Source organism: Heloderma suspectum, chromosome 2, assembly GCF_057233095.1.
Source record: "Heloderma suspectum isolate Gila_16-S chromosome 2, 16-S_ref, whole genome shotgun sequence".
Classification (NCBI taxonomy): Eukaryota; Metazoa; Chordata; class Lepidosauria; order Squamata; family Helodermatidae; genus Heloderma; species Heloderma suspectum.
In genome coordinates, this window is record NC_139459.1 from 15367795 (window position 1) to 15511973 (window position 144179).

General features: G+C 44.0%; 1 protein-coding gene across 4 annotated transcripts; it reads right to left on the minus strand.

The window, feature by feature from the left end:
* Window positions 1-52841: 52841 nt before the first annotated feature.
* On the minus strand, window positions 52842-118763 carry SMAD2 (SMAD family member 2). Of its 4 annotated transcripts, none has more exons than XM_084832881.1 (11): window positions 118672-118763; window positions 102248-102532; window positions 74054-74143; window positions 72839-73032; window positions 71292-71426; window positions 66442-66516; window positions 63828-63881; window positions 61510-61722; window positions 61052-61189; window positions 59114-59258; window positions 52842-56147 (listed from the first exon to the last, which is right to left on the minus strand). In XM_084832881.1, exons 2-11 carry the CDS (start codon window positions 102481-102483, stop codon window positions 56024-56026), a joined length of 1404 nt encoding a protein of 467 aa, XP_084689007.1. In that variant the 5' UTR covers window positions 102484-102532; window positions 118672-118763; the 3' UTR covers window positions 52842-56023. The 4 variants fall into 4 exon arrangements, with proteins under 4 accessions (XP_084689007.1, XP_084689006.1, XP_084689008.1 ...); XM_084832880.1 differs by having other exon boundaries at window positions 118664-118752; XM_084832882.1 differs by lacking the exon at window positions 118672-118763 and adding an exon at window positions 117914-118002 and having other exon boundaries at window positions 52843-56147.
* Between the last annotated feature and the right edge of the window lie 25416 nt (window positions 118764-144179).

Genomic DNA, 144179 nt, shown 5'->3' on the forward strand with positions numbered 1-144179 from the left:
ACTGGCCAAAGGGGAAGGACGTGGAAGCAGAGGCTCACAACGAAAAACGGAGAAAGAGGGTATAATATTGTTGCACGGAAAACAGTCAGAAGAAGACGCTCCAGCTCTCTCTTTTTTTTAAGACCAAGGTCCAATATATGCTCTGCATGCAACTCCGACAGGTGCCACCTTTCGTTTTCTTGCCTCCTCCTCCCAAATTTCAGGGTTTGGGCCTTGGGTCATCAGGCAATTCTAGCCACCTGCAAAACTGAGGACAGCTTTCAGCTAGTCCTGCAGGGTCGGGCTGAGTTTATATCTGGGGGGCAGGCCCTGGCAACAGCCTCAAGCCTTCCACCCATTTAGGGGAGGCCATGTGTCTTGCTTTAGAGAGGACGGTCCTCTGTTTGAAGGGCTGTTGTAGGACAGTCCCCTATTAGAAGGCATCCTCTATTTCAGCCTTCCCCAAGCTGGTGCTGGAGATGTGTTGGGAAGAGCATGTGTTCCCATGCTGGCTGGGAATGATGGGAGTAGCAGTCCAACACATCTGGAGGGCACCAGGTTGGGGAAGGCTGTTCCATTTGAAGGACCATCTGGTCCCACTCTGATTTAATAATAATAATAATAACCCTAAGAAAGGAGAGCAGCGGGGGTGGGCTTGAAGTTGCCCATCAACCATGAGCACCTGGACATAGGGACATCTGTCCAAATCCAGCCCCTTTGGGGCTCGATGGATCCCCGCTGCCTATACAGCTCGGCTTGCATTCATGAGCCAAGCTGCGGGCTTTTCCCGAAATCTGGGAATTATTTTCGGGGGGGTCCCTTTAATAGACATTTCCGTAAATTGCAAGCACAAAATGCACACTTTCTGCAAACTGCGACTGTAATTTGCTTAATTTGCGCAAATTGTGGTCATAATTTGTGCAACTTAAGCAGATTATGGCTGTGATTTGCACAAATTATGCAGCTTGCACCCGCAATTTGCACAGAGGTCTATTTAAGACAAAAAAGGAAAATTCACAAGCTCACCCAACTCGATGCTGATCAAGTTGGCCCAGCTCACAGGGAAGCGAGCTGGAGTCTGGGGGGCTGAGCTGATGAACGCTTGGCGAACTTCACCCCCCAGATGGATTCCTCCAACATCCCTGCCTGGACAGCAGTAAACTGAGCAGCGGGCACACAGGTCACCTGGTCGCAGTATTTCCACACTATGGTGAGATGTGTTGCATTTCTATTTTAATTCTAGTTCTTCCTAAGCCTGTGTCTATACCCTTTTTTTAAAAGCATATGCAAATTTTGTGCAAATTTGCCTTCTTCTTTGGGGGCAGTGTGTAAGTGGCCACCCCACCCTCTTGGGTGTAAGGTGAATCTCTTAAAGGGGCCGTGCTCTGGACCCTAGCCTCGCACTCCTCTCCTCGGGTGTTCAGCCATCTCTTGGCAGGCCTGTTGGTGTCTCCAGTAAGGGAGAATAGGTGTGAACAGGCCTTGCTTGGGCAATCCCTGATGCTTCTTCTGCCCACAGCCTTAAGAACATACAGAAGAGCCCTGCTGGATCAGACCAAGGGTCAATCTAGTCCAGCATTCTCTTCACACAGTGGCCAACCAGCTGTCGACCAGGAACCCACAAAAGCACCCTCCCGCCCATGTTCCCCAGCAACTGGTGTACATCGGCTCACTGCCTCTGGTACTGGAGGTAGCACATAGCCATCAGGACTAGTTGCCATGGATAGCCTTCTCCTCCAGAAATTCGTTTAACCCCCTTTCAAAGCATCCAAATGGGTGGCCTTCACTACATCCTGTGGTAGCAAATTCCATAGTTTAACTATGTGCTGTGTGAAGGAGTCCTTCCTTTTTTTGGTCCTGAATCTCCCACCAATTGAGCCATATAGCTCAATTCTGCTGGTGGAGCTGCGGGAAAGGATCACCTTTTATCAAAGCTGTAAGCAATTGTGAATACTTGTTCGTGATGGCTTGGTGTATGAGAGAGGCGCCTTCTGCCATCCGAGGCCTCCATTCAGGGCTATCTTCCCAGCTTACACCTTAGTCTCGCACGTTTTATTATGACCTGGATGATTTTGCTTTCCACTGCCTGTACAGGGAAAATGGATGCTTCTTTCACCACTGGTGAATAGGAGAGGGCCATGAAGCTTTTCAGCCATTGCAATGGGTTTCCACAGTCCATTCTTCAGTATTTAACAAATGCATTTTCTCCTACCTTTCATTTCATTTTTAAACTCAAGTTTCTGATCCCACTGTGGTGATCACTCCAGTGTTATCCACCTAGTATTCTGAATTATAAGCAGCCCTGATATCCACCGGTTTGTCTCCCCTGACTCTGCTTCACAAGAGGAAAATGATGCATAAATAATAAATGTTTAATTGCACTTTATGTTTATGTAATGTGCAACCTATAGATGCCCTACTTATCATGCCCATAGATGCACAATCTATAAATCGGGATGCAGAACCCCTGGGTCATGGGCCTGATCCGGCCCATTGGGTTCCCCAATCTGGCCCATAGAACCTCCTGGGGTTCCTTTAGGGGGCAGTGCTTGGCCTCCATGCCCTGCCCTTAGGAGGAACACCGCCCCCCCAAGGAATTCCTGCTGTTATCTCCAGTCTGAGATTGGAAATAACAGCAGGGATTTCCCTGCGGGCTGCTGCCTCTGCCCCACTGAATGCCATGCCAAATGGCGTCATCGGGGGGGGGGGTGTCAGTCTGCCATACTAACATTCTGCACCCCTCCTACAGATTCATCTGGACTGAAGCTAGCACATTTCCCACCCTAGTTTATATTTTTACTTTGGTGAAGCTGTATGTTGTCAACCGGGACCCACAGTTCTGGATGGAATGCAGGAGGGCTGAGTCCATCGCTGTCAAGGGTTCCTTGGAGGCCTCTCTCAGTCTAATCCAGTAGCCAAGTCCAGACACAGACAAAGGGATTCTTTTCAAAGCTTTATTCCTCTTTTATAACTTAATAACTCTACCGTTAGCAACTAGATATGAGCAGCAGAATACCTATGCCCTAAGTTGGAACAGTTGGTCCCCGTTTGAAAGGGAATTACTGGCAGACCCCTGAACTTAAGGACTAGGGAGAGTCCCTCCCCTTTTCCCTTGGATCCTCTGGGTGCAGCCATTGTTTGCACGCCAACTGGGCACTACGCCTCCTTTCTGCGCCCTCCATTTGGCGCCTCTCTCTGCGTCGGCGTCACACGTCCATCGAGTCTGCTTCCCACGATCTGTCACTCCCGGGACTGCTATCTAAGCTAGGAATGCTGGTGGGAGGAATCTCCATCAGCTGTTGGCCCTGGGAAAAAGGAGCACGCTCCTCTCCCAGGAGCAACTGCTGTTCCTCAGAATCAGAACTACTCTGGGATTCTATGGGCTCAGTGTCCACCCTGACAATCGCCCTCTGCTTGTGGGCTTCCCGGAAGCAACTGGGTAGTCACTACTAGGTGCAGGAGGCCAGACTAGATGGACTTTTGGTCTGATCCAGTAGGGCTCATCTTGTGTTTTATGGAGAGCTCAGCAGTTGCCCCTTTCATCCAACCTTTGGCATGCCTGTGCGTGTGTGTAAAATGGGAATATATGGAATTCTGGCACAGCTCTAATTCCATTGACTCTATTTCACCAGGTCTATCATCATCATCAAAAATATTTATATACCACCCTTTATTATCAAATCACAAGGTGGTGTAGAAAATGTGTTGAAACACCAGTTCAAATAAAATACAAGCATAAAAACAACAAAGAAAATCTACCAAGGTAGATTTTAAAATCAGCAAATGCTTGGGTCTACAGAGCAGATTTCAGTAGTCGCCTAAACGTAATGAAGGATGGCACCTGAAGCACTGCAGGGGGAAGAGAATTCCAAAAGGAAGGTGCCACAACTGAAAAGGCCCTCACCCTGGTTGCCATCAAATGTACTTGTGCAGGTGACTAGACCAGGAGGACCTGATCTGTAGATCTCAGTGAACAGGCAGGAAGATATGGGAGAAGGTGCTTTAGGTCTAACTGTCATCCTGTCATGTGAATCCATGGTCTGGGTAGGTTACAAAAAGTTTCTGAGGCCCTAACTAGATGTTTTGCAAAATGCATGGCTGCTGCTGGAAACAGCAGCCACCTATTTAGCTCTCCTCTTTCCTTCTGTAACTTTGAGTGGAATGCACCTGTTTGTTTCCAGACATCACCAGATTCTGCACTTTCTCCCACCTCCATTTCATGTCATCGACTCTCCATCACCTGGCAGGGATTAGGGAAAGGTGGAATTGCTGTGATGTCAGGGCAGGGGGTCTACTAGACACTATAGAGAAAAGAGGGGAGCTAGACACATAGCTGTCATTTTCAGCAGCTGCTGCGTGTTTAGCATGACATCTAGATGAATGTTTGGTCTGATCTAGAAAGGCTCTTTTCATGACACTGTTCCAGAATTCAATTCCTTCAATGGTTAAAAAAAAACGCATGCGCGCACACACACTTTCACACACACACATCAGCCTATTTATCCTGCCAGTTTTGAGCCACTAAAAACAGTTAATCTCAGTTTTCTTTCCCCTACATTCTCACATCCCGCTCCTCCTCCGCCAACCAACCTCCTACTTTAGCAGCTCGTGACTCTCCTTCCTTCACAGAAGAAGTCCTTCACTGTCTCTCCCCGCCACCACCACCACGCTCTGTCACCCAGTCCATCCCTGTCATTTAAGAATGTTTTACCCTACAGAATTAGGTCACAGAAATGGAGAAGGCCAAAGGTTGCATTGATTTAATAATTCGCAATTATGGTTGCTGCAGTATTAATTGCATGTTTCCATAGCACACATACCCCCAAGAGGTGAACTCTGAGTGGTGGATAGAGACCGCTAAAAACCTAATGCTAAAATTCATAAGAATGTGGAGGCAGAACAACATCTCTATAACAGATCTATGTGTACACATGCCAAAGAAGCAGCAGTATGTCACACAATACCCCATTTATTAGGATCAGGTGGCAGTCATACAATAGCGAACTGGCAAAGGGCAGAGAAGCGGTTAACATGTTGGACTTTGGGTAGAGAGACCTGAGATTGTAAGAAAAGGGAAAGAGAGGGACGCAACATGTCCCCAAACAGCATAAGACCACCAGCTCAAAATTTTCAAAGCATTTCTTTTCCCAGCAACAGGGAGAAACAATTTATCTCAAAGTCAACAAACGAGTTCTAGCACTTTTTGTCTCCATCAGGAGCAGGCCTTTTGCAAAGCTGATGGGGTCTTAATTGCCCATTCAAAACCAAGCCACCCCCACCCCCAAATACTTTGCATTACAGCAGTACAACGTACAACAGCAGGACAAGGTATTGTTGCTGGGAAAAACCATTTTCCTCAGCTACTGTGAGGATTGCAGCTAAGTTCAGAGGGAACAGGGAAGTCTGGGTGGGCGGCAGATGACATCATTGACCGTCCTGAGCTAAAAGTCCCAGAGCTTCAACCCTGTGAGCCCTGCTTCCACTATACCACTGCTCTCTTCACACCAAACGTTGTAGGCCAGCGCTTTACCTTACCTCCCAATATAGCAGGGCTGGCCCAAGATCTGTTGCTGCCTGAGGCAGAACAAGATGGAGCCTGCTTCCATTCCACACAGCCTGGCTGGGTGTTTGGTTTCTTACTTTGTTGCTTTCTCGCCAGTTGCTAACAAGAGACAAGGACAATGCCGCTTTTTATTGCGCTCTCATAAGTTAATCTTAGGACAGCCTTCCCCAACCTGGCGCCCTCCTGATGGCCTGGACTACAGCTCCCAGCATTCCCAGACAACATGCTGGGAGTTGAAGTCCAACCCATCAGGAGGGCACTGAATTGAGGAAGACTGCCTCAGGATAGTAGTTTTGTGCTGGGCTTCACCCCCCAGACTTGCCAAAAACTGTTGGACATTGACCCCGACTGCACATAGACCCCCAACCCACTTTGGCCTCCAGATCCAGTCCCCACTGAGAATGTTTGGTCTCAAGACATGGCAATCCCCCTCCCACCCCTGCTCTAACACACATTGCTGAAGACACTGTGAACAGTACTCCATCTTAATTTCCTCTGCAATTGGGCCTCTTGTGATTTAGTGTGGCTATGTGTCCTCTTTTGCAAAGGATTGTCCCATATTTGGGAGGCGTCATCCATTTGGAAAATGTCCTCCATTTGAAGGGCTGTGCTGTCCAATTCTGGTTTAAAGATAAAGATCCATCAGAATGGTTGCCCATCACCAGTTAGCACCTGGACAGGCACACCTGTGGTCACCTGGGCAGTTTTCTACACCCTGGCTAGATGTCCTGTATTTCTATTTCTATTATAATTATTATTTCTAAATTTACATCTATGCATATAAATTAACATATGCCAATGTTATGCAAATAGGGGTCCTTTTGTCCTATTTTCTGGTGATTCACAAAACCAGCAAGGTCTGGATTTGTCAGGATTCTCCTATTCTCACCTCTGAGCGCAGTTCATCTCATTCCTGTGCATGAATTGATTCTTTTTGAATGGAAAAAGTGCACATTTCAGGGCACATTATTAAAATGTGCACCCAAAATGTACACTCTCCCCTGACACATAGACTAAAGTATGAAAGTCTGCATTTTTAAAAAAATGTGCACTTTAAAAAGTTTTGGTCACTTTTCGAACCTGACCACAAGTTCAGGAACTTGTAAGCTTTCCCAGAAAATTCCTGTTCATATTCGTCTTTGGGGTTGCAAATGGGGCAAAAAAAAAACCCAACCCCAAACAAAATTCTCATACATTCCTATTCACAATTGGCCAGCCCCATCTTGCAGACTTTTGAATCAGGATATGTTTGTAAACACACCGTAACATTTTCCTTTAAAAGAAAAAAGGCTAAATACGATTAATAGGATGTTTAGTCTCAGAATGGATGTGGTTGTGGAACAACTGCTACCCAAACCAATTCAGTAACATTGAATATTATATCTCTGGATGGGTGATTATGGGGGAGTGGGGTGCAAGAGAAGCCCCTACACTTGTGTGTCACTAACAATTCTTTCTAAAGGCACTCCAAAAATCACCCAAGAAAGCAAAATAGGGATAATAATCTATCAGGGACAGGTACCAGACAATAAGGGAGGCCACCCGTAAATCTGGCATTGTCCCTAGATGCTCAGATGGCTAGGAGCACCTTTGACCAGCTTCTGCTGGTTTACTAAGTGCAACCCAACCTGGAGAAGACAGACCTGGCCTCAGTTCCCTCTGCACTTGTTCCATCCAGACTGGACTGTTTCAATACTCTCTACATAGGGCTCCCTTTGAAAACAGTTCCAAAGCTGCAATTGGTGCAAACTGTGCAGATCAGAATGCTGTTGAGTGTAAGGCATTCAGAATACATCAAAGTAATTACATTGGTAACCAGTTTAGTTCTAGGTTCAATATAAGTTAAATCTAGGTTTTAAAGGCCAACATGTCCGGTGGTCAATGATGCACCTAGGGCTGGACTGTGGAGGCAAGATCAAGGGCCCCACGGCCCTGGAGGCCCCCAAATGACCACAAAGAGAGCAGCAGGTGATGAGGGCATCACAGCAGCAGACACAAACTCCATCTTGTAATCATGACAGTGCCATGATTTAAATGAGTTTAGAATGCAAAACTGCACATATTCAAGAGTTGTTGTTTTTTAAATCTGGATTGGCAAACAGCTATGTTGCTGTTCTAACATATTGGGAATGTAAAAGTAGTTTTAAAACATGGCATGGTAGTTGGTGAGGGGGAAGAGAAACATTGTGTGCTTCACAACTGAAGTAACACACATGGCCATTTAAAGCCCCTCCTCCAAAAGACCAGTAAGTCCAGAATCTAAAATTACCTAGTTCAGCACCTGGGACTTTCACCCAAATGAGACTGCCTGAGCCTTGGTCAACATGGACAGCTCCACTGTGAGATATTCGATTGGCAGGTACCAAGCACAGTGCCTTCCCAGTAGTAGCACCATAGCTGTGGAATTCCCTGTCTGGAACGGGGGAGATCCAACACATTTCCTCTCTTCCTGTTTTTTGACAGATATTGAAAACCTTGTAATGACAGAAAAACTTTTATCATTATGACCCTGCTGTTTTTATAGACTATCCATTTTTACTGTATTTTTAGCATTATTTGTTATGTTTTCACAGTGTTCTCCTCTATTTGTTGAAAGCTGCATTGAGAACAGTCATTAAAAGTGGAATATAAATAGCAAAAATAAATAGATAGGGACAATTGGAAGGTACGAAGGAGATAGCGGGAACACAGAAAGGGAAAAGGAACTTTCATTGCTGCAAATTACCCTGGGAGCTCCCAGGGAACCTTTCATTAGTCAAAATCTCCAATAGCATTGATTGGTCTACATCTTATCAATTATTCAACTGCATTGCTCCTTCATTCTCTTGGATGTTTCTTTTTAATAATCAGGAGCGGACAAGGATTTTCTCAATCCGGCTGGCCTCCCATCATCCATAGACAGGCATTTTTGGGTGCCGAGATGCTTGAGGGCCAAGTAGAGTTGTCAGAGGAATCCACAGTGGAATCAAATCAGTTCAGATTTCTATTAATCCGATCCATGCATTCCACAGCACACTGGCTTTTCCCAAGTCGTACAGATAATGTGGGCTTGCGGGTTGGTTTTTTACTTTCCAGAATGTTATGCAAATTTAATAACAGAAAAATACATAAATTAAGAAAATGTTGGCTGAAACTGCACATTTCCCCCATAGACTAAAGCTTGAAAATGTGCATTTGGGGGAAATTTGTGCATTTTTGCAAGGGCAAATTTGCATAAATGTGAAGTTGCACAAATTTGGGAAATACATAAATTAAGAAAACACTGGTTAGAAGTGCACATTTCCCCCATAGACTAAAACATAAAAATGTGCATTTTTGCAAGGGCAAATTTGCACAAATGTGAAGTTGCACAAATTTGAGAAACAGGAAAAAATCCAGTTCACCAATGAGCAGACAACAGAACGAAAGGCACCTGACAATCTGTGAAACACAGATGGAACCAGTTTTGCAAAACCCATTCATCCCTATGGCCAAGGAAGGCCTTGACATTGTTCTCTGCCACTCCCTTTCCTGTGAGTACACTCATGGGGGTGACGAACTCCCAGGGTCCCCGCTAGTGTCAGGAATCTTTGGTGTGCTCTCCAGATGGAGATTTCATAAACACATGAAATGGAGAGGTACAGACTGGAAGTCGCAGCCTCAGCGCTAGTAACCCCTTTCTTACACACACCAGAATGAAGCAGTATAATGCTGAGTTGGTCAAATGGACCAGGACACTCCAGGTTAAGTTATGGAGGCCACTTACAAATCACCAAAAAAAAGAGGAAATGCAACACCAAAAGAGAGGACACAAATTTGCATAAAATGTGCATATGAAATTGATTTGACTAGATGCAAATTTAGATATAATTATTATAAGTTAAATAGAAATACTGTACATCTCACAATACTGTGGGAGACTGTGACCAATTGGCCTGTGTGCCTACCCGTTCAGTCTGCTGTTCAGGTTGCCCAACTGATGATAAGCAACAGTTCTTTGTACTTAAACTGGATTGGACAGGAAAGCCCCTCAAATAGAGGACCCCTTTAAGTAGAAGAGAAATGGCTAAGCTTCAATAGCAGCCCCCCTTCTTCCTTGGGTGGATGTGGTTTCCTCCATGATCCAGTTACAACTGGTTAGTCTATGTTAGTCTGCTGCATAGCAAGTTTAGCATCTGTTGTCCCAGAATATAAAAGACACCCAAAGGTACCCTGACACTCACTTCTTCTTGGCCATAGGGGAGGTGTGAGAACTCCCCACCCAACCCACAGCACTAATCTGATGAAATTGCACACACGTGGCCACCCTAGAGTATGCTCCAACCAGCACATTTGTCAGAGAGGTGCAGATCTGGTTCATTTTGTATAAGGATTTGCAAAGGTTGAATCCCTGAAGCATCCCTTCAGAAGACCCACAGCCTCAATCTTAGATGCTTTGAGTTTGGCTGCAGAGTATGTGCAGAAGTAAGGAAAAGCCCTTTGTATGTTACTCCAGGGGATTTTCTTCTCCCACATGTCTAAGGGCAAGACCCAACAAAAACCTGGAACCCAAGCTCTGCATTCACCCCTGAGTTCTTTCTATTTCTGTGTAATGAAGCTACAAGCCAGCCAGGAAACTAGTCTTGCAAAGATCTGGCAAGTATCCAGCAACCTGGGACAGCACCTGCCAAGACCCCTGATCTGATTTCCACAAGAAAAAGTGATGAAACGTAATGCCCACTAGAAAATGTTTTCTGTTGCAGTTACCTGGCTCTTTGTTGGCATGGTGGGAGATTGCTGACAGCCGATAGAGTGGGGCAGGATACAGAAGAGGTGGAGGGAATACAGCTATCGAGATGTGAGATCATGCCCCATTGTAATTAGTCCATGCCTGCAGCTCTTATAGGAGGGCCCAGGGGTCTCCGCCGGTTAACCTGGCACCATCTCAACCCTGATAATTGCTTTCCACCTCTGTCAGTCTCCAGTGCCATTCCAAGGGGGATGAGACCTTCCTTATGTGTTCCAAGTTGATCTGCTGTTGTCACTTCGCACGGAGGAAGGAAACAAAAACAATGGTTTTGTGCGTGCCTTAAGCAGGCACAGAAAAAAACAACTTGGGCCTTCCAGCAGAAGGTGTTACTTTTTCCACATTTGCTGTGGGAGGTGGGGGGAGAGAATTTGCGCAGAGAACATTCTATCTCCAAATCCAAACTTTTGTTAGTTTTGAAGTTCAATTACAACTTAGGGTCTAATGGAGTTTCAGATGTTAAGAGTAGGGATGTACAATACTGGGAATTCCATTCTATTTAAGCCCAGTGAGATCCCACAGTGTTTCCATTCCAGTAAGCGGTGGTGGACTGTAGTGGATTTTCTTTCCTGATTGTGGAAATATTTTGCACATTTTTTCAGGTTCCGGAATTTGCACAAATTGTAATTTGTGGGAAATGTAATTTGCGCAATTGTTTTAATGTGAAGGTCTTGACATCTGTGCAAATGGTGTTGCAATTTTTTTTTAAGTATTTTGGCAATCTTGCACAAGTGTGCACAATTGCAAGTCCGCCTGTCCTCTATGTAGCCCCACAGAGTTTTATTCCCCTCTTTTCAATATCTTTGTCAGTTTCATCCTCTCCACTCATTACTTCATTTAACGCAACAGAGCCATATTCCAAACTTATCAAAGAACTTGTCCATTTCATCTCTACTTCAGCAGGGGGGGGGGAGAAATTGACCAGTTCTTCAAGAGGAATTTGGCTCTGCTGGGCTAAACAAAGCTGTGGAGAGGATGAAACTGACAAGTATATTGACAAGACAGGAACATGCCTCTGCAGGGCTACATAGTGGACAGGTGGCCTTGCAATTGCGTGCGCTTGCACAAGATCCCTGATATTAAACAAAAAATACACCACCATTTGTGCAAATTTCAAGAAATCCCCCCCGAAAAAAATGTGCAAATTGCCACCATTAAAAAACAAATGGAATCTTCATATTGGTACAACTTGCTACAGATTCACTCAATGCCAGCGGGGGGAAATGGAACAAAATCCGCAGGACTGAACCAGAAAATTCCATTGAGTTTTCACCCCACCCCCAAAAGAGTTCTCATGCATCCCTAGTTAAGAGTGGGTCTCAGCATGTTGGTGGGACTGAGAGGGGTGAATTCACCAATTCACACACAGACACCAGTTTGATCAACAGTGGCTGTTCCTGCCTGACAAGTCAGCATTGCTTGATGCGGCGGCCATCATTCGATTATTGTGTATATTTGTGAACTGACCCTTATGCTGGTTGCCTGTCGATGTCAATGAGGACAATGCAGGTTAAACATGCATTATGGTGCAGACAAGGCAGGTGGGTTACAGATTCATGAGACGGAAAGCAATGCCAATTACTACAGACATGCCCTCGGCCGCTTGCTAACATGCTGCACGCTTGGTGAATTTACACGGAGAAAATTGGCCGTCAGTTGACTCTGCACCGGGCTGCTTTTATATCCGTAAGCAGGAAGACACTTCAAATCGGCAGAAAAATTGAAACACACACACATGCACGCACGCCTGCAAGAGACAGACGATAAACCAGAAAATTCATTTCTCCCACCACCTTCCGCTATTTAAACTCTTAGGAGCATGGCTTTGGCCACCGTGTGTGTACACACACATTAGTGGGTGTCTTTCTTATCTGACTTATCCCTGAGAATTTCTTTTAAAGCTCGGATTTGTAAGCCCATAAATATGAAGTAAGTCAGTGGATTTTATGTCTAGCACAGTGCTTTGCAAAGGTGTTATTCTACAAGCTGTAGCACAGGTGAGAAAAATATACCAGAGAAGATATTAACATCTGAAAATTAAGTGCGACTAAAAAGAAGGCGGAGAGACAAACATAACCTTAAAAACAGGGGGCAGCAAATACAGCCAATATAGGAAATGTGTAAACCATCCCTGCGCCTATTTCCCAATTTACATCGTGTGTGTGTGTGTGTGTGTGTGTGTGTGTGACTGTGTGTGTGTATCAGTTTCCCCAGCCTAATGATGACCTCCAGATTTGGTAGACTGCAACTTCCATCATCCTCAGCAAGAATGGCAATTGGCCAGCTTGGGAATGGAAGTGGGGGTAGATGTAAAGCAGCACAGCAGCAAAGCAGCAAAGCAACAAGGAGGCTTTGGATCCACTACGGATGTAGTAGGTCTTAAGTTAAAATATATAAGGAAGATAGACTAACAATAGAGAAATTTTGAAATATATTTAGTGCTAAACATTTTTTGTTGTTCAGTCGTGTCCGACTCTTCGTGACCCCATGGACCATAGCACACCAGGCCTTCCTGTCCTCCGCTCTCTCCCAGAGTGTGCTCAAGTTCATATTCATTGCATCAGTGATGCTATCTGGCCATCTCATCCTCTGCCGCCCCCTTCTCCTTTTGCCTTCAGTCTTTCCCAGCAACAGGGTCTTTTCCAGGGAGTTTTCTCTTCACATTAGGTGGCCAAAATATTTGAGCTTCAGCTTCAGTATCTGTCTTTCCAATGAGCACTCAGGGTTGATTTCCTTTAGGATGGACTGATTTGACCTCCTTGCAGTCCAGGGCACTCGTAAGAGTCTTCTCCAGCACCACAGTTCGAAAGCATCGATTCTTCGGCACTCAGCCTTCCTTATAGTCCAGCTCTCACAGCCATACGTTGCTACTGGGAAAACCATAGCTTTAATTATACGGACCTTTGTCGGCAAGGTGATGTCTCTGCTTCTTACTACGCTGTCTAGGTTTGCCATCACTTTCCTCCCAAGGAGCAAGCATCTTTTAATTTCATGGCTACAGTCACTGTCTGCGGTGATCTTGGAGCCCAAGAAAATAAAATCTGTCACTGCTTCCATTTCTTCCCCTTCCATATGCCAGGAAGTGATGGGGCCAGATGCCATGATCTTAGTTTTTTTAATGTTGAGTTTCAAACCAGCTTTTGCACTCTCCTCTTTCACCCTCAACAAGAGGCTCTTGAGATCCTCTTCGCTTTCTGCCATTAGGGTGGTATCATCTGCATATCTGAGGTTGTTGATAATTCTCCAGGCAATCTTAAAACATTTTAGCTTCCACCTTTATCACTACTGATGAAGGCAGAAGCTGAAATGTTTAATACTACATACAGTACAGTGCAAAAGTCTTAGGCCACCACCAGCTTTGTTGTTTTAGCAAAGTTTTAATGACCATCCATGATTTTTTTTTTTTTGGTCTCTGTATTAAGATACAAACAGAAAATACAGGAAATATGTACAGACAAAAGTCAGTATTTAGTGTGACCTCCCTTGGCTCTAAGCACATCTTGAACTCTTTTGGGGAGACTGTCCTGAAGTTTTCTGAAGTAATCTTCTGGTGTATTATACCAGGCTTCTTTCAGCACTTCCCAGAGTTCTTCTTTAGATGTAGGTTGTCTTTTATTTATTTCTCTGTCCAGGTGATCCCATACTTCCTCTATAATATTCAGGTCTGGACTCTGTGGAGGCCAGTCCATGACTGTCAGTGTTTTATCAGCTGTTTTCCTTGCTAAATATGATTTCACTGCATTAGCAGTGTCCTTGGGATTGTTATCATGCTGAAAAATGAAACCATTCCCAATCAGGCGCTTTCCAGAAGGAATGGCATGATGAATTAAAACCTGTCTGCACTTTTCAGCATTCATGATCCCATCAATACAGACAAGATCGCCAACACCACTGGCAGAAATGCAGCCCCAAACCAGGACAGACCCTCCACCATGTTTCACTGAAGGCTGCAAGCACTCATTCGTCTATCTCTCTCCAACTCTTCTTCTCATATATTGTCGAAGATTGGACCCAAAAATTTCAAACTTGGATTCATCACTCCATATTACTCTTTTCCACTGATCCTCATTCCAGTCTTTGTGAGCTTTAGCATATCTTAGCCTTTTCACCCTGTTCCCTTTCCACAAAAGTGGTTTCTTGGCTGCTACCCTTCCATGAAGACCATTCCTGGCCAGGCGCCTGCTGTTACTCTAGTGTAAGGGGAGGTCACACTAAATACTTGCCACTTTAGCCTATGGAAGCTGTTTTTTCTGATTTTTTTTTTCTATTGTTGAATACTGCATACAAATTTCCTGTATTTTCTGGTTGTATTCTAATGAATAGACAGAGAAATAATTATATATGGTCATTATACCATTGCTAAAACAACAAATCTAATGGTGGCCTAAGGCTTTTGCACAGTACTGTATATTTTGAAATTACTGTTACTAGTCTATCTTTCACACACACACACACACACACACATATTCTTTCTGAGTGCATGTGTATAAATATTGATATCGATATCGATATAGATATAGATATATACACATGCATCCCACAGATGGAAAGCTGAAATTTGGTATATACATAGTCCATAATTACTAAAAAAAATTGTCACTTGATCCTTAGGACATGTACAAAACATAGCTATCTGAAGTGTTATATTAAATGTTTGTTGATAATATTTATACACAATATTTGTACACAACAAAATCAAACTCAGGCAAAAATAAAATTAATAGGTTTTACTCCCCTCTGACCCCAGGGGGTAAGAATCCCACAACTTAGGGGCCACCACTGGAAGGCCCCTGCTCCTCATTGACACCAATCTAAACTCCCTAATTAACAGAACATAGAGTAGGGACTGATTAACAAATCTGAAAAATAGGAATAATTGTTAAGTCTGCCTTGTAACAGTGGTCAGCAGTCCAGCAGAGACCCATCCAAGCCATACATACCATGAGATGGAGGAGTACAAGAGTTCCCTCATCACATACACTGACAATCCTTGGAGCTGGGGAAGAAGGACCTCCACACTAGCAGCCAAGAACAGATCAGGGAGGTGGGTGAATGCTCTCCAACACTAAACCCCATACATTTTGTTTCTGTTGCAGTATGCCAAAAGGACAGCCACAAAATCATAGAATCATAGAATAGTAGGGCTGGAAGGGGCCTATAAGACCATCGAGTCCAACCCCCTGAATGCCTCCAGTGTGGGAGAGCCCACTACCTCCCTAGGTCATGGGTTCCATTGTTGTATTGCTCTGACAGTCAGGATGTTTTTCCTGATGTTCAGCCAGATTCCAGTTTCCTGTAACTTGAGCCCATTATTCTGTGTCCTGCACTCTGGGATGATCGAGAAGAAATCCTGTCCTTCCTCTCTGGGAAAACCTTTCAAGTACTTGAAGAGCACTATCATGTCTTCTCTTCTCAAGGCTAAACATTCCCAGTTCTTTTAGTCTCTCCTTGTGGGGCTTTGTTATACCTCTATTGTATTTCCCTTTTTTCCCCCACACCTGTCCACTACTATCATAGAATCATAGAAGACAAGCCCATAGCAGCTGCAGTTTTTAATCTGCTGGGCTTGGACCCCACAGTGGCAAACAAGTGCCCATCACGTGAGTGCCAACCATGTTCTTGAACTCAGCATGGATTACGTTTTTGGTTCAGGTCATGCATTCACATAGCCTGATCAGTCTGTGCTAGTGTGTAGGACCAGCATCAAGGGTAAGCATGGTGGGGCCCTCATTGAGGGCCCACACCCCACTGACCTCTAGACTTACTCCTCCTCTTCACCTTTGCAACCTGCGTGTTCACCTGCCTGTCACTTTGGCCCAGGCAACGGTGATGGTGAGGAGTTGGAGCAATAGATGCCACTCCCTACTTGCTCATTTGCTGTCTGTCTGTCAAGCAAGCAATGAAGAGGAAGAGGAGGAGAAGCAATAGCATCTGATGACAATGACAGTGAGAAGGTGGACTCATTGAAGGAGGGGCTCCATTGCGGGTGCCTTGTCCCAGGGCCCTCAAAAACCTCAAGCCAGTACTGCTAGCATGGTTAAAAAGCCAGCCCAGGCTGAGCAAAAACCCACAGCTGCCACATCATCCCTTGGTCAGCCCCTTACAGGGCTAGTACATGGGCATTTGCCCTGATGGATACACATGATATGTACACATTCAGAGATTCTTCTGAATGGATTGTATATTAACTTTCTTGTAGACATTCCCATGAGCTTAAACTACCTTTGGGAGTAAATATAAATCCATAGGTGCCCTGATCCAACAGTTGTCCTACATACATGGTGGGGACTTTAATGTCCAGAACTAAGAGGGAAGTTTCTCTATAGGAATGGACACACTAGTGCAATTTTTTCAGTCTTTGAAGTGGGTGCAGGAATTAGTTTCCAGATTCATGTATTTAAACCAAAAAAATATAGTGATGTTGCCATTCCTACATTACAAGCAAAAAACATACTTTGGACAAAAATGCAAGTTACGGATTGATCCCTGATAACATTTCATATGCAATTAAATGACAAAAAAAATGTGCTTCATTTTCCAAAATACAAACAAGATACAGTATGAGCATGCACAAGTATATGCAGTTCCAGAGCTGTTCTAATTTGCACCTGGATTTAAATACCCTGATGAAATACAACGGCAACTCTCTACTGCACTTACGTCTGATAGCAGCAACATAGATGTCAGCTTTTCCTATAAAACGATGGAGCCTTTCGCCCCAAGAGAGGGATAAGAACTGATCCATTGACTATGAATTTCATTTATCTCAACACCTTTCACTAGTTAAACAGTTAGGAAGACGGCTTTGCCCAGTATGTGTGTATACACATATTAGTGTGTGTATTTTCCATCCCCCTTATCCCCAAGAATTTATTTTGACGGCAGCTTCTGGAAATTCATAAGTATGATGTGATTCTCTGGATTTTATGTTCTGATCAATGTTTGGCAATGAAGTTATTTCACAAGCCCAGATACCAAGGGTTAGGAAGGTGAAAGAATATAAAACAACTTTCAGTAAAATGAATAAAAACTCATTAGAACCAGCCAATCATAGGATAATGTCCAATGTTAACCCTGCTTAGAGGAGACCCATTGAAATGAATAGGACTTACATTAGTCATGACTAAAGTAAGTCCTATTCATTTCAATAGGTCTACTCTAAGTAGGGCTAACCTTGGACACTAGCCATATTATGATTGGCCCTTACTTTGGCCAAAAAGAGGCACCAGAGAGGCACAACCAGCATGATACAGCGCTGTCTGTGCTAACCTATAAACTGGAAGGGGTGGAAGGCCATTTGAAGTTGAAAAAACCAGGAGACAACCTTGTAATGATACAAAGAGAATTGTATATTTTTTTATTATTACGCCTAATGCATCTCGAGTATGATAGCTCTTCGTCAGAGGCAATAGTCACTTCTTATCTCCTAAATTAGTTTCTTTGTCTTTTGGGAGAGCACTTCTCTCCCACAATAGATTTTTTAAACTCCTCATGCAGAAGACAAGAAGTGTCGACTGTTTTTCTCTCATAAGGAGTTGTTATACTCAAAACACATTAGGCATAATAATAAAAAGAATGGAATACATTTGTCAATTACAGTTTTCTTCAAAATCTTTTTGGGTTGGCCTCCTTGGAGCCTTGTTTTGTTTTGTTTGTTATGGGTGTCTCCCAACTTTATTTTTCTGCATTAAAAGTACAGCGGGAATTGGTAGAAAAGGGCTGCTGAACGGCTTCCCCTATTGGCACTTTCATGCCCCAAACTGCTTCTCTCCATCTGCTTTTCTCCCAGTGATAAGGCGGCCAGTTCTGAATCACCAAAAACGAGGAAATGCATCAGCAAAAAAGAGGACAAAATATGGCAGTGATTTCCAAAACATTTGCATATGCTGATTATATATATATATATATATATATATATATGCAAATTCAGAAGTAATCATAATTTAAGTAGAAATACAGTCCATCTCACCATGGTGCAGAAGACTGTCACCAGCTGACCTGTGTATGTGCCTGTTCAGCTTTCTGTCAAGGTGCTATTGATGGGTAACAGTTCTGATGGTTCTTTACCTTTCAACTGGAATTGATCAGGACAGCCCTTCAAATAGGGGATGCATTCAAATAGAGGACTGTCCTCTGTAAAAGAAGACACCCGGACACCCCCAACCCCAGAACATCCACAGCTAAGTGCCTGATAACAAGCACTTTTAGCAAACTCAGCTTCAATTGCTTAGCTATTGTTGCATCAATCAATTGAGCTACAGGTTAAATTCAACTACAGTTTATTTTTATAACCAAAAACAATGCACAATAACTTTTGCAACACTCGATAAGTCATTTTTGGCCCAGGCCAAATCTCCTCCTCTGACTTCCTGCTTCCTGTACTGTCAGACTACATCTCCCAGCATGCAGTGCTTCGACTCTGTGGTTTGCAGGCATTACTGTATTTACCTAAGCATACAACAGAGTTCTATAGAGCATGCTACATATTTAAATCAGACTACATATTTAAATCAGGCCTTCAGCATGTCAGGGAACTGTGGTCCAAGCAGGTGCTGTATTCACATTTGAATGAATGAATGAATGAATGAATGAATATTAAAAGGGCACTGTTTAAATGTGAGGCCAGGAATATGGAAAGCTGCATGGATAAGTAATTTTAGCCTGCCTCACATCACATTTAAAATGGGGTGGGGGGAGTAATACCAAAGGAGGTAGACTGTACCACATCAAAGCACAGGGAGGGGTGTGTATGTATATGGCCCATGGCCCATATATACCTGCACTCTTGAGTTGGAACAATCCAGAATTCTACACACTCTGTCTACCGCCTGGTTACAGAGTAAATCATAGACGCAATGCCACTTCTCTTAATCAAAACCTCATCCGTGTATGTATGTGTGTGTGTGACCAAGCAACATCCTAGTCCTCATGCATATACTTAGGTTTATTTACAGTACGGGAAATGATTTTAGCCTACTGAATTGTTAGGGCCCAATGAAGCCCAGGTATCTTCATGTTTAAGTTTCATGGCCAGGTGTGGGAACAATCTCCACCTTGGTTCTTCTTGGAGAACTGCTGCCAGTCCGAGTAGACAATACTACTGAGACAGAATCTGACACAGAATAAAGGCAGCTGCTTATAGAAGACTGGTTATTCTCTCTCTCTCTCTCTCTCTCTCTCTAACACACACACACAGCATGTTCAAACACAAATTGAAGGGGGGGGGGTCAACAGACTGTATATTTCTATTTATTTATTTGATTCTGACCATAAAAATCCTGTGTATCGTTATCTAAATATTGTTCTCATAAGCGGGTGCATGGATTCTCCCATGTATTCTAAAATACTCTTCTTTGTTAATGGCGTACAAAACTGTCACATTTATGAAGTCAGCCATGAGGAATAGAAGCCTGTGGTTAAAAAAAACACTGAAAGCTCAGAAGATCCACATGATTCAAAACATTTCCCCCCATGATACATGCATACATACATACACACACAGATATCACACACACACACACTCACAAACATGGCTGAAGGAGGACCAAATCCCTACATACCCTTAGTATTAAGGTCACAAAAGGTACATTTGTTTCATCAACATTTGATGCTACGCATAACAATAGTAAACTAATATCTAATTGGGGGTTTTATCTGACAGCAGATAATCAAGACAAACCCACATATATGTACGTATTTAAAAATCCTTCTAACGGTTGGTAAAAACCAGCCGCGAAGCAGTTAAGCTATTGGCAACAAGCGGTTCCTAATAAACACTCAGCTAATTCTGTAGGAAAAGCACTAATTAGAAAAGCAATAATAATCGGTGTAATTGCTCTAAATTACCCTCCAAACAGAGAAGTGTGTTTGGGTACTAAAACGCAGCTGCTCCTGTAACGCATTCGCTTCTAGCCAAAGCCAACTTCTCTTTTCACGACTGCCCTCTAGAGCCGTAGAGGGGGAAAATACGTGGGAGCTGTTACATTTCGAACAAAACATTCCTGTCCAACGGCACCCTGTAGGGGTCTTAAGCAGTTGCGTTTACCTTAAGTCTGGGGGGGAGGACAGGCCGCATTTAAAAAAATAGCGTTTAAAGAGGCACGAAGTTGCAAGCCATACCAAACATAAATTGAAAGTATCACAATTTAATGCTGAAAAAAGCAGCATTTGAATTATCATCACCATTTTCCCCTTCACAAGATGGGATATCCTGCCGGAGAATGGGTAAGTTTGCAAGATGTCTTTGGCGAGATTCATTGCTCGTTCCAGGTTGCTCGTCCTTGGAAAAGTGACAACCAGTTAGGGTTTCTCCCATCCTCTCCAAGAGAGCTTTTAATAATTGACTTTATTCATATTACATTTGTGACTGCAAGTGTGTTTCAAGTTAATTGGTTCAAAATAACATTGTAGGATTGTAAGAAGGCCGCTATACATATGCAAGAGAAAAGCAGAGAGTGGCCAACCTCCAACAATACTGATGGTGAAGACTAAAAGAAAGCTTAATTAAAGGTTATCCTCTGATGGCCATTCACACATTTAGGGAGCAATCCTATGGCCGCTAGTCAGCAACTAGACCGCCATAGGTTTGGTCAATTTCCGGGAACTGACCTTGGAGCCCACACTCCTAGCTCAGTTCCCAGAGAACCTCCTCCGTGCCCCCTCCCCTGCCACCTCATAGGCAGTGCAGATCGTCCCCGGGCTCTGGGCTCATAAGAGCGGTGTGGAGTGGGATAAAAGGGGGCATTCCCGGAGGCAGGGCAGGGAGTGCAGAAGTACAGGTATGACACTTCCTATGCGTCATCCAGCCTCCCCACCCTGCGCTCTGATGTCCTGCAGCTAGACAGCCTAAATTGGCCATCTGGCCGCAAGTGCATGGCGACTGGAGCGCAGAGGGGAGGATCCCTCTGTGCTCCTCCCACCATGCATTGGATAGGCGGTCACCTCCGAGTTCGGAGGCAGCCACCTATCCGCATAGGATTGTGCCCTAAACCATGGTTTAGCACTACATGCATAAGGAGAAATGAGCTGCAATGAGTCTTGTGTTTGCGCTCTCCCTCCTCCCCTCTCCTGGTGTGGCTGAGATGAGGACTTTGGAAGCTGTTGCTTTTAGTTAACCATGGCTTGTTGTATCACCTGGACTGACAAAGTGTCGTTAACATTAACTACGGTTAATTTCAAACAAGTCAACTTCAAACCACATTTTCTGAAGCTGGCTTGTTGAAACTAACTAGCGATGTGCGAATTCACCCCCGTCCAGGTTCTCCAGACACCCACCCAGCCCCTGCCCCCACTCACTGGTCCCTAGACCACGCTCAGCAAGCAGTCTGCACTCACCCCAGCAGCCTCATCGAGCTCCACAGCCACCATTTAAAAAAAAAAAAATTAAATGGCGATTGCAAAAACGTACATGTTTTTGTATCCATGAAAATGCACATTTTTGTAAATGCACATATTCTCATGTGCAATACGTGCATTTTTGTGAAGGGACACATTAGTGCGTGTGCGAAAATGTGCATTTTGGGGGAAATGCACATTTTCGCACATACGCAAAAATGTGTATTTCCAAAGATGTGCAGCTTCGCATACATGAATATGCCCATTCGCAAAGATGCGCATTTTCATGTGTGCACAAATATGTGCATTTTTGTGATCGCCATTTTATTTCTCAAATAATGGCAACCACGAAGCTCAACAAGGCTGCCAGGGTGAGTGCAGGCCATTCGCCGAGCAGGGGCAGGGGCTTGGCAAGCGGGGCTCAGGGGTGCGGGCAAGAGTGGGTCCGCTGGATTTCCAGACTGAATCGGGCGCTGCACCATCCCTAAAACTAACCATTGTTAATGTTAACAAAGATCCAGGTTCATACAACATAGGAAGCCATGATTAATTAGAAGCAGAAGCAAAACCTTCTGAATGGCTCCACTTGGCTGCAGGGAGGAAAGGGGGGAGTGCGTGATTCCAAGGCTCGTCATTACTTGTTTTCATCACACAAAACCAACCTTCTCCAGCCTGGTGTTTTCCAGATATTTTGAATTTCAACTTCCAACAACCCCAGCCAGCATGGCTAATGGTCAGGAATACTTGGATCTACAGCCCAAAACATCTGGAGAGAGCCAGGTTGGGGAAGGCTGCACTAAACCAGAGTTTCACTGCCTGGACACCCAAACGCAGACAGTCTTTATCTCTGGTTTATTTTATCTGGAATAATGCTATTCCATAGTCCTGGCCTCACATCTCCTCAATTGATATAAACCTCCCCAAGTGCAGCTTCAGAGACCCTGCCCTTGGGGTCTCTAACATGGGGCCTGTGCTTCTTCTCTTGCTAGCTGCCAAGCTCACTGCCTCCTGATTCTTATTTTATTTCTTCTTAACAAGAATAAAGAAAATAAGAGACTGGCTTGCTGCTAGGGATGTGTGCATAAGCAAAACTCAAACTTGCCAAAGTTCTCCAAATTCCATCTCAAAGCTCATTCCGACTCAAGTCTGTATCAGACTGCAAGCCTTGTCTTTTGTCCTTTTCACATGAGAATCCATTTTCATGCGTATTTTTCCAAATGTACAAATCAATTGTGCACATCTTTGAAATGCATGCATCGTTCTCCCATTGATTAAAGTATATTTCTGTGCATTTTTCAAATGTACACATGCTGTTGAAGGCATTTTGGGGCGTCCGCAAATCACATTGCAAGCCGGAAATGTACAGAGTTCAACCGCATATTGCATCTAGCGATTGTGTAAAGTCCACTCCGTCTGTGTTTCATGGATTGTCAGAAGCCTTTTGTTCTGTCATCCGCCTAGCAACATGGGGGGGGGGGGGCTTAGTTTCTGAATTAGTCAAATTTGCACCTGCAAAAATGCACAAATTTCCCCAAAATGCACAATTTCCCCCCAAATTTTCACACTTTAGCCAATGGAGGAAATATGCATTTTTGGCCAGGTTATTTTTTTTTTTTCATACTTTTCTATAATGAAATTTGCACAGAATTTGGGAAAGCTAAAAAAAATGGTCTGCAAGTCCACAGAATCAACCCAACAGAGGAAAAGCTCATCCATAGGTCAGATTCACAAAAATCTAAACTCATTGGGTTCCATTGTGGATTTCTCTGACATCCCCAATTGCATCTGAGTCTGTGTTCAATCCAGAAGGTGCAAACTGGGTAAATCCTGATCAAAAATGAAATGAAATGAATTTCTCGTACATCTCTACTTGCTGCAAAGTGCTGCCTTCCAGTGCCATCTTTATTTGGGTTCAAAAGCACAGTTTGATGTTCCTGGGCAAGTGGCTTTTATTTCAGTCACATCACTTTGGCTTCTGAGAAATGACTAGCCATGCCCACTATGGGAGCCATTTTATGAATGGGCAAGGCACCCCTGTGGCATCCATTTTGTGAGAGTGCCCACAGCTCTCAAAATTCCAGATGTGCCCACTGACCCAAAAACGTTGGAGACCACTGCTCCATTCCATCTTTCCCACCTTTAGAACAACAGTAGGTGGGCACCAGGGACAGGCCTTATTTGTTGTGGTGCCAAGGCGATTGAATGCCCTCTCACAGAGGATCTACCTGGCTCCCTTTGCGCTCTACTTCTGGAGGACTGGAAATGTATTTGTCCTGCACAGGTTTTTCAACCAGACAACATATTCTTAAAATGGCTGGTTTTGAAGTGAAGACTGCTACTTCACTTTCCATGTCTGTTGTGATTCTACGGATGTCTTCAGTTTGGTTTCATATTGTATAGTTGTTCATTTGTTTTAGTGTTTCAATGGCCTGTAATTTGCTATTTGTTTGTTAGCCACTTTGAAATAGAAAAATGAGATAGAAGTATCAGAGAGAGAGAGAGAGAGAGAGAAAGCGCCAGCTCAAAGTTTTTGAGGACCCTTGGGCAAGATACCTCCATGGGCCCCCTCCCTCAGTGACTCAGCCTTTTCACCTCCTTTCTCCTCCTCCTCTTTCTCACCATTGCCACCATTGCCTTGCTTGACAGGCAGGGAGCCAGGGAGCAAGCAGGCAGGGGCATCTCCTGCTCCACCTTCTCACCACCACCACTGCCTGGGCCAGGTCAAGAGGCGGGTGAACAGGCAGGCTGCAATGGTGGGGAGGGGGAGCAACACCAAGGTGCTTTCATCAGTGGGTCTCTGCTGGGGCTGGGGCCTTGGTAGATGCCCAGCCATGCCTACCCTCAATGCCATCCCTGGATGGATACCTAAAACGTGGAAATATTTTGAGAGCAGATAAAATAATCCAGAGATAAAGACAGATCACACGAGAGTCCATCTGAGAGCTTGGTCCACATGGGAGGAGCCATAGCTCGGTGACAGAGGACATACTTAGCATGCAGTAGGTCTCACTTTTAGTTTGTGGTATCTCCAGCTTGAAAATGGATCGCAGACAAGACAATCCTCTCGCCAAGACCCTGGAGAGCTTCTGCCAGTCCAAGGAGACAATACTGGGCTTGACGGAGTAATGATCTGGCAGGTTCATACGTTAACAGGCTCAGGTTTTCTGTACTCTGAAGAGCTGTCTCTAATCATTCTCCTCTATTGGTGTTCCAATGGGAGCTCCATTCACCCCATAGACATTCCTTTCTGTCTAACCAACATGTCGGTCAAGATTCCCTTCTCCTTATGTAATTATAAGTCTCTGCTGCTTCTGTCTATGCAGCAGTGTTATTTATCTTGGCTTAACGACCCATTAAACACATACTGTACTTCGTGAAGAGTCAAGATGGCTTGTGAACAAATACAGCACCACTACTGTAGAGCAAAGAGAAACCCAAGAGGAAAACAAGCACCACCGGTCCTTGCAATTCACCACTGAATTGCTAGGATCACCAGTTGCAGGGGGTCTCAAACCCAGTGGTGCAGCTTGGGGCCAAGGTCTGGGAGTTCAAATGACCACCCAGAGAGTGGCAGGTGAAACAGGCAGCAGAAGCAAACTCCACTTTATTCCCGTACTCATGGAGGTGCTATGATTTATGTGAGCTTAAAATGCAAAACTGTGCACGCTCAGAGGTTCGCTTTGTTTTTTAATCAGGGTTGGCAAACAGCGCTGTTGGTCTAACATATCAGAAATGTTAGTGGTAAAGCGTGGGTGGCGGTTGTGGGGGGAGGAATGTTAGCTCCAAAGAACTGATCTGAAGGCTTTCCCCTGGATCATCACCTCTCCCTTGGAAACCACAGGTCTCTTGGCTTCGGGCATAGCTCAGTAGCACATATTTTGTACACAGAGGATCCCAGGTTCAAATTCCAGGATCTCCCATTAAAAGCAGCTTTAGCAACCCTCTGGTTTTGCTTCGCTCCTGCCTTTATGTGATCAGATGCTGCACTCCCCTGATCTGATCTAAACTTCCTCTTCCTGCCAGCAGACAGACTTGGTTTGTGCAATGAGCTCCTTCCTGTGTGCAGGATCAGCCCAAAACATTTCCTGCCTGAGGCAAAGGACCAAATGGCACCAGTGGAGGCTGGTAGCTCCGATGTCATTGGGGTGGTGAATCTGTTCTGGGTTTCTGTCAGAAGCACCTTGGATAGCTCCTTTAGAGTTCTGACTGAAACCTAGAGCTGATTCACTGCCCCACTGACACTGGAGCCACCAGCCTCCACTGGATGGTGCTCCTCTCCCCATTTCATGTGCAGAAGCTGACTGGACTTGCAGCTGAAACTTACTTCAACCCTAGTAATGGGGCAGGACACGGGATAATGCAGGACACGGAATAATGGGCTCCAGTGACAGGAAGCCAGATTCCGGCTGAACATCAGGAATAATTTCCTGACTGTCAGACCAATACGACAGTGGAACCAAATCCCTGGGGAGGTGGTGTGCTCTCCCACACTGGAGGCCTTCAAGATGAGCCTGGACAGCCATCTGTCGGGGATGCTCTGACCTGGATTCCTGCACTGAGCAGGGGGCTGGACTCGATGGCCTTGTAGGCCCCTTCCAACCCCACTATTCTATTCTATGATTCCTCCACTGCACAAGAGGGCAGCAGGCTCACTTTGGGGGCTCAGGGGAGGTTGTGTGGCACACACAGCTCTGTCTTCCATCAGAGGGGAATGGCAGGTGGTGCCGTCACCCTTCACAGCCTCCATGATCCTCCAGCTGACACAGCCGCCTCACTCTGCCTAACGGTAGGGCTGACACTGCCTGTGTAGTAGGGATGTCAGAGAATTCCGCGACGGATCTCGGTGAGGCCAAAGGCCAGTGCATTCAGCCCCCCCGAAAACCATCGCGGAACGAACCCCCCACCCCCCAACCCAAGAAAGGCGCGCGGGATGAAGTGCCTGCCGCCCCCACCCCACGAAGGGCACGCGTAACGGAGCACTTACCTGCTCCCGTCCGCTCTGCTGTGCGAATGGCGGCCGTCCTGCGGCTGCCATTCATGTCCTCCTCTTCAGCCGTGATAGGCTACGTAAATACGTAGCCTATCACGGCTAATGCAGGGATGCCATTTGCGTCCCTGCAGGCCGTGATAGGCTACGTAAGTATTTACATAGCCTATCATGGCTGGGGGGGGGGGAAACCCAGCGTACGCAAATGGTGGCTGCTACCGCCATTTGCGTATGCTGAGGGTTTTTCCCCCTGCAGTGATAGGTTATGTAAATTTTTACGTAGCCTATCACGGAGAAAGAAAGGGACGCACATGACGGCAGCTACGACAGCTGCCATATGCATCCTTGCAGGGCTGCCCAGCGGCCAGATTCTGGGGGGAGGCACGGAGCGCCTCCCCCCCAGCGGAACCTGGCGGAGCCAGGTAAGCGGGGTTTCGTACACCCCTACTGTGTAGAGCTCAAATGCTGTGGAGTGAGTTTACTTCAGCCAGAGCAAAAGTTAAGCTGGGATCAGGCACCAGAAAGACCAACACTGGGTGCATTTTCTGGTGCCCGGGGGTGTCTTTCTAAAATGTTCTTAGGATGCACACATAAGTACTAGAGTGCTTTAGGACCCTCTCTGATCTCTAGAACAGGGTTTGGGAATGTGTAGCATTCCAGGTGTTATTGGACTGCAATTCTCATCAGCCCTAGCCCACATAGCCAGTGGTGAGGGATGTTGGGAGTTGTATTCGCACAAGATCTTAAAGGTCACGCAATCCAAGATCTTAAAGGTCACGCAATTTGATCCAGGATCAAACTGCGCATTAATTTAAAGATGAAGCTAACAGATACAATTTTTTGTTTTACTCAAAGGTAAGCATAGGGAACCCCATCCAGATCAGGACCCTACTGTGGGGGCAAGCTAAGGGAGCTTTAAGCCTTTGCCTCCTGCTGCAGTCCAAATCGAGATTGGGCTCCACAACTGCTACTTAGATTGCTCAAAAGTGCTTAATTAATTTGCACAGTTCACATTCTGGCAAAGTAAAATACAGGAGCAGGGGAGCTGATCCAGACTGGAACCACAGCAGGGGCAGATTAAAGCACCCTATCTCGCATGTTAAGATCCTGATTTGTATTTGGTCCCCTGGACTTACTTTTGAGTAAAAAAAGAAAAAGAAAAACAGACACAGCTGCTATGTCTTCAAAGAAATGTGTAGTTTGACTCACATTTCTGAGTTGGGAAGGGTGTGAGCACACAACTGTGTATGCACATCTCAACTTTACCATGTATACGTATAAATGCACAGACATGCTCACGAAGTACCAACACACTGCTTTCTTTCCTTCGATACCACTCACCATAAAAGCCTGTCTAGATACTAAATGTTGCTGAATAAATGTGTTTGAGTTGCAGCTATACTACAAATACAACCAGAGCCATTATGAGATTAAGCATTCAGAAGCTGGTTGGTTGGTTTAAGACAACATCTTGGGACAATTTACTAATGCACCATCCTTCCAGAAGCCAAGTCAAGCTGTCACAGGGCAAATTAATACCATGCGCAGCCAGCCTAGCAAACCCTTCCTAAGTGCGTAAGGGGAGAGATCAAACAGTGATCCTTGGAATGACAGAACGTATCCCAGTTTTCAACTATGAAACACTGGAGGATAAGGCTGAAATGTTAAATATACTTAGTAGGGAGTAAGGACTGTTGAACACAGTAGGACTTACTTCTGAATTAACATCCATCAAATTGCACTACATGGGTATGAAAAAGACTTCTTTCCAGGGCAAGGAGAGTTGTTCGTTTGATTGAAATTTGTTTTGTCTCAATTTTTATGATCCTCACCAAGAAGTCAACACATCAACAGAGTTATTCCCTTTTCTCTCATTCACCGCTGACAATAAAGAGGAAAATTTGAGAGGCTGGGTGATGTAAGCCGCTGTCACCCTATTGAGACGGCAGCTCCCAAGAACCCAACCGATACTTTTTTCTGTTCTCCACAATTAGTCCTTATAGATGCATATTAAATGCCTGCTGTTTCTTTTATGTCTTTCCTCTCCCTCTCTGAATCCCCTTCCACCCGCCCTTTTCCTTTTCTAAGAGCCTCTTGTGTCTTGAGATCTCTCTTATTGTGCTTGGTCTGGCAGAGTGGAAAATTTAATTTGAAACTAATTAGCTTTGAAGTTGGTGAACATTCTCAAGTTACGGGGCTTCACCTTTCCCAAAGGGGGAGATGGATGCACCTCACCTGTAGCCAACGTTTGACAATGCCGGAATCATGCGGGAGAAGACAAAGGATCTGGGATGAGCCATTGTCTTGGCTGAAAGGTCGAGGGTAGTTTATGACAAAGCTCTAATTAATACTTTATTACCCGTAAATGACCAGAGGGCCTCTTTTGTCGGCATTTAGTATTATTAGCTAAAGGTTTGGTTTGCATGCAAAAGATCCTTATCGTCGCGAGCAGCTTGTTCCCTTTTCTTCGGCATTCAAACAACATAGCCTACGAGGTCCTTACTTTTGAACTTCTCTGAACATGGGTTCTATTTGTGTCAACAACAGTTCAGCTGAAACCTAATCAGCACCGCACCATTCAATGGTGCCTCGGGTCATGGAAAGGTTACTCCTGGATGGAAGTGGCGTTCAGATCTGGCTCTGCCGTTTGGCCATAGCACCGACACAAGGGGGATAATTGTCCCCTCACACTGGTGTAAGGACCCTTCCCTCTGACCCAAAGTGCTTCAGAAACCAAGGGCCAATGCATGGGATTATGGGATTATGTCTGGGGTCTCCAACATTGTGCCCAGGGGAAGCAATGTGCCTGTGGATCTGTCTCTTGGTGCCCACCAGGCTCCTGGCCTCTCCAGATTGTTATGTTATTTCTTACATTATTATGTTATTCCTTATGTTATTTCTGATTTTTATGTTATTTCTTGGCCCGCTTGCACTGGCTGCCTATATGCTTCCGAGCTCAATTCAAAGTGCTGGTTTTAACCTATTGCGGTTTATCCCTACACGGCTTGGGACCACAATACCTGATGGCACACCTCTCCCAAAATGAACCTACCCATACACTACGCTCAGCATCTGAGGTCCTCCTCCGAGTGCCTCCTCCAAAGGAAGCTCGGAAGGCAGCAACAAGGGAGAGGGCCTTCTCAGTGGTAGCCCCCCATCTGTGAAACAAGCTCCCTGATGAGGTCTACCTGGCGAGAACATAATTATCTTTTTGGTGCCAGGTTAGGACCTATCTAAGGTTAAGAAAGCTAAATTCTACCACTTCAGGGTAGAATGGTGCAATCCTATGCATTATATTGCACCCTATAATCCTATAGGGTGCAATCCTATACATGTTTAGACAGAAAAAAGTCCTACAATTCCCAGCATGCCCCAGCCAGGCTGGCAGGGGCATGCTGGGAATTGTAGGACTTTTTTCTGTCTAAAAGTGCATAGGATTGCACCCTTAATAGAATTTATTCCCATTAAGCCTGGTCACAGTCTTCCACACTGTGGTGAGATGTTCTGTTTTTCTATTTATTTAATTATAATTATTATTTCACTTGAAAGGAAAAGGTGAACATTTTCAAATTAGTTTACTCCACACATTTCAGTTACATCTCTCTTTTGAACTCCCAGTTTGATGCCTTGACTAGACCAAATGACATGTGTCCTGCAATGGTGAAACCTTTACTGCGGAATGACACTTCTACAGAGGACAGTCTTGCATTTGAAAGGCTGCCAAAACACTCCCCTCTATTTTGAAGGCGGCCTCTGTTTGAAGGGCCATCCAGGCCAAGTCAGTTTAAAGACAAAGATCCATGAGACGGAAGGACTGGGCCTTGAAGTTGCCCATCAGCAGGACCTGGACTGGAGACTGAACAAGGCACACAGGTCACCTGGGCATAGTCTTCCACATTTTGGTGAGATGTACCGTATTTCTATTCGAATTATAACTATTTCTAAATTTGCATCTATACTTATAAATTAGCATATGTGAATTTTGTGCAAATCACTGCCCTCTTTTTTGGTAATTCACAAGTGGCCACCCGAGTTTTACCTGCAACTAGGGATGCTGGAGAAATCCGCTGCGGACCTAATGAGGCGGGATTCCCAAGAATCTGACCTGCAGAGAGGGATGGACAGGTGCCCCCCCCCCGTCTGGGTTCTCCGGATGCCTGCCCAGCCCCTGCCACTGCTCACAGTCCCCAGAACCCGTGCTTGATCTCCCAACCACTTGCCAAGTTGCTCGCACTCACCCAGGACCCGTCCTCAAGCACTGCGATCGCCATTTTGCGGGGGGAAAGGCAATTGGGGATATGCGCACTTCTAGTTGTACACAAAATGGCTCCATGAATTGCCCATATATGCAAGAGTGCAGGCGTAAATGGCCCATAAGCAAATTATGTATTAAAATGTGCAAATTATGGATGTAATTTTCCCATGATAGGGAAAGGGCAGCTGCCATTAGCATATCTTGCCATGCTTAAAACCGGAAAGATGCCCAGCGAAATCTGGTGGATGCACCAGGGCTCCGTGGAAATCCAGTAAGTTCCAAATGGGCCAGATTTCCCCGCAGCAGACCTCCCCCCGGACCAGACATCGGCGGGGTCTCTCATTCCTACCTACAACTCCATCTTTTCTAAAATTGTCACTGCAGTGAATTAATTTCCATTGTGTTTTATTGTTTTTCAAAACTGTTGTAAGCAAATACAAAAATGTTGTAAGCAAAAGTGTTGTAAGTGAAGGGTGGGTTATAAAAATATTTCTAATGAACAATTTGTTTAATATACTTGTAAGTCACCCAGAGAACAGAGAATAGAGAGAGTCTCAAAAAGTAAAAATAAAATAAAAAGGCTATCTATTCCCGCATCATTTTGAGCCCCTCCAGTCTCACCTTACGTTCCTTCAGAATACCTCCTTATTTAAGTTCCCTGCTCCTCCGCCTTTTCACACAAGCCTCATTTTGCACCTGTGCTCTCTGAAGTTTCATCTTTCTCAGCCCGCTGCTTGTGCTGCACTCTTCTTGCGGCTTCCTTGCCTCAGGGATCTGTGTGCCTCAGCATCCTTGACTTCTGCCCAATCTTTGGCTAGTCCAAATGACTTTTTTTAAAAAAAATTGTATTAAAAGTTCTAATTAAAAAATAAAATCTACTACACGTTCAAAACAATTAGATTGTTTTTGTGAGGTTGGCAGGTATGTGTTTGTGCATGTGTGTGTTTACAGAGCTTAAATAAATGAGTTACAGCAGTAGAAGAATGTGATTAATAAAAGGCTTCCCAGTTTGATGCTGTAATAATAATAATAATAATATAATTTCATCCTTCCTGCAAGGGCATACATTCCCAGAGAGCCAGTGTGCAGTGGTGCAGTGGCTAGAGTGCTGGACTGGGAGCCAGGAGATCCGGGTTCTAGTCCCCACTCAGCCATGGAAGCTCACTGGGTGACTTTGGGCCAGTCACAGACTCTCAGCCCAACCTACCTCACAGGGTTGTTGTTGTGAGGATAAAATGGAGGATAACGTAAGCCGCCTTGGGTTCCTTGCAAGAGGAAAAAAGGTGGGATATAAATGCAATAAATAAATAAATAATACATCCCCCACCCTGTTTTATACTCACAACAAGCCTGTGGGGTAGGGTTAGAATGGCCATGTGACTGATCCCATGTCAGCCAGCAAGCTTCATGGCTGAGCAGGGATTCGAATGCAGGTCTCTCAAGTCTAAGTCCAACACTCTAATCAAGCATTCCCCGTCCTTCCCACCCCAAACTGACAACCATCCCTTCCCTCACAGAAACTGTAGTTCAGACACTCAGATAGCTGAAAAGCTGGAATGCTGACCAACCACATGAGGAGTGAGAGGCTTCACCACCCCAAGCACAATACAAGAGGCTACTGAAATGTCAACCTGTTTGTCTTCCTGTGTTTCATGCCACTTGCAGAGGTGGAAGGAAGGGCAGTAATGATCTGAAATATCTTCACTGTAACACTGAAGAGAGGGATGGAAGTCGCAGATTTGATCGTCCCTTTCCTTGTCTGAAGTGCCCTTTTTTTTAAAAAAAAAAAGTGCCCTTTTTAAAAAAGACATGTGCATTTCAATCTGTGTTCGAGCTGGTGCTACGAACAGCTGCTGTTTTTAGCTTGCTGAATTCGGGGTGCGATTTTAAAAAATTGTTTTCTGGCAGCCTTCCCCAGTCTGGCAGCACCCTCCAGAAACATTTGACTTCAACTCCTATAATCCCCAGCCAGCATGTTGAACATGTAGGCCAACACTTCTGGAGGGAGCAGGTTGGGAAAGACTGCTTTATGGATTTCATTTTCTTTTGTAAGCTTTCCTTGGGGTAACTTTGCCCTGAAAGGCAGTATACAGGCACTGTAAATAGATAAATATAAATTCTCTGTCTCTTCCCACCCCCATCTTTTGGCGCTATTAATTTCATTTATTACATTTCTATACTGCCCAATAGCCAAAGCTCTCTGGGCGGTTTACAAAGATTAAAACCTTAAAAATACCTTATAAAAACAATTTAGATACAAACATATAAGCAGACAGAACACACAGGACACACATACATCTAAAACAATTTTAAACAATCAACAGTAAGACAAATCTAGGACCTGATTAAAACCTCACCATATGCTGCCAAACACCTGCGAGAAGAGGGAGGTCTTAACCTGGCACCGAAAAGATAACAATGTTGGCTCCAGGCAAGACTTGTCAGGAGATCATTCCATAATTTGTGGGGGGGGCACCACCGAGAAGGTGACACCCAGAGGAGAGCCTTAGGTGATGTCCTCTATCTAGAGCACCAACATTCCAAGGGCATTTGGATGCTATTATCACTTCTCTTTCTTCCCCACCACACCGCAATCATACTGATGTTTGGGGGGGGGGGGTTTAAAAAGTAGTTGTATGCTCCACATCAAGAACTACTTTCATTTGTACTGCTAGCTGCAAGGGTGGGAGTAGTGAAGCTATGGAAGAAGGCAAAACTTCCCACTAACTCCCAGTAATCTTCAAGAATCTGGGTTGTTCTTAAGAACATAAGAGCCCTGCTGGATCAGACCAAGGGTCCATCTAGTCCAGCATTCTGTTCACACAGGGGCCAACCAGCTGTCGACCAGGAAGCCACAAGCAGAACATGAGTGCAACAGCGCCCTTCCCCCCAACCCCCCATGTTCATAGAATCATAGAACAGTAGGGTTGGAAGGGGCCTATAAGACCATCGAGTCCAACCCCCTGCTCAATGCAGGAATCCATGTCAGAGCATCCCTGTGTACAGTTCTTGTCACTGTGCTTCATAAAGGATACTGCATAGCTGGAAAAGGTGCAGAAAAGGGCAAGCTATATGAAGGGGCTGGAGCAACTCCCCTATGAGTAAAGGTTACAACGTCTAGGACATTTTAGCTTAGGAAAATGGTGAGTACGGGAGATACAAGACAGGTGTACAAAATTATGCATGGTGTGGAGAAAGTGGGTAGTGCCAGAGGCCAGTGGGATCAACAACAAGGCTGAATTCTGGGAGACTCAGGACAGACAAAACAAAATACTTGTTCACAGACCACATGTTCCCCACAACTGGTGTACACAGGCTCACTGCCTCCGGTACTGGAGGTAGCACATAGCCATCAGGACTAGTAGCCACTGATAGCCTTCTCCTCCAGGAATGTATCTAACCCCCTTTTAAAGCCATCCAAAGTGGCGGCCGTCACTACATCCTGTGGCAGCGAATTCCATAGTTTGACCATGCGCTGTGTGAAGAAGCCCTTCCTTTCATCTGTTCTGAATCTCCCACCTCTACTATGTCTCCCCTTACCCTCCTTTTTTCCAAGCTAAACAATCCCATCTGTTGTGACCTTCCTTCATAGGGAGGATGCTCCAGCCCCTTGATCACTTTAGTTTAGTTTTTAAAAAATTAAATTCCAATAAAATATCTATCACAACCTAGGATCTGTGTTGTTTTTGTCCTGGGGGGTGTAGGTATGTGTGTGTGGGAGAATAAACTATCAGACCAGGTTAACCCAGAACAAAGCTAGTCTAGCATATTTCTCCACTGACTTCCTCTACAATTTCAGGACCAGGATGTCTCCCTGCAGCCTGAATGTAAATATAGATTTGTATATACATACTAGCAAGTAATAATCTTGAAACAGATTCTTGCTTTTTTATTTTTCTCACCAGCTTCTGTATCTATGAGTGTATGACCCCCCTGTAATAATGTGATTTGTAATATAATGATATGGGATCAATAGCGTTACAGGGATTTGTATGCAGCTATTAAGTTCCTCTTATAAAAGACTTGCTTTATTTTATTTTTCTCTTCCACTTCCTTGTTTATATTTATTGATTGATTTGTAAGAAATATTGCAAATTATAAAAGATTAGGTCTGACTGTCTCATCCTGGGAAAGCTTGTACTGAAAATGCAGAGCAGGAGACAGGGGCATTTTTGAGAATGTAGCGCCACCCAGGGTTAGCGCTTAGGATATCACCACACCTTTGGGGGGAACCTCCATCTAAGATCATACGCCTAAGAAATTGCAATACGGATGAGACAAAACACCTCTGAAAACTCATATACCATACAGGAAAATCCATCAGAGAGCCAAGATTGACTGTAGCTCCCTGTCAAGTGGACACTGTGTAGCAAATCTAGATTTCACATAATGTGTGAAAAAGCCATTTAAAAGGACCATGGAAAGGGCAGGGGGAGAACTATTCTCTCTAAGGATATTTTAGGGTGCAATCCTATGCATGTTAAGACAGGAAAAAAGTCCTACAACTCCCAGCATTCCCCAGCCAGCATTGCTGGCTGGGGAATGCTGGGAGTTGTAGGACTTTTTTCCATCTAAATATGCCTAGGATTGCACCCTTAATGACTGACAGCACCTTAACACCAGCCAGCCAGCATCCACTCTACTTATATTCCTGACTGCACTACTTAAATCAGCACAAACCCATTTTCTAAGGCTGTGTAGAGTTTTTATTTTTTTTAAGAACTCAAGCAGGCATCCCCAACTTGCCGCCCTCCACAGATGATGGACTGAACTCCCATAATTCCAAGCCAGCATGGCCTGTGTGCTACCTGGGAATGATGGGAGCTGTAGTCCAAGACTTCTGGGGGGGCAGGTTGGGGAAGGGTAAACTCAAGCATCATAGCCCTTAGCACTTCCATTGCTCACCAGCTGATCCTGCACCCACAGTATGTCGATTGATCAGTCAACATAGGAGTATGGATAGCATCACTCTGTGCCCTTGGTGAAGGATAAGACCTACAGCCCTTGGGGGAAGGAGAGAGTAAGAAGCAACCGTGGTGCAGCTAGGTAAGTTTAGACCTGGAGATTAACAGTCTTGGAGGGTGAGGATTTAGACAGCCATGCATATTACTCCTGTTGTGATGCACATAACAGACATTCTCTCCCCACCACTACTGCTATTCCATGCTTTAAAACTGCTGCATCCCTTATATGTTAGAACAAGAAGAAAACTCTTTGCCTGAATGCAAAACCATTCTGAAACATGTGCAGCTTTGCATTTTAAACTCTCTTAAATCATAACACCATCACGGCTACAGGAATAAAATGGAATTTGGATCTCTTGCCCTGATTATTATTATTATTATTATTATTATTATTTCTATACCGTTACATATCCAAAGCTCTCTGGGTGGTTAACAGGGATTAAAAACCATCAAAAATACATTAAACCATTTACATAAAAACCTATTAACAGACAGCACACACAGAGACAACAAATACCTAAAAACAATTGATGCCCTCGTCACCTGCCATTCTCTGGGTGGACATTTAGGCCCACCCTTGGCTGCAGGGCCCCAAAATCCAGCCCTCACTGCATCACTGAGAAGGAAACACACACACACACATGCACACACAGTGTGGACCATTCAGTTGGCAGCAGATGGGGCCATTAGTTGGGATGAACAGGGATGGGAACAGTCATGACAACCATGACCAACACTGTACATCTATATGTATAGATGCAAATGTAGAAATGATTGTAATTTAAATAGAAGTACAGTACATCTCCCCTTCATGGATCACTGCCTTGTTGTGGCGAAGGGGTTTGTGTAACTCAGTGAAGTCATAAGCTATGCCGTGCAGGGCCACCCAAGATGGACAGGTCATGGCGGAGAGTTCTGACAAAATGTGGTCCACTGGAGAAGGAAATGGCAACCCACTCCAGTATTCTTGCCAAGAAAACCCCATGGAATGTATCACAAGGCTAAAAGATATGACACCGGAAGATGAGCCCCTCAGGTCCGAAGGTGTCCAGTATACTACTGGGGAAGAGCAGAGGGAATTTCCAAGTAGTGCCAGAAAGAGTGAAGCAGCTGGGCCAAAGCTGAAAGGACACTCAGCTGTAGATGTGTCTGGTGGTGAAAAGAAAATCCGATGCTGTAAAGAACAATATTGTTTAGGAACCTGGAATGTAAGATCAATGAATCAAGGTAAGCTGGAGGTGGTCAAACAGGAGATGGCAAGATTGAACATCGACATCTTGGGAATCAGCGAACTAAAATGGACAAGCATGGGCGAGTTGAATTCAGGTGACCATCATATCTACTACTGTAGGCAAGAATCCCTTAGAAGAAATGGAGTAGCACTCATAGTTAATAAAAGGGTGGGAAAAGCAGTACTGGGGTACAATCTTAAAAATGATAGAATGATCTCAGTATGAATCCAAGGCAAACCATTCAACATCACAGTAATTCAAGTCTATGCCCCAACCACTGATGCCGAAGAAGCTGAGGTTGATCGGTTCTATGAAGACCTACAACACCTTCTAGAACTAACACCAAAAAAAGATGTCCTCTTCATCATAGGGGATTGGAAGGCTAAAGTAGGAAGTCAAGAAATCACCAGGATAACAGGCAAGCATGGCCTTGGTGTACAAAATGAAGCAGGACAAAGGCTAATAGAGTTTTGCCAAGAGAACACGCTGATCATAGCAAACTCTCTTTTCCAACAGCACAAGAGGCAACTCTACACAGGGACATCACCAGATGGTCAATATCGAAATCAGATTGATTATGTCCTTTGCAGCCAAAGATGGAGAAGCTCTATACAGTCAGGAAAAACAAGACCTGGAGCTGACTGTGGCTCAGACCATGAGCTTCTTGTTGCAAAATTTCGGCTTAAATTGAAGAACGTAGGGAAAACCACTAAACCATTCAGGTATGACCTAAATCATATCCCTTATGAATATACAGTGGAGGTGAGGAATAGATTTCAGGGATTAGACCTGATAGACAGAGTGCCTGAGGAACTATGGACGGAGGTCCGTAACATTGTTCAGGAGGCAGCAACTCAATCCATCCCAAAGAAAAAGAAATGCAAGAAAGCAAAGTGGCTGTCTGATAAGACTTTACAAGTAGCTGAGGAAAGAAGGGAAGCGAAAAGCAAGGGAGAAAGGGAAAGATGCACCCAACTGAATGCAGAGTTCCAGAGAATAGCAAGGAGAGACAAGAAGGCCTTCTTAAATGAACAACGCAAAGAAATCGAGGAAAACAATAGAATGGGAAAGACTAGAGATCTCTTCAAGAAAATCGGAGATATCAAGGGAACGTTTTGTGCAAAGATGGGCATGATAAAGGACAAAGGAGGCAGGGACCTAACAGAAGCAGATGAGATTAAGAAAAGGTGGAAAGAATACACTGAAGAACTATACAGGAAAGATCTTAATGTCCCTGATAGCCATGATAGTGTGGTCACTGAACTTGAGCCGGACATCCTAGAGACTGAAGTCAACTGGGCCTTAGGAAGCATTACTAACAACAAAGCTAGCAGAGATGACAGTATTCCAGCTGAGCTATTTAAAATCCTAAAAGATGATGCTGTTAAAGTGCTGCACTCAATATGCCAACACATTTGGAACACTCAACAGTGGCCACAAGACTGGAAAAGGTCAGTTTACATTCCAATTCCAAAGAAGGACAATGCCAAAGAGTGTTCAAACTACCGCACAATTGCGCTCATTTCACATGCCAGCAAGGTGATGCTCAAAATCCTACAAGCTAGACTTCAGCAGTATGTGAACCGAGAACTACCGGAAGTACAAGCTGGGTTTTGAAGAGGCAGAGGAACTAGAGATCAAATCGCCAACATTCGCTGGATCATGGAGAAAGCAAGAGAATTCCAGAAGAACATCTATTTCTGCTTCATTGACTACGCTAAAGCCTTTGATTGTGTGGATCACAACAAACTGTGGCAAATTCTTAAAGAGATGGGAGTACCAGACCACCTTACCTGTCTCCTAAGAAAACTGTATGAGGGTCAAGAAGCAACAGTAAGAACCAGACATGGAACAACTGATTGGTTCAAAATTGGGAAAGGAGTACAACAAGGCTGTATATTGTCGCCCTGCTTATTTAACTTATATGCAGAGTATATCATGAGAAATGCCGGGTTGGATGAATCAAAGGTTGGAATTAAGATTGCTGGGAGAATTATCAACAACCTCAGATACGCAGACGATACCACCCTAATGGCAGAAAGCGAAGAGGATCTAAAGAGCCTCTTGCTGAGGGTGAAAGAGGAGAGTGCAAAAGCTGGTTTGAAACTCAACATTAAAAAAACTAAGGTCATGGCATCTGGCCCCATCACTTCCTGGCATATAGAAGGGGAAGAAATGGAAGCAGTGACAGATTTTATTTTCTTGGGCTCCAAGATCACCACAGACGGTGACTGTAGCCATGAAATTAAAAGACGCTTGCTCCTTGGGAGGAAAGCTATGGCAAACCTAGACAGCATAGTAAGAAGCAGAGACATCACCTTGCTGACAAAGATTTGTATAATCAAAGCTATGGTTTTCCCAGTAGCAATGTATGGCTGTGAGAGCTGGACTATAAGGAAGGCTGAGTGCTGAAGAATTGATGCTTTCGAACTGTGGTACTGGAGAAGACTCTTACGTGTCCCCTGGACTGCAAGGAGGTCAAATCAGTCAGTCCTAAAGGAAATCAACCCTGAGTGCTCATTGGAAGGACAGATACTGAAGCTGAAGCTCAAATATTTTGGCCACCTAATGCGAAGAGAAAACTCTCTGGAAAAGACCCTGCTGCTGGGAAAGACTGAAGGCAAAAGGAGAAGGGGACGGCAGAGGATGAGATGGCTAGATAGCATCACTGATGCAATGAATATGAACTTGAGCACCCTCCGGGAGAGAGCAGAGGACAGGAAGGCCTGGTGTGCTATGGTCCATGGGGTCATGAAGAGTCGGACACGACTGAACGACTGAACAACAACAACAGTACATTTCACCTGTGTGCCTACCTGTTCAGTTATGTCCAGGTGCTACTTGTCAACAGGCAAGAGTTCTTTAGCGTTAAACCATAATTGGACAGGACAGCCCTTCAAACAGAGGACTCTCCTCTGTAAAACAGGACACAGGGGTCCTTGTAGGGGGCAGGCATTCCATTTAACCAGCAGCTTCCAATTCCTGCATCTTACATGCTATGTTTTTCCCTGCAATGGAGGCGCAAGTTAACATGAAGGCTTGCCATTGCAGCAGCAGCAGCATTATTAAAAAACAAGCTAATCACCTTTCAGGCAAAGCCAAAAAGGAGTTCGCATGGTATATAGTCTGCAGCCAAAACGTTTGTGCAGCTTCCTATTAGTTGATTTCTTATTCTCTGCTACCATCATGTGGCCATTTCATGGCAGGCAGCTACAAGCTGCTAAAGTACTGCAAAAGTACCCTCTATACCGGACACAGCCACGTTGATCCAGCTTGCTTATTTATTTATTTTATTTACAATATTTATATACCGCTCCTCATCAGAAGATTTTGGAGCGGTGAACAACATAAGAATAAAACAATGGTTAAAAGAGTTTTAAAAGTTAAAACATTTTTTAAAAAGACACATCCCAACGAAGTGGAATTCAACAACCCATGGCTGGTCATGCAAGGAAGAACTCCTGAAAGAACAATGTCTTCAGGAGGCGCTGGAAAGAACACAATGTTGGCGTCTGCCTGACCTCTAAAGGCAGGGAATTCCATAGGAAGGGGGCCACCACACTGAAGGCTCTTCTCCTGGTGGACTCCAACCAGGCCATAGGTCCATGTGGAACCACCAGGAACATGCCCTCTGATGACCTCAGTGACCGGGCAGGTTGGTAGGGAAGGAGGCACTCTCTCAGGTATCCTGGTCCCAAGTTGTTTAGGGCTTTGTACACTAGTACTAATACCTTAAACCTGGCCCAGTAGTGAATAGGCAGCCAGTGCAGTTCCCTCAGCAAAGGAGTTGCTGGAAAGGGGCAGCTCCCGACAACAGCCGAGCTGCTGCATTCTGCACTAGCTCCAGCTTCCGGACCAGCCTTAAGGGCAGCCCCACATACAGCGCATTGCAATAATCCAGTCTTGAGGTTACTAATGCCTGCACCACCATGGTCAAGCTATCCAGCTGGCACATCACGACAGCAAACTGTGGGTTAATTAACCCACAATTTACTGTGCTGTGCACTGCACACAAGCCACTTCCACTTTGCATAAACAACTTCCACTTTGCATAAAAAAATTGTTATTATGTCCAAACCTGGCCACTGGGTTCTTTATGGGTTAAACAACCCAGAGTTAACCTAGCAACTAATCATAGATTGCCTGATTTGGGAGGTCATGCTAACAATCTACAGAGGAGGGCATTTGTAGGTTGTTTATCCAAACTGGAAGGGACATGCATGCTGTGTGTGTCCTGGCAAATCGTGAGTTAATTAACTCACAATTTGCCACTGTGACATGCCAGCTGGCTCAGACAGAAACACACACACACGCCATAATTTGTAAGGCAAATGGCAGGTTTTGTCCCCACTGCGAAAATGATTTGCCCTGACCCGGCAAAAGGGACCCCTGTATACTGAAAAAGTTTCCCACAAGTTTGATCTTCCAGGTTAAAATAGGAAAACGAACTAGAATAGGGGTGGAGATCAGGTAGCCTTTCAGATGTTGGTGGACCTGAACTCCCAGCAGCCCTAACCAGCATAGCCAGTGGTGAGGGATGATGGGAACTGCAGTCCAAAATTGGGAGAGCCATATGTTCCCCACCCCTGAATTACAGGAAGCCCCAACCCCAGGCACCTAGGTGACAATATAAAAATTGGACAGAATTCGGTTTTCAGTTCAGTAGCCCCAAAGGAAAAAGGAATCCCAGAGGAATCCCAGAGGAAAAAACAGTGCTGTTGGCCAATTTGAACTTCATTTGGCTTCATTTCAGGAGCTATTCCTTTGATATGGTCAATTCCTCCCTTGCAATGAAGGGCCCAGATATTTTTGTGCATAGGTTTCTCTTAACGGCACTGCACCATGGGTTCAATAGTCTTCAGAATACCTAAACAGTACATTGGTCTCATAGGTGTCTTTCCTTCACAAAAGACACAAAACTTTATTATGAAACATATTAGATTTTTTTAAAAACCTAGTTGGTTCAGGTCCAATGCCTGCACTTCTCACGAGAATGACTGTGTGGCAGAGAAAGCTTATAACCCACCCCCTGCCCCCCCAAAACACAAAGAACTGAACTATTGTGAGGAATAGGAATCCAAGTCAAAGCATCCCTGAGAGGTGGTTGTCCAGTCTCATCTCGAATGCCTCCAGTGTGGGGGAGCCCACCACCTCCCTGGGTCATTGGTTCCATTGTTGTATTGCTCTGACAGTCAGGAAGTTTTCCCTGATGTTTAGCCGGAATCCAGCTTCCTGTAACTTAGGCCCATTGTTCCATGTCCTGCACTCTGGGATGATCGAGAAGAGATCCTGGCCTTCCTGTCTGTGGCAACCTTTCAAGTACTTGAAGAGCGCTACCCTATCTCCCCTCAGTCTTCTCTTCTCAAGGCTAAACATGCCCAGTTCTTTCAGTCTCTCCTCACAGGGCTTTGTTTCCAGTCCCCTGATCATCTTCGTTGCCCTCCTCTGAACCCTCTCCAGTTTGTCTGTAATGCATCCTTCTTAAAGTGCGGTGCCCAGAACTGGACACAGTACTCCAGATGAGGCCTAAGCAGTGCTGAGTAGAGGGGAACTAGATACATTGTTATTTCTCAGTGCAAGCAGGTTTCTCAGAAACAAAGAGATTTCTATACTGCCATCCAAATTCATGGTTTACGAATTTGATGTGACTGAGCTCCGCAACCTAAGAGCAGCAGCACCTCTCAGCTTTTCATTCATGCCCTTTTCAGAAAAATATCAGATTTAAACCAGTTGTGTACTAATACAGGGTGATCATTTTCGGATATGAAGGCATGCAATGCTGCACATGCGTGCCCTTATATCTGAAAACAATCACTACATGTTAGTCCACCAATGGTGCAGTGCAAATGTGGCGCCTTTTTCGGAAGGAGTGCGCAATTATTCTGGGAAATATTTTATTACTTTGGCAGCGAATGTTTCCCAAGTTCCCCCAAACTTAGAGCAGAGGTGCAAAAGTGCAGCCCGCCAAGGCATTTCTGGCAGTCTGTGATCCCACCCACCCCACAGCTGCCCCCATGGTGGCACTTCCTATGCCTTACCTCCCACCAGAAATTGGGAAAAAGCAGCGACTGCATCAGGGACAGTGGAGTGTGGAGGAGAATGCAGTGAATGGCGGCAGTCAGGGCCAGCCCTACAATTACACAGGATGAGGCAGGCACATCAGCCAGCGCGGAATGGGAAAAGCAGCAAATTGTGCCGCTCTCCCCACCCAAAGGGCCCGCCACTCCCTTCCTGCACCGTGCCACTTCTGTCACTTGCCTGCCTCCCTGTTCGCTGGCTGGCCTCTTAGGCCTTTTTCCCTAGCCATGGTGGGAGGGCTCCTCGGAAAGTCGGCCAAGATATTGCAAGAGGCCTTGGCTGCTCCTGCGGCTGGAACGTCTCACGCTATTTTGGCCGACTCTCCCAGGCCCCCTTGTGGCTGGGGAAGGGAGGGAGTCACTGCTGCTGCCTCACGCGACTCCTGCTCGCCTCCACGTTCGCCAGCTAGCCTATTGGCCGGCCGCTTCTATCTTCCCCAGCTGCTGGGTCCTCCTGTCAGAGTCGGACGAAATATCACGAGAGGTCCTGGCCGCTCCTCGCTCAAGATGGCAGGAGGCCTGGGGCTGGGCCTGCCGCAGTAAATATCACGAGAGGTCCTGGCCGCTCCTCGCTCAAGAAGGCAGAAGGCAAGTACTACTCTCCCATGCAAGTATTAACCAGGCCTGACCTTGCTTAGCTTCCGAGGTCAGACGGGATCAGGCGCGTTCAGGGCAGTATGGCCATAGTATCCTCTTATTTGAAGAGCTTCCCAGTCCAAATCCGGGTTAAAGGTAAAGAACCCTTTAAAAAGGAGAGCAGGAGGGGCCTTGAAGTTGCCCATCTACCTGGACAGCAGACTGAGCAGGCCGACAGCTCACCTGGTCACAGTCTTCCCCATTAGGGTGAGATCTTTTGTATTTCTATTTAAATTATAGTAATTAGTTCTACCTTTGCATCTATACATACACATTAGAACATGTAAATGTAATGCAGATCTGTGCCTTATTTTGGGGTGATGCATTAAGTGGCCACCCTAACTCAGAGTAAGCTCAGCACAAGAAAAGAGAGAGGTCTCTGCCACAAGGATTATCAAAATTATATAAATTTTGGCAGTGGCCGAGACAAAGAAAAGGGAGTGGAGCAGCCAGGACTGGAGACTGTGAAGCCCTTTGCAAATGCAAAGGCTATCAGAGAGGAGAATATCCTTAAATAGACAGAATTTCAGTCTACTGACAAAGAATGGAGAACAAGGTTAAAAAAGCAATAATTCTGCCTCTTTACTGCCTTCAGAGTTCTCCTCTATCTTGGTGTTCTTGATAAACAAATTCATAACAGGATTTTTACTGCACTGTTGCCTGGGGCGCTTGATTAGCACTTTGTTCAACATGTCCTCTCAGTCAAATCACAGCACCAACAATATCCTATCATTCCATCTCCTTTGCATTTGCTATGATGTAATTGCGCTAATTATCCGCACTGCTTCGGTATTTTCACTTCCCCACCCTTCTCCAAGTGGCTTATGATCAAACCTGTCTTTCTAAAATTTACTTCCAAGGCTGCCTTATTTTTTTTTTTTTAATGCTCCGTCATATGTGTATTTGCACTTAGAGCAATGGTTTCGCGTCAAGGCCATCAAAAGCCTAGACATAACTTTGTCCCTGCTGACAAAGATATTTTTAAAATCGCTTCCCCGAGATGCTTTCTGAGCCATGTTTGATGTCCTCTGCTATCTCAAGTTTTTTCTCCAACAATGATGTTTGTTCATTACAAGCCTTATCACACCCCTGTGTAGTAAACCTCCAAACCGTTCTTGGGAATGTTTTTCTTTTCCCACAGAGTGGAAGGCATAACTAAATAGAAGCTTCAGAAAGTGGAACTCCAGCAGTTGAGACAAGCATTTCCTCATTCATAACCTCACACCTGGCTGCGTGAGGGCATATTGCTCAACCACGCTTAGCACGAACCATGGTTTTCTGCCTTAACCTTGGTTAAGATCCTAAAAATGCAGTGAAAGGGATGGTTTTAGCCCAGCCCCTGGTGGGCGTGCATAAGGAGAAACCAGCGTGACCTGCTTGTCTTGCTGCAGAGTGGTTAAGGCTGCACAGTGCCACAGGCTAAGGGCCAAGCCAGCGCCTCAGAGACGGACTGCAACTCAGTTGCAAAGCACTTGCGTTGCAGAGTTGGTCCCAGGTTTAATTCCCAGCAACTCTAGGTTAAACGACACCGACTGAACAACATCCTCTGCCTTATCCGAGAGCAGCAGACTAGCTATGGGGAGCTGCGTGGTGCACACAGCTCTGTGCTCCCAACACCCTGCCACCGTTCACTCACCACCTTGCCTGCTGCCTCTGCAAACCAGTGCTGCAGTGGCATTGTCTCTGATGCGTTGCAAGAAGAGGACTAGGCGAGGCAGGCAGTCAAGCCAGCATCACCCCTGCCAGTACTGGCAAGGAATGATTGGGAGGGGGGAGCAGCTGTTGCCACCTCACTTTGCCTAATGGCAGTGCCAGCCCGTCATTGACGCTGAACTATTGCTCGAGAACTCAGTAGTGATTCATGGAAAGGATACTTCCAGCAGTGGTTTTCTGCTTTGAAAAAGCGGTGGGTGCATCATTCGTGTGCAGATCCGAGCGACATCATCTGACATATAGCTTACCTCTCAAAGGACTGCAAACCATGTGGTTTGATTAAAAGAGGAATTCCCGCCTTCCAGAATGAGCTGCGGCTCTTATGAATATCTCCTTTCATAATTGCAACATGCACCTTTCATGCAATATGGATTTCATTTGCTTGCTTCCCTCTCATTTTAAAGGTCAGTAATACACTTGCGTTTTTAAAAATAAATCCCAGTTCTAGGTTTCCGTGACCAGGGGCTACAGCCCTTTTTATTTTCTGCAATCCAATTTAAAAATGGCATGGGAAAGGGATTCCAAATGCACCATAAACTAGCAGTTCATAGTCAAAAGAGGGTCCTTTGATGTATGGAAGCCTTCTGTTCAGTCCAGAAATCATGGTGGCCTCCAGTAAAGTTTCTAAAAAAGCACCTTAAAAATACAAGTGCAAGTAATTTCCTGTTCAACTTCCTTTTGCATTCAGTGGAACTGTTGTTTTTGCAAACGGCAGAAATAGAGATTCTGGTTTTGATCACCCGAAGACTGCTTGTGTGCTTCAAGCTCCTTCTACTTAACTTTTAGGAACATTTAATCTTCCCCACATCTCTTTGGCAAATACTGCTGAGTGGAACACAGAAGTTACATAGTGTTTCAGCTTTTAGGACAGGAGGAAATGGTGTTGCAGTGTATCTCCAGTCATGTGTGTGTGCCTTACCTGAGCCTGTGGCTGAAAAACTAAATGTTAGCATCAAAGACAAACGACCTTGCTCTAGCTTGGATCTTACTTTATGTGCAAAATTTTTGTAGTTTAGGGTGCAATCCTATGCATTCCCGGAGAAAGCTGGGAGTTGTGGGACATTTTTCTGTCTAAACATGCATAGGATTGCACCCTTCGTTCCTGAATGTTTAAGACATGCATTTAAGTGTTTGATTCTACCTACGAGGTGGTCTGGGGGGGTCAATTCAAGCAACCTCACCTCTGGCCTGCAACATTAACGGTGGACTGCATTGAAAAGTTGCTGTACGCTACTCTCTCTCTCTCTCTCTGCACAGCCCTCCCACCTGCAATAGGGGTATAAATAGTGGACTGCACTGCAGGGTTGCTGTATGCTACTCTCAGCTCAACCTGCAATGCAGGCGAGAAAAGCAATGGACAACGAAGCAGAATTGTTGTAAGTTATCCACCCAGTTTCAGCTCAAATTGTAATACCTCTGAACAACACTGCAAGGTTGTTGTAAACCATTCAGAACCTGACCTGCTGTACTCAGGTTAGGATCACTGTAGGCTAAACAAGCCACGATATTCATAATCACCCGCCCAGCCACAGCTTGTCATGTCATCTGAACCTAGTCAGCATGGCTTGTTTGACAGGGGGAACAATGCTCAAATAACCCATGGCCTATATACCGTCGTTTGTTTAACCTACAATGACCGTGTGACCCGCTCCTTTGTGAACTACACTGCAGGGCTGTCATAAGTCATTATCTTACACTGTTAGGAGATTTACAGGAACAGTCCCTTCCAACCTCCTCTCTGGGGACAATTGCTTTAGAATTTGCATTATCAGGGTTTTTAAAAATGTTTCACATTTAAGTAAAAACTGAATGAAAGCAGGAACTTTCCTTTTCGCTACTTGTGTGTGGAGTGTGTACGAGTGTGTGTGTGCGCGCGCGTGTGTGTGCGCGTGCTTGGGGCGGGGGCAAGGTGGAGACACACTTGTTCCCAGTCCCTGCTACCTTACATTCTTTACTTTCTCCATTGATGGTTATGGGCAGCTCTTGCTTCCATCCCTGGGAAGAGATGGAAAATATCTTCTCCATGTGAAGCACAAAGTGACCTATCCAGAATCAAGAGTTAGATGGTTGTTTCTGCCCTTGATATCTCTCTCTCTGGCTGGAACAGGAGGACAGAGACACATTCTGTTCTATTCCCCCCTCCCACACAGTTTGTCAGTTCCCCCACTCTCGTCAGCCAATATTCCATGCCATCAAGTTATTATGGGGCTGTTTTGATGTGTGCACGCACATGTTTGCCCCTTAGTGTTTCTTTTCCTAAATATATTTTGCATCTCTGCAAACCTTGCGGTTACACCAAGTCTGCCAATAGCTCTCTCATGTGCAGATGGTGCTGTTTTGGCTCCAGATCCATGAGCATGGGAAGACTCAAAGTGGTATTAGGATGTATGATTCCTGAACTGTGTGCCAGGCTGTAATGGCATGACACATTACATTAATTATTTTAAGGTTCCCATACAAAGGAAGCTGCCTTAGACCAGATCATGCTGTTTGTCCATCCAGCCCAGAATTATCTAGCATGACTAACAGAAGCTCTCTGGGATCTCAGTGTGTGTGTGAGAGACTGAGATCTTTTTTCCCCATTGCCCGCTTCCTAATCCATTTAACTGGATATGCTGAGGACTGAACCTGGGAACTTCGGAGCGCAAAGAAGGACAAACAGTCACATCCCCTGTACATCCAGCCTCTGCAGGCTGCCCTGCTTTTCCCTCTACTCTTTCCATTTGCACCTCCAACCATTCTATAGTGTATCTGCCATAGCTGTGGCTCAGTGGTAGAGCACCTGCTTTGCACACAGAAGGTCACAGGTTCAATCCCCGTCATCTCCAGGTAGGGTTAGGAAAGAATCCTGCCTGAAACCCTGTAGAGCCATAGCTGCCAGTCAGTGTCAACAGTACTAGCGTAGATGGACCAGCCGTCTGACTCCGTCTAAGGCATCTTCCAATGCTCCTATCAGCTGACTCTGTCTACCTTCCTATGTTCCTGTCATGTGGTTTGTCCATTCAATCATTCCCAAGTCAAAGATGCAGCAAAATCACAGAAGAGACCAGCGACTCACACAGGAACATGTGGGCTCATTCTCACAATCACTAATACGGAGCCCATGCAACTCCACTCTCAACAGGCCTGCCAGGATCTTTTTCACTCAGACATGCACGCTAAACTTTCTACAGTTAAGAAGGCAAATTGTGGTTACTCACTTACTAGGGAAAGACGTTAGGCACATATGACGATGAATTCACTACCACCACCACGTTGGCCCATTTGAAGGCTGAGCCCTAACAAAGTAACTCCAGCCTGCCTCAAAGGAAGCCCTGGCTGTTTCCACCTTCTGTCCTTAAGATTAGTTAGCCCTTGACCTACTAAAGCCAGCTTTTCACAAGTTCAGAGGGGCTGCTAGATCCACCTTTCAAAATAAGCTGCGCACAACAGGGCTGTGCTCTTACCATAAAGGAGAACAGCCAGCAGGATTGGTGTGGGCAAATTTGCATATATATTATTTTGAGTGTAATTGGCATCGGGTAAGCCGATTTTAAAATAAAACTGATGGAAAGCCAACATACGAAACAATGAAAACAGCCTGGAGCTCATTACAAACGCAGAATACTCTTGAGTCGAACGGAAGAGTCTCATTTTCCAACATCTCTACCCAGCCATCTTGGAAATAGATATATTGAAGGGCGGGAAATAGATATATTGAAGGGCGGGAATTAAATAGATTAATTGAATAACTAAATGCTAATCTAAGCTAAATAAATGAACCCCTTTGTTTTTCTCCCAGCCCCCAATGAATTCAAGTTCCAGCTATTATAATAATTTCAGGTCTTGAAACTCTACAAGCAGAGGTGTGGAACCTCTTTCAGCCAGAGGGCCACATTTCGTTTTGGAGAAGCTCTCAGGAATTGCATTCCAGTGGTAGGCAGTGCAAAAGGCAACTGGGGCAAGACCAAAATAGCAGCATAGTTTAGTTTCAAGTTCTTACTGCCAGTAACGTAACCCTTAAGAGAGGCATTTCAACCTTTTAGGTTGGGAAGAAAACTGCACAAAAGCCAGCAAACCAACAAATAATCAGTGTTTGAGGGAAAGTGAGTGGGACCTCCTGGGGAACCGGAGGGCTGGACTGGGACCCCCAGAGGGACAGATTTGGCTCCCAGGTCTGAGGTTCTGCACCCCTGCTCTACAGCATGTGTGGGGCACCCCTGCCCCTAGGACAGATTATGCCCACAAGGCCTCCCTACCCAAACCATGGAAGCCTGTCCCTACAAAGGCTCTGTATGCCCCTCACTGTAGGAGCTGCTGCTTCAAAGTGTCTAGCAAATCTGAAACAGGAAAAATCAGGGGAAAGAAGCCACCCAGGCTTTCTAAGAAGCAGGTTTGTGCTGCACCAGTCCCAGGAAGCCTACCTTTAGGCCCTTTATAAGGAGCATCGCCTTGCTGTTAGCACAGAAATGTGCATATAATAATCAAAATAACCACCTGTCAGATTTCTGCAGTGGGTCTCCCAACATTTTTCTTGTATACACTACAGGTGTCTGCTACCTTGCAATTTTTAACTTTCTTGGAGGGGGTGGCGGCGTATGACTAGCAAAGTTCTTTTAACCAGCACAAAGCTGCCAGACACCCCATAAGCTCTGAGAGGTATCAGAGGAGAGTGCCCAGTTCTTTTAACTGTATTTATGAAACACTTGAATTAGACGGTATTTCTATGCGATGTATAAACGCAAGTCTTCACATGGGGGACAAGATTACCTCCCTGCTGATGCCTGTTGGAAAAGGGATGTTTTCAGTAGGCATCAAAAAGACAGAAGGGTTGGCGCCTATCTAGTTTGCAGTGGTAGGGAGCCCCATAGAGTGGGTGCTACAGCATTACAGGCCCTATTCTGAGCCATGATGTACTAAACCTCCGAAATCTTGGCCACTACCAGGTTATCTACAGATGAGCTCAGCAACCCAGCAGTCTGGTAGGTGATCAGGTGATCTGATAAGCGTTGATTATTTAGAATATTTCTGGATCGCTCCCTCCACTCAATGAGTGCTTGAGACAATGTACAATAATATGTATATAAAAACGGGGGCAGGGGAGGAGAAAGAGGTCAGTAGCAGCTGGTATGGCTTCAATGGTACCAGTCTGGAACTTGGTTAAATAAAGAGGGGCAAAGGGCATTGAGACAGAAGCAAGTGGAGAAGGCAGCCAAGAACTGAGAGATAAGTGAAGCATTTCCTAGGCTCTTTGCATGCCAGGGGGACAACGGCAGAGTTCACATATACTTCTTGAGATTTCTACCCCAGACTGTGGTGGAACCACACATTTTCAAGCAAACTTTCAGCAGCTCAGGGCCAAAAGCAAAAGTTTTTGCACCAGGGACAGCCATGTTCCTTTGGCCATATGCAACACATGGGCTGGTTGAGGCTGCAGAACAGAGGGAGAGAAGCAGGGCTATTCCATGGGTTCTACCAAGACCAGCTGGCTTTCATCCTCCCCTCAACTGTGATGTAACGATAGCTATTCCATCAGGCTACCTGAGATGTTTTGGTTCCAGCTGGTTGTTATAAGAACTAGTGTCTGAACATGCTTTTTTCCCCTCCTCCTTCCTCCTCTCTTTTTCCTTGTGTGTTGTGTCTTTTAGATTGCAAGCCTGAAGGCAAGAACTGTGTTACTGCTGATTTTTGTAAACCAGCTTGGGATCCTTTTTGCCTAGAGAGAACACATTAGTAAATAAACTAAACACTTATTTTAATCAAAAGGAGTCAACAGGCAAGGGGAGTTGAACTCCTACCATGCCTAAACCCCTATTCCTCTTTTAGTATTTGAGCTGAAGCAAAAAACCATGGGAAGATAGGGCTTGGAATTTCTGCTCTGAGCAGCAGCCATTTTGAGAAATAAAAATGTGTGAAGGCAATTACCCATTAGGCAAACCTGTTTCCAGGAAAGTGTTTGAGTGTTTCAGCATCCCATGAGCATGTAGACACACACGCAGAGTGAGTGTTGCATCGTTTTCCGCTAAGCCTGGGGCAAAGGCAAGGAACTTTACAGCCCTGCCCTTTGACTACTGGAAATCCCATTTAGAAACTCCTCTTGCTTTTGAAATCAGATTTTTAAATGGTTTAACAATGGTTTTAAATATATCTCCATCAACTGTGACTTTAGCCATCACAATTGATGGCGGCCCACCACCCAAGAAAACAAGAGATGAGAGCAAAGGAGGACTTTTTTCACATCTTCCACATCTTTAGGCATCTTCCTTCGGACAGTTTTGTCCTGCTTGTGCAAATTCTGCATTAAAAACTGTATTTATCGACAGTTCAATGAACTGGAGCAGTTTATAGCAGCACAACAGCACCGGGATGTAAATGGAAAAGATGAATAGGGTGTTTCAGAACACATTTCGGTATGTTTTCTTTCAGTATATCATAAACTGTCTTTGACAAATGCATAATTATAGATATTGACCACAGCTCAGTAGGATTACAAAATTCCCCTTAACATGATTGGAAATAAGTCACCTCTAAACACACCCCAATTCCCATCCTGCAGATTTCATGAGAACAGCTACTAGCAAAGAACTTATCCATATGTTGGTTTCTCTACAAACAAACAAACAAAAAGATCATAAAAGGACATGGATGAGCTCATTTACCAACTTTAGTAGGTGATTGTCACTCAACACATGCGTAAAGCCCTCTAGTCTGGTCAAATGTCACTAACTTAAATTTTTGTAGGATATGTCATTTTTGCCAAGAAGCTGTGTGATGGAAGGAGGAAGCAAGAAGTAGAACGGTAAGAGAGTACCTGCCTCCAAAACTGACTGATAAGTTTGGCTAGCTTGCTTTCAAGCTAACATGCTTTCAAACTAAAGTGAGGGCTAGAGATCCAATCTTCCCTTTTGTATATAAAAGGAACTGTTTTACGATAGACACTGCACAGAAATGTGTGTGATTACAGACTGCCAATAGCCATGGTTACAGCAGCACATCAAGTTTTTCTACTTGGTTAGTGTATGCATCTTGTCCTAGTGAAGACAGAAGATGATCAACAGAACAAATTTCCAATGCCAGGTCCAAAGTGTAGACATACCTAGTATTATTGGGTTGTGTTTTTTTAATCCCCTTTTGAATAACAGATGTGCTCCACCACCTCCCCTGCCACACTGCAAACAACTTTTGAAATACCCCCCAGTCTCAAGAGAGCTTTGCCATGCAGCCCCAGGGGAAGGGGGGTGGCTGTTCAAGTCTCAATCTCTCTCGGGCATGCAGAACTAGTCACCCAATTCTTTGAATCCAAACAAGACCAGCTATATCCAGTGCTGCAGCTTTAACCATTCAAACAAACAGTGGTGAGAATTAAAACTTTTATTAGTGTATTCACATATTAGGCAAATGCAACACGCATGAAAGCTTATCTCTTAGGTTCACAAGTTCTACCAATACATTGGGCTACTGGTAAAACTACACAAACTGGTAACTGCTTTGCCAATTCTTTTAAACTGCCTGACCCATTTTGATACCCCACCCCACCCCCAGGCTTGGTTTTTGGTATTGCTCCTATGCCCTATTTATTATGGCATAAAAAATATCCATCACTATCATCAGTTCAGTCCGCTGATTACAAAGCTTAACACTGGCCACATTTGTTCTCAAAGCTGAAGTCGTCGCTAGGTGTACTTACAAAGTACAGCACTAGTGCCAACGAACAATTTGGGGTGGGGGAAGGAGAAGGAAAGAAACAGACAAAAGGCAATCCTGCTACTGCCACAACACCAAGAGAATGACAGACAGCTAGATCACAAGATTGTTAGTAAGATGTATACTTTTCAAGTCAGAAGAACCCTTCTATACAGTTTCCCAACCCTTACCCAACCCAACTTATTTGTAGAATATAATTCAAAATATTTTTTTAAAGCAAGGTCCAGATATAGTGTCCAAGGGTTCACAATAACATGTACTATGGAGTCTTCCTTTTACTGGTCACACACCTCAAGCAACACTGAACCTAGGGAGTTTGTAGAATACTTCTGCAAGATCCATCCCTTCCATAACAGACACTCCTAGATTAAGCCATGTAATTTTGATCAGGCCAGCCCTGTAAGCCTTCAATGAAATACAACATTTTATGTTCAAACCCTTCTCAAAGCTCCATTCCACTGTGTGGCAAAGGAGGGGAACACATTTAGGGCTGCCAGATTGTAAATTGTAAATCATAAATACCCCCTTTAAAATCGACCAATGAAGTGGGAAACTTAGAGCAGCTTCAGATGGAGCAGCTTCTTTATCCCATTTTCTTCTTCTTAATCCAAGCCCAATTGCTGTGTGACATACCTGGAGTTCTGCTACAGCAAGTGGCAGCAGATGGAAGGACCAGAGATGCTTACCCTCCCACTAAGCATTTGGATTTAAAACTCAAGCAAATCTCCAGGTTGCATCCTAGCAACAGGGAAGTGGGGATGCAGGGGAAGAAGACTTGAGTTCAGCCAACCTTCAGCATTCCATATACCCATTCCTGCTGAAAGATCTTATCATGGAGGGTTTCAAGACACAAAAGAACGCCAACATCTTACAGATGTTTCACCTATGGCTTATGAAAAATACTTCTTTGAACGTATGCACTCTGACCTAGTTCACAGGCAACAACAACCCTGAGTATAGGTGGCGGTGAATTATGGGTTGTCATAACGTGCAAACCCTGCGCTGTGGTTTAACTACGCATTATTAACCACAAACAACCCAGAGTTCACAACCCAACAACAAACCATGGGTACTCTTCTTGGATTGTTCATGGTTAATAACCCATAATGCAGCATTCACACGTAACAACCCACGATTCAACCCATACCCTGGGTTGTCATTATGTGCAAACCAGGTCTCTATGCAAAGGCAATGATGGAGCTGTAACACACACGTCTCTCTTGGAAAAGAAAGGCAAGATTCAGGAACTGCTCCTAAAAAGACTACTTCTGTGATAGATGTGAGCATGACACTGCAAATCAAGTGTTAACATATTGTGGCGCTTTGGGCAGAGGGCTGGTACAGAAACTTAGAGAGATTGAAGCGAGCACCCCCCTTCCACTGAGGTGTGAATCCTTGTCCACAGTTAATCATTACCATGGATTGCAACTAACGTTAGTCCCACTTAGAGTAGACCCACTGAAATTAATGGGACTTAAATTAGACTAACACTGGATATATCCGACTGGATATAACCCCATCATAGTAGAATCATAGAATAGTAGGGTTGGAAGGGGCCTATAAGACCATCGAGTCTAACCCCCTGCTCAGTGCAGGAATCTAAGTCAAAGCATCCCTGACAGATGGTTGTCCAGCTTCATCTTGAATGCCTCCAGTGTGGGAGAGCCCACCACCTCCCTAGGTAATTGGTTCCATTGTCGTAATGTTAGACATGGTTAGGGCTATTCTGATGTCTCTCTTAAGCAGGATTTGAAAGCAGCGTTAAGAAACAACCATTATCCATGGTTAATTTTGGCACCACAGTAATGCTTAACCATGGTTAATGGAGAAATGGATACCTGGGGAGACACTAACGGAGAAGAGAATGCATGATCAACAGCCTGCTCCTGATCTCTTAACTGTAGTTAAAAGACCAAGTAATGTTACAGCTGCACTGGCCCATTGGTTCATCTCTCAAGAGTGCATGCCCATGTTTTTAAACATAATGGTGCAAGGCTGATCTCAGAGCCAGCAGTGTCACAGCACCCACCACTGGCAGCAGATACAGTACCCTGGACAGGCAAAGGAAGAAACTTTGCTAAGCATATTTTGCCAGTTGGCGGGTGGGGTGGGGAGTTCCAAATTCATAATGGATATTTAAGGTCCTTTATAGCATGATCAAGGGCCAAGATTTCAAGAGATGAAACAAAAGTATTGTTCCCTCTCCAAAGAGGGGTTTCAGGTGGCAACTAGTAGACTTGGCGTAGTGAGTGAGTGAGTGTGTGTGTGTGGGGGGGGGGGAGCTTTTCTGCAATAAAAGTCTGTTATAGGGCAGCGGAAAGCCTGCATATATATTTATATATAAAAATATAAAAAATATGGAGAAGCAAGAACTTGGGCTGTTTACGAGATGGCTGCCTAGGTCGAAAGAGCTCCACATATCTACCAACGGGAATTAAAACTCAAGAGAGCAGAACGGTACCATATTGGGGGGGGGGGGGTCCAAGATACATTAATCGAACTGTCCATGTTATTGGTAAACCTTTAGGACACTCTTATATATACCCAATAAAAACACCATTAAAGTCTTTAAAATGTCCCTCCCTCCTTCAGAAGAAGGCTTTTCTATACACTAACATTTCATCTAGTATCAGAGTATAGGAAACAAAATCCACAAGGTGCTTTAAAATTGACGAGACCCTCAAGTGCTTTCTCTCTCTCTTTCTCTCACAGAACTTTTTGGATAGGAAACAGTTCATGGAGACCACACACGAGTCACTACGACAGACGAGCTGTTAGATTTAAGTCTGTTGCCTGGACTTCCTATTTTAAGCCCACCAGTAATGAGAAGGAGCTTTACGACATGCTGGAACAGCGTACTGATGGGGAGCCCATCTGAGTCAATACTTTATCCAGCCATTGTAGAGGCCCATTCAGGTGAAGCTCAATCCAACAAGGAGTGCTTGTTACCGTTTGCCGCCTGAAAGGGGGGAAAGAAGAGGAGGAAACACATTGTGAAAAACAGCATATGCAGGCCAAAGGCTAAAGTCCCTACTTGACAACTAGTCTGCTCACAGGGCCACTTTGGGAGGACTGCCGGAGGTACTGGGCCAGTTCCTCATTCCTCACCCTCTCAAAGTTAGCCCATCAGCAAGTTCTGTCACAAAAGGTGCCATTTTTTCCCCATCTATTTGTGGCCCTTTGGCCGCCAAGCAGCAACAATTAATAGGGGAACCCAGTCATGGATCACAACCCATTTTGTTTTTAAAAAGAGAAAAAAATCTGTGACTTTATTTAATGCATGTAATTTGTATGTCTTCCTCCTTTTGTATTCCTTCCTACATCCAATTAAGAGTAGGTAAGTGGCAAGGACTTAAAAAGGTCACCCAACTCTACCACCTTCACAGAGGCAGTGTCCACTCAAATCAGATATTACTTCACAAATTAGACTTTGATTTATGAGACCAGAGGCCATAATGCCTGGATTATACTGGACAGATCTGGAACTCTCTACGAAAGCCTCCAAAATCTAACTGAATTTGAACTTCGATTTATCTTGCAACAATTATACAAATCTGACAGCACAAGGAGGGAGAAGAGGTAATTCCTTTTTAACTCCAAAAGTGACATTAAAGAGATCCAAAGGAATCAACCCACCCCATCATTTCCTCAACGAAGTTCTTCCATACTCCTATCATGGACTTCTGGCCACAGATCAAGCCCAACACAGTACAGAATCCTCCACATTGTAGTCCCACACAAATATCCAACCAAATGGATTAATCTGTCTCTACCCATGCCTCAGAGAAGGAAAGGGATTCTTCTCTGATCCAAATGAGGAAGCATGGGTAGAGCATAGATAGAGCATAGACACAACAGCATTGGATAGCAGGGACACAAGGGGGGGGGAACCTGGCCATACCCCTGTAACTTTGATCTACTCTCAAAACATTTCCAAGCTGTTTTGTTCCACATGCGATATCGGACATGCTACAGCTTGGTTTGTGTCAAGTGCCATATCGAAAATCTGCCTGTTCTGTTTAATAGGGCCACATATTCAATGCGATTTGAGGCCAAAGTCAATTTGTTCTTTTTGCGCAAACCTACTAAGAGGCAGAACCTCTCCCACTCACATTTTTCCCTGGCCAATCGCTTTGGCCTTGACAGTATCTGAATAGGCTGCTCAAGTTGAACTCGTCAGCCATTTTATTATCTAGGTGTAAGAAGGCTACCTCACTATGGCTGTTACGATTGGGCCCTCTCCCAAAAAAATAGCAGGAGGGAGAGGGGGAGCACCTTTTATCAGCTTAGGCTGATATACAAACTATGCCCTTATCTGGACAGAGATAGCCTAGCTACAGTTATCCATGCTCTGACAACCTCTCGGCTGGATTACTGCAATGCATTATACGTGGGGCTGCCTTTGGAAACAGTCTGGAAACTTCATCTGGTCCAAAATAGGGCAGAGATTATTAACTGGGACTGGCCAATGAGATCACATTACGCCAGTCCTTTTCCAGCTGCACTGGCTGCCAGTCCATGTCCCGGCCCAACTCTAAGTGCTGGTATTAACATTCAAAGCCCTAAACAGCTTGGGGCCAAGTTACCTGAAGGATCACCTCCTCCCATATCTGCCTGCCAGAATCTGATCACCTTCAGGGTCCTTCTCCAGGAACCCCTGCCAAAGGAAGTGAGGTGGGTGGCTACCAGGAAAAGGGCCTTTTCTGCTGTGGCATGCTGTCTGTGGAATGAGACCCCTAGAGAGGTTTACCTGGCGCCTACATTGTACTCCTTTCGGAACAAAGTAAAGACTTTTTTATTTTACCAATATTTTAGCTTCCTAGTCTTTAGCTCTGTTTTAAATCTGTATTTTAAATCTCTGCATTGCTGCTAGTCTTTATTCGGATTGTACAATTATATTGTGGTTTTAAGCTTTCATATTTTATATTGTTCTATGCTGCACCTTGTGGGGTTTTTTTTAATTTTTGTGAACCATCCAGAGAGCTTCAGCTATTGGGCAGTATAGAAATAAAATAAATAAATACTGGTTTGAATAAAAGATTCAAGCCCTGCTCACTTCCAGCAGTTGATCAGCTGTTAAACTCTGTGCCATTAATGTGTTCCATACCATTTTAAGGAGCAGTTTTGTAAAGTATCACTTTACTTGTGACAGAGTGCCAGTGTGGTGGAGTGGCTTGAGTGCTGGACTGGGAGCCGGGAGACCCGGGTTCTAGTCCCCACTTGGCCACGGAAGCTCACTGGGTGACTTTGGGCCGGTCACAGACTCTCAGCCCAACCCACCTCACAGGGTTCTTGTTGTGAGGATAAAATGGAGGATTATGTACGCCGCCTTGGGTTCCTTGAGGAAAAAAGGCGGGATATAAATGTAACAAACAAACAACAACTTGTATTTCAAGATTATATGACACACTCCAGGGTAGGGAAACCTTGGCATAGCATCCAAGTGCTTGATAACAAGCTTGCAAATCACCAACTACCCTCTTCTAATCCAGTTTCAGGGTGCTACCGAGAGAAGGTAAGTTAAAGATGTGACTTAGAACACAGCTTGTTCTCCATTCAGGTAGGGTCATGACAAGCCCAATAGGTCTCACTATTTCCTCACATAAACCAAGTCTCTTTGTCCCCAGTAATACAACCAAGAGCTCTTTGCAGTAGCCACTGGGAAGTTTGTCTGTTATTACTGATCTTCTTGTTGACGAATCCTAGTAAGCTTCCAATGCACCTTTGGAACCCTGAGAATAGAGTTTGAAATTATCTAGAGCACACCTAGTTTAAAAAAAAATTAAAAGAAGTTGTTGACTATGCTACACTGATTAGCTTGATGTGTACATGGGAATGCTAGAATTGCAATCACACATGAATCTGGGAATATGGCTTTAACACAGGATAATTCTACAAGCAAGGGAAGGAAAAAGCACTCTGTACCTGTACTCCGCTCCCCATCCTTTAACAAAACTCATCCTTATGGTGCACATTCGAGTTAGTTGATATACTGCTTCAAAGCCCTGATTCACAGACTGAGCCAGAAGTGCAGCAAACTCCTGGTTATTGAAGATCTTCAGGTTACAGCCTAAAAAAGAAAAATGGTGAAGGATTAATGAAATAAGAAAAGCCCTGCTGAATCATAACACAAGCCTATCTAGTCTTTTGGTTCCTCACTGTACAACCAGATCTCCATGGGAAAACCAGATGCCCATGGGAAGCGCACAACAGGATACGAATGCAATAGCAGCCTCATGCTCCCCAGAAACTAGAATATAAGGCATACTGCCCCCAATAATGGAGAGAACATACAGCCATCTTGACAGCCACTGATAGCCTTATCCTCTATGAATTTGTCTAATCTCCCTTTAAAGCTAAGTGGCTGGCAAACACTACATCTTGTGGCACTGAATTCCAGTTTAACTGCACTGTGTGAAAAAAAAGTACTTCCTTTTGTCTGTCCAAAGTCTCCCACTATTCAGCTTCACTGGGTCACTTTATCCATTTTTCTGTTCCATCCATCACTTTATATGCCTCTATCATCCCGCCCCCCATTACTTGCCTCTCAACTAAGTTAAAAAGCCCAACGCTTTGTAACCTTTCTTCAGAGTTGATCCAGTCCTTTGATCATTTGGTTGCCCTTTTCTAGATCTACAGTATCCTTTTTAAGGTGTGGTAACCAGAACTGTACACAGTATTCCAAGTGTAGTCACACCACAGATTTGTAAATGGCCATTATAATATGGGCAGTTTTATTTCTTATTCTTTTCCTAATTATCTCCAACATGGAGTTTGCTTTTTTCACAGCAGCCACACACTGGGGTTGCCATTTTCATCAAGCTATCCACCACAACCCCCAAGATCATTTTCTTGGTCAGTCACCCCATCAGTGTTTATGTGAAGTTAGGATTCATTGCCCCAACGTTTATCACATTATGCTTGCTTACATTGCTTTAATAAATGAAAAATGAAATAAATTGCATTTTCCATTTTAATGCCCATTCGTCCAATTTGGAGGGATTCTTTTGGAGCTCTTTGCAATCTTTTTTTTTTTTTTAATTACTCTAATTTGGTGTTGTCAGAAAATTTGGCCACCTCACTGCTCAGCCCCTAACTCCAGATCATTTATGAACAAACTAAAAAGCACCAGTCCCAATACTGATAATGTTTGGGGGACCCCACTGTTTACATCCCTCCACTGCAAGAACTAATCACTTACTCCTCCTCTCTGCTTTCTCTTATTCAACCAGTTACCAATTCTTAAGATCTCTCCTGTTATCCCATGCCTGCCACGTTTGCTCAAGAGTGAGGAACTTGACAGGGGACTTGGTCAAAAGTCTTTCGGGAAGTCAAGTTTAAACAGTGTCTATCAGATCACCATTCTTATGCTTGCTGATACTCTAAAAGAACTATAAAAGGATGAGGCTGGACTTACCCTTGCAGAAGCTGTGCTCATTATTTTTCAACAAGACTTGTTCTTCTATATGATTATTTTTAAAAATGCTTCCACCAATTTACCCAAAACAGACATTAAGCTAATTAGTCTGTAATGACCCAGATCCCTGTTTAAAAAGTGTTACATTTGCTACTCTCCAATCCTCTGGTACAGAGACTGATCTTAGGGACATGCTACATATTTCTAAGTAGCAATTTTACATTTGAGTCCTGGATGGATACCATCTAAATTCAATGATTTGTTTGTTTTTAATTTATCAGTGACATCTAGACCTTATTGATTATTACTACTGAAAGTTACTCTTGTGGTAATATACTGAAATTATTTAAACCCCCAACCCTTTTAAGAGATTGTTCTAAGACGTCACAGCAAGGTAAACACATTTTAATATACTGAAATGTTTTTGTTGGCTAACCACATCTTACCTGGTGGGATTTTGCACACAGTTGCAGGATGCCAGCCATATCTCTGATTACAATTGGGGCTCTGAACAAAGATTGCACTATCGCTTAGGCACTCAGCGAAAACTTCCCCACCGATGTAATACAGACGCACTCCCCTTCCTAGTGGGAGGAAAGAGCAAACAAATGCTATAGCTAAAGGTTTATAAGAACCAACACGCATACCACATGAAAATGGTCATAGACACACTGATTATTTTTTTATTTCCTATTATTTGGATTACTGTACTCCTCTAGTTAGTATCTGGTGTGCTGCTAAATTAGTTTTGTTTCATTACTTATGTAAACAAATTCATTGCTTGTTTACATGTTTCATATGTATTAGCCACTCTGAGAGCCCTTTTTAGAGCCAAAGAAGCAGAATATGAACACAACATTTGAGATAGCAAAAAACAACCAATCATATGGCTAGAACGCTATACCTATGTGCCGTCTTGTCATTTCCACAGTTGCATTTCTATTAACGTTGGAGAGCAAACCTAGGCAGAATCTTTCAGAGTTTGATGGATCCGTAAAGCCATCTACAGTAAGTGAAGGCTGCGAGGCATGGAAGGTTTCTCCCACTCTCTGATTTAGTTCATAATATGCTATTGAACACCAAAATGCAGGCTCTGAATAGGTAACTGGCTGCAAGTCTGAAGGAAAGAGAGAAATTATTAATGGTCATATGTGTTATACATCTAAATCTTTGGCAATAGTTAGCAAGTCATGGTTACAACCCTTGAATAAAACTGTTGTGCACTTGCCTTGAGTTAAAATTGTGCTCAGAGTTCTACCAGTACATTATGATCAATGCAGTTCCTTTCATTTGTCGTCTTAAAATTTAGTTAACTACTGATTGAATAGGCAATAACTCTTAATAACCTCTATATTCTATGTTTCCTCTCATTAATCTCTTACACCAAATCAATAGGCTGATTTTTTTAAAAGCTCATTACTATCTCCAAAACCAGCAATTCTCTTGCAGCTGCCTTAACATGGAGGAGCAGAAGTGAAGATACATTCTTGTCTGGAATGTTATCTGACCGCTTCATATCCAGCACAGTGCTTCTTGCACTACGTGAAAAATTCAGGACAATTTTTTCAACCATCTCTACATCACACACTTCCTATGATCATTCCATACCATGCCATCTTCTTTTAATTTCTCCCAACATGCTTACAGGCTCATGTTTAAAGGGCTCATTTGTAAAAACAGAGCCAACCCATAAAAGCATTAATGCAAGATGCTTAATGAACTAGACATAGGTTCAGCAGTGTCTAGTTTTTAGAAACTCTATGGACATCTCTAAGCAATATAGACTATAACATTTCAACAAGAAAGCTGGCAGACCACTACGCTCCACAGCCCATCAACCGTGACCACAGGGCTGCAGTAACACAGGGGTGGGGACAGTTTTTTAGCCTGAGGGCTGAATTGGTTCTGGGAAAGCATGTCAGAGGATGCATGCCAGCAGTAGGCAGGGCCACCCCACTGCTGGCATGCAGCCCCAACATGCTTGCCCAGACCCCATTCACATGCCACCCTTTCCCCAATGCAATCAAGCTTTTTAAAAGCCTTATTGCAGCAGGGAAGGTGTGATTTTTCAAGGGGTGTTACAGCTCTGGGGGAAGGGCTCAGCCCTACCACCCCAGCACTGCCCCCCCCCCCAACACGGTAACAATGCAAAATGCCCCCCGCCCCCCAATGCTCAGTGCAGTGTGGGAGGGAGGAGGGGAAATCCCGTCTCCAATAAGCCAGCAGGGAAGCTGGTGGGCCACAGGTTCCCCATCCCTACAGTAACAGAATATAACATCCCAGAGATGCATAAAAGAGAGGCTTTTAGGAAAAGCCCACATAACAGAGCGGCTAAGTGGCTGAACTGTGAGCCAGGGAGCTCCTGGTTCAAGTCTCACCTCAGCCATGAGTTCACACCAGGCAAGTCCCCATCAGCCTCAGCTCTCAGTCTACAATACAGTTAATGATACAGAACTACCTTACAAGATTGTTCAAAGGATTCCTGAGAACAAACATAAAGCAGTTTAAGAACTCAGAAAGCACTATATAATTGTGAAGTATTATCATTATTTTCATCCGCAAGACTGTGTCCAGAAGTCATTCTGTATGCTTAAAAACAGGACACAGCAGATAGGCTTTACAAAAAGGTTCTCAAGTTTCTGAATTTGGGTTTCTTCTACCATGCCCCATTCCCACTTTGGGGGGCTTCCAATTCTAGTATCATCTACCTACTGTGCAAGTGAATACCCAAAGATCCTTGTTGTCCTCTTCTGGTAAATGCTGGCTACCAATGCATGCGGGCCACAACTATACACAAGGATCTGTGGCTAGGGTATTACTCCAGCACTGGTATTCAGACAGTACTAAAACACATGCCCCTTTAAAAACCACACACAGGGAAACAAAAATAAAGCAGATGGTCTTCATGGCGCATGAAAGGCTTTACCTGCTGCGGGATCTCTCTCCGTGGAATTTGCACCCTTTCCCACATCCCATACATACTGAGGGAAGGGGGCTGTTTCCACAATTTGAGAACCTAGGCTTTAAAAATAATACAGACACCTAAAGCATGAAGTGTTAACAACTAGAAACAGATTTTAGTGGTCTCTTGGGCAGATGTGCATGTGCTACCACACCTTGTGCTACCTTTCTGGATGGAGTTCCCCTTCCTAAACAGGAGTCTGTTTCCAGTGCAAGTACGTTTCCCAAATTTAGTAAGAGAAAACAGTGTCTGCAGCTTACCTAGGCTGTGATTGACAGGAGAGAGTGTACTGGGAGACAGCTCAGCTGGGGATCCTGTAGAGTTAATTGAGAATGTTATTTCACAACAAAGCTCACTTCAGTAATTCAGACAGTCTGTGGGTGGCCATGTTTCTCCGCATGATACCATTACATTTGGATGTTGCACAGTAGTAATTTGGAGAACCTGGGGTCGGTTTCTACTAACATAAGCAAGTATTGGGATTTACTCTGAAGATACTCAAATATAATTACTGTCCAACTGTGTAAGCCTGCTTTGGAAAGTGAGCCAACCTTCGTTTTTTTGATAGTTTAAGATGTTAGCATCTTAAACATTGGCAGGAGCCTCAAGCCCCATGCACTGCATATGTTTCTGTATCATAAAGATTGAGAAATCTACAGTTTACAGCCCTGGGAGAAGAGATGCAAACTTGTCATCACTGGTGGGAACAGAACTGCCGAGTTTCCTCTGACAACTTGATATGGTTAGCTATTTAATCCTAGTCTTATCAGGAGTGGCAAAACAAAAACCAAGGTTATGAAAGCAGGGCAGGGCATACACATAACCCCACCGAAGAGGCTGTTAAACTGGGCCTTCACCATCACATCCACATAAGCCCACCACAAACAAAAAAGATCACAAAGTTAGTCCCACTGCTCTTTAATGTGCACACAATAGAATCTATGCCTCCGTCACATTTCAAGACTTGCTCTTGTATGAAATTCAGCACGGAACCTATTCATGGACATTTATCACCACAGTTCATGTACCACTCACCAACCACAATACTTCTATTTCAGCCCTGGGTGCCAATCCCATGTTGACCTTTATAGGGTTGCCCCTGCCTATAAGTGGTAACTCTGGCATGGCATTGTTGCTTTGTATTAATTGATTGTGCCAGTTGTTACTTGCCGATTCTGGTATTTCAATTGGTGCGTGTGTGCAAGATTTATATACATACACACACACCTCTACTTTTTTACTTACTGTTCTCAGAACATTTTTATTAAAAGATGGTCATACATTTAACTAACAAGGGCAAGAGGCTTTGGGTCAGACTTGCAATTAGATGCTCGCCCAGTCCAGTTACTTGTGGAACAGACCCCTCCCTGCTGTGAGAATACAGTCGGTCCTTCAAATTGTTAAGAGCTACTGTCTCCCAAGTTAAGAGAGAGCCCTGCACACACAGCCTCAGCTTCAGTAGTGCAACCCTGTTGAATAGACGGCTATGTTCCGGAGGCTGCATATGGTACACTCCCCCTTCTCTTTTAGATTACCTTGCGGCTGAAAGAGAGGACGAGAAAAGGGGAGGACCTCTACCAGCAGTCATCTCAATGTTCTAGGAAAGCCTGGGATAGCTGGAGTTATACTGTTTTCCCACTTGAGCAGGAGCAAAGCCTGGGGAGTGCTCTTAAACAACTGGCAACAGTGGCTAGAGCCTTTTATCTACTGCATGTACCCCTTTTTAGAGAGGAGGAATCTATGTTTTTGTAACCTCTGGAATTGACTACTACAATGTTCTCAATGTGGGACTGCCTTTAAAGACAACTTGGAAGCTGCAGCTAGTGCAAAATGCTGTTGCTCATCTTCCAGTTGATATCAGGAAGAGGAACATATCTGGCTAATTTTCCAAGAACTACATTGGCTGGAAGTTTGTTTCCAGGCTGAATTCCAGATACTGGTACTTGCCTTTAAAACTCTTAAAGGTAAGAGCTGCACCCACACTGCTCAGGGACTGCCTCTCTTTGAATGGCAGTTGCATGTAGCAGGACAAGTGCCTTTGTTAATGAAAATAACATCCATGGCAAAGAGCAGGGGCTTTGCTGCCACTGCCCCAGCCTCTGGCACGCTCTCTGAGAAGGTAGTGGTGGTGCTGTTGTTGCTGCTGCTGCTCCCCCTAGATTCAGAGTTGGAAGGGACCACAAAGATCAATCCCCTGCCGATGCAGGAGATCTGCTGCTACAGCAACCCTGATAGGGGACCATACAGCTTCTGCTTAAAAACCTGTAACAAAGGAGAGTCCACCACCTTCTGTGGCCATCTGTTCCACTGTTAAATAGTGTGAACCACCAGAAGGTTCTTCCCAATGTTTGTGTGAAATCCCCTCCCTTGTAATTTGAACCCACTGGTTTGGGCCCTACCCTCTGGAGCAACAGGAAAGTGGCTTGCTCCATTATCTATGTGACAGCCTTTCAAATGTTTGAAGAGATTGCTTCTTATTTGTCTCTTCTCCATGCTAAACATACCCAACTCCTTCAACCTTTCCTCATAGGATTTGGTCTCCTCTCTCATCTATTTCTAGAAAGGAGGCAAGATATATATTTTTTAAAATTTCAGGTGAAATTTGGCCATAGTTGCTTTGTTTGCTTGTCCTGGTTTTAACTTTGTTGTTGTCATTTTGAAATTATGACTTGATTGCTAAAATGCAACTAGATTTTGCTATTGTAATGTTTTGAATTTTTGAGAAGGCCACCATGGAAACATGGCATAAAGATGTTTCAAATAAATACATTAAATATTTGACAGTACAAACAGGAGAGTCATCTAGACAAATTAAAATTCCCCACATTTTATGAATCCTGGGATTGACTGCACAGTAGAAATTAAGACCATTACCTGTATCCATGCTTTGGTTCAACTGTTGGTCACTTGTTTCTCCATCTTCACTGATATAGCCGGGTGGTGGTGTTTCTACCAAGAGCAAGTAGAGCTGATGAGTCATTAACACAAGGGATTCTCTGTGCCATGTGCAGTGTTAACACAATGAAACTTTCAAGTTTTAGATATGCTTACAATATAAAGAGCACATGCATGAACTTCACTTTATGAAGTAGAGTGAATCACATTATGCCACTGTCCTTTAAAAAAGTACAAAATGGAAGAGGAAAAAGACCAGCCAGCCATTTCCATTTCCCTTCCCCACCACAGTCCAAGAACTACATAACCTATACACTACGGATGTATGGATTTCTAGCAGAATATTGAAAATCTCTAGCCTAGCAATTTGTTGTTGTTGTTTAGTCGCTTCCGACTCTTCGTGACTTCATGGACCAGCCCACGCCAGAGCTTCCTGTCGGCCGTCGCCACCCCCAGCTCCCCCAAGGTTGAGTCAGTCACCTCCAGAATATCATCCATCCATCTTGCCCTTGATCGGCCCCTCTTCCTTTTGCCTTCCACTTTCCCTAGCATCAGCATCTTCTCCAGGGTCTCCTCTCTTCTCGTTATGTAGCCAAAGTACTTCAGTTTTGCCTTTAAGATCATTCCCTCAAGTGAGCAGTCTGGCTTTATTTCCTGGACTATGGACTGGTTTGATCTTCTTGCAGTCCAAGGCACTCTCAGAATATTCCTCCAGCACCACAGTTCAAAAGCATCTATCTTCCCTCGCTCAGCCTTCCTTATGGTCCAGCTCTCACAGCCATAGGTTACTACGGGGAATATCATTGCTTTAACTGTGCGGACCTTTGTTGTCAGTGTGATGTCTCTGCTCTTAACTATTTTATCAAGGTTTGTCATTGCTGTCCTCCCAAGAAGTAAACATCTTCTGATTTCCTGGCTGCAGTCAGCGTCTGCAGTAATCTCTGCGCCTAGAAAGACAAAGTCTGTCACTGCCTCCACGTTTTCTCCCTCGATTTGCCAGTTCTCAATCAAGCTGGTTGCCATAATCTTGGTTTTTTTGAGGTTTAACTGCAAACCAGCTTTTGCACTTTCTTCTTTCACCTTCGTCATGAGGTTCCTCAGCTCCTCCTTGCTTTCAGCCATCAAAGTGGTATCATCTGCATATCTGAGATTGTTAACGTTTCTTCCAACAATTTTAACTCCAGCCTTGGCTTCATCAAGCCCAGCACGTCGCATGATGGGTTCTGCGTACAGGTTGAATAGGTAGGGCGAGAGTATACAACCCTGCCGTACTCCTTTCCCAATCTTAAACCAGTCGGTTGATCCGTGGTCTGTTCTTACCGTTGCTACTTGGTCATTATACAGATTCCTCAGGAGGCAGACAAGATGACTTGGTATCCCCATCCCACCAAGAACTTGCCACAATTTGTGATGATCCACACAGTCAAAGGCTTTAGAATAGTCAATAAAACAGAAATAGATGTTTTTCTGAAACTCCCTGGCTTTCTCCATTATCCAGCGGATATTGGCAATTTGGTCTCTAGTTCCTCTGCCTTTTCGAAACCCAGCTTGTACATCTGGCAATTCTCGTTCCATGAATTGCTGGAGTCTACCTTGCAAGATCTTGAGCATTACCTTACTGGCATGTGAAATAAGTGCCACTGTTCGATAGTTTGAACATTCTTTGGTGCTTCCCTTTTTTGGTATGGGGATGCAGATTGATTTTTTCCAATCTGTTGGCCATTCTTGTGTTTTCCAAATTTGCTGGCATATGGCATGCATCACCTTGACAGCATCCTCTTGCAAGATTTTAAACAGTTCAGCTGGGATACCGTCATCTCCTGCTGCCTTGTTATTAGCAATGCTTCTTAAGGCCCGTTCAACCTCACTCTTCAGGATGTCTGGCTCTAGCTCACTGACCACACCGTCAAATCTATCCCCGATATTATTATCCTTCCTATACAGATCTTCCATATATTCTTGCCACCTTTTCTTGATCTCTTCTGCTTCTGTTAGGTCCTTGCCATCTTTGTTTTTGATCATACCCATTTTTGCCTGGAATTTACCTCCGATGTTTCTAATTTTCTGGAAGAGCTCTCTTGTCTTTCCTGTTCTATTATCTTTTTCCGCTTCCGCGCATTGCTTGTTTAAAAATAATTTCCTTATCTCTTCTGGCTAACCTCTGGAATTTTGCATTTAATTGGGCATATCTCCCCCGATCACTGTTGCAATGGGACTAGACTACAACCAGTTGCTCTCTAGGTTGCGGCTTCTACTCCACCCAAAAGCAAGCCAGATATCAGCTAGCTTAATCAATACACACATCTGGCACTAGAAAGTTTCTGAGGGTCAAACTAAAGCACCCCCACCCCCACCCTAGCCCCCATTTAACTAAATATGAAGCCTAGGAAGAGACAAAAAGAGTTTCTGGGGTCCATTTTGTAGGACATTAATTAAGGGCATGACAGCCTCTAAAAAGATCTGTGTATGTTAAGACCAAGGAATACAGGTGGATTTCCATGGTTCAGAGAAGTGGTCTCCAAAGTGGGGTGTGCACACCCCATGGGGTGCATAAGACGACCCACTGGGGTGCATGAGCCGCCTGATAATTGAACAGCCTCCTGCTGCCCCGACCAGCTGTTGCTGTATGCAATGATGGTGGCGGCAGAGGCAGCAGGATTGGACGGGAGCCAAGAGGGAAGCTCCGTGGCATTTCTCTCTCAACTCCAGTCCTATCCTGCCTCTGCCATGGCCACTGAGAGCAACCGCGCCAGTCTCTGCCAGGCACGGCAGAGGCAGTTGCTTTCTCGGCCGCAGCACCAGAGAGCAGCTGCCATCCTGCCGAGGGCAAATTTGTTCCAAATTTGCTGACCTTTTCTGTGATGACAAGTGGCTGTCAGAGGTATGCTACCTAGCAGATATTTTTGAAAAAATTAACACTTAATCTGCCCCGTCAAGGTAAAGGTGACATTTTAACAATGATTGAGAAAGTAACTGCTTTTCGAAAGAAACTCATGCTATGGAGAGAGCATTTGAAAATGGATGTTCGGAAATGTCTCCACTGGTATGTGATTTTGTTGCTGAAGATGATGTAAGTGTGTCATCTATAAGAACTCCCGTATCTGCACACTTAAACTTGGAAAAGGAATTTTCTAACCTGTTTAAAAATCTTTCAAATGAAGAGTTTCAGTGGGTTTTGAACCCATTTGTTAAAAACATAAAGATGCAACACATTCCGATTAGTTTGCAAGAACAACCGATTTGCATCAGGGAAGATGAAGTTTACTAGCTGAATTTCAACAAAAACCTTTGCATAATTGGTGGATGGGATTGAAAAATGAGTATCATGATTTAGTAAGCGCAGCCAATGATGCCCCTCTTCCATTTGGATCTATGTATCTTTGTGAGGTGTCTTTTTCAGCTATGACAGCCATTAAAACCAAGTATTGAAATAAACTGAACTTAGAACCAGACCTTCAAATCACTGCATCTCAAAGCGTTAAACCAAGATTTTCAAAAATAATGAGGCATATTCAATCACATAGCTCTCACTAAAAAGTACTATTTATAATATTTTTAATGACAGCAAAAAAGGCTTTAGTGCCGTTAATAAAATAAATTACTTTTAAAATATTGTTTATTTCTTCTTTATCTCATCCTTTTTAATTTCTATTTTATGCAGGTTTTATAATGTACATAATACACGAGTACAGTAGTACCTGTATGTCATTTATAAATGAATATACATATATTGCGGGTGCATGCTCAAAATATTTTTACTAATAAGGGTGCTTGATCAAAAAAGTTTGGGGACCACTGGTTTAGAGGCCCCATTTATTTTCCAAAACACTCTAGGTGACCTAAACATAAAATATAAGCAAACAAATTAGAACCATGACCCATAAAATTAAACAACATACAACCTAATCACAGTAGCAGTTAAACAGAGTTAGAGGCACCTGAAACTATGGTGATAAAAAGCCTGGGCAAAGAAGATGCAACATTTCTTTGTTTTACAGGCCTTCAGGGAAAGGCTGGAGATTAGTGTCTATAGGCAGTGAATTGCAGCATGCTGGTGCCGCAATCACGACTGCTGGGTCTGGGCTCTCACATCACACAGCTAAGAGACGGCAGATCTTAAAAGGACTGGAGGTCTCCTATACCCTTCAAGGTAGATACACTGGATCGAGGCTATATAAGAGGTTAAAACCTATAAAACCACCTTGAACAGGGCTTAGGAAAATTGAAACTTGCAAGCAGAATTTAGTACATGCTTATTGTCTACTTCTTCAACTTTACCAGAAGTCATCCCTAAGCAGACTGTGCCTCCTGTCAAAGATGCCAACTGGCAAGAGTTAGGGCCACTTCCATGAGAACACAGGAAACGACTTTATACTGAGTCAGACCGTTGGTCCATTTATCTCAATACTGTCAACACCAACCAGCAGCAGCTCTCCAGGGTTTCAGGCAGGATTTTTTCTTAGCCCTACCCAGAGATGCCAGGAATTAAACCTAGGACCTTCTGAATGCAAGGCATGTGCTCTACCACTGAGCTACGGCCCCTCCCTATAATGAAGGGCCCATTTCCAGTGCTCCATTAATGTTAAAATCAATTGTGACTGAATGGGATAGGCTATCAACAGTGATAAAGCTTCTGGTGATGACCAAAGAACCTTTTAGGTGGGCACAGATTCCATTACTCACAACTGCTGTGAAGAAATCAAGGTCTTGGGATGCCATGCCTTGCTTCCCATGTTGCTTGCTTTTCTTTGGCACATTGGCCATGATCAGTCTCAATCCTTCACATGGCCCAATGCCATTTATAGTACATTTTGCTTTTACATTAATACCTGGTATGTAATTGCTCTGTGGTTCAATTCCTGCTGGAAAGTTAGTGTTTTCGGGAATGGAATGAGTATAGTCATCAAGTGGCGGAAGTTCAGTCAGAATCTCAGTATGCCGTGGCACCAGGACAGGAGGCAGAACTGGAAGAAACAACATCCCCAAATGTTAGCACTTCTAGCAACTGTGTAGGTCTATAAAGCTAGGAATAGACACAGACTTTGTATACTATTCAAACTGCAACAACCTTATCTATGGGACTAACTGTACAATTCTATACATGACTACTCAGAATTACATCCCACCTTGGTCAATGGGGCTTACTCCCAAGTAAGCAGGCAGAGGATCACAGCCTCAGTGTATTATGCAATGCCGATTGTAATTAGCTGTAAGGACAATGTACTAGTAGATCAATGTTTGCTTATAGAGAAAAAAGGGCAAGATGGATATGGGTGAGGGGAGAGGCCACAAGTATCCAGTAGGAATGTGGTCATGGCCATCTGTTAAGTCTGACTGAGTGACATCTCCCCTAGAAATCAAGCAAGATGTATGAAGAGAAAAAGACATAGGCTTGGCCTTACTGCTTTGGCTCTTCATTTCCTAGGTGCTCTCATGAAAAGTTTTTAGGAAAGACTATCACATATCCTTCCTACCCTTCCTCTGAGGAGCTCAGGATAGTATGCATGGGTTTTCCCCATTTTCAACAGATCCACTTTGTGGGGAAGATTTATGGCTGAAGACAAGAATTGGCCCAAGGCCATCAAGTGAGTTTTAAGGCTGACATTTGAACCCAGATCTCTCTGAAATCCAACATCCTATTCAACCGGGATATGAAGTGTCAGACTAGAACCAGGGAGACCCAGGTTCAAATCTTCACTTGGCCATAAAGCTAGCCACCATCTCCCAGCATAACCTATCTCAAACGGTAGTTGTGAGGATAAATTAGGGAAAAAGAAACCACGTACACCACCCTGAGCTCATTGTACAAATGGAAGGATAAAAATTAGACCCCAAACCCAATACAACTTTTTTTTTTACCCTGGCGCATGAACTACAACCATTGGAAGCCACAGAAAATGGAGAAAGGCCATGTGCAGGTGCACTCTAAGGAGCTGCCCTTGGTTTGTGGGATCCTTTCCCCAGAACCACCAAAGGAAGGGTGAGCATATGGGTTGGCTTTGTGACCAAGACTTATGTTGAAAGCACCGAGACCTGCCCAGTCTCTGCAACAGAACAGACAACAAAAAACTGAAAGTGAAGCTCTACTGCTCTAGTTGACACAAATGCTTGCAACATTTTGCATTTCTGAACGATATTGAGAAAAGCCAAACACATGCATCCAATATAATAAACAATGCATTTCAACATTTATGCACCCTTGTCAAAATTAAAATTTGGATTAATTCCCACTCAAGCTGTTGGAAATACAAAAGGATAATATGGACTCCTTTTTACTTCAACTTTGCACACATCAAGTATTATTAGAAATGGGTTTAGCAAAACAAGACTGTGCAGGCAACACCTTTCCGCCAACAGCAGCTTGCCATCTTCCTACCTGGAGTTTCCACTCTCTGGTAATGGTACGGGTTTACACATACTTCATCCTTTTTAAGATTAAAAGCATATTCGCAGTTTTCAATTGCCTTAAGTTCATGATGACTGTGAAGGTCGGGCCAGCGCCACAAACGGCAGTAAATGACATGTGGCAATCCTTTACGGTGGGATACTTGCAGGCGGCCATCGAGAGACCTAAGGGGAGGAAAAATATTCCAAAGTATTCAGAGGAGTTTACAAGTATCATTTATAAACTGAGATACTCAGAACCATGAGATTTACAGCAACACTCTTCTCCCCCACCCCTGCCCAAAAAGAGATGCAAGAGAGCTACAACAGACATTTATGTTCTTCACTCTACGTCCTTCTCAAATAAGAGGAGGTAGTGTCATCATTAATGCATGCACTGCAATTGACACTTGAATCAAGGAGTCCCTGTGTGACAGGGTGCACTAGAGACGGCTGAACAACTAAGTAAACAATATATCACACCTAAGCCTGCTCACTATTAATACTATTACTACACTAAAACAGATATCATTATTGCTTTAAGTACATCTGTCATACAAGACTGCGCATAAGGTTACAGCAGTCGGATATCCAAGCAATTCACATCGGCTTACAACATGAAGCTTGCATCAGACACACACTGTGCTTGCTTGTGGTTTCATGATAAGATTGCATTCTTGCGTCCCTTGCTGCTACCAGTTGAAAAGTTTTGCTAGTTTTAAGATAAGTCTGCCTAGGCCTACACAAATGCAGATGGGTTTATGACTCATGGGATGGGAAAGACAAAGCCTCAGTACACAATGCAAGTAAAGGGTGACATGAAAAAAAACCATCAAAAGCCTAGATGTTTTTTCTAAGATTCTGAATGCACATACCTGACCAACTAGTCAAAAAAGCAGTGTGCAGACTATTTTAAACACACACTTGATAAGAGATTTAAGGTGCCCCAATCTTGGTAAACAAACACCAGACCATGTGGTTGCATTTCCCCCCAAAGTTTTCCCCCTTTCAGACAGCACTACACTAATCTGGAGAGGGTTTTTCCAAAATTAGAATTTCATTGGTCAATACATCAGCTGAGAACACTTAAGGCAGAATCAGTTTTTAAATGCTTTGCTGACTAGGAAGCATTTCCACTAGACAAGACCCTTGAAAGCCAAACCCTCCCACAAGATCTCTACAATGAGACACAGGGCAGAATATTCACCTGGTTTGTTCAGAGAAGCTGTATAGGCCTGTTGTATCCCACTGATCTATCGTATTTGGTGTACTCAGTCCCCAAATTTCAGAGCAAGTGCTGTGTATAAATTGAAAAAACAAAAACAAAAAAAGTTGATGTGAATATGGAAGCATGGTTATTCAAACTACCATGATGTAAAGACATGGGGAAATGTACAGAAAACTTCCTTTCACATAGAAGATACTGCTTTTTTTTTTTCCAAAAAAGACCACAGGTATCAAAAGCTATATTTTCTATATGAAGGAGGCCAATAAAATGGAACATGTGATTCAAGGTAAAATGGTGTTTCCAAAAAGGTGAACAAGTTTGCTGGATTTAAGCAATCAGCATATTTGTAATATACCTTAAAACAGGCAAAACCTACTCAACCTGGCAGTACACAACAGCATCTAGCTTTTCGGGAATATCTTTGCAAGCATACAGAAAGTCACAGAGTAAAGCCATGTCAATAAGACTTTAGATTTCAACAAGTTGTTAAAACAGCATTCAGGAACCCAAGTGATGCAGAACTATTACTAGCTTGAATATGTATGCTGGGTTTCCTCTATATGGGAAAGGCCTTTTTATGGCACCCGCCCATTGTCTTCAGTGCCACATAAGAGAAAGGATACATTCAATGTTTGCTGTTGACGTGCAGCAGACATTAAGAAGCGCAGCTTAAGTGAGAAGAAATGCCATGCATTAACTCTAATATTTTCCCTTAAGCTACCAACCAAAGATGGCTGCCATTTCATCTATGTCCCAGCACCCAATGCCATCAATTTGGGGACAGTATCACAACAAATCTGATTTACACCAGTGGCTGAAAACGTATTTTGTAACCAATACAGAACAATAACACCCACCATTTATTCTATATATCTGTTTTGCATTCTTCAGGAAGTGGCCTCTGTGCTTTGGTTTTATAGCTACTAGAGTCACCTGAGTCACCGTGCATCTAAGATTTGGACAATTAAGCAATAACTGGGTATGTCTGTACAGCACCCTGAGCTCAACACACCTTTGCAATTCCTTCTCAAAGAGATTCATTAGCACTCAAACCTGCCAATACTTACCAAGAGATGGTCTGAAAGTTACAATTGCATTCACTTGGTGTCCCTCAGCTCTGGTAACAATGCCTGTTTCTGGATGGCTAACTATTATGAGCCAATATAGTTAGCCAGCCACTTTACATGTGTAGTGGCATAAAGAGGATATTGTTTCTCTCAAGTTTTCCTCAATCTAGTAGGTGCCAAACAGCAAGAGGTCAACAGGTCCTTCTTCTAACGTCCTCAAACAGCTTTGCAAATACAGCCACAGGTTACTAGCCAAAATGTATGGGTATATAAAGGTAACCCATTTGATCATGCCTTAGTATGTCAGTCATTTGTAGCCAAAAATGTAGGGGGTGAAATCCAGACAACTTTTGTAAGGCTTTCCCGGTTGGTCAACATAGGATTCTTATTTTTCCTGGGTTCCTGAGCTCCAACCTAGTAATTAGGGCAGCCAGAAAGATTTAAAAGAATCTGGTGAATCGCAGATTTCAACAAGAGCCCACAAAACCTTGCTTTGGGGGCTACAAGTGGCATGGCTGTTGCTCACACTCCAGATCTACACCCTTACAATATTGTGAGCCACCAGTCTCCTTCTGCAGCAAAGGCCCTGGAAATAAAATGAACCCATTACACTTTATTCCTGTGTTTCATTAATATTCTGCATTTCATTAAGTTTGCTTTCTGGGAAGTCTCATATACCCAGACCACAAGGACACTTCTGAAAACAGTCTCTTGAGTAGCTCAAGCCTGAAAAACAATTTCTTCCCTTTGGAAGAAGCTTGCATACTTAAAGCATTGCTTCGTGTTTGGCACAGCTGCAGTTGCCACAGAGGAAAGGTTTTGAAAATTAGTACCTGTTAAGGTTGACCAACATTTCCTATTAAGCCAGTAACAGCTTACAGAATATCCATCCATCCTCCCTCAGTGCATTTAAAAGAAAACTTAACAGAGGTTCCAAGATGCCAGAAATCACTACATGTTTTTGCTACTCTGATGCCACACTATTGGGAATTCAAGTAATACAAATTCATTGCCAAAACCACAACTTAGCCCAAATGTTCATGTTTTCCAAGTATTCACCAAGTGTCTCTTGTAAAGCTATTTATGCAGGGACCTTGAGTCAGACATGCTGCTTCCTAAAAGTAAAGAGATCTTCCACAAGAGCAGGCTGAATTTTGAGAAGCTTGTTTATATGTACATTCTGTGAGGGCAGATCCAAATATGTAATTTGATATAAAAGGGCAGGCAGGGGGAAGGGGGAGAGTCTATATGTGCACTCTTTGTGAGGAAGCCTTTTAACAGCCCGCTCTCTCAGTTTCAAATGGTTTCCAGAATCTCCTGTCTCCCCTGCTTAGAGAAGAAGAAATCTGAATTGACAGAGGCAGAAGCAAACTCTGCCATGAACCCTTAAAAAATAGTTATCTTCGGAAAAGAAACCCAAATGCAGTTGGGTTTTCACATGTCAAAACTGCAACATGTATGTACACACCAAAGATAGATTTTTGCAAGATATTCAGTGGATCTGTCTTCTGAAACCATATACAATTATTTTGTACAATTATTAAGAACCTCAGAATGTTGCTTATGACAGATTGGTGCAACAAAAACCGGAGTGGCATAAGGTCTGCCTTAAAGCAGTTTAGGAGCCCTTACATTTCAAAGGCATACTGAGACAACAATCACTATGCCAATCACTTTGATAACCTGACAAGTAAAATGAGTTCGGCTCCAAGAGATGGTAGCTGAAAATTAAGATCTAACCAATACAAATGCTTGGAGTGGGGAAAGTGAGAGAAGAGACCGCTCCATATATCTTAACCCACATTTCATAATCTAAAATACTCACATAATCAAAATACTCTGTTGGTGTAGGTGTCACCAACAAAAGCTTCAATCACTGGATGGAATACATACACTTACCTGCCTCACTGGAAACCATAGCTACTCAAAAATAACCAGCCCACAGAACTAGGATGAATGGACCCAGGAAGAAAAAGTTGGGAGAATCTCAAAAGCTGCTTGACATGTTATAGAAAAACAGGTCAGTTCTCTTTAAATTTTATTTGCATATCTAAAAACATGAAGCGACCACAATTGGCCAGGTTGCTCAGCTAGTGTACTGCTGGAATGTATTGACACCTGGGTCAGGTATCAGACACTCTGGGGTCATACCCTCAGAGGCTATTGCCATAGCATTGTTGTCAGGCTGGGTATATGGAGGTACAAGTTCAGAGAGATATAGAGGCTACAGCTCAAAGATGATAATGACCACACCCAACGAGGCAGATAACCTGAAGCCCAGTGTTGACATGCTTGGCTTAGAAGACTCAAGCAATGTGGACAGAGAGTGCCATTATGAATCCCATCAGAATACAGAAAGACATTGAAGGGAGGTGAAAAGCAGATGGAAACCGAAGTAAACTATCTTTTGATAAAACAAACGAGGGAAACCTTTGCCAGACTCAGTCCACCACAAAATCTGAGGTCAAGTATCTTCCATAAAGAGAGCAATTCTGAAGCTCTAAAGAGGGTTTCTTATCATGCCATTAAGGCGGTGGACCAAAAGACATTCACTGGGTTTGCACAATCAGGGAAGGAAAATAAGCCCCACTAGCGTATTTTCCCACAATCCACGTGCCAGTTGTGAGCCACATAATTATCACAATTACCCTCGCTGGGTGTAGTTTGTGGTGTCACTTGAACCCGGTGAGGGTAAGTTGTGGGTCAGGTTACAGACCACCCCACAACCCTAGAATAAGTCATGGGTTCCAAGGTGGTTTGTAAACCCATCCACCACCCACCCTCGCCAGGTTCAATGACATGACAAACCAAGCCTAGAGAGGGTAAGTACGGTAATTACGCGGTGCTCAACTGACACACACAGGACAGGAAAATAAGCTACGGTGGCTTGTTTTCCTTCCCCAATCATGCAAACCTGGTGATTAAGGACAGCCTTGGCCCTACCCAGAGGAACAGGGTTTCCCTAATCAAGGGCAGGGGCTGAAGGCTCTTCTGGGCTCTAAAAGCTTCTGATCTGCATAGGCACAGACCTCTGTGCGACTGTACAGAGACCATGAAGAAGAACCAGGGGTGTTCCTCTGGCTTATTATCGCAGCCAGCCATTGTTTGTGCTTGCTGCAGACCCTTCCCACAAGTCCTCTATGCATATTTATTTATGCATTACATTTCTGTACCCCCCAATACCCAAAGCTCTTTGGGTGGTTTGCATTGCAGAAGTGGGGGCAGGGGGAGAAAGAATCTCATATCACCGGGCTGTGGAACAGTATGGCTCTCACGACATCCTACCTGTTCCAACCCTTGATGTGACAGAAACTGCCCCATCTCCTCTGCACAGGTAAGGAGAAGAGGTCTCATGCCAGCCTGTATTAAGCATCTCTGCTCCAAAGCTCAGCACAACATAAAATAAGCCTCTCCTGGGTGCTTTTCATATAGTGGAAAACATGTGGAAGGGGAATCTGTGTGAGGTGCCATCACTCAAGGGCAAGGGCTTGGCCAAGATTCTTCCAGGCAGGAGAGAGTTTACCGAATAATGGGTAGAAGACAGTCTGCACACTTTTCCTTTTATCTGTAAGTAAAGATTATAATATTATTATTATTATTATAAAATAATAATAATAAATATAATTTATTTATAATAATAAAGGGTTAGAGTCATTAAAGAAAGATGCATATACTACTATGGACCCTGGAACCTTCTTCTGGGAAAGAGGTCTAGGACCAGTTCTCACCATACTATGGCCCCAGAAAAGAAGATTTGGTTTCTGAAAACTATCTGTTATGAGCAACAGATTCCACAAGGCATCTAAGGATGCAATCCTATGCATGCTTAGACAGAAAAAAGTCCACAAATTCCAGCATTCCCATGCTGGCTGGAGAATGCTGAGGGTTGTAGGATGTTTTTCTGTCCAAACGTGTATAGAAATGCTCCCTAAATTACATTTAATGTGCAAGGGGGAGCTAGTGACTTTTGTACACGAGGGCCCTGATGATACAGGCTAGCAAGACTTGTAAGATAAATGCTTGATCAGTAGGGCTGTGCACCGCTTCGGTACGAAGCTCAAATAACAAGGTGAAGCAGGCTGATTCAGGTGCCTCATTGTGATACGAAGTGTATCAGACCAGCACTGAGGTGCCCAGACGCAAAGCAGCTCCTCCATGAAGTGCCTCATCTGCCTTGTATATTCAGAGCTCTTCTTATGTCTTCTGAGCAGCCTAGACAGGCTGCCTCCAAAATGTATCAACTTCTGAAAGATCACACAGAGGGGCAGAAGGAGGAGGAGGGAGGGGGGGGAAGCAAGAGGATGCGGAAGCACCAAATGTATCCATTTGAGAGACATCTGCCCTGCCACTGGGAGAGGCAGGGGAAGGGGAGAGGAGAGGGAGGAGGAGGAGGGAGGGAGCTTTGTTGCGAGTCAGCCACGTTGTGAGAGAGGTGGTGTGGTGTTACTGCAGAGGACTGTCTAAACATTATTCGCTCTGGGTTCCTTGCAAGAGGAAAAAAGGCGGGATATAAATGCAATAAATAATAATAATAATAATAATAATAATAACAATAATAATAATAACAATAATAATAATAGAGCAGTGGTCTCCAAAGTGCAGTGCATGCACCCCGGGGGGGGGGGGGGGGCAAGAGGATCCATCGGGGTGCATGAGCTGCCTCATAACTGAGCAGCCTCCTGATGCCTTGACGAGCTGCCATTGAGTGCAATGATGGTGGCGGCAGCGACAGCAGCAGGATGGGACAGAAGCTGAGAGGGAAGCGCCATAGCATTTCTCTCTCTGCTCCAGTCCTATCCTGCCTCTGCTGCAGCACTGGGAGCAACTGCCCCGGTCTGTGCCAGGCATGGCAGAGGAACCCTCAACCCTTCCCACTCTCCTTTGACAGAACAAAGCTGAGAAGAAGGTGCGTGCTATGGGGACTAGGTAAAACGAGGATCCATAAAATCAAAAGGGGATCCTCATGATTTCATATGATTCTTAAAGGAGAGACCCACAAACCCACCATCCAACCTCAGAGCACATCTGCTTCCATGGACTGAACCAGAAAAATCACAGATCTGCCACTCACGGGCACAACCATGGCGCAAAAACAGGGGAAAATGGCTCCCCCCATTCCTCAGAATAAGACAGCTACCAGCACGCATCCAGAGGGCCTAGGGGCTGGTGACAGCAGCCTGCCCTCACTGTAGGCTGAGGTGGGGGGGGGGCAAATCAGTCAGAGGTAAATAGGGCCTGCCTTGGAAGCCCCGAAGCAATCAGGGGGTCCATGCAGAGCCCTATTGATAAGTAGAGTCCAAAGTACTGCAGGGTAAAACATCTTTAAATGTTTTCAGTTCTACACATAGTGCTTGGAAAACAAAGCTGAAGGGTCTAAACGATATATCTGAGACCACTAGATATGACAGATTAATTTCTAGCAGGGTATCTATGTAAGCATCAAAGGGAAAAGAGAAGCTAAAGGAGGACAATCCTTTAAAATTGAAGGACTATTACAACCTCCCACTTTGAAGGCTACCAAAATATGAGAAAGCTAATTACAGGGAGCAGTTGTTCAACATCCTGCAGTAAATTGAGACTATTTTTAAAATTCAGTGCTCTTGAAGTGTTGATACAACCACCACCACTAAGCAAATCCCTCACCAGTTATTGCTTTAGAAGTGTATGGAGGTGATAAGTGCGTACAGCCACTATAATTTGTGCAGAAAGAAGCTTTGGAGCAGAATTTGACAAGTAGTAATGACCTGGATCAGATGGAGAGCTAGTTTTCACATTCGCCTTCTTTTAAATACGCAATGAAGTTTCCAGAAATCCCACTTGCTACTTCAGCATAGGGTTTGGGCAGCTGCTGCTGTCTGGCTAGAGTGGCCTCCTTTCCAGACAGAAATAGCTCCTGCACCACTATTCTCTCCGGCTTGGTTCACACATAATGATAAGCTGGAATTCTAAAGGATTGTTCCTACTAACAACCCACAGACCTTCCATCTAAGCTTTGCTTAGTATGACATGTGAACCGTGAGTTCTGGCTTGTCTTCCCCAGACAAGCCAGAACCATAAGCCATGACCAGCATGCTGCCTCATTCATGATAAGCCTGAATTCTAAGGAATTGCAAGTGAACTGCCCGCACTTCTACTTACACACTCACACGTGCTACTATTTCAATTTTGCATGATAAATCACTGGAAAAAGCTTTCCAAGAAGTAGTCCAAGAATGAGAACAGTAATTTTCACCACTGCATAGTATGGTACAGCAGTCAACTTTCCATACAGAAAAGGAGAGGCTGTGCTGCTTTGTGGGACCGATCCCCAATTGACATGGAATTGTCAGTGTAGCACTACCATTTTAGTTTTGCCTTCTGGAATAAGCCTTTCCTTCCTTCCACTTCACAAATGTTTGCTTGCTTGGTTTTATTATCAAGTGATGATTATTCACCTGTCTGAAACAGTTTTCATACCAGACATCACCTCAACTAATATTTTACAATGTGTGATAAATCGTTAGGTTTTGCACACACCGAGAATCAGATCTGCCATAATTCAAGGGGTTCAAACTATCAAGATGATAATAGTGATATCTCTGGGTTTCGACTAACAGGAGAGTTTCCTATGACGCTGGGGCACAGTTTAGACTTCTCAGATCACAGACATCCAGATTAGAGATCTTAGGAGGCCAAGGACATGCAGAAGTGAAACGGCTGTTGCTGGGACTCAACTCTGCATGGTTATAGCTCCTTGAAAAAGGGGTGTCTGAATTCATTTTCTACCAAAAACTTGGATCCCTGAGAATGAAATGCATTTTGCATCATATACTTCCAGCAGTAAGCTTGGCAAAAGTTACAGGGAACTTTTCAGTGGGGGGATGACTCTAGCTAGAAGGTAGATTTTTCTTTTAAAAGCATCTGAGTTTTAGGGATCGTTTCTCTTCATCTTGATAGTTCTCTCAGAAGACCTAGATGGTAGAGTAATTGCTATTCACAATCCACATTTTAAAGAGTTATCCAAACTCAATCCAAGTCCATGAGGTCCAGGTTAGACCACAGGAATCGGACATGATACAACTATTAGGAAGAATGCAGTATTAACAGTAAAAAGAAACAACCTTTTCAACAAAAACGAAGAGTTCATTCTAATAAAAATGCTTCTCTGGCTTTTGGATTAGAATCATAGAACCATAGAATAGTAGGGTTGGAAGGGGCCTACAAGGCCATCGAGTCCAACCCCCTGCTCAACGCAGGAATCCAAGTCAGAGCATCCCTGACAAATGGCTGTCCAGCCTTGTCTTGAAGGCCTCCAGTGTGGGAGAGCCCACCACCTCCCCAGGTAATTGGTTCCATTGTCGTATTGCTCTTACAGTCAGGATGTTTTTCCTGATGTTCAGCCGGAATCTGGCTTCCTGTAACTTGAGCCCATTATTCCGTGTCCTGCACTCTGGGATGATCAAGAAGAGATCCTGGCCTTCTTCTCTGTGACAACCTTTCAAGTACTTGAACAGTGCTATCATATCTCCCCTCAGCAAGGTATCTTTATCAGCAAGATATCATTAGCAAGGTATCTACCTTCTCTATCCCTCAATACAACCCCAAATTACTAGTGATATCCAGTTCTGATAACCAGTAGATATAGTCTTCCTGTGGAAATCATTTCAGCCATAGGTTGTAACAAAGGAATTGACCAACCAAAACAAAGAAATTGTACCTGGAGCAAAGAAAAGAGAAGGCAGACAGCAGTTGTGAGCGAAACAATCTTGCCAGTATGGCAGGGGAGGAGACCTATGTCTCTTGGGCACAAAGTCCCCCATGGACAGACATATGTCTAAAAGCCTGGGCTGCTCTATCCTGGCATGCCAACCCCAAGACTACAGTGATTTTAGGAAGACTAATCACCATGACCTCCAACTGAACGATGATGAGCAAGTATTACACCTGGGAATAGTGAACCAAAGGCACAACAGACACCATGAAGTGAATGAGCCTGCATAAGCTTTGGGCTTGCACACTCCCCCCTCCCGTTTCACACCACTCAAGGAGATTGAAAGCATCCAGGTTCCATTTTAAACCAACAGTCCTCTGTGATTTTAAATTCAGGAAACTGCTGTTAACAATAGTTTGAGAACAAGCCACAATCTGAAACTACTTTGACTCTGGCTTTTTCTCACCAGGCATTGTTTAAGCAAACCACAGTTCCCAGAGTTTGGACATCACAGGGAGCTGACTGTTGGTTTAAAATCAGAAGTGGATGTTTCATTCACATCCTGTGGTTAGTGAAAGAGGAGGAAAGAGCATGCAAGCCCAAAGCCCATGCAGGCTCTTTCATGTGGTGGGCACTCATGGTTTCCCATTATTACATCTGAACCTATTCAGAACCACTGGGGGAACCTGAATGCAGTAGTCAATTATATTACAACCTACCAAATTCCTCCTTTCTCCCCCTGCCCCACACCCCAACACTAACAATGCCAGTCACGTGGTACCACAAACAGTTTAAAAGTTAGGATGAGTGTTAATGCAGGGATTACAGGAATGGGAAGGAAAAAGGTTATGTTTCATTCACAGCTCTGGAGCCTGGGTCAGCACTTCACAGAAAAGAGAGGGAGAAGACTTTTGCAGGTTAGAAGCAAAAAAGCAGGGTGTGTGCTTAACTCATCATCCCACCCACTTTCCTCTAGTGACAACCCCCCTGCTTTTCTCCATGTGATGCAGCAAATACACTGCAGAATACAAATACAACTCCCCATTAAGCAGCAATAGCAGCAGTTTCCAGTTCCATGTTTTCCTCTGAAAACTAACTTCAGACCTAAAACAAAAACAGGAATAAAAATGCACACATCCCTCCCTATGTTAGCCTCAAAACAAAAAGAATCCTGTAGTACTTCAGGACAAACACATTTCAGACTTGTGTGGTCTGTTTTGTAAATTTAAAACACATTGGTAGACCATTGGAATTCCAATAAAAAATTGACCAAGGAAGAGCATGAAGCCTTGAGTAAAGGATGCTATATATGTAGTCCTAGTAGTCCAGAACTTCACCTCCCACATGCTACCACCATGTTAACATAGCCTCGAAGAGTTTCCCATTTCAGTGTTTACAGCCCAGAGCTTTCAGGTCAAAGAATGCCAAGTCTGTGCTTATACAATATGGCCTCTGGAATACTTTTCAGGAGGGAGGCTGATTTCTATACATAAACACAGAAGTTCTCTTGATTCCAGTATTGCTTTCAAATACACTCTGGGTTCCATTCACCATTAGAAAGGTGAATGGAACCCAACTGTGTCCGTTCAACACTAGAAAGGGTCCAGCTGAAGGAACAGATTCCCCCTCCCACCTGTAACCCCCCCAATCTGCTCTGGAAGGGTGGGGGATCCTCTGGAGCAGATCTGAAGGGTGCAGGGGGAGGAGAGGAAAGGGAAGGGAAGTCCAGACACACAACATTGGATGAAACCCTCAGGAAAATTAATCTTCAATTAAGTCAACTACCACCATTAAGATTGCAGGGCATTTCACAAAAGCAGGAATATCTGAGTCACCTATTTCCTTGCAGATTTTAAATTATTAGGATTTGGGGTTGCACAATTCCCTCTGTAAAAAAATAATAATACAGCAATGCTAGAACGAAGTGCCACTTTGAAAGCTCCTTGCAGTTCATACTTGTCCTCTTATTATTACCTGGATTGTGCAACTTCTTACTGCACAACTATTTCTTCACTAGAAGTTTATTTGCAAGCAGGTGGAATACTTAAAAGGAAGAACAATGGTAAGGGAAACACGAGTATCATGAAGAAATTACAGAAAGCCCCACCAGCTTTCTGACTATTTAGAAAGCTTGCTGTGAATTACTAGACTGGTTAAGAGGCACAAGGAACTCTGCGCTTCGCCTCTGTTCTGAATTAATGACCCAGTAATCTGCTTTTGCTTTCTCCAACATTAGGAACTAGCATCTTGTACAGTTACTAATGGTTAAGTACTTTCCCTAAATATGGTACATCATACAAAAAGACATACTAAGTATTTGCTTAGTCATGTAGTCAATGAAACCCATGCTTCTCTGTGAGATTATATGTGAAGTCCCATCGTTAACACTGTATACTCAAGTGATTAGGTACTGAAACTGGATATGACTATTTTAAGTGGATTGTAGCAGTGAGCATTTTAGATTTTATCAGAGTTGCCATTAGGGCTGCTACATTTAATCAATCAAGTGGTGATAATTTTTTAAAGCTTCCGAAAAAGGTGCCCTGATCCATCAGCCAGCAGTTTTTTTAAAGACAAATTATTCCAAGTACTTATAAAACTAGAGATGGCAAATCTTAGCATTTTCATGCTCTCTTCTCTCATGCACAGGAGGGAATGCCTCTTCTAAGATGAGACCTGCTGTGTGCATACCTAAAAGCAAAGAAAGTATGCTTTTTACTTCAAGATTTGCCATAGGAACTTGAAGGGTGGGGGCCTTACACCACTGACAGCTCCCTTCCATCTCCAGAGGAGGCCCTTCTGGTTGTTCCACATGCTCCTTGGATTAAGCTAGCAGCCCCTCAGAAGGGCATTTAAAGTGCAATCCAATGCATGCCTACTCCTAAGTCCCACTGAATTCAATGGGGCTTACTCCCAGGTAAGTGAGCATAGGGCTGCAGCCTCAGGATAGTTGCCCCTACCCTCTGGAATACTTGATTAACCAAGATTTCTTTAAATCAAATGGTTACCATAAGGTCTGATTAGTATGATTTTAGCCCAAGATGCATCACTATCATTGATCTCACTGCCAAAACTTTTTTGGATGCTTTGGCAGTTTATCATATAAAGCTCTGAAGATCTCCACCTTCAGAAGAGGCAGTTTCTATGCCTCTAGTGCAGGCCTGCACAACTTCTAATTCATCAAGGAAAACAGCCTATCAACCACATGTGGTGGCCTATCACAGTCTCAATAAACCACCTGCTTTAGCTGCCTATTTGGGAAATACAAAATGAGAGGAAGGGTTATCAAGCATCTGCTGGCCACAAAACATAGCTGGTGGGCTACATTTCGCTTAGTGGCTCACAGGTTCTGTCGGTCTGACCCAATACAGTATCTCAATACTAGCCTCTTAGATAGCACCTTCATGGATGAAGACAGTGCATGCAGAAAGGTGATTTTATTTGTTTATTTCTTCTATTTCTATACAGCCTTTCTTGGAACAACCTAGGTGGTTTACAAGAAGTTCAAAACATTAAAAGCTATAGTAAAAGATCATAACATTAAACACTAAAAACCATAACAATTTTAAAAGCCAAGTTAAAAAGATGTGTCTTTGACTTCCTTCCTGAATGCAGAGGGCACGGGGGGCATAGAATCATAGGGCTGGAAGGGGCCTACAAGACCATCAAGTCCAACCCTCTGCACAGTGCAGGAATCCAAGTCAAAGCATCCCTGACAGGTAGCTGTCCAACCTCATCTTGAATGCCTCCAGTGTGGGAGAGCCTACCACCTTTGGCACTGGTGTCCTCCAGTGTGGGAGAGCCCACCACCCTCTCCACCTGCCACCATTGCTCTAACAGTCACGAAGTTTTTCCTGATGCTCAGCCAGAATTTGGCTTCCTGCAACTTGAGCCCATTATTCCGTGTCCTGCGCTCTGGGATGAGCGAGAAGAGATCCTCGCCTTGCTCTATGTGACAACCATTCAAGTACTTGAACAGTGCTATCATATCTCCCCTCTTCTTCTCAAGGCTAAACATGCCCAGTTCTTTCAGTATCTCCTCAGGGGGCTTAGTTTCCAGTCCCCTGATCATCTTTGTTGCCCTTCTCTGAACCCTCTCCAGCTTGTCTGCATCCTTCTTAAAGTGCGGTGCCCAGAACTCCAAATGAGGCCTAACCAGTGCAGAGTAGGACCAGTACTTCCCGCGATTTGGAAGCTATGCTTCTATTAATGCAGCCCAAAAGAGCATTTGCCTTTTTTGCAGCCACATCACATTGTTGGCTCATATTCCTCTTGCGATCAACAACAATTCCAAGATCCTTCTCGCTTGTAGTATTGTTGAGCCAAGTATTCCCCATCTTGCAATTGTGCATTTGATTTCTTTTTCCTAGGTGCAGAAATTGGCATTTATCCCTGTTAAATGTCATTCTGTTATTTTCTGCCAAGCACTCCAGCCTAACAAGTTCACTTTGAATTTTGTTTCTGTCTTCCAGGGTATTAGCTAACCTGCCCAATTTTGTGTCATCTGCAGATTTGATCAGCATTCCCTGCACCTCCTCCTCCAAGTCATTAATACAAATGTTGAAGAGCACTAGCCCCAGGACTGAGCCCTGTGGTACCCCGCTCGTTACCTCTCCACAGTTTAGAAGATCCCATTGGTAAGCACTCTTTGAGTCGAGTTCTGTAGCCAACTGTGGATCCACCGGATTGTTTCATCTAGCCCACTCTGAGCTAGTTTGCTCATCAGGGTATCATGAGGCACTTCATCGAAAGCTTTGCTGAAGTCGAGGTATATTATGTCCACAACATTCCCACAGTCCACAACGGAGGTTACCTGATCAAAAAATGAGATCAGATTCATCTAGCAGAATTTGTTCTTGACAAATCCATGTTGGCTTCGAGTAATCACGGCATTGTTGTCAAGGTGCTTCCAGATGGATTGCTTTATCATCTGCTCCAGAATTTCCCCAGGGATTGATGTCAGACTGACTGGTCTGTAGTTTTGAAGATAGGGACAACATTAGCTGTCCTCCAGTCATCTTGCACTTCACCTGTCCTCCATGATTTCTCAAAGAGAATAGACAGTAGTTCTGAGAGTTCTTCTGCCAGTTCCTTTATTACTCTTAGGATACAGTTCATCTGGCCCTGGAAATTTGAACTCAAAGTACTTAGGTGTTCCTTGACCATATGCCTATCAATCTCAAGCAGCAATCCTGCCCCTTCAGCCTGTACTTTTGCCTTTGCTGGGGGGTCACAGACCCTGTTTCGGGAGAAGACTGAGCCAAAGTAGGAATTGAGCACTTCTGCCTTTTCTTTGTCATCTGTTATCATTTTGCCATCCTTATTTAATAGTTGAACCACCATTTCTTTCCTCTGTCTTTTACTATGCACGTATCTGAAGAAAGCCTTTTTGTTGCTTTTAGCATCCCTTGCTAGCCTCAGGCCGTTCCCCGCTTTAGCCTTCCTGACATCATCCCTGCAATTCTGTGCTACCTGTACTTTTCCTTTGCAGCTTGGCCTTCCTTCCACTTCCTTTGTAGTCTGGCCTTCCTTTCCTCCATGTGTGTCCTTTTTTGTTTTCAGGTCTTCCCTAAGCTTTTTGTGAAGCCACACTGGCTTCTTCTGTTGTCTTCCACCTTTTCTTCTTGTTGGAATTGTTTGTAATAGTGCCTTTAGAACTTTTTTTTTAAAAAAAAAACTCCCACCCATTTTGGACTCCTTTTCTTGTTAAGAGGAGCTTGCTATGGGGCCTTATTTATCATTGTTCTGAGTTTATTAAAATTGGCTTTCCTAAAAGAGCAGAGGGTATTTCCAAGTAGCGCCAGAAAGAGTGAAGCGGCTGGGCCAAAGCTGAAAGGACACTCAGCTGTGGATGTGTCTGGTGGTGAAAAGAAAGTCCGATGCTGTAAAGAACAATATTGTTTAGGAACCTGGAATGTAAGATCAATGAATCAAGGTAAGCTGGAGGTGGTCAAACATGAGATGGCAAGACTGAACATCGACATCTTGGGAATCAGTGAACTAAAATGGACAGGCATGGGCGAATTTAATTCAGGTGACCATCATATCTACTACTGTGGGCAAGAATCCCTGAGAAGAAATGGAGTAGCACTCATAGTCAACAAAAGGGTGGGAAAAGCAGTACTGGGGTACAATCTCAAAAACGATAGAATGATCTCAGTACGAATCCAAGGCAAACCATTCAACATCACAGTAATTCAAGTCTATGCCCCAACCACTGATGCCGAAGAAGCTGAGGTTGATCGGTTCTATGAAGACCTACAACACCTTCTAGAACTAACACCAAAAAAAGATGTCCTCTTCATCATAGGGGATTGGAATGCTAAAGTAGGAAGTCAAGAAATCTCCAGGATAACAGGCAGGCATGGCCTTGGTGTACAAAATGAAGCAGGACAAAAGCTAATAGAGTTTTGCCAAGAGAACATGCTGATCATAGCAAACACTCTTTTCCAACAGCACAAGAGGCAACTCTACACATGGACATCACCAGATGGTCAATATCGAAATCAGATTGATTATGTCCTTTGCAGTCAAAGATGGAGAAGCTCTATACAGTCAGTAAATACAAGACCTGGAGCTGACTGTGGCTCAGATCATGAGCTTCTTCTTGCAAAATTTCAGCTTAAATTGAAGAACGTAGGGAAAACCACTAAACCGTTCAGGTATGACCTCAATCATATCCCTTATGAATATACAGTGGAGGTGAGGAATAGATTTCAGGGATTAGACCTGATAGACAGAGTGCCTGAGGAACGATGGACGGAGGTCCGTAACATTGTTCAGGAGGCAGCAACGAAATCCGTCCCAAAGAAAAAGAAATGCAAGAAAGCAAAGTGGCTGTCTGAGGAGGCTTTACAAGTAGCTGAGGAAAGAAGGAAAGCAAAAAGCAAGGGAGAAAGGGGAAGATATATCCAACTGAATGCAGAGTTCCAGACAATAGCAAGGAGAGACAAGAAGGCCTTCTTAAATGAACAATGCAAAGAAATCGAGGAAAACAACAGAATGGGAAAGACTAGAGATCACTTCAAGAAAATTGGAGATCTCAAGGGAACGTTTTGTGCAAAGACGGGCATGATAAAGGACCAAGAAGGCAGGGACCTAACAGAAGCAGATGAGATTAAGAAGAGGTGGAAAGAATACATGGAAGAACTATACAGGAAAGATCTTAATGTCCCTGATAGCCATGATAGTGCGGTCACTGAACTTGAGCCGGACATCCTCGAGAGTGAAGTCTACTGGGCCTTAGGAAGCATTACTAACAACAAAGCTAGCAGAGATGACAGTATTCCAGCCGAGCTATTTAAAATCCTAAAAGATGATGCTGTTAAAGTGCTGCACTCAATATGCCAACACATTTGGAACACTCAACAGTGGCCACAAGACTGGGAAAGGTCAGTTTACATTCCAATTCCAAAGAAGGGCAACGCCAAAGAGTGTTCAAACTACCGCACAATTGCGCTCATTTCACATGCCAGCAAGGTGATGCTCAAAATCCTACAAGCTAGGCTTCAGCAGTATGTGAACTGAGAACTACCGGAAGTACAAGCTGGGTTTCGAAGAGGCAGAGGAACTAGAGATCAAATCGCCAGCATTCGCTGCATCATGGAGAAAGCAAGAGAATTCCAGAAAAGCGTCTATTTCTGCTTCATTGACTACGCTAAAGCCTTTGATTGTGTGGATCACAACAAACTGTGGCAAATTCTTAAAGTGATGGGAGTACCAGACCACCTTACCTGTCTCCTGAGAAACCTCTATGAGGGTCAAGAAGCAACAGTAAGAACCAGACATGGAACAACTGATTGGTTCAAAATTGGGAAAGGAGTACGACAAGGCTGCATATTGTCACCCTGCTTATTTAACTTATATGCAGAGTACATCATGAGAAACGCCGGGTTGGATGAATCACAGGTCGGAATTAAGACTGCTGGGAGAATTATCAACAAACTCCGTTATGCAGATGATACCACCCTAATGGCAGAAAGCGAAGAGGATCTCAAGAGCCTCTTGCTGAGGGTGAAAGAGGAGAGTGCAAAAGCTGGTTTGAAACTCAACATTAACAAAACTAAGATCATGGCATCTGGCCCTATCACTTCCTGGCGTATAGAAGGGGAAGAAATGGAAGCTGTGACAGATTTTTACTTTCTTGGGCTCCAAGATCACCGCAGATGGTGACTGTAGCCGTGCAATTAAAAGATGCTTGCTCTTTGGGAGGAAAGCTATGGCAAACCTAGACAGCATAGTAAGAAGCAGAGACATCACCTTGCCGACAAAGGTCCGTCTAATCAAAGCTATGGTTTTCCCAGTAGTAATGTATGGCTGTGAGAGCTGGACTATAAGGAAGGCTGAGCGCCGAAGAATCGATGCTTTCGAACTGTGGCGCTGGAGAAGACTCTTACGAGTCCCCTGGACTGCAAGGTGGTCAAATCAGTCCATCCTAAAGGAAATCAACCCTGAGTGCTCATTGGAAGGACAGATACTGAAGCTGAAGCTCAAATATTTTGGCCACCTAATGCGAAGAGAAAACTCTCTGGAAAAGACCCTGATGCTGGGAAAGACTGAAGGCAAAAGGAGATGGGGACGGCAGAGGACGAGATGGCTAGATAGCATCACGGATGCAATGAATATGAACTTGAGCACCCTCCGGGAGAGAGTGGAGGACAGGAAGGCCTGGCGTGCTATGGTCCATGGGGTCACCAAGAGTCGGACACGACTACACGACTGAACAACAACAACAAAATCCAAGGTATGGGTTTGGCTACACTCAGCTTTTGCTTCCTTCAAAACCAAGAACTCAAGTATAACATGGTCACTTTCCCCCAGAGTACCCGTAACTGCTACTTTATTGACTAAGTCATCTCTGTTGGTTAGGATTAAGTCAAGGATAGCCAATCCTCTAGTTCCTTCCTCCACTTTCTGTAGGAGGAAGTTATCAGCAACCTAAGCCAGGAGTTTCTTGGAGGGGCCATGTTCTACAGATTTTGTCTCCCAACAAATATCGAGGAAATTGAAGCCTAAGACGCTGAACTGCGGACTGGAAGGTCGGCAGGTCAGCAGTTCGAGACCCAAGTGCTGCGTGACGGAGTGAGCTCCCGTCTTCAGTCCCAGCTCCTGCCAACCTAGCAGTTCGAAAGCAAGAAACTGCAAGTAGATAAATAGGTACTGCCTCGGCGGGAAAGGTAACAGCGTTCCGTGCACCTCGGTGTTCAGTCATGCCGGCCACATGACCATGGAAGCGTCTTCGGACAGCACTGGCTCTTCGGCTTAGAAACGGGGATGAGCACCGCACCCTAGAGTCGGACACGACTGGTTGGGGACACCTTTACCTTTTACCTATTGCTACTATATCATGCTCCTTGAAACACTGGCTATTTGCTTTTCAAAAGTTTCATCCTCGTCTTCTCCTTGATTGGGTGGCTGGTAGCAGACTCCGACCACCAAGTTCCTTTTATCCTTTGCTCCATTTATACCCAGATGCTCTCGATGGGGCTACTAAGCTCATCCTCCTGCACTTCTGTGCAGAGATATGTATGTTTAACATACAGCGCAACTCCACCTCCCTTTCTGTTCCTTCTGTTCTTTTTGAAAAAAAGTTACATCCTTCAATTGCTGTATTCCAGTCATGGGAGTCATCCCACCAAGCTTCGGTTACACCTATCAAGTCATAATTTCCCTCCTGTATTAAGAGTTCAAATTCGTTCTGTTTGTTTCCCATACTCTGGGCATTAGTGTATCGACATTGAAGACCATGTGCTTTTTATAGTCCAGCTTTCTTCCTACATGTTTTTGAAGACTATTATTGGGCGCTATTAGAGCTTTCCATCCCTCCATTGTGGTGCATGAGCCTTTGTCCATTGTTATCTCCAACTTTACATCTCCTTCCCTCATAGGATTCAGATTAAAGCCCTCCTGATGAAGTTCTTCATGCTGTGGCCAAACGCATTCTTCCCAGCCCTTGTGAAAGGAACCCATCCCTTGCTAACAATCCATCTTCCAGGAAGTATAGCCTGTGGTCTCAGAATCCAAATCTCTCGCGTCGGCACCACCTTCGTAGCCAGTCATTCACCCAGAGTATTTTTCTTTCCCTTTCTATCCCTCTTCTAACTACTGGAAGGATGGATGAGAAAACTATCTGGGCCCAAAAGGTCTTGAGTTTCCTTCCCAAAACTTCAAAGTCTGACGTGATTTCTTTGTAGCACCTCTTGGAGGTATCATTTGTTCCCACATGGATAAGAAAGGGATACCTGCCAGTGGGCTTTCTGAGTGTAGACAACCCTCCAGTCATGTCTCTAATCCGTCCTCCTGGGAGACAGCATACCTGGTGAGTCCATGGGTCTTCGCGACATACTTGGGTTTCAATCCCACGCAGCAAGGAGTCTCCCACAACTACTACTCTTCTCTTCTTATTGTAGGCCTTGGTATCATTGCCTCTGCTTGACTGACCTTCAACCTCTTGCTCACTCTCAAAGAGGGTCTCCTGTAATTCTTCCTCTGCAAGTTGTCCTCCAGTTTCATCCTCAAGTACCTGGAAACAGTTCCATAGCTCCACTGCTTCCACTGGTGCAGAGTGGCTTCTAGTTCTTCTGCTCCTAACTGTCACCCTTTTCCAACGAGTATCCTCTACTCCATTTTTCCTTCCCTCAGCATTTTCCTCTTCTGTCCAGTCGCAAATCTAGAGGGAGTGCATGGAGAAAGCCCTTTCCCATGTCCCCAACAAGCGGGCCTTTGGAATGGAGGATGTCTTCAAAAGGGCCTCTCCTGCTGATCTTAATAACCAAGAACTTCATACCAAGACAGGAAGTCCCTCCAATAGCCAGGCCTTAAGCCATTTAGAACTTCAAAGGTTAACAGCAATACCTTGAATTGAGCATGGAAAACTGGCAACCAGTGCACATCTTTCACTATTGGGGTAATATATCGCAGTATCATGCACCAGTTAGCACCCTAGCTGCTGCATTTTGCCCAAATTGAAGCTTCTAGACACTCTTCAAGGTTAGCCCCAGCAGAGTGAAGTGCAATTTTGGCAACTACTTTTCAATTCTCAAACTCCCTTTTGCTGGGAGATTGCTTAAGTTCAGAAATGTTGGTATCTCTGGAAGCAATATTAGACAGAACTTTGTTATTTTAGGTGTACATTGGGTTTGCTATTCTTTCAGCAGACACACAAGGGTCATGGAAGATTCAGGAACTGACGGTTGCTTGATTGATGACTTAATTGAGCTGGCAACTTTGACAGTTTAAGTGATTGAAGCATTGGCCGATGTCTAGGTTGTTTGCTAATTTATCATGTTAATTGTTGGACTGAAACTGATCACTGGGACTGCCAAAGTCCCAGGCCCTCAAATCATTTATTATATTACTAACATTTATATACTGCCTTATTTGCTAAAAGCAAACCTTTATGCATGCATCAAATATTAATTTTATATTTATAAAATAACATTATCACAGCTAACTGGAAGTAGGGGAGGGGCCTTGTGGGTCTCAATGCTGGTTAAAGCATTTGAGGTCCAGTTGATATAAGGCCTTGGAAGGTGCAAATTAATCCCCCCTTTCTTAAGTGAGCCCTGCAAAGCATGGAAGGAGGACGAGGTGGGGGACAAGAGACCCCTAGCTTAGGCCAAACTGCAAGGTGGCTACAGGTAACAAAAAGTGAGGGCAACTTCTCACCCTTCTCCAGGTCTTATTAGCCTACCCTCTCTGCTCCCAGCCTGTCTTTGTTCCTTTTTCATTCATTCATTCATTCATTCATTCATTATATTTCTATACCACCCTATAGCCTCTGGGCAGTTCACAAAAATTTAAAATCATTGGAATACACTATATAAAGTATAAAAACCATTCACATAAGGACATAAAGGAAGGACATGAGACCCAGTGTGGTGTAGTGGCTGGAGTACTGGACTGGGAGTCGGGAGATCAGGATTCTAGTCTCCACTCGGCCATGGAAGCTCACTGGGTGACTTTGGGCCAGTCACAAACTCTCAGCCCAACCTACCTCACAGGGTTGTTGCTGTGAGGATAAAATGGAGGATTATGTATACCGCTTTGAGTTCCTTAAAGGAAAAAAGGTGGGATAAAAATGTAATAAATAAATAAAACAGATAGCATACACAACAACATATATCTAAAGCAACGTAAACAATCAGCCAGAGACAATCCAGGACCTGATCAAAAGGTCTCGTTATATACTGCCAAATGCCTAGGAGGACAGTTTTAACTTGGTGCCAAAAAGATGACAAATGTTGGCTCCAGGTAGGCCTTGTCGGGGAGATCATTCCATAAATGGGGGGGCCAGCACTGAGAAGGACTTTTCCCTTGTTGCTGCTTTCCGAGCCTCCCTTTTTATCAGAGTCTGTGCTCAGTTCATGCTGTTCACACATCTTTGGCAGCCAGCAACTCTTTCCTCCTTCCTGTGCTATCCACAGCTCTTCAGCAGCTGCTCCTGTCTCCGGCCCCTTTATGCTTCTTCAGCTATGTGCTCCCTTTTCTCTTTCCTCTATGCTACCCATGCCTCTTCAATTACTTTGCTCCCTTGCATGCCAAAGGTTCCCCCTTTGCTCTCAGTAATACTGACTGAGTATTACATGGCTGGCTGGGGAATGCTGGGAGCTGAAGGACTTCTCTGTGTCTAAACATGCATAGGATTACACTCTTAGAGAGGGTGCCCAGAGCCACAAAATGCATGGACACCTTGGTTGGCTCCAAAGATACAACTGAACTGTCAAAGAACTACATGTGGCTCCAGGGCCATAATTCAGCCATTCCTAGATTAGGAAAAGGAAACCCTAACTACAGGCAGATTGATTAGTGTTTTAATTTACTAAGGTTTCATTTAGAATTTTAAAAACTGATTTGGTCTACTTTATTCATGATTTTATTGGGGGTGGGGGAGGGCATAAAAAAAGCACAGAAAAGAAAGAGGATCCTAATTCTCTCTGCCCCCATAAGAATCCCTACAAATAAAGAAAACATCTTAATGAATTAGAGACCATTACCAATTCGACTCTTCTACCTATGCTGAAAAATCTTGACGAGATTTTCTCAGCAGAATCTGGAAGCTTAAGATAGATATGTGGGGAAATGTATTCTTTGGATAATTTCTTTCTGTGGAGATGTAGAATTCTTTAATGATGGGCACAAGCAGTTGGTTCAGAATACAGTTTGGCAGAATCTGTGTTGTAGATAAATCTTATCTGATCTTTCCCCCTTAACTTTAAGCAAATGCAAATGTTAAAAGAACACCTGCTCTTTAGCATGAAGAAAAACCCCTGGTCTTCAACTACAGAAAGGAGGTTCTAAGTCTTTTTTTCAAAGGGACAAACTGTGTGCAAGAACCCAGGAATAAGGCATAGTTTTCCATTAAACAGTTTTAACCTTCAAAAGATAGGCACTTTGCATATTATTCATTTAGCAATACATGCCCTTTTTGCGATTCAAGTATGAACCTCATGGTTTAAATAAAATTCAGCAAATGGTTTGAGGGCAACTGCACAATTACCTACTATATCCCACTTGGTTGTTGTTCAGTCGTTCAGTCGTGTCCGACTCTTCATGACCCCATGGACCATAGCATGCCAGGCCTTCCTGTCCTGAGCTCTCTCCCGGAGTGTGCTCAAGTTCATATTCATTGCATCAGTGATGCTATCTAGCTATCTCATCCTCTGCCGTCCCCTTCTCCTTTTTCCTTCAATCTTTCCGAGCATCAGGGTCTTTTACAGGGAGTTTTCCCTTCGCATTAGGTGGCCAAACTATTTGAGCTTCAGCTTCAGTATCTGTCCTTCCAATGAGCACTCAGGGTTGATTTCCTTTAGGATGGACTGGTTTGACCTCCTTGCAGTCCAGGGGACTCGTAAGAGGCTTCTCCAGCACCATAGTTCGAAAGCATCAATTCTTTGGCGCTCAGCCTTCCTTATAGTCCAGCTCTCACAGCCATACTTTGCTACTGGGAAAACCATAGCTTTGATTATACGAACCTTTGTTGGCACGGTGATGTCTCTGCTTCTTACTATGCTGTCTAGGTTTGCCATAGCTTTCCTCCCAAGGAGCAAGCGTCTTTTAATTGCATGGCTACAGTCACCGTCTGCGGTGATCTTGGAGCCCAAGAAAGTAAAATCTGTCACTGCTTCCATTTCTTCCCCTTCTATATGCCAGGAAGTGATGGGGCCAGATGCCATGATCTTCGTTTTTTTAATGCTGAGTTTCAAACCAGCTTTTGCACTCTCCTCTTTCACCCTCAGCAAGAGGCTCTTGAGATCCTCTTCGCTTTCTGCCATTAGGGTGGTATCGTCTGCGTATCTGAGGTTGTTGATAATTCTCCCAGCAATCTTAATTCCGACCTGTGATTCATCCAACCCGGCGTTTCTCATGATGTACTCTGCATATAAGTTAAATAAGCAGGGCGACAATATGCAGCCTTGTCATACTCCTTTCCCAATTTTGAACCAATTGGTTGTTCCATGTCCGGTTCTTACTATTTTTTCTTGTCCCTCGTACAGGTTTCTCAGGAGACAGGCAAGGTGGCCTGGTACTCCCATCTCTAAGAATCTGCCACATTTTGTTGTGATCCACACAATCAAAGGCTTTAGCGTAGTCAATGAAGCAGAAATAGACGCTTTTCTGGAATTCTCTTGCTTTCTCCATGATCCAGAGAACGTTGGCGATTTGATCTCTAGTTCCTCTGCCTCTTCGAAACCCAGCTTGTACTTCCGGTAGTTCTCGGTTCACATGCTGCTGAAGTCTAGCTTGTAGGATTTTGAGCATAACCTTGCTGGCATGTGAAATGAGCGCAATTATACAGTAGTCTGAACACTCTTTGGCGTTGCCCTTCTTTGGAATTGGAATGTAAACTGACCTTTCCCAGTCTTGTGGCCACTGTTGAGTGTTCCAAAAATGTTGGCATATTGAGTGCAGCACTTTAACAGCATCATCTTCTAGGATCTTAAATAGCTCAGCTGGAATGCTGTCATCTCTGCTAGCTTTGTTGTTAGTAATGCTTCCTAAGGCCCAGTTGACTTCACTCTCTAGGATGTCCAGCTCAAGTTCAGTGACCACACTATCATGGCTATCAGGGACATTCAGATCTTTTCTGTATAGTTCTTCTGTGTATTCTTTCCACCTGTTCTTAATCTCATCTGCTTCTGTTAGGTCCCTGCCTTCTTTGTCTATATCCCACTAATGCAGTTTGAAGAAAACTTTAGAGATGAACATGGAAAAACAAAATTAACATTCCAAATTGCAGTATATGATCCTTAAGTGTCAACAGGAATGTAAAACAGGAAGAGAAACTTCAAAGTACACATATTGGCCTGCAGCTTTATTATTGACTTGATGTTTGGGTTATTTGCTTGCAGTGAATCAGAGTAAGATATCAAGCATGGAGATGTCAAACATAGGATCCAAAGGCTGAATCCAGTTTGCTCTATAGCATGGCCTTTGGAGATTTTGCCAACTTATTTATAAAAATAAGCAAATCATTCCCATATGTTAAAGGAGTCTTTAGACCACATAATAATTGAAGTTCCAAGAACATACCACCCCTACAAGATCACATTAATCTTTTGCGAATAGAGTTGGGGTTACTATTTTCCTTTTCTATATTCTGAACAAAACTGCCTATTAAAAAGGAAGCCTTGTTTCTGACTTTCATTGCTAGTGGCCAACAGACCTGCCATAACTATCAACTCTTGAAAAGAGTATGGTAAGATTTGTCGTAACTCCTTATGACATGGAATTTCATAAATTAGGATGTTTTGCACAGTTCATATGCAGTCACCTATGATTTTACCAAGTTCCAATATTATCCACCCCATCTATTTATTTTTTTAAATTAAAATGTCAAAAAAAACCACAACACAAGCTTCTAAACCTCCCTTATAATTTAAGATTTTTTGCCAGCTTTGCTTACATCATCTGTATGGTGGGGCAACTGCAAACACTAACCATAGACTCACTTATAGTACACACCATACTGTATGATAAGGAAAGGGAAGCAAACATTAAAGTTAGATATAATAAATCAGGCCATGATACAAAAAACAGAATATCCTGGGGTCCCAGGGCTCTTCTAAAGTATTCCTATCACCATCTGTGCCCAGTGAACTCCCTAAATTGCTTTTTAAATTTCTGAAGGGAGGGGGTTACCAGAAGAGGGTCACACATCCCAAGTTATGTTTACTTTTCATTTATGCATAACCTCGTCATTTTGTCACCCAGTCATTCTGCTATCCACTCCATACCAGTCATGTATTAGTTGAAACACCGATTCCAATACAGCTCATAAACAAATCCACTTCTCCTTACTGTGAGAACTGTCCATTTGTTCCTCCTCTGTTTCTTACGCTTTACAGAAAGGTCACCAACATTTTCTTAGGACTCAAGGGCATTTCAAACATCCAACACTACTATATAAATGGATCAATCTTGTGTATGTGCTTTGACACCCATTAATACTGAAAATCAAGGAGGAAACATTTCCTTTTGGACACCACAGTGCCCCTTCCTTAATACTGCATGTTAAATACATAGATGAACAATTCTCACAACCATTTGTATACCAACATGGGGTCCTGCAACAAAATTGCTGAAGTGTGGAATGCTTCTGTTCAGGGTTCCAGATACTGCATCCTCACCACCATGTCAGTGTTCTGTGCCCACCGAAAATGCTCAGCCCTTGCTGGCCTCTTGTTCCCCCCCCTCCATTTTATGGGGTTTTGCTGGGGTGGAGCTGACACATGTGTTCCAATCCCAACTAACAAAATGTTTGATTTCTCCTTTGATGGCTATGGGCAGTTCTCTATTCCATCCTTGAGGACATTACCCCAAGTCAGTTGTTACCCCCTTCATGTATATGGGTGGTGTGGTTTTGGCTACATAAGCGTGAGTATGGAAAGACTCAAATTGGTATTATTAGAACAAGTACGGTACTAGTTCTAATCACCCAAGTGTTTTCCCTCTCCATTTTGGGTTTTTATCAGAGGTGAGCTGAACAAATTTTGGACCAGTCATACATTAGAACCTTGAAATTCTCAACTGCTGTCAGTGGGCAGCTCTCACTTCTGTCCCTGGGGACTTTTAAATATAGATCATTAGTGTGAACTATTCAGACAATGAGAAGGTTCTGTCTACCTCAAGGACACCCTTGAATTGGCCAGTCTATAGCATGAGCACCCCTCATGGTAGCTTTTGTTTTAAGTAAGTCTACAGTCACTCCCTGCTGAAGCACCTACTGTGGCTTTCCAGCCAGCTTCCATTTGCAGTGCAGTCTAATTACACTGAGAACTCAACCTTTCTGCCCAAGACACCTGCGAGCCTCCCATCCTGGGTGCATGACCACAGTCTTGGAGCTGCTGACCTCTTGTGGGCCTCTCAGAATCCTAAGGAGCTGTGCCTCACAGTGGATTGTGTCACTGCTTATACATTACTGATATACGATACTGACTATGCCCAGTGGCTTACTTCTTTGGTAGAAGAGCTGGAAGCCTAGGGCATTGTACCAATGTCTTTCAGGGACTCAAGTCAAGCACAAACACTCCTAAATAGCTCCCCTCCCTTGCCTCTTTTCCCCAGGTTCCCTTGCCTCGCTCACCAAGTTATCCAAATAGTCAAGAGTGATCACACCATTCTCAACTCTTGACCAAAAGCCCATAGTGACCTGGGTATCCTGTGCCCAGTGAGTTTGAGAATCTATGAACAACCAGAAAGTGAAGTTCTTGGGATTCCCCTTATCTGAAATGAGGTAATTATACCTGCTTTGACTATTTCTTCCTCCTCCTCCAGACACCACCCTAAAACTACACATTCTGCCCCTCGTATGACCCAACCTGTGTCATTAAAACTACGAAATCCCTGTTGCACTTATGCTTCCCAGGTCCTGCCTCATCATTTCCATAGCCACCTCCCCACTCCTTATGTGGTGAAACTTAACTCTCCACCTCTGTCTTTGCTATCTCTATTACTAGGAAATCTGCCAGTCCAGTGCTAGCGGGTTGGTGAATTAATTAAGCTTTCCTCCTTCTGGAAAGATTTAAGGTAAAATAAAGCAGTGTTATTTCCTCATAATCTTTTGTCACAGGTTTGCTGGTACCTATGCACAGATGCAAGTTCACATATGCATGTAAATGAAAATATCTAGTAACATCAGGCAAATGCTAACAGCCCTGTGACATGTCCTGTGTAAATTTATGGTGCAGTTTTTACTTTTAAAATATGGCAGGTTCACCAACATCTTCAGCAGCAAAGACACGTTTTCTCCATTACTTGCTTTGAAACAAGCCATGTAGTCTGGGCTTCCAAGTTACAAGTTTTGCATTTTAATTTCGGGGCTGCAGTGAATTTTGTTACTTCCCATATTTATGCTGCTTTTGGTTTTATGGTAAGTTTGCATTTAAGTTGTTTTTATGTTTATTTATTCTATGTCACCTGGAGTACTTTATGTTATAGGATGCTGCAGCATATGTCTTAAGAAAATAATCATCTATGGATACTCTTTTTATACCTTTTCACCCCAAAGGCCCACTACCTCCCTGTTTCCAATACTTTAATGCATTTTTCTTGTGTTGCTCTTCCACCTTTCTTCTTTGCTTGCCTTCTTCTAGATTGATATTTATCACATTTCCTTCTCTTTTCAGTTTTATACACTTGTAAAGATTGCTAGCTTTTAAATCTATCACGTGCCATCCTTGCCTTTGCTATTTAACTATTTTAGCATCTTTATTAGCATGGTTATATTTGTGTTCTCCAGTCACTCTATATGCAACCTTTACAAAAAAAAAAAGTGAGGGTGCTTGAGTTACAGATACTATTCTGTAACAAAGACACCATTTTTTAAAAACATAACCAACATTTTATTCCAGGAATACTTCCCAGTTCACCACACATATGGCCTCCCTCTCTTATTATGCTGAAAGCAGTAGAGGAAGAAACACAAGTTCCTGAAATCTAAGTAAGGGACAAGTAGACATTTTGGAACAGATATTGATAAGCCAAGACCAATTCTTATAGTGAACATGTGGTTTATACAACTAAACGTAGTTTACTCTTCAAAACTGCAGAATGACATCTACATGTGATTAGGTGAATGAAGTGTCGACCAAGGAAAGAGTCAGCCAATATGCCTTTCTAGGAATACATATTGGTAAAAAGAAACCTAGGTGTCACAACCTAGCTATTAGATACTTTGAAATATACATATAAGGAAAAATAGTTAGCAATCTCACTGTTCAGATCTTAATGTGCAGGACCTATAATCCTTATAAAACGCATTACAACAGACAGCTTTCAATATGACAAATAAACCCATGTAAAAAGACACTCATGTCCCTATGAACCTTGTGGAAGTACTTTTTATTTAATGACAAGACATAAATAATTGTTTGATACATTTATCTGATTTTCGTTTCTGCTTTAGAGAGTTCTTACCTTGGTATTGTAACACATTTTGTATTGCAGTTCTGAGTGGTGATTGCCTTTTCAAGCTCATCCAGTTGCCCTGTCTTCTTGAGCTTCTTGACCAAACTTTTCACTGCTTTCTCACACCATTTTTCTTCCTGACCGTTCTGCTCACCCCCACCAGCTCCTCCAGAACCACCAGCAGACTTCTTCCACCCTAACAGTCTCTTCACAACAGGTGGGGTAAACGGCAATATAGACGACATGGCCCAGGTGAATAACAACTTAGGCAATAACTTGGCTGCCCTTTACAACCTAGGGAAAAAGGAAATCCATTAGAAGATTTAAGTAAGAGAACTCCTTCATCTTTCATGTAGTCTAGACAAAATGGAGAATGCCAGATGACAGAAAGCCTTGAAATACTCATGACAAAACAAGAAGCTATTGATAGTTTATTAGCTGCCCATTCTAGAAGCAAGTGATCCTTCTCTGCCAGTTATAACAACTCTGCCATTCCTGTATTATTATTCTAAATCTCTGCATTGTGATCACAACTTTATATAAAGGACTGTTATGTGAATGTAGCTATATTATGGGGAATATACACTCCTGTCAGTAATATACTTTTTGCTAAATAGGAAACTGAGTCTTTCTACAAAATGACATGGCTATTAACAGGCAGACCTGGTTCATGGAAGTGGTAAGCCTCTTGTTAACATGCCTCTTTGAAGAATGAAACCCACATTTTAGTTAGGGATGGCACGGATGCCCAATTTGGTCCAGGAGTCAAGCAGACACCCACCTGCTCATGCCCGCCGAGCCCCTACCCCTGCTCAACACCTGCCCCCGACCCACACGCTAGCTCCCAGCCACTCACCGAGCCACCAGCGCTCACCCTGGACCGATCAGCAAGCCCCATGATCGCCATTTTGCAAAAAAAGGGCAATGGCAAATATATGCACATCTAGTTATAAGCAAAATGGTGCATGAATGGCCCATATATGCAAGAATACAGGCAGAAATGGCTAATCTACGACTGTGTTCTTGCAAATAGAGGCCATTCATAGCACCATTTTGCGTACAACTAGATGCGCACATATTAATCACCGACACTTTTTCGCAAAGTGGCAATCGCAATACTCGAGGATGGGTCCTGGGTGATTGAGGGCAGCTCAGCGAGCGGTGGGGAGCTTGATTGGCCGTAAGCATGTGAGCAGGTGCAGGGTGGGCACCTGGGAAACCTGGACGGGGGGGTCGCCTATCCATCCCTAATTCTAGTTTATACTATGTGCACATTCCTACACATACCTGCTCAGGCATAGCTTCAACTGAATCCAGGACATGCAGCCCAATCTTATGCATGCTAAGTTAATCCATGGACTTCTGATGGGACTAACTCCCTAGAAATGGTACACAGGATTGTAGTAATACTTAAGATGTTTTAATATTTTAGGAAAACTATATATAATACACTGTATATTTTTAAACAATACCCATTATCATGTTAAGACATTAGAATTATGCTTACATCACACATGCAACGTAAGAACTGTATTATTTTTAAAAAATTCAAGTAACTGCCATGCCGCACCCGCACCCTACAAAAAAGTAAAATAAGCTCAACCAGAATAGTTGCTGCCTAGAAAGACCAGTGTTTTCAGAGATGAAATAATTCATACTCTTTGATTGGTAGGGAGGAAAGAGGTTGATTTCTGCCACTTTCCTCTTCCCGCTGTAGCCCCACCCCAGACACACAATTTGGAGTGTCCCTCAACATTCTGCAGCAGGTTTTCATGGCACACAGCAAAAACTGATGAAAATTGCCCCCATTTTCTGCCAGTGGGAGCCCCCTGTGATGAGAGATCCACCTACGGGATCTCAAGTTCTAAACCACTAAGACGTATACTTAAAATAAAAGAAACTGCCTGCTTTACTAAGATACAATGGACTAGTTAGTCACACTTAGATCCCAGTGAAATCAACGTAAAAAGTTATTCATTAACTCAAGACCTATTGAGTTTAGTGGGAACTAATGGGAACTAATTTGGTCTGGCTCCAACTCAAGTGTTTCCAGTTGGGACGTCGGAGATATCTGCAAAGTTTTCAAATGAGATCATATTTCTGTGAATCTGACCCATGCATTCAGCAGCGGATCGGCTTTTTCCAAGTCGTGCAGACTTATGGACCAGGGGTTTTTTTTACTTTTAGGAGGATTCACGCAAGTGCGCACTTTCAAACAAATGAAATTCTTGTACAAAAAAACCCAGATTTCATCACTGAGCAGACAATGGAATGAAAGATGCCTGACAATCCATGAAACACAGACAGAACAGATTTAACAAAATCCATACAATCCTAGTTTCCAGTATTTTCAAGCCTCAGTAGCTAGGTTGGAAGGCAGCAGAAACACATTTTAAGAGAACAAGGTGTTTTTTAAAAAATATGTTTCAAGATAAACAAATACATTCTTGGTAAGATAAACAGAAACCAATACAAATAATCTCTGGATTTTACAAACACCAACAAAATCAGTAGGTGGACAATAGATTTCCGATTTGTACTTTTGCATTAAGAAACTGGGCACACAAGAATGGCTTTGGATAGGTGTCTTTTGGTCCCAGTGCAATCTCGGGAAGTCATTTTATACATGATTTATAAGTTACGAAGCTCTATAAAGTAGTAACAAGATTTAAGTGATCTTTGAGCGAAGGCCAGTTACAACATGGTCTTGAACATGTGCATGAAGCTTTGTCACAACGCAATATGCTATTTCCTCATGAGTAAGCCCATGAACAAAATCAACGCATTCAGTTTTTTGCATTTTTACTGCTTACAAAGCTCAATCTAATGCAATCCAGAATTTTGAAAACAAGTTTCTGATCTTAATGGCTGCAGTCACATGATGACAGACAATCTCTGTAACATGCGTAAGTGTCAAAAGGCTACAGTTTACATGTTCTCTTGTGGCCCCAGTCATGTTTTTCCCCCTCACACATTTCTCCTATCCATCCTTTATCCCAGGGGTAGGCAACCTTTTTGTGACTGTACGAACATTTGTAATATTTTTCAGATCCATATGCCCATTTGTCATTTTGGCCTGTGGGCATTTACGTTTGGGATTCCCTTTTCTTGCCCCCCATTGCCCAGATTCCCCTGTTTCTTGCCATCCTCGCCTTCCCCAGACCCAAACAGCGACCCCCACCCCAATGCCTTGCCCAACTAAGCACGACTGAAGCCTTAAGGCGGAAGCATTAAGTTGGCATCGGGATCCGATCTGCTGACTTTCTGCTTCCTCCTAAGAGCTTCCAGCACTATAGAGGTGAAGTAGGCAGTGGGGAGGAATCGTGGTTAGGAGAGGGCGCACATGGGGATATGTGAGGGGGAAGTGGAAGGGGGTCCTGGTGGGTGTCAGTGTACCCATGGGCACTGCATTGCTGACCTCTGATTTATCCATATATTTGTTGTGTTACAAGAAGTCCAAGAGAGAGGAAAAACCTCAGTTACTGGGCTCAAATGGAACAAAGCTGAGGACCCTCCAAATGTTGAACTCCAACTCCCATCAGCCCCAGCCAGCATCTCAGGAATGAGTTGTTGTCCAGCCACACCTGGAGGGCCAATGACTGAAACAGAATATCTAGATCTGGTAGCTTCATTCAAAATAATATGTTAATCAGTCTCAAAGACTACACTTTAACTGCAAAGTATCAACTCTTTGTATACAATGCCATCGCTATTCTCTCCACATCCTGAACTACAATAAAAAACAAATTTGCTCACTACAAAAAACACCTTTCACCATCACCCCTTTCACAAGCATGACTACCCCACATTCCTCCTCAGCTAGGGAAGGAGAGAAGAGAAGATTGTCCCTGACTTTGCACTGCTCTTTAGAGGCACTCAATGCTCAGCATGAGATCAGGCTCAAGAGACCACACCCCTCCATCAATTATGGGGAAGTACAAGACTTCAAGTTTTAGCAGGCTAACACATCAAGCCAGAATCTGTGAAGAGATCTTTATTCATCCACCCAATAGGCACTCCCATTCTAGTGGATTGCAGAAAACATTGATAACAATTACAGGAGAGGGGGGAAAAAGGCGGAGAGGAAACCTAATTCACAGACTGATCATTTTCATTCAAGGGTAAAGGGGTAAAGCAACAACTCAAACAAATCCGCTTCCTGAAACATTTGCCACAAACTGAAGTTTCGCTTATGGATCACTAAATCTACCACCAAAAACTATGCAAGTTTCAAACAAAGTAAGAAGTGCATTTACCTTTCAGGAAAAGGAAGTGATTTTATTTTCATAAGGATTTCTAGGGGATTTGTTCTCTCCCATTTTAAAAAAAGGGAGCAGACTTAGAATTCTAAAGACTATGTTCTTCTTGTTCTGGGACACAAAGTATCCACTCAGCAGCCATTGCTGATCCTAGAACAGCTTGATTTTGGTTTTATTAGACAAAAGGGCGCCACACCAAGCTCGCACACGATTGCTCCTGAAACTGCTCTGGTAATAGGGAAAAGAGATGAAGGAGGAAAGCCCTTTCCCTTCTCTACTCAAGTACAGTGAGGCGGGGGGGGGGGAGGCAGGGGGGATAGCAACCTGCTGAGCAATGGCCTGAGCTCCACCCCAGTTCAGTTCTTCAGCTAATTATGCAAGCTATAGTAGGTTCTATCCAGTTCCTCAGCCAGCTATGAATGGGTTGAAAAGGTTCAAGCAGAAAAGTCATAGTCCCAGCTCAGTATGACACTTACTACTGAAATAAAGGTGAAAGCTTCCCATTTGAGCAGGGGTGCACAACCCGCAGGCTGTACAACCCATGGGCCACCAAGGCCTGTACTGTGGCCCCCTGCAGGATCTCTGACCTTGCCCCTGGCCACTGAGTTCCTTATCACCTGTACTCTCCCATCCCCTCTCCAGAGATCCTCATACAGATCACTCTTTCCCAACAGTTACTATCAGGAGGGAAGAGCGATCAATATCAGGATTTCATGGGGGAAGGAGTAGAGAGAAGGCTCTCCACTCCCTCCCTCAGATTATTCTTTCTCTACCACTGCTAGCAGCAAGAAAAGGACAGGGTACCATTTACAAAAAAAAATTGGATATTAATAACATACAAGAACAAAAAAAAGCATTTCAGGTTCCCTGGGTGTTTCTTATGGCCTGAACAAGGATTACAGAAGCTTTGCCTGACACAAAGTCTAAGTCACTCCACCCCCACAAACTTGGACACATACTACATTCACATATGCTCTTCATAAGTCGATTACCACATCAAGTGATGACTTACATGTGTGGAAAAGCCAACACAGATGCCATTTCCCAGACTATTAAACAATGGTTTTCAATGGAGCAATTGGGAAGCTTTCACAGTGGAGGGAAGAAAGAAGCAGGGTCCCTCAAGTATCTGAATTTTGGGGACTGGTGCTTTTTAGCTTGCTCATCCACCAAATTCAAATTAAGACCATCTGAGAAAGTGAGGTCTTTAATGTTTTCTCACATTTACATCCTGCCTTTCCTCCCTGGAGCTCAGAGCACTGTGAATGGGGGGGATGCTCTATTTTATCCTCACAGCAATCCAACAAGGTAGGTTAGGCTGAGAGAGTGACTGTCCCAAGGCCACCCAGTGAGTTCCAACACCAAGAAAGAATTGAATCCAGGCTGCCCTGGTCCAAGTCCATCACTGAACCACTACACCACCGCAGATTTACAGAAACCCAAAATTTAACCCATTAAAACATCTGGCAGGCTATCTGGGAGAGCTATTCCTGCTCCAAGCACTACAGCAATGTCTATTTTTTTGAAAAATAAGGAGCCAGGGAAAGACCTCTCACAGAAAGGAAAGTCTGGAGCAGCTCATTTGGAACAAGACACTCCCAATCCACCTACAACAGAAGATTGGGATGAGCAGAGAAAGAACCTTTTACCACATCGGCATTCCACCAATGTAACTAGCATTTCCTCCCCTATATTTCCTCCCCAGATATAGTTACTAGAGCTTTCTCTAGATCAGGAGTAGACAACCTGGTGCACTCCAGATGTTTTGAATTACAACTCCCATCAGCCCAATCACCATGGCCAATGACAGTACAACTCTGGAGTGCCACAGGTTGCCATCCTCTGCTCTAGACTATTCTCTGTGAGCACACTGAGCAGATGGAAAATACCCTTCAGCTGCTAAGCCAAGACAGAATTCTCCTAGCAAACAAGTTGCCAAAAACATGAGGAACCTTCAACAAGTCTGAAGAGCAAATAAGCATGCTTCTTGGATCATGATACATCATAATTTGATGCACAGCTGCACAAAAATTAACAGCAAGCAAATTAGTTAGCAAGCCCTTCACTCCAGGTTTCTATGGTATAGTATCCAAAATATAAGCATTTTGCTAAACACATGTAAAAGTGATAGCTTAAGCCTCCTAGAGGAATAAGATATTCCAAATGGATAATTTTGTATCACCTAGTTTTTGTGGTAGTTCATAAAATAAGGATCATTTTCATCCTTCAACTTTCAGTTGTTCCGGGCTTGAAATGCTTTTAAAACATCTAGACTATAACAAAAATGTTTAACAGCTTGAGATTTTTCCAGCCCAGTAGTCAACTGGGGAACTTGCATCACCGTTTAGGAGATGGAATCAATGGCTTCAGAGTGGAAGGGAATCCCTTTGAGAAAGCCATGGGAGAGGAATGGATGAGGATGTTTAGCTGTGATTCATACTGCATGTGCTGTATAGGAGGTATGCAGCCCCAAACTATGCAGGTGTACTTGGAAACAAGTCTTGCAAATTTCAATAGAACTTACTCCTGACTGTATGCGCTTAAGTTTTTAGATTTGGATTCAATTAGTGATTTGGGGAATGGTGAAGCAACTTTGTTTTCTTTCACAAACGCAGGGAAGTAAATGAGCTAGGTTCATATCTGTATTTTCCTCAATTTCTCCTGTTTCTTTTCTTCCAATTCTCCTTACTTATAAAATAAAGCAAATATGGTTAATGGATACACTTCAGTGCTGGCTGTAAAGCACCATCTAGTTCTTCAGACTACAGCAAGAAGCTTGCCCACAAGAGGTACAAACTGAAAGGTATCAACAGAAATTAGCATGACAGTGAACTAGTTGCATTGCTCTCAAACCATTCAAGTTGTATTTGATCCAGTAATCCCAGTTTACACCGGAAATAAAACTCATTTGTCCACTTTAACTTTTGTCTATGGAGAAAAAACACAATTCTTACTAAACACCTATAAACCAACAATGGAAGTCAATTTGCCTCATCAAAACATGGGCTTAGAACGATATACATTTGAACTTTTAGGCACCTCAGTTTCTTGTAGCCTATCACAGATGACAAATACCAAAATTACTTTCTGCTCCATGGAACAACTAATCCAATCGCATGACCTGCAGCAATTCAATTTAACTGATCAATTACAAATATTCTAACAAAGTAAGCTTTGATATTGTCTTGTGGCTTTACAATAGAAGTAATTAAATCCAATTTGGAAAGCAGAATTTACAGCTCACTTAGCAAGTCAAGCCCCTAAAGGGATGCTTCCAATTACAAAATTTACATGCATGGCCCATTAAAGCAACGCACTGTACATCTGAAACCCCTTAAATTGTTTATACAATAGCCAAAGATACAGAACAGAGCCAACTTTTCTTCATCTACAGGCACTGTGCAAGTTTGTTGATCTCATGATCAAAGCACAATCATGAATACATGATCCAGACCCCATTTTTCCAGAAATGGGAGAGGGAGCCTAGAAATGGATGTAGATTTTCAGAAGGGATTGTACTAATACTGCAGCACAGACTTTAAACATTATACCACCCCAACACTGTAATAGGAACACACCCTAGTAATACTTATGAGTTAAGTTACAATTTAGCTAACAGAATGTTCAGCTACCTCTGCCTTAACTTTTACACACTGCAAGCTATTTTACAACCGCTTTTGGAACAGTACCACCACTTTGTGATTTACCCATATTTCTTAGTTCCTCTTATACAAGTAAATAATTATGGCATGACCATTAACTTATTATCTTAGAAGGGGGGAAACAAGAAAACCTGAAGCGTATTAGGAGTACTACATCGCAGTCAAAAAACAGAAGCAAATTAATGACTTGAGAACTCTGCAGCAGGGGGGAGAAGGAAAGCTACAGTTTCTAACTGGAGGCCTGGCTCCAAGTAATAAGCAACTGATAAGCTCTAAGTGGCAAGTGCTCGGCATTCTATAATCCAGACCCCAAATTGTTGCCAAAGAAACTGCTTTTGTTATTTCAAGAGACTTTATATGCAGATTTACTATATAGTTTAGCCAATTTTTTTCCTGCGAACCACAGTTCTACAACTGAGTGGTGGTTGTTTTTAAAGAACAGAGCAGCATCCATGCCATCCACAGGGGAGATGGCCCACTCACCTCCCCACACCATTCTCCACTCAGCTGCCCATAACTTGAATAGCACTTACAGACACTGTCATGTTCTATTGTGTTCCCGTACTACTTGCCTACACTGGCCCTCTGATGTGATAAGCATGGGGAGAGGGAGAACGCCTAATCACCACAAGGCTCAAACATTCAAGGTGTTTTTCTTAGCCCTATTCAGTATGATAAATTCAGTATTCATCAACTGCTATAAAGCTATAGGCAACATAGGCTGAGGAAGTAATTACAGCCCACCAAGGCCTCCAACTTTCCTCTGATCACCAAATATGTGGTATATAGGTCAGTCACTATACAACCGTTGACACCACAGGCTGAAGGAAGAGCCTTGGAAGGCCAGATAAGGTCTACAGTTCATACAATGTTGCTTACTTTAGGTACATTTAAATATAGAAGGAAATGGAACTTCCATAAGAGACATATAGACTTTGTTATTGTTCTAAAAGCAGAGGTGGAGTGGTGAATATGGTTAACATTGTTTGCAATAAGCAGCCATTTTGTATGAAAATCATAATTATTTGGCAGATGTAAGATTTTCTGCCAACTGACCAACTTAGGGTGGGCAATTTGTAGCCCTCCAAATGTTTTGCCTATAAGTCCCATCAGGCCTAGCCAGTGTAGCCAATACTGAAGGATCATGCAAATTGTAGGCCAAAACACCTGGAGGGCCACTGATCTCCTGCAACTTTTAAAATCATAAACACATAATGGCCTGATTCAGATCATCATCTTAACCAGAGTCCAAGGACAGGCAACCTGGTGCCCTCCAGTTGTTTTGGGCTACAACTTCAATAATCCCTGACCATGGGTCATGCTGGCTAGGGCTTATGGGAGTTGTAGTCCAAAATATCTGGAGGACGCTGCCCACCCCTGGTTTAGACTACTGTGAGCGAGCCTGAGGTTCAAGCTCTCAACATCTTCTCATGCGAGAGGAGAATAAAAGCTCCTAATCCCACTTTTGACTACACTAGTTTTCCATTACATGCAGTTCAGAGAACTCTTAGTCTAGATCTAGGTATTAAAGCAAACCAGGATCAAACTATGATTTGATATCTTGGGTCTTAACTCATAGTGCTTGCATGATGATACAGCAGCATAAGTATACAGTAGTAGTTAGTGTAGCATGAGTTTCAAAGATGATGCCATCATAGACAAAGAACATCTAATTTTCTTTCACAATTTGAGCGCACACATTGGGCTAAACATAAGAAAAACCAAGATGAATCACTAAATACCTAACTAGTCCAGCACTCTTGACAGAGTGGCCAACCACCTGCCTACGGGAAGCCCGCAATAGAAAATGAATGCAACAGCACCCTCCCGGTCATGTTCCCCGCAACTTGTGTACAGAGGCCCACTGCCTCCAATACTGGAGGTAACGTATAGCCATCATGACTAGTCACCACTGATAGCCTTATCCTTCATGAAAATGTTATAATCAAACATATTTATAGAATTTGCCTTTGTTCACAGGCATCTGAGGTGATCTACATTTAAAACCCAATACAATACTATAAGTAGGAGTTTAAGAACTGCCTTGAAGAACAGAAAGCAGGTCTACCTGAAGCCATCCATATGCCTTCATAAGCACATTATGGCTATGGAAGTTCTGTTTTGCTATCATGGTTAATAGCTACTGACAGACCTCGAACCTTAAATCCCTTCAGGAGCTATTTAAACTAGTGGCCATCATCACATCATGTGGTAGAGAACTCCACAAGTTAATTATGTGCTGTATGAAAAGTTATTCCTTTAGTCTTCCCTAAATCTAATGTCAATTAATCTAATTGAGTGACTCCAAGTTCTAGTATTACAAATGGGAGGAAAATTCCTTCTATCCGCTATGATGTAACGCAACCTCCAGCATATTTCAATTGTGCAGACACTTAACACTATGGACATAAACGCATGAATTACAAGCAGACAGCAAGATTTAATCTTTTTTTGTTATTATTTAGTTGCTCAGGGGCATCTCTATACAACACAAAGAAGAGAGCTTCCTACCCCATCATGACAAAGAACTACCACCTCCTTCTTCCCCAGTCTCTGCTGCACTGCACAGACGCAAGAGATGTTCTGCCCAGCCCCCAAAAGGAGAGGGAGCTAAATATTTCCCTAATAAAGCTAAATAAAGAAATGTGACCATATGCAGAAATTACTACTTGCCAGCTGGTAGAAGATTTTTAGATGGGGCGCCAGCATATTCTACAACACCCTCCTCTTCCACTCTCAAGCCACCTTTGTCTTGCAAGATGTCACTAACCCCCTGACAGCTGCCCCTCCAAGCAGGAAATGAAAGAACTCTGTTTCCTGCCTGAAGCAGTGCCTACCAGGTGCGAAGCCATACTTTTCACACAAGTTTTGAAATGGCCAGAGCCACCACACAAATAATTTTGTTCAGGAAACAGCATGGGATGGGCCAAAATGAGTACCAAGGAGCTGTTCTCTTCTCCCTGCAGGCAAGTTATCCCCCTCCCTTTCGGAAATGCCCAATTGCCCCAGAGGCCACTGAATCAGAGCAGAGGCAATATCCCAGTCAGCCAGGGGGCTCCAGATGCTTCTCAGCCACCTCACAGCCAGCCACCAAGGAGCTTGACTGGGGGAAACAAGCTCCTTAAACTGAAATACTCCACCACTTCTGCCATGGACTGCATCTCCCATAAAAGGCCATGTCCACAACCAATGCCCCTTTATTAATGGTGATGAACCAGTTACAGTCATATTACTATCATGTGTCTGAACAGGCAGCCAGCCCATTCTCCTTAAAGGAATGTAAACACCCACAGTATCTATGGGAACACATTAGGCTACAATCCTATGCATGTAGGATTGAGAGCCAGTGTAGTGTAGTGGTGAGAGTGACGGACTGGGAGCCGGGAGATCCGGGTTCTAGTCCCCACTTGGCCATGGAAGCTCACTGGGTGACTTTGGGCCAGTCACAGACTCTCAGCCCAACCTACCTCACAGGGTTGTTGTTGTGAGGATACAACGGTGAGGAGGAGGATAATGTAAGCCGCCTTGAGTTCCTTGCGAGAGGGAGAAAGGCGGGGTATAAATGCAATAATAAATAAATAAATAAATAAATGTAAAGTCCTACAACGCCCAGCACGCCCCATACCAGGAGATGTAGGATTTTTTCTGGCTATACTTGCACAGGATTACATCCCTTAGTCTCTTATTGGTAAGAACTCATTTAGCACCAAATCTTTTCTTCCACTCTTAATAGGATCTATTATATAGATACATTTGCAACACTATAAATTTTTAACACTGAAAACTTAGCAACAGCTTCTCTAGGCGGACAACTGCAATCTCAGATACCCAAGACATCTAACACATCATTACTTAAGTTTGTAAATTTAGATTTCCTATCAGGCGCACAGCTAGAAGAAATAGTTTAATAACCTTGCCACAGCAGCTTTTTAAATATACAGGTGTCAAATACAAAACTGAGCATCAGTTCAGATTATACTGCGTCTCTTGAAAGTAACTGCTCGGAGGAGGTACAATTTCACACAAGTCCTCTTCTCTGTGATATTATACTGCTCAGGCAATTAGACCACTCATGTGAGCTGTTATTCATAAGAGTAAGTCAATGAAGACAACATTGGGCTATCTCAACTTGCACCAGTATTTCTATTCAATTAAGAACTGCAGAAGAAATTCTGAAAACTGTTTTGTAGCTAAACAAAATTAAGTACAAGTAATTGTTTTCCTAACTCTACAACTGTTTTTCTACCCAGAACCAGAGGATTCACATTTGCAACTCCACCAGATATCCTAAAACCCAACAGAATCAAGGAATGAAACTAAGTTTGTGGCACAATGCTGACAAGTATGGAGGAACTTCTATCTCCATTAGAACAGGATACACTGATGTAATGTTAACCCATTATTCTCATACAAAGAAAGGAGTAATTGGCTCACTAGGTTGCAAGATCTGGAACAAGCCATTTTTAAAAGCACCAAACACACACATGCAGTATGATCACTTTGGCACTCATGGGAAAGGTTGCCAACTATCCTGAACACAAGCCAGTCTTGATTATTAGGTGAAAATATTTTAAATACATAGCTTGATGATGAAAAGTTGTACATCTTTAACATCTAATAGGACCCAGCTCAATAGTCAGCTCTATGGTGCAGAAGGGTAACCAACTGCCCTCCTGCACCACACAGCCCTGTGAGAGCAGACCACAGCATCTCACAGGTTTCTGTGCGAGTTACTGGATGCTTTTTTTTCCCCAATGTGGTGATGGCAATTCTGCTCAGGGAGGGGGCACAACACCACAGAAAGGTGGCTGCATTGGTGGCCACTTCTTGTCTTGCGGGGGGCATTTCAGCGGCACCCCAGGGGCACACTGGGGGCAAACAGAGCCCATGGGGCAAACAGAGCCCATGGGGCAAACAGAGCCCACCCCTGATCTAGCTAGAAGCACCCTGGAATCTTAAAACATACACCTTACTCCTCCAATTTCAGAGTAGGTATGGGGTGTTCAAACCTGGGCTCAATTCCCAAATAAGCAATAGATCACCTGACGGTCTTGGGCAAGTCTACTAAAGCTTCAACGCCCCTTAAGTGTAAAGGGAGTAGCAGCAATCATTCTTAACAGGGTTTTTGCAAGAACAAGCACAAGAGATTATCAAGCAATTTTTAATGTGCAAAATGCTATAAAAATTGTTCTCCTACTCTTCAAAGCACAGAATACCAATACCGTTATCTATTACAACTGCAAGAGATTTTGAAAACTTGCAGACTAGGACAAAGGCAGCATGCCTCATCCACAGACATTTCAGCCTTGCAAATAAATCTATGCAAGTTAAAAGTCCACAAAAACATTTACTAGCCCGCACTGCTTTACATACTTATGTGAATTATTTGCCACTCAAAAAAGATGAACCTCATTTCTAGGCATGCAGACTGAGGAGTAAGTCTCATCAAGTTCAATGTAATTTATGTCCAAGCTTCCCTACCTAGCCATTTGAGCCAACTGCCACTTGCCAGAGACAAGGAGGCAAGTGGCTACTTCCAAGGCTGCCTCAACGCTTTTAGGTACCACAATACATCACCTGCCTTCTGCTTTTAGTATTAATTTGAAAGTTTCAAAAGTGCTTAAGGGTTTAAACTGTCTTTAAGCTGCTATTTTATACTTTTATACTAATTTGTTATTTTAATGGGTTGGATCTAATGGGACCCTTGCATGGGCGCCACAGCCCCTATCACGGGCAGCTGCAATGGTACTGCTCCCGGATGCAAGCGCCAATACGTTCTGGAAGGGGTGTGTCCTGCCCCTTCCAGAAACAACTGGAAAGTTTTGGCACTTGCCCCCAGAAGCGCTACACTGCAGCTGCCAGTGACAGGGGCTACATGCACACCGATGTGGGCAGGGTCAGCCCCACTCCCATAGCTGCCAGTGGGGCTTGGGCACCCAAACAAGGATCCCACTGGATCCAACCTAATGTGTTAATGTTTTATGACTATGTAATCTGCCTTGCAAGGGCAATGCCCTAAAAGTCAGCCAAAAAATATTTACATAAATATAGTTCAGGCCAAACACTTACAAGAGATTGGGTGGAAGCAATCACTCACCTACTGTAAAAACAATTCAGCTCCTCTCTACCTTCCTTATGCATTTGCCTAGCATGCTCATTTTAAATTGTTTCAAGCAGAGTTTTGTTTGTGTTCACAGACCTGATCAAAGGAAGTGTTTTATAAAAACATGCTTATGAACATGTATGGCAACCAGAATCTTGTACTACATAAGGCAGGCAACTTAAAATTACGCTGGAACATAACTCACTCAACAGAAATACACTTCCCGAGTACATCACCTTTTACTGCCAGAATCAGCCTTTCCTGTATTACAAGAACAAATCTACCCCACTCAGCAGTAAGTTAGCCTGGAGAAACACACTTGAGCATGACCCATCAGCCTAGACAAGAATACCAACAATTCCCAGAAGCCACATGCATTGACTGCTACCAGGATATAAGCTGGATATCCCAGCTAGTATCTTGTATGTGTTAAATTGAGAGATCTTGTAGGTACACAACTGTGAACAAGATTGTACTGCTTGCTTATTAACACATTTCAGAACGCTTCAGCATCCTATTTTATAACTTTTGATCAATGTATATCATTTCTCACCAAATGCTAAATGTTTGTGTATGCAAAATAAGTAAACACTTCCCTTTTTATGAGTGGAAACTACTTGAAGAGTCCTCCCTCTCAAAACAAAAAGATGTACCCTTTATCTGACAAAGACACCTTTCTGAGACAGGACATGGGATTTCCCCACTGAAAAAATGTTTCTACAAAGACTAGATTCTGAGGATAGGAAAATGAATAGAGGTGTTAAAGAACTGGAAGTGAAGGCAAATTATTTCCTTGGTATATTAAGTGCAAACATACACACACCCTTCATTCAGTGGTGGTAAGAACTATGCCTATTCTAAGCCATTGGGGCAGGGATGGTAGAAAAGATTTACTAAAAGCCTCTTTTGTCCTAAACTTGGTTTTGGTGGAACCCCAGAGCTAAATCTTAAGTCATGTTTGTTTCATTTAGAAAGAGAAGACGGAAAGACAACTCTTTTAATCTTATTGGAAAGACAACTCTTTTAATCTTATTGGTTCTCTACAGGGGTGGGAAAGAAAAAAGCATAGTAGATAAGGAAGGATTATCCTAAAACTTCTTGTTTTGGCCATTTGCTTCCTAGCCTTTCTGCTTGGGCATGGTTTAAGTAACCGCTATACTCCCAACTACTTCATTGTTGAGAAGAAGGCAAGAAAAAAAAAAGTTTTGCTGTTTTCCTCCCCACCACTGCAGAGATCTTGGTGTGGCTACTTTTCTCCCCAATATATTTTAAATAAACAACGGGTGTATTGGCTCCAGACCACACTCCAGATTCCAACAACAGACCGTGCAAACACACAGCACAATCCTAAACGCGTTTACTGCGAAGCAAGTATGTTCTGTGTAGTAACTGTTTTTAGATTGCAGCCTTAAACACACAGTCTTTTGCTTGCAAGGAAGGATTGTTGTTGGTTAAGAGGGAGAGGAGGAATGGAAATACCGAATATTAATATTCTGCAGATTTCTATTGCTTGCCTCTTACCCAGCTACGCATAACGAAAGACTAACAGTACAATCCTATCCATGTCTACTCAGAAGTAAATCCCAGTGAGTTCAGTGGGACTTAGTCCTTAGTAACTATGTCGAGGGCTATAATCCTTACGCACACTTACTTGGGCACAAAAACCCGCTTGAACTCAAAAGGGACTTGCTTCCGAGTAAACGCGCCTTTGCATGGGGTCTGCACGACGCCCGATCCTATGCGCCACCTTCGCCTCGCGACCAAGTCTCCACCAGGGTCCGACGAGGGTTGCTCGCTCGGCGGGAATTTCGTTGCTGCTGCTCGCGACGCGGGACGGCAAACTTGCTACACGAGCCACCGAGCCCGCTCCGCCGAGAAGTTGTTCGGTCCCCCGCGGAGGATTCGGGGCGTGCTGGCTCCGGACTGAAGCGCGTACATGAGACGGCTGCGATCCCACGCACACTTTTACACCTGAGGAGCCGAGACTCATTGAATCCGTGGGGGCGGGGGCTTGCTTCCGCCCGAGTAAAGAGGTACGGGATCAAGCTTGGGAGAGGAGGGGCGGAGAGAGCGGCGGGTGGGGAGTCGCGGCAACACCTCCCCCCTCCTCCTCTGAATCCGCACATCTGAGCCCCCCACAAGCGGAGCCGTGAGGGGGCCGGATTCCACCAGCGGCCCCCCCGCCCCCCCGGAGGAGGCCTGCCTCCCGCCCGCCTGCCTCCGCACCCCTCCCCCACCGCAGCACCGCCTACTCCCACCACAACAAAGCGAGGGAGCCTCCCCCTCGCACGGCCGAGGCCCGGGGCCTAACCCAGCCGCTCGCCCCGGCCCCCGCGGCGCCCCTTCTGGCCCCCGCCGGGCCTTCCCCCCTCGCAGTCCCCCCGCCACCTCAGAGACCAACCTCCTCACCCCCGAGCTGCGCCTCTGCCACCCTCGCGCCCCTTCTCGCTGGCTGGCCCTCACGGCTCCACGCCCGCCATTGGCTGCCGAGGGCCGGCCCCGCCTCGACTCCTCTTCTCCCCCCCCGACCACTCCACGAGCGAGCTCATTGGCCGCCTCTGTGGTCCATCACGAGGAAGCTGCAGCGCGGAGTGGATGAGAGGGAGGAAAGGGGCGGGGTTGGGGCTAACCGCCTCCCTCCCTCTGCCCCCTTCGCCCCTCCTTCCTCCGCTCGCTTGCTGCCTCAGCTCGCAGCGATTGGCGGCGGCGACCAATCGGCTGGAGGCGAGGCGCGCGGCGTCAAGTGGGGGCGGAGGGAGAAGAGGAGGGCGTGAAAAGCCTCCGGATTGGCCGCGGCGGGTGTCAGGTTGGTCCTCGCGGCGCTTACTCCCGCCTATCGCCCCAGTCTCCTCCCGGCATTTTCACTACTAGGGGTTGGTTGCGCCAGGGGAAGATGAAGAAGTGGGGGCGGGGAAGCTGGGCGAAATTGGGTTGAGCCGCAAAGAACTGGCGCTGGAGGAAGGGGCTTGGTGAACCCCTCCGCCAGATGCGCTAGTAATCCTCCGCGCGGTGATTGTCGCTCCCAGCATGGAAGAAATAGGCCCAAACACCGCCACGTCCTAAAACCAAACGAGCAAATTAATACATAGTTTCAATCAGTCCCCTCGGAAAAAGCAAATACTTCGGGGGGCCCACGTTCATCACAAACTTAAATGGTTTTCGCTCAGCTGTATTCTCGTCGTGCCACCACCACCACACCCAGCTGTGGTATAATAATAAAATAATAATATGCAACAAAACTAAGCCCTCAAACATAACAATGGGGTTGTTTTTTTAGAAATGAGAAGTTTTAGTAAGGAAAAGTCAGTGACAGCATTTGATTAATAATAATAATACCATTTTGGTGGTTCATAAAGTATTAAAGAAACCGTGTCACACACGTTCCATGGGGTTTTCTTGGCAAGAATACTGGAGTGGGTTGCCATTTCCTTCTCCAGTGGACCACATTTTGTCAGAACTCTCCACCATGACCGGTCCGTCTTGGGCGGCCCTGCACGGCATAGCTTATGGCTTCACTGAGTTACGCAAGCCCCTTCACCACAACAAGGCACTGGCATGCTATGGTCCATGGGGTCACGAAGGGTCGGACACGACTGAACAACAACAACAAAGCAACATGTCACACACATTCACAGACAACAGGGTGTTGAGGAATGCCTGAATTGTGTCACGTGAATGTTCTGAGCTAGGGAAAATAACATTTTGAAAAACAAGTGTATAGTCAAGCATAGAGATTCTCAACTGTGGCGTGTGGACGACTGGTGGTCCATGAGCTCTATTCAGCTAGTCCATGGAAAAGTTGCAAAACAGATGAAAATACCTGTAGTTGGCCCCTCCTTCCTTCTATTGTTTTCTGATAATGGAGAAGGAATTCATTTTGATTTGGGCGAGATTATGAAACAGGCTAACAAGGTCCTGTCTAGGGCCTGTGATTGTCATAATATGGTGCTGGTTTGGGCAAAGTTTCCAGCACTGAAAGAAATGTTACTAAAAGATGAGTTGTGTATATGCTTTGATTTGTAGAACAGCAACCAAAGGATGATTAAGTGGTCCTCTGAGACCCCTGGCAATTTTCAAGTGGCTATACATATATCCTAGAGAGAGAAGTCAGGTGAGCCTTAGGAAGCATTACTAACAACAAAGCTAGCGGAGATGACAGTATTCCAGCTGAGCTATTTACGATCCTAAAAGATGATGCTGTTAAAGTGCTGCACTCAATATGCCAACAAATTTGGAACACTCAACAGTGGCCACAAGACTGGAAAAGGTCAGTTTACATCCCAATTCCAAAGAAGGGCAACGCCAAAGAGTGTTCAAACTACCGTACAATTGCGCTCATTTCACATGCCTGCAAGGTTATGCTCAAAATCCTACAAGCTAGGCTTCAGCAGCACGTGAACAGAGAACTACCGGAAGTACAAGCTGGGTTTCGAAGAGGCAGGGGAACTAGAGGTCAAATCACCAACATTCTCTGGATCATGGAGAAAGCAAGAGAATTCCAGAAGAACGTCTATTTCTGCTTCATTGACAATACTAAAGCCTTTGATTGTGTGGATCACAACAAACTGTGGCAAATTCTTCAATTTTGAAGAGATTCAATTGTATTTCCTGTGGTTTCAATAAGGTCAAAGCCTGTTTTTTTATCACAATATATGTTAATCAGCTCACCATTGGAATGATGTCTATGTTATCAACCAACAAAGTGTTGTGAATGGCAACTATTAAGGTAATCATCCCTGTCTGTACTTTTTGAATTTCAATTTCCTCCGATTACACAGTTTACATCTCTGTCCACTCCTTGCACCCCCACCACCTACCCCACTCACCAGCATGTTCATATAAAGCTGCCAATGTGCGGTTAACACTTGATGAATCTGATGAAGTGGACAGCGTCCATTAAAGTTTGTGCCAGAATAATTGTATTCGTCTTTAAGGTGCCACAAGACTCTTTGTTGCATTGTCTTAGGGTTATTTTGTTTTTTGCTTTTTAATGATTTGTTATGACTTGATAGGTATAACAGACTTGGTGAGATGACTGTCATGACTGGAATACAGCAATTGAAGGATATAACTTGTTCAAAAAGAACAGGAGGAACAGAAAGGGAGGTGGGGTTGCACTGTATGTGAAAAATACATATCTCTGCACAGAAATACAGGAGGAGGAGCTTGGTAGCCCCATCAAGAGCATCTGGGTTAAAATAAATGGAGCAAAGAATAAAAGGAACATGGTGGTCGGAGTCTACTACTGGCCACCCAATCAAGGAAAAAACGAGGATGAAACTTTTGAAAAGCAATGTTTCAAGGAAGCATGATGTAGTAGTAATCGGGGACTTCAATTTCCCCGATATTTGTTGGGAGACAAATTCTGCAAAACATGTCCCTTCCAGGAAATTCCTGACTTGTGTGGTGGATAACTTCCTCCTACAGAAAGTGGAGGAAGGAACTAGAGGATCGGCTGTCCTTGACTTGATCCTAACCAACAGAGATGATTTGGTCGATAAAGTAGCAGTTATAGGAACTCTGGGGGAAAGCGACCATGTTATACTTGAGTTCTTGGTTCTAAAGGAAGCAAAAGCCGAGTGTAGCCAAACGCGTACCCTGGATTTTAGGAAAGCTGATTTTAATAAACTCAGAACAATGATCAGTAAGGTCCCATGACAAGCAACTCTAATGAGAGAAGAAGTCCAAGATGGGTGGGAGCTTTTAAAAAAGGAAATTCTCAAGGCACAATTACAAACAATTCCAACAAGAAGAAAAGGTGGAAGACAACAGAAGAAGCCAATGTGGCTTCACAAAAAGCTTAGAGAAGACCAGAAAACAAAAAAGTACACATATAGGAAGTGGAAGGAAGGCCAAGCAACAAAGGAAGAGTACAGGCAGGTAGCACAGAATTGCAAGGATGGCATCAGGAAGGCTAAAGCTGAGAACGAGCTGGGGCTAGCAAGGGATGCTAAAAGCAACAAAAAAGCTTTCAACTACATGCATAGTAAAAGACAGAGGAAAGAAGTGGTGGTTCAGCTATTAAATAAGGATGGCAAAATTATAACAGATGACAAAGAAAAGGCAGAGGTGCTCAGTCTTCTCCTAAAAGAGGGTCTATGTCCCTCCTGGCAAAGGTGAAGTACAGGCTGAAGGGGCAGGATTGCAGCTTCAGATCGATAGGCATATGGTCAAGGAACACCTACGTACTTTGAATGAGTTCAGATCTCCAGGGCCAGATGAACTGCATCCTGGAGTAATAAAGGAACTGGCAGAAGAACTCTCAGAACCACTGTCTATTCTCTTTGAGAAATCATGGTGGACGGGTAAAGTGCCAGATGACTGGAGGAGGGCTAATGTTGTCCCTATCTTCAAAAAGGAGGAAGCTGGGAACTACAGACCAGTCAGTCTGACATCAACCCCTGGGAAAATTCTGGAGCAGATGATAAAGCAATCCATCTGGAAGCACCTTGAAAACAATGCAGTGATTACTCGAAGCCAACATGGATTTGTCAAAAACAAGTCCTGCCAGACAAATCTGATCTCATTTTTTGATCAAGTAACCTCCCTTGGGGACTGTGGGAATGCTGTAGACATAATAATATACCTCGACTTCAGCAAAGCTTTCGACAAAGTGCCCCATGATATCCTGATGAGCAAACTAGCTCAAAGTGGGCTAGATGAAACAACAGTCCAGTGGATCCACAGTTGGCTACAGAATCGGACTCAAAGATGCTTATCAATGGGATCGTCTCCAACTAGGGAGAGGTAATGAGCGGGGTACCGCAGGGCTCAGTGCTGGGCCCAGTGCTCTTCAACATTTGTATTAATGACTTGGAGGAGGAGGTGCAGGGAATGCTGATCAAATTTGCAGATGACACAAAATTGGGCGGGATAGCTAATGCTTTGGAAGACAGAAATAAAGTTCAAAGTGATCTTGATAGACTGGAGCACTGGGCAGAAAATAACAGAATGAAACGTAATAGGGATAAATGCCAAGTTCTGCACCTAGGGAAAAGAAACCAAATGCACAGTTGCAAGATGGGGAATACTTGGCTCAACAACACTACAAGCGAGAAGGATCTTGGAATTGTTGTTGATCACAAGCTGAATATGAGCCAACAATGTGATGTGGCTGCAAAAAAGGCAAATGCTCTTTTGGGCTGCATTAATAGAAGCATAGCTTCCAAATCCCGGGAAGTACTAGTTCCCCTCTACTCAGCACTGGTTAGGCCTCATCTGGAGTACTGTCTCCAGTTCTAGGTACTACACTTTAAGAAGAATGCATACAAACTGGAGAGGGTTCAGAGGAGGGCAACAAAGATGATCAGGGGACTGGAAACAAAGCCCTATGAAGAGAGACTGAAAAAACTGGGCATGTTTAGCCTTGAGAAGGGAAGACTGAGGAGAGATATGATAGCACTCTTCAAGTACTTGACAGGTTGTCACAGACAGGAAGGCCAGGATCTCTTCTCGATCATCCCAGAGTGCAGGACAGGGAATGATGGGCCCAAGTTACAGGAAGCCAGATTCCGGCTGAACATCAGGAAAAACCTCCTGACTATTAGAGCAACATGACAATGGAACCAATGACCTAGGGAGGTGGTGGGCTCTCCCACGCTGGAGGCATTCAAGACAAGGCTGGACAGCCATCTGTCAGGGATGCTCTGACTTGGATTCCTGCATTGAGCAGGGGGTTGGACTCAATGGTCTTGTAGGCTCCTTCCAACCCTACTATTCTATGACTCTGTGATTCTGTGACTGTAAAGGAGAAAAATGTGGGCAAATTGGAGAGGGATACAGGTTATCTGTTATCTTTTTTGCGCCAGATGAAGCCTGTTTTATCATCCAGTCTTTTCAGAATGTTACTGTGCTGTCTGATATATTGTTCAAATGTTTATTAAATACTGCCCATTTTTTATTTTATCCTCTCCCATCTTACACTTGATCAACCACTTTGGGAGGCTGTATATCTGTAAAGCAGAACAGAAATGTTTAAAAACATTAACAAATAAAATAAGGCCATGGTGAGAGAAAAAACAGAAGCAGAAAAATGGGCATATAATATATATTTTTAAATGAAATATGGGTCACACGTAAAGATGAACCCCAGATCTAATAACACTAAAACAAATGTTTTAGGAAATGTTGATTTTACATTTGAATAATATAGTCAGGGATCACACAGATTAATAGCACAACCATATGTGTGTTTACTCCAAAGTAAGTTCCACTGTATTCAATATGGTTTACTCCCAGGAAAGTGTCATAGGAATGCAGTGTACTGAACACAGTTGCACTTGTTTCCGAATAAATATGTATAGGATTATGCCTTTAAGCCTCACTTGAGTTACTAGAGCAGCCTTCCCCAACCTGGTGCCCTCCAGATGTTTTGGACTGTGACTCCCATCAGCCCCAGCCTGTATTGCCAGTGGTCAGGAATGCTGGGAGCTGTAGTTCAAAACAACTGGAGGGCACCTCCAGTTGGGGAAGGCTGCACTAGAGAAATAGCTAATAAGTGCCTGGAAGGCTGCACTAGAGAAATAGCTAATAAGTGCCTAGTTGAAATGTCTTTGCCAATTAATGAACTCACTGGTTAGACTACTGTCATATACACACCTGCCTCCCTGTACATCCTATAACCTGTTCAAGTCAGTGGGGCTTGGAAATGTAGAGTCATTTGATTTAACCTCCTGCCAACACAGGAGATCTGCTGCTATAGTATCTCTGATAAGTGGCCATTCAGCCTCTGCTTAAAAAATTCTAATCAAGGATTGTTGAAAGGAGACAGTTTCTTGTCATTTGAACTGACTGGTTTGGATCCTACTCTCTGGAGCAATAAAACAAACAAACTTGCTCCACCGCCTTCTACGTGGCAGCCTTTCAAATGTTTGACAATGGCTCTCATGTCTTCTCTTAATAGTCCCTTCACCATTAGGCCAAACGTACCCACCTCCTCCAGTCTTTTCCACACATGTAGGATTGGGCTGCGTGTGTTCTAAAGCAAACCAGGCCATCTCTCTTTCTCAGCAAGCCCATAATAATAATAGCAACCCATAGTAATTCTTACAGGGTTGTGAGAATTACTGAGACAATGATTGGGATCTGCAACAAAAAGGCTGCAGTGTGTAGTACTCCTCGTGTTCCGTGTACCAGCCGGCCATGACCTCAGCCTTCCAGGATACTCCATTCCCCTACCGCAACAGTCAGTCAGCATTCCTCTGCCACCAAGTAAGCTCATTGGGTAGCCTGGGGGGCAGGGTCCCCCTTAAGAGATTTTTTTCTAAAGAATTTGTTGTACTTTTGCAAACTTTGGGGTTCCCCCAAGCATGCTGATAACACCTCCCTGTTGTTTGTGGGTGGTGCCATTTTGGCTACATCAGGATTGGTACTCAGAAAATTGAGTTCACTATTAGTGTATATTATTTATGTGGAGTGCTCACAACATTTTATCAAACATGACTTGTTTTCTGATTGTGAAAATGGCCTTACATGAGGTTAGAGAGTGCAGGACACACTGGTCTACTGTAAGATACATGAATACAGTGACCTGGGTCACATGACATGACAGCCCACACCATGGATTAATTTATCCATGAGGGCTGTTTCATTGTGCCAGGCTCCCAGGGGCACCTAGCTTTCTGTGGCTTGTCATATCATGAGGACCAAGTGGCAGAGGCTGTTTGAGGGTTAGACAGCCCTCAAATAACCCAGAGCTTGTTTTAAGGTTGTCTAACCCTCAAACAGCTCCTGCTGCCCGGGTTCACATGACACGACAAGCCACAGCAAGCTGGACACCATGCAAAAATGGCACCTGCGGGCACCCAGCACATGACGGCAGCCCCCGCAGGTAGATTAACCCACAGTAGGCTGTTCTGACATGCAAACGGGCTCAGAGTATACCAGGAAGATAATTCACCAATACGTGATACTGGGTGAGGGAGGGGAGAACAGATACTGCAGGGCAGGGTCCCCAATCTTTTTGGGTCGGTGGACCCATTTGGAATTTTGAGGATGTCATGGGCACTCTCACAAATGGCTGCCAGAGCAGGCTTGTCCATTTACAAAATGGCTGCCATGGTAGACATGGCCAGTCACAAAACACCTACTTCCCAGAAGACTAAAAGAAACGTAACTTGCCCAAAAACCTAAGAACAAAGCAGAGGTGGGGGTCTGAAAGCAAGCTGATCAGGGTCATGGACAAATAACTTAGCCACGAATGTCACATGGGGCCCAGAGGCATTTTTGGAAATAAAGACAGTTCTGAAGGCTGGCTCTTCGCTTTGCAACATGCCAGCCCCTCTCAGTTAAATTAAAAAAAAAAAATTAAGGTATCTAAAAAAAAATACATTTAGGAGTGGCAGGGAGCCTGGTGGACGCCAAGAAGGAAGTTCCACAAGCACAGTGGTGTCCACAGACACCACACTGGAGATCCTAGCTGGAGAGTATGCCAGAGTGTAAGCAGCCTCCCTCCATAGCATCTGTATGGCCAAAACTACAGGTGATACTTCAGAGTTACATACTGAGGATGCTTCCCTCAAAGTTGCATGTGGGTAATATTATGGCCTGGTCTACATGTGCAGAATAAAATGGTAGAATGAACTGCATGACTTCAGGAAGCAGGTAGGAGATACCAGCACCGTTGAGGCTCATGGAAAAGGGTGCAGTGGGATGCTGGCCTTCCCCCAACATCCTGCATGGTACTTTCCCGCCCCATGGATGTCTGCAAGTAGGTGCAGACATCCAAGGGTGGGGCCAGTACTATGCAGCAGCACAGTCCTGTCACCCCCTTCTCGATACATGACATAGGCTATACACATGGGGGACACTTGAATGGGGCTAGCAGTTTTAATGGTCATCCACATGAAAACTCCCTGCAAGCAGAAAACTGTTACATCAAGGAGGAAGGTTCTAGCCCAGTTCTCTCCTTGCTGTGCCAGTTTTCTCCTCACGGGGAACTTTGGGTTTGTATTGTTTTTACATAAGGAATAGTTCAAAAATGTCATTCTCCGACTGCAGCTTGAAGTGGCAGAGTCCATTCTGTCAACTCAGAACTCTGTCATTCCATTCCCAGCCTCAGCTAGCATCTCCTCACGAAAGCATCAGTTCCATTTTAGAGGGTTTAAACTGCTTCTTCCAAGAGGAAGTGGTTAACCACTTCTTTCACTGGCCCATGAAGTTCTAAAATGTGGGCTGAATTTCCTCAACCAACAGCAAGTAAAGGGCCAATTAAATATTGGCCCTTTAAATATGATAGGCCGTTCCTTCCTGGTGGTAAATGACAAATTCTTTTAAATGGGCATCTTCTCACAACATTACAGATCGTGAGTACAACCCAATCAACTGTAAGCCCTTGTAATTTAATGGGAAATATTTTCAACTCCTCCCTTTCAGTAATTGGGACTAAAGGTGGTAAACTCTGGTTGGACTGTGCTGTCTTACAAAATTACTAATGAAGAATTCCAGAAATTAAAATAACTTCCCCGAGGCGCTTTCCCACCTAGAGTTGCCAACTGGCCTGAATATCGGCATCTTGCCCAGCTGCCAAAATAAGAGGATGTGAAACGGGGCGGGGTGGGGGGTGGTGGCTTTGTTCCTTATTATTTCTCTACTTTCTATAAGATGTGTTTTTCAAAAACAACAGATGGTAACCTTAAAAGATTAAACATTCTGCACATGCTCAAGAGACATCCGACTTGAGGAGCCAGGATTTTTATTACAATGATTGGCAGTAATATTCCTTAGTTGGCTGATAAAGGGCTAAAATATAAATCCAGCTATTTTAGCTGATAACTGATAAAAGAGCTAATTAAATATTGTGGGTGTTTTGCTCCATGTTGTCTATGGGGCTGCCAAGGAGTCAACTGGTCTCTGTAGCTATGTCTTTAGCAGCAGCCTGGCCTGCAATAATTAGCAAGTGATAATGTTTTCTCTCTGGTGTGAAAATCCTGCACATGAAGCCAGTGTTAGAAAGGTAGAGTGGGGACATATGCTGGATGAAAAGCTGGCCATCTTGGTTGCATCTTTCTCTGCTGCTCCTTATTGGCTGCTAGTACTGCAATTTCAACAAGCCTGTTTGTTTGTTTGTTTGTTTGTTTGTTTAGTTATTACATTTCTATACCGCCCATTAGCTGGACATCTGTGGGCAGTTCACAAAACAAACTTAAAACCACAAAACACAGTAACATAGTAAAACACACGATATTGCTGTTTATGCTTCCATCCATGGTATCTAGAGAATTTGGAAGCCAGGGCTTAGACAGGAATAGAAACTGGGAGCATCAGATGCCCAAGATGCCCCTAGGGTGGTGGGGGGGGTGAGTAAGAAAGTGTGAGAGGGACAAAATCTGGTACACCCAAAAAATTATTTTGTTATATCCAATGTTATTTGTACTTAGAGAAGACCCATTGAAATGAATGGGACTTAATTTCAATGGGCCTTCTCTACTTAGGACTAAAATTGGATACAAACTATCATTTTTCTTGATATAAACTAAAATTAAAAAACAAATTAAGCTATCGTTATAATCAGTCTAAAAGGGGGGGTTATATTAAAGAAAATGGAGCAAAGTCTCAGTTATGTTTAGGATGTCAACAGGGCTGGATGTGCCTGATCTTGTCTGATCTTGGAAGCTAAGCAGGGTCAGCCCTGGTTAGTACTTGGATGGGTGACTGCCTGGGAATCAGGCTTCCTGCACTGAGCAGGGGGTTGGACTCGATGGTCTTGTGGGCCCCTTCCAGTCCTATGATTCTATGACACTCTGTTAGTTTGTGGCAATGAAACAACAAAGTGCTTGCAGCTGTGTTGTGGAAGTCTTATCTTCAGTTGGCAGTTAGATGTAGATATATGGATTCATATAGATATATAGATTCACTCAAAGGCCATGAATTTAAAGAGGACTGTGACATTTCTATGCAAAGGCAGTTTCCATTCTAACCCCCACTCAGTCTCAAGTTTAAGCAAAAGGCCACTATAAAATCTCCATAAATTTACATGATGCATTGAGATTTAAGTAAAAGAGATGATAAGGGACTTGTAAAAGGCCTTAGACAATCCTCTCACCTTCTTGCTTAAAAAAAAAAAAGCCACAAAAGAATGTGTGTGTTGGAGCATGGGAGAGAAAGGAGGAAGATCAGACAACGAAGATTTAAACTATAACTTCAGGTTGATCATGAGTTAACTGTTCAGCCCAGCCCTGATAAAAAGGCTCAAGTATCTTGACACCCTAAGAGCATACATTCCTTCTTAAGTGACCATTAGTAAGCCATCATGGTTACTTAGGAAAGAATTAGTAGGCTGTTGACTTCTTTCAAAGCTATTTATATTCTGGGTCTAACTATTTGTTTTGTAAATTTAAAACCGTGACTGCATATTCGGGATCTCTTAACAGTTAAGGCATAACTACTCTGTTAAGTGATCCTGACTTAGAACCAGCCCAATATTCACCCAGTCTAGCATTCTTTGTAGGAATCCCAGCAGCTCACCGGTTCTAGGCAGACCCCTGGCCAATTTCATGGCAGATACTGTAGTCTTCCTTCTGCAGTTCTCTCAACTGAACCTGTCTCGCAAGGTTGCTGTGAGATTAAAATCAGGAGTGGGGGAGAGCTATGTATGCCACATCGCGCTCCTTAGTGAAAGGGTATGATAAAACAGCAATAAACAAAGCACAAGCGTTTTATTTTTATTACGATACATGGTACAGTGAATTGTACAGAATTATCAGATCTTTACAGTGGTTTGAACTCTTCTCAGACAAAGACCTGTATCGCATGATCAAACAACCCATAGTTAACAACCCACGGGTTGCTTGTGAGCATGTGTGCGAAAGAGAGCAAGTGTGCTGGCTCCTTCCCACTTCTGCTTTGCCAAACAACCCAGGAACACCCCATTTCTGGGTTGTTCCCTGTGATCTCTGAACCCGGCACTCTAGGTTGTTGAGGGTGGAACAACCCAGAGTTTTAACTCATGTTTTGTTGTTGGGTTAAAAGTCTGGGTTGTTTTTCCCTCAACAACCCAGAGTTCTGGCCTGTGCTTTGGATGTCATGGCAGACAATCCAGGAATGGGGTGTTCCTGGGTTGTTTAACAGAGCAAAAGTGTGCAAGTGGCTGAGGCTTGTGCACTCGCAACTGAACCAGGTCATGGCCTTAGTTACACTTTTACCAAGAAAACCATTCAGATTTAATTTTTCAAGGAGTGTGGTATCAAATACATCATGTAAGCAGAGCCCTGCTGGAGCCTCCTGTTTCCCACAATGGCCAACCAGATGTCTGTGAAAAGCCTCCCCCGTGCAGTTTGGGAGGCAGAAAACGTGGAATCTTTCAAATGCCTCCTGAAAACACACTTGTTCACTCAGGCTTTCCCTGGGTTGTAATTAATTTAATCATGCTGCTCCATCTTACTGCTTCTTGTATTGCTTTTATTGTAATTTGAATATAATGTTGTATTTTTAATATTGTATTTTAAATGTGATTTTAATATTTGTATGTGAACCACAGGTATTTTATTATATTTAGCAGTATATATCTCCCTTCATGGATCACTGCCTTGTTGTGGCGAAGGGGCTTGCGTAACTCAGTGAAGCCATAAGCTATGCCGTGCAGGGCCACCCAAGATGGACAGGTCATGGCAGAGAGTTCTGACAAAATGTGGTCCACTGGAGAAGGAATTGGCAACCCACTCCAGTATTCTTGCCAAGAAAACCCCATGGAACGTATCACAAGGCTAAAAGAGATGACGCCGGAAGATGAGCCCCTCAGGTCGGAAGGTGTCCAATATACTACTGGGGAAGAGCAAAGGGAATTTCCAAGCAGTGCCAGAAAGAGTGAAGCGGCTGGGCCAAAGCCGAAAGGACACTCAGCTGTGGATGTGTCTGGTGGTGAAAAGAAAGTCCGATGCTGTAAAGAACAATATTGTTTAGGAACCTGGAATGTCAGATCAAGGTAAGCTGGAGGTGGTCAAACATGAGATGGCAAGATTGAACATCAACATCTTGGGAATGAGTGAACTGAAATGGACAAGCATGGGCAAATTTAATTCAGGTGACCATTATATCTACTACTGCGGGCAAGAATCCCTTAGAAGAAATGGAGTAGCACTCATAGTCAACAAAAGGGTGGGAAAAGCAGTACTGGGGTACAATCTCAAAAACGATAGAATGATCTCAGTACAAATCCAAGGCAAACCATTTAACATCACAGTAATTCAAGTCTATGCCCCAACCACTGAGGCCAAAGATGCAGAGGTTGATTGGTTCTATGAAGACCTACAACACTTTCTCGAACTAACACCAAAAAAAGATGTCCTCTTCATCATAGGGGATTGGAATGCTAAAGCAGGAAGTCGAGAAATCACCGGGATAACAGGCAAGCATGGCCTTGGTGTACAAAATGAAGCAGGACAAAGGCTAATAGAGTTTTGCCAAGAGAACACGCTGATCATAGCAAACACTGTTTTCCAACAGCACAAGAGGCGACTCTACACATGGACATCACCAGATGGTCAATATCGAAATCAGATTGATTATGTACTTTGCAGCCAAAGATTGTTGTTGTTCAGTCGTTGAGTTGTGTCCGACTCTTCATGACCCCATGGACCATAGCACGCCAGGCCTTCCTGTCCTGCGCTCTCTCCCGGAGCGTGCTCAAGTTCATATTTATTGCATCGGTGATGCTATCTAGCCATCTCATTCTCTGCCGTCCCCTTCTCCTTTTGCCTTCAGTCTTTCCCAGCATCAGGGTCTTTTCCAGAGAGTTTTCTCTTCGCATTAGGCAGCCAAAGATGGAGAAGCTCTATACAGTCAGTAAAAACAAGACCTGGAGCTGACTGTGGCTCAGATCATGAGCTTCTTATTGCAAAATTTTGGCTTAAATTGAAGAACATAGGGAAAACCACTAAACCATTCAGGTATGACCTAAATCATATCCCTGATGAATATACAGTGGAGGTGAGGAATAGATTTAAGGGATTAGACCTGATAGTCAGAGTGCCTGAGGAACTATGGATGGAGGCCCGTAACATTGTTCAGGAGGCAGCAACGAAATCCATCCCAAAGAAAAAGAAATGCAAGAAAGCCAAGTGGCTGTCTGATGAGGCTTTACAAGTAGCTGACGAAAGAATGGAAGCGAAAAGCAAGGGAGAAAGGGGAAGATATACCCAACTGAATGCAGAGTTCCAGAGAATAGCAAGGAGAGACAAGAAGGCCTTCTTAAATGAACAATGCAAAAAAATCGAGGAAAACAATAGAATGGGAAAGACTAGAGATCTTTTTAAGAAAATTGGAGATCTCAAGGGAACGTTTAGTGCAAAGACGGGCATGATAAAGGACAAAGAAGGCAGGGACCTAACAGAAGCAGATGAGATTAAGAAGAGGTGGAAAGAATACACTGAAGAACTATACAGGAAAGATCTTAATGTCCCTGATAGCCATGATAGTGCGGTCACTGAACTTGAGCCGAACATCCTAGAGAATGAAGTCAAGTGGGCGTTAGGAAGCATTACTAGCAACAAAGCTAGCGGAGATGACAGTATTCCAGCTGAGCTATTTACGATCCTAAAAGATGATGCTGTTAAAGTGCTGCACTCAATATGCCAACACATTTGGAACACTCAACAGTGGCCACAAGACTGGGAAAGGTCAGTTTACATTCCAATTCCAAAGAAGGGCAAAGCCAAAGAGTTTTCAAACTACCGTACAATTGTGCTCATTTCACATGCCAGCAAGGTTATGCTCAAAATCGTACAAGCTAGACTTCAGCAGTATGTGAACCGAGAACTACCGGAAGTACAAGCTGGGTTTCGAAGAGGCAAAGGAACTAGAGATCAAATCGCCAACATTCTCTGGATTATGGAGAAAGCAAGAGAATTCCAGGAAAACGTCTATTTCTGCTTCATTGACTACACTAAAGCCTTTGATTGCGTGGATCACAACAAACTGTGGCAAATTCTTAAAGAGATGGGAGTACCAGACCACCTTACCTGTCTCCTGAGAAACCTGTACGAGGGTCAGGAAGCAACAGTAAGAACCAGACATGGAACAACCGATTGGTTCAAAATTGGGAAAGGAGTACGACAAGGCTGGATATTGTCGCCCTGCTTATTTAACTTATATGCTGAGTACATCATGAGAAACGCCAGGTTGGATGAATCACAGGTCGGAATTAAGATTGCCGGGAGAATTATCAACAACCTCAGATACGCAGACAATACTACCCTAATGGCAGAAAGCGAAGAGGATCTAAAGAACCTCTTGTTGAGGGTGAAAGTGGAGAGTGCAAAAGCTGGTTTGAAACTCAACATTAGAAAAACTAAGATCATGGCATCTGGCCCCATCACTTCCTGGCATATAGAAGGGGAAGAAATGGAAGCAGTGACAGATTTTACTTTCTTGGGCTCCAAGATCACCGCAGATGGTGACTGTAGCCATGAAATTAAAAGACACTTGCTCCTTGGGAGGAAAGCTATGGCAAACCTAGCCAGCATAGTAAGAAGCAGAGACATCACCTTGCCGACAAAGATTAGTCTAATCAAAGCTATAGTTTTCCCAGTAGCAACGTATGGCTGTGAGAGCTGGACTATAAGGAAGGCTGAGTGCCGAAGAATTGATGCTTTCGAACTGTGGTGCTGGAGAAGAGTCTTACGAGTCCCCTGGACTGCAAGGAGGTCAAATCAGTCCATCCTAAAGGAAATCAACCCTGAGTGCTCCTTGGAAGGACAGATACTGAAGCTGAAGCTCAAATATTTTGGCCACCTAATGCGAAGAGAAAACTCCCTGGAAAAGACCCTGATGCTGGGAAAGACTGAAGGCAAAAGGAGAAGGGGACGGCAGAGGATGAGATGGCTAGATAGCATCACCGATGCAACGAATATGAATTTGAACACACTCCGGGAGAGAGCGGAGGACAGGAAGGCCTGGCGTGCTATGGTCCATTGGGTCACGAAGAGTCGGACACGACTTAACGACTGAACAACAACATATAAATATCACAAATAAATAAAATGATGTACTGGTTGTCAAGTATGTACTAAAAGAAATAAAATATAAATTTAAAATGGCAGCTTATAAAATGATCTACAGAATCATATAAATATAAACAAGTTTATTTCATATTTCAAACAGCAATAAACTAGCTGTTGAGAATTTAAATACTGTCTCCTGATTGGCTGTGAAATTTTATTGCTGGGAGAGAGGGCGAATAAGAGGAGCTGGGTTGGTCTTCTTGAGTAGTCACATAGGGTTTGGTGGCTTGTGGGTTAGGAAGGTCTCTGGGGTCTAGCTTTGGGGCTGAATAGATTCCCTGGGAGGTGGAGGGAGGCTTAATTATTATTCTAAAGACTATTATTAGATGGGGTAGAGTAGGCAAGGATTTAATTAAAATGTGGAACAACAATTCTGTACCCCGTGTTATACCAAATTAATTGAAACATCATATCCTTTGTAGATAAAGTTTATTTTTAATTTTGTTAATACAAACCATGTCATTCTCTGTCTTGTTATTAACTGGTAAAGGTTTGATGATAAGAATGTAATAAGCTGGAGTCAAATATCTACAGAGAGAGAGAGAGAGAGAGAGAGAAGGTTCTCTGCTAGGTAGGAGGAGAGTGGTGGCAGCAACAGTTTTGAAGGCTTGTAAAAGAAAAGAGGTTTTTCAGCAGTAAGAGAAAAACACCTCTGTAGTGGATTTTGAGGTATTACGGTTGCATCCCTTCCTCACACACTCATTCTCTGGTTTTCCCAAAAGGAAGAGGTTGAGGGAATATAATGGTATTAAGAATTCTAGATTTGGAATTTGTACCTGATGTTGTGGAGGTTTTCATGAGGAGGGGTGATGAGATACTCACAAGTGGGGAAAAGGTGGATGTGGTGTATCCACCCATCTGCCTTCTTCATCGAACACATCCGAATAGCCCTGAGTCCAGGACCAAATTGATAAATGTATTCTCTTCTTACCTTCCCTCTAAAGAAAAGATCAAGGAAATGAAGAGACAAAGAATAAACTTTGTATCTCCTGCAATGTAAACATTGGCAGGAACTGATTCATAGATTATAGTCACTGAAGGAGAACTGGTATCTTTGTAAAGCACTAGATAAATTTACTGGATGAATACAAAAAATGTAGAACCATTCCCCAAATAATAGGCATTTGAATATAAAAGAATCTCTGTTGAAAACAACAGCAATTATTCTACTGTGGTTCTGAAAATGGTACATTAGAAAACTAAAAATAGGGAAAGAAAGAATATTTCAATTCTGTTGCGATTGAGCTGAATAAAAGGCCAATGCCTCTATAAATCTGTGTAAGAGCTGAACATCACTAAATGGGTAGACTTATTGGTGGCAGAATGATAAATATAATGTGTGAAGGAGAAGGGTGGATTGGGATTGTGCAAGATGCCTCTACCCCGATCCCAAAATCCACTAGGGTGGCTGCTTACAAACTGCCAAGACAGGAGGAAATGCGTCACCAAAAAAGAGGACAAGGGGAGAGTGATTAGCATAGCATTAGCATCTGCTAATATATATATAGCTAGATGCAAGCTTAAAAATCATTATTATGAATTAAGTAGAAATATAGTCAGGGCCGGCCCTACCATTGGGCAGAATGAGCTGATCGTGTCAGGCAGCAGATGCTGAGAGATGGCAGCAAGGTGATATAAGAGAGAGCTGTGGGGGATGCAGCCTGCCCTGTGCCCCCTAAGCTAGCTTGCTGCCTTCAGGTGTGGTGGAGGATGCTGTCCCATTGCCAGTGTTGGAGAAAGATTCAACTACCATTCCAGTCATCTTTTGCATATGGATGAGAGGGGCGTCATCTTGTCTTTCACCTCAGGCAGCAAAATGTCTTGGGCCAATTCTGCATAAAATACATCTTACCATACTGTAGAAGAGTGTGTCCAGGTGACCTGTGTGCCTCCTGTTCAGCTTGCTGTCCAGGTGCTACTTCTTGATGGGCAACAGTTCTTAAGGTTCTTTATCTTTAACCAGAATTGGACAGGACAGCCCTTCAAATAGAGGATGCCTTCAAATAGAGGATGGTCCTCTGGCAGCCCTTAAATAGAGGATTGTCATCTATAATAGAGGACATCTGGCCACCCTGAATGCTGATGGAATTATAGATTGAACAGGGCCATTATTCCACCGTGCATCTGATGTATACCCCCAGGGCCTGATCATACGAAGTGGCCTTATACCAGGCCAGACTATTTGTCACGCTAGTGACAAGGAGGCAAAGGAGGCAGCGCCTCCCCAAGAAACAATTCTGCCTCCCCATATGAAATTTTCTTTTCTCAAATTCCTAACATCTCAGTAACTTAAAACTCAGCTTTTCAGTAACTCACCTTTTAGAAATACAGCAAAGGGAGCAATCCAATGGCCCTTAAACAGAGTTGGGCGGGGGGATAGGATATTTTGGATTCCCGGATAGAATGTCAGAGACAGCACTCCAAGCTCGGGCCCAGGAACCCGAGCTCCCCGCCCCCTCCCCCTCACGGTGGGTGCGGAGAGAAACACGCCAGCCTCCCCAGCCTCCTTTGCTCCCCCTCCCTGACACCTCAGCTAGATGGGCAAAAAAGCCCATCTAGCTGAAATGCAGAGCATGGGCACGGAAGAGGAGACTATCGCCTCTGCTGCACCCCCATTCTACACTGGATGCTTGTCAGGTGTGGGGTTTGGAGGTTTAGAAGCATCGCGGGCGGATCCCCTGGGGCTGCGCCCTTTGGCATCCAAAGAGAGGGTGCAGGGCAAAGTTAATCGGTCATGCCAAGAAAATGTGGACACAGTTAACAAATACCAGAGATAAGGGTGTGAAGGATAATAAATCAAATACAAGAGATAAAGGTGTGAACGATGGTAAATCTCTCACTTTGCATGTCAGAGGAATTCTAATACATGCCCAGCAGCCTGAAAAAACGGGAACAGCCAGCATGTGTAAATTCATTATTGATTGGTTTGATTCGTACTCCACCTTTAAGAAAATGGGGCTCAAGGTGGCTTACCGTCATAGGAACAACAACAACAAAATGTTTAAACAAATAATAAAACAAATACATTAAAATCACAGTATTAAGTTACAGAGTTAAAATACTGTAGCTTCCACAGCAGCTATGGTAGCGGATGCCTTGGGATGGGGGCAGGTGGTGGTGGTGGGGTTGTTAAGCACCATTAGCCCACCCTTCTGTGCACCTATGGCCACAATACAAGACAGGGGATAACATAAGCCAGATCTGGTTTCTGTATCAAATGGTCTTTACAGCACAGTACAATGAGAACAACATGAAACTGTAAACTGAAGTAGTAATGTGTATGTTTGGGGGCGGGGGGGGGGGAACCAGGATTAATCCATACACCCAAGATTGGGGATTGGAAAGCAAACAGGAAGATTATTACAAAAAGGCAGGAAATGCAGAGATAAGATGGGAACTGGCTCCATTCAAATGAATAGGTGTGAACAGAAATCTTGATGGATGGGGGAGGCGCTGGCAAACCTAATGAGGTTTGTGATTAGAGGAAGTAAAGGTGGGGAAAGCTCTATTGCTATGCACTGCACAGGATCTCCCCCAGCAGTGCTCAGCCAGCCTCTGTAGGTGGTGGGTGTTTTAGTGCATTAGCCCAGGGCAGGGCAGGAGAAATGGAGACCAGAGACACAGAGAGGTGTGTCAGCAACCTCTCCGAGGCCCAGGAAGCCTGATGGAGCCCTTGCTTAGTCCAGGCAGTGGGCAGCTGATTGTTGTTGTTGTTGTTCAGTCGTTCAGTCGTGTCCGACTCTTCGTGACCCCATGGACCATAGCACGCCAGGCCTTCCTGTCCTGCACTCTCTCCCGGAGGGTGCTCAAGTTCATATTCATTGCATCCGTGATGCTATCTAGCCATCTCATCCTCTGCCGTCCCCTTCTCCTTTGGCCTTCAGTCTTTCCCAGCATCAGGGTCTTTTCCAGGGAGTTTTCTCTTCGCATTAGGTGGCCAAAATATTTGAGCTTCAGCTTCATTATCTGTCCTTCCAAGGAGCACTCAGGGTTGATTTCCTTTAGGATGGACTGATTTGACCTCCTTGCAGTCCAGGGGACTCGTAAGAGTCTTCTCCAGCACCACAGTTCGAAAGCATCAATTCTTCGGTGCTCAGCCTTCCTTATAGTCCAGCTCTCACAGCCATACATTACTACTGGGAAAACCATAGCTTTGATTAGACGGACCTTTGTCGGCAAGGTGATGTCTCTGCTTCTTACTATGCTGTCTAGGTTGGCCATAGCTTTCCTCCCAAGGAGCAAGCGTCTTTTAATTTCATGGCTACAGTCACCGTCTGTGGTGATCTTGGAGCCCAAGAAAGTAAAATCTGTCACTGCTTCCATTTCTTCCCCTTCTATATGCCAGGAAGTGATAGGGCCAGATGACATGATCTTAGTTTTTTTAATGTTGAGTTTCAAACCAGCTTTTGCACTCTCCTCTTTCACCCTCAACAAGAGGCTCTTGAGATCCTCTTCGCTTTCTGCCATTAGGGTGGTATCGTCTGCATATCGGAGGTTGTTGATAATTCTCCCAGCAATCTTAATTCCGACCTCTGATTCATCCAACCCGGCATTTCTCATGATGTACTCTGCATATAAGTTAAATAAGCAGGGTGACAATATGCAGCCTTGTCGTACTCCTTTCCCAATTTTGAACCACTCGGTTGTTCCATGTCTGGTTCTTACTGTTGCTTCTTGACCCTCGTACAGGTTTCTCAGGAGACAGGTAAGGTGGTCTGGTACTCCCATCACTTTAAGAATTTGCCACAGTTTGTTGTGATCCACACAATCAAAGGCTTTAGCGTAGTCAATGAAGCAGAAATAGACGTTTTTCTGGAATTCCCTTGCTTTCTCCATGATGCAGCGAATGTTGGCGATTTGATCTCTAGTTCCTCTGCCTCTTCGAAACCCAGCTTGTACTTCCGGTAGTTCTCGGTTCGCATACTGCTGAAGCCTAGCTTGTAGGATTTTGAGCATCACCTTGCTGGCATGTGAAATGAGCGCAATTGTGCGGTAGTTTGAACACTCTTTGGCGTTGCCCTTCTTTGGAATTGGAATGTAAACTGACCTTTTCCAGTCTTGTGGCCACTGTTGAGTGTTCCAGATTTGTTGGCATATTGAATGCAGCACTTTAACAGCATCATCTTTTAGGATTTTAAATAGCTCGGCTGGAATACTGTCATCTCCGCTAGCTTTGTTGTTACTAATGCTTCCTAAGGCCCACTTGACTTCACTCTCGAGGATGTCCGGCTCAAGTTCAGTGACCGCACTATCATGGCTATCAGGGACATTCAGATCTTTCCTGTATAGTTCTTCTGTGTATTCTTGCCACCTCTTCTTAATCTCATCTGCTTCTGTTAGGTCCCTGCCTTCTTTGTCCTTTATCATGCCCGTCTTTGCACAAAACGTTCCCTTGAGATCTCCAATTTTCTTGAAGAGATCTCTAGTCTTTCCCATTCTGTTGTTTTCCTCGATTTCTTTGCATTGTTCATTTAAGAAGGCCTTCTTGTCTCTCCTTGCTATTCTCTGGAACTCTGCATTCAGTTGGGTATATCTTCCCCTTTCTCCCTTGCTTTTCGCTTCCCTTCTTTCGTGAGCTACTTGTAAAGCCTCATCAGACAGCCACTTGGCTTTCTTGCATTTCTTTTTCTTTGGGATGGATTTCGTTGCTGCCTCCTGAACAATGTTACGGACCTCCGTCCATAGTTCCTCAGGCACTCTGTCTATCAGGTCTAATCCCTGAAATCTATTCCTCACCTCCACTGTATATTCATCAGGGATATGATTTAGGTCATACCTGAAAGGTTTAGTGGTTTTCCCGACGTTCTTCAATTTAAGCCAAAATTTTGCAAGAAGCAGCTCATGATCTGAGCCACAGTCAGCTCCAGGTCTTGTTTTTACTGACTGTATGGAGCTTCTCCATCTTTGGCTGCAAAGGACATAATCAATCTGATTTCGATATTGACCATCTGGTGACGTCCATGTGTAGAGTCGCCTCTTGTGCTGTTGGGAAAGAGTGTTTGCTATGATCAGCGTGTTCTCTTGGCAAAACTCTATTAGCTTTTGTCCTGCTTCATTTTGTACACCAAGGCCATGCCTGCCTGTTATCCCGGTGATTTCTTGACTTCCTACTTTAGCATTCCAATCCCCTATGATGAAGAGGACATCTTTTTTTGGTGTTAGTTCTAGAAGGTGTTGTAGGTCTTCATAGAACCGATCAACCTCAGCTTCTTCGGCCTCAGTGGTTGGGGCATAGACTTGAATTACTGTGATGTTGAATGGTTTGCCTTGGATTCGTACTGAGATCATTCTATCATTTTTAAGATTGTACCCCAGTACTGCTTTTCCCACCCTTTTGTTGACTATGAGTGCTACTCCATTTCTTCTAAGGGATTCTTGCCCACAATAGTAGATATGATGGTCACCTGAATTAAATTCGCCCATGCCTGTCCATTTTAGTTCGCTGATTCCCAAGATGTCGATGTTCAATCTTGCCATCTCATGTTTGACCACCTCCAGCTTACCTTGATTCATTGATCTGACATTCCAGGTTCCTAAACAATATTGTTCTTTACAGCATCGGATTTTCTTTTCACCGCCAGACACATCCACAGCTGAGTGTCCTTTCGGGTTTGGCCCAGCCGCTTCACTCTTTCTGGCGCTACTTGGAAATACCCTCTGCTCTTCCCCAGTAGCATATTGGACACCTTCCGACCTGAGGGGCTCATCTTCCGGCGTCATATCTTTTAGCCTTGTGATACGTTCCATGGGGTTTTCTTGGCAAGAATACTGGAGTGGGTTGCCATTTCCTTCTCCATTTCCTTCTTCTTGGAGAAGGGCAGCTGATGGTGGTCCCCCATTCCACCTACAGAAGCTGACTGGCTTGACAGCTGAATCTTACTTCCAAACCGTTAATGGACAGCATCCTCCTCCTCACCTGATTTATTATCGTTCAGCAGGGCAGGCTGCTAGGAACACACAGCTCTGCTCTTCAACAGAGGCGGATGACCAGGGGGCTGCCACCAGCGCTCCTTCCGCACCACCCATCATTTGCTGCCTGAAGCAACCACCTCACTCTTCCTAATGGTAGGGCTGGCCCTGTGTGTGTGTATCTTCTGTTAATGTTGTAAATCAGTTGAAATTATCTATAATCTTGACAAATTAACCATTGCAGTGGCAGTTATCTTTTTTAAAAACTTTATTTATTTATTTATGATCATATATTTTACTTAGTCCTCCTTTTTCTCCCTGTAAAATTGATTTGGTTGCATCTTCATGTATTACACACGCCTCTGATTGTACAATTAAAATGAAACCATATATTTATTTATTTATTACGTTTATATCCTGCCTTTTTCCTCCTTAAGGAACCCAAGGTGGCGTACATAGTCCTCCTTCTCCATTTTATCCTCAAAACAACAACCCTGTGAGGTGGGTTAGGCTGAGAGTCTGTGACTGACCCAAAGTCACCCAGTGAGCTTCCATGGCCTAGCAGGGACTAGAACCCGGATCTCCTGACTCCCAGTCCAACACTCTCGCTTTACACCTCACTGGCTCTAATACCCTTTGTATAAATAAACTAGCACCAGGCATTTTTTTTAAGTACTCACTCAGAATTTACCCTTTGTTTCACATGCATGCTTCGTAGCACGCGCAGGCTCTACCGCGCTCTCCAAAACAGTCTTGAAGCTGAACCGCTCTGAAATAATGTTGGGAATTTGCTGAGCTGGTGCTGAAAATTCCTAGCCTGCTCTTATAGAACTACAGTTCCCAGAATCCTTTCAAGCTGGTTCCATTTCAAAACAGCGTTGCAGAGTGTAAGAACAGAGCCTTAGTTTCAACAGTTACAGATTGCCACCCTACCGTGCAAGTGATCGTTATAAACTTTTCCCCTCATTTAACTTTTCTCATACAAACTTATGACTACCAAAATAGGGTGTGTGAGATTTAGCAGGGGAGCCCATCAGGAGTGTTAGCTGGCTGGCCCAGTCGGTACTGGCTCCGAGCGCTTGGGTGAGAGACCTTCAGTGGGCACCCTGCCTCTACCTTCTCCCTGCCATTGTCACCCTCAGGTCCTGCCGCTCCTCCTCTTCTTTATCTCTCATAAGCCAGAAGGCTGCGGAATGAGCTGCTTGTCTGCCTCGACATCACTGTTGCCTGGGCCTGAGTGAGAGGTGGGTGAACAAGCAGGTTGCAATGGTGAAGAGGAGGAGAAAGTCCGGGGGCTCACATCAGTGGGCCCTGGCCCCCGCAGGTGCCTGGCCTTGCCTACTCTTGACGCTGGCCCAGGGCCACTTTTTAGAACAGAGAGTGGGTGCTTGCACAGTTAATACTAGGACCTGTAGTTCAGCGACATGGATCATTCCTACGTGTCACGCCATTGAATCATAGAATTGTAGAATAGTAGGGTTGGAAGGGGCCTACAAGGCCATCGAGTCCAACCCCCTGCTCAATGCAGGAATCCAAGTCAGAGCATCCCTGACAAATGGCTGTCCAGCCTCGTCTTGAAGGCCTCCAGTGTGGGAGAGCCCACCACCTCCCCAGGTAATTGGTTCCATTGTCGTATTGCTCTTACAGTCAGGAAGTTTTTCCTGATGTTCAGCCGGAATCTGGCTTCCTGTAACTTGAGCCCATTCTTCTGTGTCCTGCACTCTGGGATGATCAAGAAGAGATCCTGGCCTTCCTCTCTGTGACAACCTTTCAAGTACCTGAAGAGCACTATCCTATCTCCCCTCAGTCTTCCCTTCTCAAGGCTAAACATGCCCAGTTCTTTCAATCTCTCTTCATAGGGCTTTGTTTCCAGTCCCCTGATCATCTTTGTTGCCCTCCTCTGAACCCTCTCCAGTTTGTCTGCATCCTTCTTAAAGTGTGGTGCCCAGAACTGGACACAGTACTCCAGATGAGGCCTAACCAGTGCTGAGTAGAGGGGAACTAGGACTTCCCGGGATTTGGAAGCGATGCTTCTATTAATGCAGCCCAAAATAGCATTTGCCTTTTTTGCAGCCAAAAAGCAAGTAGTTGCTTGTGCAAAGTGATATAAACTATAAACTAGAGATTATTTTAGAATGAAAGTGCTTTCCTGGCATGGCAAAGGCTGCCTCCAAGACAGTTCTTCGGTTCTAAGAAGCAGTTGTCTCAGGAGAACTCACTATTGTGAGAGAGTTTAGGCTTGGCAGAAGCAAACGCAGACAGAATGTGCACTCCTCACCAGTTCCACCTTGCAGAGTCTTTCCATGTGCGGAGGTAAATTAGTTGTTTGTCTTTTACATTTATATCCTACCATTTCCTCCAACGAACCCAAGGCGGCGTACATTTTATCCTCACAACAACCCTGCGAGGTAGGTTAGGCTGAGAGTCAGTGACTGGCCCAAAGTCACCGATTGAGCTTCATGACCAAGTGGGGACTTGAACCCAGGTCTCCACAGTCCCAGTCCAATGCTCTAACCACTACACCACATGTGTTGCACTGGCGGTGACAGAATACAGAACTAAACGGGCTGATCCTCTTTTCTGAAAAACAGTAAAACAGAATTAATGGAATAAGATCTAAACTACATATTGGTTCTGCATATAGAAAGTGATTGCTCAGTGTATGGATCTCTCTCCTTATCAGAGTGGGTCACCTTTGCAGTGCAGGTGCCTGTTATCAGTAAAACAGGTGGAGGAGATTTCAAGCTCTTTTCACATTGAAAATGCTCTGCAGCAACATTGTACATGGAAACAGTTGTATCTGAAGTTGCTTTGCTTTCTTGTAAATTTCACAAGTCATCGTTCCGAATTAAAATGGATAAATGGGGGGGGGGGGTTTGGTCATCATTACCTATCAAAATGTTTTCCCCAGAAGCCTCCTTTATGGTGACTCATCCCCCAAGCCTCCCCAATGTTTATCTCTTCACCCCCATTGAAAAATGTCTTGCTACACCCCTGTTACTAGCCCAGTAT

Coding starts and splice junctions, on each gene's coding strand:
- SMAD2 (XM_084832881.1), bottom strand. CDS start 102,483: ATGTCGTCTATATTGCCGTTTACCCCACCTGTTGTGAAGAGACTGTTA. Junction 59,259..61,051: donor TGTGTGCAAAATCCCACCAG/GTAAGATGTGGT, acceptor TTTCTTTTTTAG/GCTGTAACCTGAAGATCTTC. Junction 56,148..59,113: donor GGATGGGGAGCGGAGTACAG/GTACAGAGTGCT, acceptor CCCCCCTTTCAG/GCGGCAAACGGTAACAAGCA.